Below are 129,495 nucleotides of genomic sequence, written 5' to 3' on the forward strand. Positions count from 1 at the left end.
AAATAGGCTAACAGATGCACTGTATGATGCATTTCATATGGTGAGCATGACATTATCAAAATGGCACCCTTTCAGTTAATTGGGTGCATGGAACACCTCCACTTCTGTGGAATTCTAGTTTTCAATAATTTGCTAAATGTGAGCCTCAAGAAAATTGTTGAAATTTCAACCAGTTTGACATTTTTTTGGCCCTGCCCCAGGGAAATGATAAAGCACCTGAAGACCTTCCCATTTCTGAAGAGTACTAGATTCTGACTTATCTAGGTGCAAAGAAGATTGTTGAAATTTCAGCCATTTCGACTCCTTTGGCCCTACCCCTCAGGGCCCATATTCCAGGTAACTCATAACCCTGCCAAGGTGTTTTGTTTGGAGATGTCAACAATGTGGAAAAGTTTATGCATGGCACACGATGATGGACAGCTCACAATAGCAATAGGTCGTCCTGGTGACTTAAAAATTTAATGTTAAAAACCAAAAGGATCATGGATCTTGGTTAAAATAAGTGTGACTGTTATTATTTTCAATATTTGCAATGAACGTTTCAGGTTGAAAACCGACTTGATTTATGAATATCTAATGGAATTACAGTAAATAACGTTACTTAGATTTTGTCCCCTGGGAGCATATAGTCGTTTATTCCCCCGACATGTTTATCAATGAAATTTCATGTATATAGACAGGATGACAATTCATAACATTTCTGGTTCCATATACCCAAGGTCGAGGTCATATTGATGACAACATGTACCCTCGTGGTTCTTTGAGGTTTAAGGTAATTTTTCATTTCCGGGCCATAACTTCTTTAACACAGAGTAGGTTGGTGAAATGTTAAGGCATGGATAGGATTACAAGGCAATGAGTGTCATACCAGTGTAGGCATATACATGCAAGGTCAAGGCCACAATGACGGATTATTCGTCTCTCAAACATTATTTGTTCATATAAGATATTTGTCTGGACTATTATATATAATATAACTACTCATTCTCTGAATGTAGATAACAAGATTCCATGGATACATGGCAAGGCGTGGTGTTGTACATCTTTTTATTGTAGGTGCGTTAAATGTCACTTTAGGTGCAGAGGTCAAATTCATTTTATGGGCAGTAATTTCTTATTAACCAAATGTAGGCAAGTGAAATATGATCAACATCCTGTTTCTTAGTACAGTCTGTACCTCCATTTTTGTGCTTAATTCTTTGAGCTGTACACAAGATTGACTTGTATCTCTTTTTCAATTGAAAGTTGTCTTTATCATGCTTGTCAATAGAATCCAGTTGCAATGACTGGGAGCATAGTCAATCAATTTTCTGGCAGACTATTCCTAACCTAACATTCAAAGTATTTTTAGGGTTGTCCAACAAACGGTCAAAGGTCGGACATTTTTTTCAATGAGTCACAAGACAAAGTTAAGATAGCCAGCCAGTTCTATACTGAAATATCTTGATGTTTCTACAATGTCTCGACATGAAGAAATAATTTAATGGGTGAATCTATTGCTTGTGGTCTTTCAATTCTAAATCAATACAACAAGAGGCCCATGCAGGCCTTAACAGTCACCCGAGTTCTGAAATATTTTGGTCAATTTGACCCTACCCATCAGCCCCTGAAGGTCAGTCAAGTCCAACATGTCCATACCATCTAACTGTAATCCCATACTGATAATTCTTACCAAGTTATAAGTTGGAAGTAATTTTAATAGAAATTTAACAAAAATGTAATTTCCCTATAATAAACTGTATAATATAATATATAAATATTGTAAATATTGTATAAATATAAATTGTGAATTTCATGACCATGTGGTGTCACGTTTGCCCCTTTATTAAACTGTATTAGTATACACCACATGGTCAACAGTTTAATAAAGGGGCAAACGTGACACCACATGGTCATGAAATTCACAATTTTGGTAAAGCACTTAAGACCCTTCCATCTATGAAGAGTATTTGATTCTACCTTTTTGAAGTCAGAAGATTTTTTGAATTTCAGTCAATATGACCCATTTTTACCTGGCGGTTGGGGACCAAGTGATTCACAATTTCGGTTGACCTTCGGACGTGGCAGGTTTCTGCAAAATCTCAATTGAAATTTATTCAGGAGTTTCTGAGATGATGTCAAAAATGTAATTTGTTTATGGATGGACGATGCAAAATGAATGCCACAGGAGACAATATCAAATTGTTTACAGATGGACGATGCAAAACAAACGCTGGACTAAAGGCGATTAGAATTGGTCACTTGAGACTTTATCTCAGGTGACTTAAAAAACAACAGACAAGAAATCATGGTTTTAAGCGCACTGTAATAAACAAAAATGTTCACATTAATACAGCTAGGATGTATGTGTACCGTTCTCAATGATACATGTACTTGCACTCTAGCCCGACAACATACACCTTACTTGTGGACCAATTCTACAATAACAAAGAATTTAAGACTGGCAACTATGAAAAAAAAAATTATATATATCACAGATAAAAAAAATGTGAAAGAAAAATGTGTGCAGTCATTGTTTTCAACAGAAAAAATCCATCAGTGAAGAATAAGACTTAGGAGATAGACTCCTTATGATAATAATCCAGACTTGTCACAAATGGATCAACTGAAATTGATGTTTAAATATCCTCTGGACTGGACTGACTGGACATGTTTAATGGATTACTTTGACCTGTCGGATCGAGTAAAAACTTGCAAATTATTAAACATGCAAGTCAGACTCAACAGCATTGGTCTGCTTCAAAAGCCCTAGAAGACTGAAGACGGTTTGGATTGTATAAATGTAAGTGACATCTGACCTAAATGACCATTTGACCTTTGACTGTGGCAACTGCATTTCACCTACCATAGGTAGTTAAAACGTTTTTTCTCACCATACCTGTGAGAATGCTTGCAGAAAGATTCACATTCCTGGCTGTGATAACCTAATACTGAGTAACCAAACATCTGTATTGGTTCAATGTCCAAATGTATGTATTCCTAAGTATTCATGTTTCTCAACACTCTTATGGGCCTTCAGAAGCATGACTGAATCTGTACATAATAATAATGTATATGGTAGCACAGCCAATGGTGTTGTAGTTTGTTTTTAGACCGATGGGTCCTTCGCATTTTGCCTGGATACCCGAAGGTATGCAGGAAATTGATAAAATAAGGTACCGGTAACCTAAAATTAGGAGAATCAATGACAACAGCCTGGACGTGGGCATATATATTTCCCCTTAAAGATTTTGTTTGAAGTTGAGTTTGTGAGCAAGTCACTAAACTGAACTGGCGTTAATGATTGTTAGAAAATGATATATACATGTAGTGGTTAAATGCAGAGTATATTTCTCACGAGTAAACGGTCTTTAACTTACTGTCTTCTTATTGTATAACGTCATAATTAACAAACAAAATCTGCTGGCATTTTATATAATTTAAGGGGAAATTTACTGTAGAAAATTGTCCTAATGAAGTCTGATAATACGGGCAAAACGGTAGATAAATTACCATATAAATTATAAGTAACCGCCTCCAGCCTATTGTGATTGATTCCCTTGATTGGAGTTTACCTAATCTGTACTGGTTACCAAACCTGTTGGTAACCTATAACATCTAGTACCATATGTATCTGGCAACGTGATGCCTGGTAATATTACCATCAATGGTTATTGTAGTTCGGTTAAAACTCATTCTACCAGTATTTCGTTGACCTGCAATAAGCCCATCACCCAACTTTAAGTTAGAGTTCTTGGCCCATCAACTTATTACAGGAAAATATAAATATTTTGCTATTGTCCATATTTTAAATAAACTGTAAACAGAGCAAACACAAAGATACCTGTGGATTACATGGAAGATGAAACGGATTCAATTAGTATTAAGGAGAAAACATCAAACATTCTTTACAATATTAATTAAAGATGCTACACCACTGACAACATAAACACTGCTTGTCACAAAAATGCATAAAATGGCACTATGGTATAGAAATTATCTAACACCAAAAAATAAAATAAATAATTCTAGCGTTCAAAAATGGTTGCTTATATAAAACTACCAAATATTTGGGAATTTGTGATGCAATTCATTACTTATTCAATTTAAATTAAAAAAAAAAGCTCAAATTTTTAATAGTGGTAATAGCGTAAAGTATATAACTTTTGGTTTTGTATAAAAATATTCCACAGTCTTATCATGTCTTCAATTGATCTTACTTACTCCGTCTGAGATGTAGCACCTTTAAATTCCACAATAACAAACTTGCATTCTTTAAAATTTTGCATTTAAGTCTGATTTAGGTGATTTTAGATTATTGACATGTGTTTGTTATTACATACAGTACCTATAAATACACATACAAAAATAAAGTTTGTTATCCAGATACATAATCATGTTAACTGATGATATATCCCCCACTTAAAATGACTGAATGAACCATGTATGATGAAAATGGAGATATACATTAATTTGACTTTCATGACAGGGCCTTTGCACATGAAGATGGATGATTGAATATTTTACTGTTATTATTACAACTTTTCATAACCCTGTGGCTACAATAAGTCACTTATCTTTTCAAATAGATTTTTTTTTGAAATAATTTCCTAATACTCTTAATTGAAAAATAATTCATTCACTTCAAAACAAGGTGTATATGAAGTTGTTCCTTTTACAAATAAAAATCCTTGTATATTGTAGGAAAATCACCGGCGCAAAATAAATGTCTCGAAAAATAGGTGATTTACAGTGTATAATGATGGAATGGTGGTTTCATTATCTACTGGCACATTTACTGAACAATATAAAACTGCAAATATGAAATTTACACTGTTAAAAACGTGATGTTGATAAATCAATCACTGAAGTGATGGTAATTACAGATGATTAAACTTCATTAGTGAAAAATATTACAAAAATATCTAAACAATAATCGTAGAAAATCTGGCTGATTACAATTGTTGTATCCAGTCAATGATTAAAGAAAATATAAGGCCATTGCTAAGAGATCTCAAAATTTAAACCAGAAATGATATTGCAAGGTTCCTCATTTCATCCCAGAAAAATTGGATTTAAAAACCAGGTACACATCAGAACTTAAAACCCACCAGCAGAAAAATTAAGGATAAATTGTAAACATACATATTTTAGCAGCTATTTTATTGCACGGAATGTGGATATTGTACAATATGCTGTACAGTGTGCTGACCTCCTTTATTTGATGACAGGATTAAATTGGAACAGCTAAAATGTGTATGCCTACTGTATTTATATAATAAATGTTTTAATATAGGATATATTTCAAACAATTCCAACCAACTAATGTCCCATTGTTTACTACACTATTTTTTTTACTACATTACAAATTTATACAAGCTTAAACAATCTGTTTCTACAGCACATTTTTATCAATGGACACCAATCATCCAGATCCTTCCTAACTGCATACAGAAAACATTTATAAAATGTGCACAAATATACCAAATGAATAAATATACCAGAAAAAAAAAGGAGATTAAAAATGAAAAAACATTTATTGAAAAGTGACAAGATTATTTAATTCCTGTTCAATTTAGAGAAAATAAATTGATAACAGAAAAACCACTTCAAAGTATATAACATACATACAGTTCAAGTGCTTTATTTCACATCTATACAAATCACAGCATATAAAACACTTAGCTTGTAACATACATGCAATTTGCTGAACAAATCATCTTCTGACTGTAAAATCTCACAATCCTCGTACTGTTCCACTAACATCAAGAACCCCCTCTTTGCTGGCCAAAGTAGCTCTTTTATAAATTCTGATTTTAGTGCATGTCGAACATTATATATATTCAAAACATGTTAATATTCGCAGACCATGTCAAGTGAGTTTGAGTGACCGTGGTCTTTACCCATATAAGGATCAAACTCTCTGTTGTGACAGGTAAAATGTGCACATGTACAGAAAGAAGCTAGATTATGACTTGGCCGACAATTTCCTCAGGTCTGACAAGAACAAGCAGACATAATCTGTCAATGTCCTAATTTGGAAACCCAGCACTGACTGGTTAAAAGCGTATGTAGACACATTTGATGGAACAGCAATTAACCATTTCCAGAATTTTTGAGCAATTATATAGTTGCCAGCCAGGAAAGTCTGGAATCAATACAAACAACACTCTTCTCTCAAATCATTTAATCATACCATATAATATTTATTATATATTTATATATATCTAAATATCAAATGACGAGATCATAAAAACTTCACAAGACAGTATCAATTAATGTGGTTTTAACTTAATGCTTATTTACACTGGCTATTGTCAACAATCTGATAAATAATCATTATACAAAATAATTGTGCACCATAACATCATCACTCGATTTCAGATTATTCATGTCAACATGCACTAGACATATCTATACACAAAAATTAATGGGACAACATGTCAATGACATCCTGGCCAAACGGCTATTTCCCTTGGATGGTCAAGCACTTCTCCAGCTTGGTCCACAGGGACCAGACACATGTATATAATGGACACAATTATCCCCCTTTACTTGCCAGACTTCTCTTATGCTAGAATTCTAGCTTTACTATAATCACTTATGTTACAGATTGTTGGATTGCTTTCACAACAAGTATCCCTCTAACTGTCACTTCTGGAAGAATGAAAAGTAAATCAAATGGAGACTATAGAAAACTTTAGCACTAAGTATATATAGGTAAAACATACCAGGTACCAGTGTATAATGTAAAGCCACTTGAAAGTACAAATACAATATTGAAAAGTAATAGGAATTAGTCCAATATGAAAATTCCTCCTACGACCTTCAGAAGTGATAATTGATTATTGCTTTAAAGTAAAGGCTAGTGTAACATTAAATTTCGTAATAATAGAAATAATATCCAGAAACTTTTTAGATCACTTGACAGAACTGAAATGTAAACATAGTATGGGATACACAACACTTGAACTCTGACAGGTTTAAAATGTGAATAACAGGGAACTAATTATGACAAATTGATTAAGCTTATTAAAGCTTTTCAACTCAAAAATACAAACCATTAGTTTGTATCTTTTGAAACTTTCGTTTCTTGATGACAATTTTTCAAAATTGATCTTGCACAAACAATTGAATCAGACCTTTGTTGAGTCCATTTCAATAATGTTTCAAATGTCATAGATATTACAATTGTGTAATTATATATGTAAAATTTTATCTAACACAGAAATAATTATATACAAGACTTTCAGGAACAGATTTTATACTGTACAATTTTTGTATGTAAACATCCCCACATCTGGTTATTAATCTAGGAACCAATTGATTACAGCGGTGTTAACAAAGAGATACATGTGTGTACTATTGTGTTCCTCTATTGACCAGTTCATTCACTGTGATAAGACAAGCTGGTTTAAGGACCAGGATCCAATTTCTTTCTTTTTTTGACAAAATGTCCCGGCCCAAAAAGAGATCCAACAGCTTCCTGGCTTAAACAAGTGGTAAATATTTGTTTCTATTTCTCTCACAAACCAGAACAGATCAGTAGAAGGGAAGCCTTCTTTACCAACATCATGGAGGAATTCAATCATTTAGTTGTCAAGTTAAAAGACAAAGACCAGTCACATGGACCATAAAATCATGTCAGATAAAAAGGTATGTTGTGTAAGTGTCTGTGAACACTGTACCACCTCCACTACCCAGCTTGTGGACCCCAGTACATGTTTACAAACCATTAACATAATAAAATTTCATTCACACAAAATATACAATAGTAAATAAAACATTTACTCAAACTAAAATCCATGCTACATAAATTCAGTAAAAGGGAAAAAAATCAGCATAAATGTTTAAAAAAAAAACATTGATATACAAAATGAAAAAAATCAGTGAGGTTACCATATGTAAATGGGGAAAAGTGTCTCAAAATACACATATGCATGTATCATTTTAAGCTATGGACTGGTATTGCATGGGTGCTGCTTTGAAGTAATCAGTCTGATTTTGGCACTGAACAATATGTTAATATTAATATAAACAAAACAATACTATGGCTCAGCTAATAGTGTTTAGTCTTGTTATGTCATCTTCACTTACAATCATTTTCAAATCAAGAATTTTACATGTTTAAATTTTTTTTTTTTAATGTTAAATTATTGTTGAGCAAGTAATCAAAATTATTCTGACTCCAAAATATAGTGAAACAAATTCTGCCTTACAATTCCTATATCCACGATTTTTAAATATTTGTAGCCTAATGAGTTGATGGAACTTTTACATGGTAAAACAACGGAGGATTAAAAATGACAAGAGATCCCAGAGGGATCTTGGCGCCCACCATTGAATGTTCTTCATAGGTTCCATGTCAGATTGATCTTTTCTCTACTTTTCTCTTCTTCTAAGTCTTACTAATCTGTGTAAATTCAGAAGAAACCTCTAGTACTTTTCAAACAAGGGAAACCTATATATAAAAGTTAAGATTAAGGCACCAAATGGAACCTATATATGGAATTTGAGAAAGATTCCTTCAGTACTTTCTGAGAAATAGCGATAACAAACTTCAATTGTCAAAATCCAAGATGGCTGCCTATCGGCCATGTTGTTTTCCGATTGGTCTCAAAATACAATATGCATAACTAGGCATCTTGGGGAACCTACATATGAAATTTCAGGAAGATCCCTTCATTAGTTTCTTAGAAATAGCAATAACCAGTTTCAATTTTCGAAATCCAAGATGGCTGCCTGTCGGCCATGTTGTTTTCTGATTAGTCTCAAAATACAATATGCATAACCAGGCACCAAGGGGAACCTACATATGAAATTTCAGGAAGATCCCTTCAGTGCTTTCTGAGAATTATCGATAACAAACTTCAATTGTCAAAATCCAAGATGGCTGCCTGTCGGCCATGTTGTTTTCTGATTGGTCTCAAAATGCAATATGCATAACTAAGCACCAAGGGGAACCTACCTATGAAATTGGAGAAAGATCCCTTCAGTACTTTCTCAGAAATAGCGATAACAAACTTCAATGGTCAAAATCCAAGATGGCTGCCTGTCGGCCATGTTGTTTTCCGATCGGTCCCAAAATGTAATATGCATAACTACGCACCAAGGGGAACCTACTTATGAAATTTGAGAAAGATCCCTTCAGTACTTTCTCAGAAATAGCGATAACAAACTTCAATTGTCAAAATCCAAGATGGCTGCCTGACGGCCATCTTGTTTTCTGATCGGTCCCAAAATGCTATATGCATAACAAGGCACCAAGAGGAACCTACATATGAAATTTGAGAAAGATTCCTTCAGTACTTTCTCAGAAATAGCGATAACAAACTTCAATGGTCAAAATCCAAGATGGCTGCCTGTCGGCCATGTTGTTTTCCGATCTGTCCCAAAATGCAATATGCATAATTAGGCACCAAGGGGAACCTACATATGAAATTTGAGAAAGATCCCTTCGGTACTTTCTCAGAAATAGCGATAACAAACTTCAATGGTCAAAATCCAAGATGGCTGCCTGTCGGCCATGTTGTTTTCCGATCGGTCTCAAATTGCAATATGCATAACTAGGCACCAAGGGGAACCTACATATGAAATTTGAGAAAGATCCCTTCAGTACTTTCTCAGAAATAGCGATAACAAACTTCAATGGTCAAAATCCAAGATGGCTGCCTGTCGGCCATGTTGTTTTCCGATCGGTCCCAAAATGCAATATGCATAACTACGCACCAAGGGGAACCTACATATGAAATTTGAGAAAGATCCCTTCAGTACTTTCTCAGAAATAGCGATAACAAACTTCAATGGTCAAAATCCAAGATGGCTGCCTGTCGGCCATGTTGTTTTCCGATCGGTCCCAAAATGCAATATGCATAACTACGCACCAAGGGGAACCTACATATGAAATTTGAGAAAGATCCCTTCAGTACTTTCTGAGGATTAGCGATAACAAGAATTGTTTACGGACGGACGGACGGACGGAGGGAGGGACGGACGGAGGGACGGACGACGGACCACGGACGCAGGGCGATTTGAATAGCCCACCATCTGATGATGGTGGGCTAAAAATACACCGGGAATGTCAATCAATATTTTCCATTGATAATCTCATTTCTGAAGTTGTCATACCACACTGATATATTACAGCTATCACTCAGTTTCTCTTAATGCTTAAGTTTTAACGGTGCTGATTTCTAATTTTGAGCAATCAATTAAAAAAGAAAATCTTGCTTAGACTACCTGAAATTCGTTTCCCTTCAATATCAACACAAGCTTTGATCAACTTAGCTGACTACAGCCTAATTCTGAGTTGGTATGTATCCTTGTAAATCAACACTAACATAGTTCAGACATTCCTTATATTCATTTCACCAATTTGAAATAATCAATCATGCAGAGACACATGCATCGCGTTCTTATTTTCCTCTGATACTGGCACTATAAGTACAATTCAGACATTCACTGGTTTCCTAGAATTCTTTCAGATACCCAATCATTCCTCAGTTTTACATACATATACTTTTTTTACAGACATCTGTATCTTGTTTCACAAAGATGCAATGACTAAGAGTCTAAGACATTGAAGATCAATGTCTGTTTCACCGATTCAGGGGTACAAATAACCGGTGCCAACAAAGCATTAAATGATATATTTTATAAGAATAGTATTGTTTACCCTTGTACATCACTATCTTGTTAACTATAACAAATGGTATTAGTCGTTCATTAGTACACAGAAAATGTCTCTTCAATCGTGTGATATAATCAATCTACTTTTCAATAGTACTGTATAACGTGAAATGTTCTTTGTGTGTAAGCTTTCTTTGTTTTTGTGGTTGCTTTGGAATACCAATTTTATATACGATAAATATTATAATATTGTTGTGTTATTGTTGTATGAACTGATATGAAAGTTTGTACCTATGGAATAATTTGAAAGCTCCAAACCACAAATTAAAAGAAAACACAAAGACATTTCATGTTATACAGTATTGACCTGGTACTAGGATCATCGGTTGTCAGTTCAAATTTCAAAAAGATACAAAAGAAACATTTCTCCTAAAAATCCATGTGTTTAGAGAAAAATGTATATATTACAACACAAGAATGTATCATACAATGTCTAATCATATTTAGTTATTGCATTGAAACTAAATTGGGAATGAATTCCAGCCACGTTGTGATCCTGGGTGCAGATTAGTTAAATGAGGTACATACCGTAATAAGTAGATGATGTGAGTTCTGATTGACAGTTGTAATGGTAATAACTTTTTGTGCGAAAAAAATCACTAAGTGCTCATTTATCCATTGTTCACTGGCCTGGACAAGAATATGCACATTATAAGCATAGATCTGTTTTTACACCAAGAAAGTTACATGAATCTGGAAAGCTCTCGTACATAAATTATTTCAAATTTGAAAGTATGCAATAGTGTGCTGGTAAAAGTCGGGCTTAATAACAAATTCCATGTAGATGTAAATTGTGTGTACAATTGTCTCCCTTGTTGGTAAGCCATTTCCAGTCGCTGCTGCAGTACTGACATATGACCTGGTAAAGGTCATCACTGACAGGGTCAAGGTCTCGAGTTATCTTTCCTTTATCACATTTGCCAATCTGTAAAACAAAGATGTTATAACATAAACATAGGCAACCATAAAACATTGTAAAAGCTTTCATTTATCTAGAGTAAATTGTCAAGAATTTTTCTGCTACAGCTATCGTTTAAATTCCAACAAACCATTTTTTAACAGTAGGTTACTGTATTTTAGTTGCTAATTTTGAAAACAAAGACTATGGTTTTTCCTTGTCATCAGGCAAATATTTGTATATGCCCAGGAAAATGCATTCTAGATTTCAACTCAACATTGCTTGTATGCCTTGTAGCATAATCATTAATGATTTGTCTATATTTATGTATGTGTATAAAGCAATGTATATTGAATCTACAAATTTGTGATTCAGGTAATTCTACCTTTAATAAGGAAATCTTAAAAGGACGTCTTATTTGCTGTGATTATCAGAAAATCTAAACTTCCAAGTAAGTGGCCCTCCCTAATTTGATTTATAAATTGTTAAAGAAAAAAATGTCCTTATCCCCTGCTATATAAGATGTTGGGTTTGTTTGCTATATAAGATTTTGGGTTTGTTTGCTATATAAGATGTTGGGTCTGTTTGCTATATAAGATGTTGGGTCTGTTTGCTATATAAGATGTTGGGTTTGTTTGCTATATAAGATTTTGGGTTTGTTTGCTATATAAGATGTTGGGTCTGTTTGCTATATAAGATGTTGGGTCTGTTTGCTATATAAGATGTTGGGTTTGTTTGCTATATAAGATGTTGGGTCTGTTTGCTATATAAGATGTTGGGTCTGTTTGCTATATAAGATGTTAGGTTTGTTTGCTATATAAGATGTTGGGTTTGTTTGCTATATAAGATGTTGGGTTTGTTTGCTGGGTTTACTTGAGGCTGCATCTCCCTATATTACCCCGGTAGCTGGTGACTACCTAATTAACTGAACACAGAAGGCCCAGTCTTACACAACATAACAGCACAGTATCTCGGCTTCTTAAGAAAACACAAACTGTCTTCGGTTGGGATCAAACAATACATCTAAAATCTTTACCTGAGGCAGCAGAATCTGAAGTTTTACTGACTGAACTATCATTACCCCCTAAAATATTAGCTAACAATACATATATTTGCTCTTCATTTTACCCTAAACTATCAACTTTTTTAGCAAATGGTTCCTGATAGGGTACTCACTTTGCTGTCCACCCGTGAACTGCTGCCTGGGTCCACCCTGGTTAGTAAACAGTCCCAGCCTGATGTTGCTAGTCTGCTGGTTGGGCTGTAGGGTGGTATAGCCCTGGAACCTCGTGGCTGAGGCATCTAACCTAGGACCAGTTTGGTTGGATATAGCTGGACGGATTTGTACGGGCCCACGGAAATTGGCTGGTTGATTCTGTTGCGGCCTGGGTCCCTGCTGTGGGTGTGGGCCTTTAGCAGGAGAAGGCAGTCTTGGCTGCAGATTGACTGGTGGTCGAGTGAAGTCGGGTATATTGCCTGCATTGCCTGGTGTAAAAGGCCGTTCATTGAATGTGGTCATTGGCCTGGGAGGTAGATCAGATCGGGGCCTTATAGGAGTGGGGGTTATGGAAGGGGGACGGTGATTGATGGTGAAGACGGGCGTGGCAGGCTGCCCTGCCCCACCTGCACACATCTGTAGCTGGCCTGTTGGATTAGTCACCACACTCCCACCCCCTGGAAGACTTGAGTTGGGTGGCTTCAGGGCCATATTGGGCGGTGGTCTGCTGAGGTCAGGCAGACTGAAGTTTGGAGCTGTGGAAACAAACACTGGCCCTGCATTTGTGTAGTGGATATTTTGTGCTGCTGGCTGTAGGGTCAATCCCTTCTGAGTATTGTCGTTGTTTGGTGGGGGTGGAGGAGGCTGTTTAGCACATTGTTTTAACTGTTCAGAGAGATTAGGTATCTGGGCCTGGGGTACAGGTTGGTTCATGGAACTAGTCTGAAGAGTGGCTGTAGGACCCCCAATTATCTGATTGTTCATCCCATTGTTCTGTGGAGTGAACGACAACACAACCAAATTACTAGGTATAGATGAAGGAATTATTGGCATTTGATTGGTCATGGGTTGCTGTGGAATACCAGATGTGGTGGTACCCGTTTGAAGCTGGTTGTTGGTCATCAGCATCATACCTCCCCCAAACGAGGTACCATTATTCAAAACACAATAGTTTGTACTGTTCATCACTGTGCCAGTCACAGCATTGCTAGCTAGAGGTGCAGGCTGTTTTGGCACACTTGTACTGTTATTTCCTGAGTATTGCTGGGTCACTGGTTTCATGCTGGAGTTCATCACAGGGTGAGATACCACGGATTTGTTTATGGTTTCACTAGCCTTCTTCACATTTACTTTAGTGTTTCTGTGGCGCCCACTCCCAGAACTCCGACTCGATGACGAGCTCCGAGATCGACTCCTGCTTCTACTGCTGGAGTAACTGCTACTACGGGAGCTGCTCCTGCTGCTCCGTGTTTGACTAGAAGTTCTGGAAAGACTACAACTTCGGCTACGACTTGAACTATAACTATTATTTCTCCGACTTTTGATTCCCTTTTTCTGTGAATGTGGGGATCCTGGAGGAGTTCTTGGACCACGTTTATTTCTGGGTGGAGACCCAGGTGGGGTTTTTGGACCCCGCCTTTTATCACTCTCCCTTCGCAATGAGTCCCTTAGAGAGATATGTTGCTTAGATGGCATCACTGAAGATTTTCGTGGACTAGGACTTTGTCCTTCTAAACTTTTCCTGCGAATTTCACGATTTTTATCTAATTCGGATGAAGCTAAAGCAACCAAGGCATCAAAACCACTGCTAATCTGAGCTTGCCAATTCTTACTTGGTGAATCTTTAACACTGACATTTTGAAGATTTAAATGACCTGCAGAAAAGACAAAACAATCAATTATTTAGCTTGGTATTTTAATTTTTTTACTCCATACAATAATTCTTTTTCACAAAATTAATAGTAACAAAAATGTCAATTCAGTTTAAATGATAGTTAAAACTATTTAATAAATATTTAACTATGATGAATACAATGTGATTCACTTCATTAATTAACCTGAGTATATGAATATTGATGAAAATCGATAAGAAAGTTATATAAAAAAAATCTATATATTCATTTTGTCTCAATCAGAAAATATTGCCGCAGTTGTCTTATCATAGTATTCAAACGGTAATTCCAAGTTTTCATCATATAGAGACAGATTCTTCATGAAAATCCCCCAGATATTATGTTTTTTTATACAAAGAATAATGGAAATTATCAGTACATATTATTATTATAATCTGTAATCATTTTTCTGAACAACATGACTAATCGAATTATAAAAGCCTCTTTTACAAATTTTCTACAACAGTGGGTAGATTTTCATACATACTTTTGTGTTTTGGCCGAGCTGTTGGGAACAATGGACTCTGTACAAGTGGTGTGGATTTCCCAGAGTCAGGAGATGAGAAAGAACTTATTCCTGAAGTGTGACCCAACATACTGTCCAAAATCCCATGAGAAGGTGCATAATTCCCAACATTTGAGGACAAGGCCATCTTTTTACTCTCATTTCCAAGCATTTCCACTTTCTTCCGTTTCAGTCGTTTCCTGTCTACAGCCTGATAGCTCTCCAGAGTGTACCGCATTTTAGGTGACTTAGAATTGTCTACACACTTTGGCGATACACTAGGGGCTGTGGAAGGCTGTCGAGGGGATACTGGTTTGTTGACATTCCTAACTTCTGACATTTGAAGCAAAGCCTCTGCTAAGTTAAATTTTTGTTGATCAGTGTGCACCCTTTGACCTCTACCATGCAATGGATTGTTCGACTTGGCCTGACTGGCTGTATTATCTACAAAAGTATTATTTACAGAAGTGCGACCAGTTGTTTTGGGTTTAGATTCGGCCCTGTGTCTTGAAGAGTTGAACCCTGGCCCTCGGGGACTGTTCGAGGCTGTGGCAGGACTGAATGAGTGATTGGCAGTGGCATCACATCCGGGCTCATCCGCCGACTCTGTAGTGCTGCCACGGCTACTGGGCCGACTGATGGGCGAGTAAAACCCAGCATCATGCTCTGTCTTACTTGACTGCTTTGACACCTGACTTGTCACATCACCTGTCTCATGTTTGCTGGGTCCCGTTCGATTGAGAATTTTCTGGCGTAACTGTTCCTTCTGTTGATGGTCTAGTGGTATACTGACTGGGAGGGTGGGTCTATTCGCCTCCAGAGCTACACCTTTTGGAGATGACTTGACCCCATTTGGCAGTTTGACCTTCTTGTTATGGGTCATTAACACATTACCCTGATTACTGTCCGTTAATTGTAAGGACTGTGATGTATTAACAGTCTGGTCGATCACTTGACCAGGTTTGGTCTCCTTCTTCATTCTCCCATTCTCTAACTTCACAACCGAGTCTTGATTAAGATCCTTGACCACACCTGACTTGTATCCAGCTAGTCTAGAAGCTATCTCACCCCTATTTCGTTGGCGCACCTGCTCCCCGCTAGCCTCCAGAAGGATTCGTATAGACAGTGCCCCAGGATTGTATCCCTCACTGGATTTACATGTTGGGGCTGATAATGACGAAGATGATGACGATGATGACACATATGGCAATGATTTTACACTGGAATGGTTTTCATGAGAACTAGCACTACCTCCTATAGAACCTGAGTCTTTAACTAAGGGTTTGTGATCGAGAGAGTTGTTACACGACGACATCAGTCTGATGCCGCCCATAGCACCAGTAACAATCTTCGTATGCTTGGTGTCGGCTGAAACGCTGGATTGGTCCTGAGATTTGTCAGCTGTTGATTGAAAATAAGAGCCTAAAGGCTTCCCTGACATATTGTCGGTTGTAGCTGCCTCATCGGGTGACTGGGGAGGGGGAACAGTTGGTGTTAGGCTGATGCCAGAGTCCTGAGATGGGCTGTCATCACCTTTAATATCATCGTCCTCTCTGGCCAGCTTATGCTGGTGTACATCAGACAAGTTTACCTCCAGCTCCTGTACTTTGTGAATCATGTTCTTCTTTTGGGCATAGGAAACATTGATTTCTTTCAAAATATTCTCTTGCATTGTAGATTTGTGGAATCCATTCTATAAAATCAGAGGACAAATACCATTAATATGGACTACAGCATAAAGTCACACATTTTTGACATTTTAAAAGTAAGTGTAATACAATTTCTTAATATATTCTTATTTCTTAATAGATCACCAAGGCTACTCCAGTAAAATATACCACAGAAGGACTACAGGAAAAACGAAATTTTATTTCTGGTGAATACTGGTGAAAATGCAGCTTATTCTACGCCAATGTTTTAATAAATCTTTTTAATAGGTTCCTGAGGTGCAAAACCTACGGTCTTCCTGTTTGAAAGATATTTTACTGAATAGCCTTCACTTTTTTAAAGCAACAAACATATATATTTTAAAGAGATTTCATCACAAAGAAACGAAATGGACTAAAGTTTTGTTTTTCTTCTTCTTTTTTTTATCTAAATTTCTCTGAAATTTAACGTTATGTCAATCACTGTGGATGCCTTCATGTGAACAAAAGAGAAATTACATATTTACAGTTTGCCTACCGTATCTACTAATAATATTAATGTGGTGATGCAATTTTCCCTCAACAATCTCCTCGTTAATTAACATCATTTACAAATACAATGATCTGAAATGTGTAGATTTCAGAACTCATTTTTTCTTGCTTACATCATTGGAAAGTAACAAGATACACAGAACATGGTTAATTCATAATTTAACATTTCTGAACATACCTTTTTCCCATTTATTCCACCAGTCTTCTCCAGCAAAACTTGCTGTTGAATTTCCACCTGTAAAAAGATTGTCACCATGATTATTCAAACAAACACTTACCAATATCCTCATCAAAAGGTAAATTCCACAATATTGGACACACAACTTCATTTCTTTGATGATTTCATATCATTTTATTGGAAATATCAAATAGGTTTACAATAATTTTATGGCATATGCAATAGAGAAAGAAATTTTATCTATTTATGAAAGAAAATTATAAAATTCAATAACATTTGAATTATATCATAAATGACACAGCCAACACTACAGCGTATATGTTTAACGCAAGTCTGCAAAACAAAAGTTTATCATTCTCCAATCATTCTGCTGTAACTCTTAGATATCTTATGACTTTTCCCGTCTCAACACTCCCAACAGACCTAGCTTGCCGAACACTTTGTATTGGGACTTATCTTAGCTTGAACTGTCCAATACTCTGGGAAGACTGAACATCTTTATATACTGGAAATGTGTTTTACACTCCAGAAAAAACTTGCATGCTTAGGGCTATTCCAATAAAATATCTACCCCACCCCAGGACTCCAGTTTTGTTTAGGGGCACCACCTATAGAATTTCTTTGGATAATTTCCTTTATATGTGATAGAAAGGTAGGAAACCCAACCATGGACAATTAATTATGGAGTCCTGGGGTCAGATAGGTGTTTTAATGGAATAGCCCTTATACAAAAGTAACAAACAAGCTTACCAATTTGCGTTGCTCTGCCTCTAAAGAAGCAACCTGGCCTTTCAGAGTTCCCATCTGACCCTCCAGTTCTTTGTGTTCTTGGACTATTGACTTGGCCTTGGTGAGGAAATCAGAGGGACAATCCGTATCTATGCCAAGCTGGGAAATAAAGTGGATCTATTAGTCGAGTCCAACTGTGAACTGTTGGAATCGATGTATAAAAAACAAAGTAGATATCTAATGCTACGCTCTGGTAGTTGTCATAAAAGTTGGATAAAATATTTCTAGGACATGAAAAATATGCTTTTTGTGACCTGTCACTGGTATTTCAAGGTTATAAAATATCAATCATGTTAAAAAAAAAAAAAAAAAAAAAATAGGCGCATGGGGCTCACCTCCCATACTGATAATTCTGACAAAGTTGGAATTATTTCCAATTGCAATTCAACATAAAAAAAAATATCCAGGGAGAAATGCAAGATCCCAGAGTCATGAAATTCACAATTCTGGTGAAGAACCTTAAGACCATTCCATCTATGAAGATTTTCGATATATTGGTCAATTAGACCATTTTTGCTCCACTCATCAGGTTTATAGGGGGTTGGGACCTTATTATTCACTAGTTTTGTTGACCTTTGGGCGTGGAAAGTTTCTGAAAAATTTCACTATCCAGGTTGTAGGAACATACTTCACTCATCCGTGCCTTCAGTTGTCCAACACTATCTTTCTGTAGGCCATAAATTTGCTTCTCTAGGTATGCCACTCTTGACTTTAAACAGGACTGCTTCTCCTACACAAAAACAAGCTTTCTCTGTACACACATGTTAGGTCACCGAGAGCACCGAGACAAAATGATATACAGCCATCGGATACATTTTAAAATAAAAACGCAATAAAAATAGATCAATACACAAAACCATATGAATACATAACTATTGAGAAATACATAAGTTGTAGTATAACAATCAAGTACATATGAAAATAAATTTTCCATATAAATCTGAGGAGAGATCCCAAAGCGTAAATGCAGCAATGGCCAAAAACACAAAAAAAAGAAAATTCTACTACATTGATGTTCCGACCTGATAACAAATATGTCCAAGCCAAGGGTCAGACAGTCACACTACATAGTGCCCAATTCAGACAGTGTGTCTGTGTTGGACCCTCGACTAAGGTATATTACTGTCACACGCCAATGACTCAATCACTCTCGACATACAACCAACAAAGTTGCTGGACAAAACAATACTGGGCCCACACTGCGGTGCTGCTATGTAGGTCGGTCTTGTCAAAGTCCCAAGAGTGGATCTAAGGAGCGTGTTATCAACCTGGATTTATTGTGAAACCCGATTAATTTGGCCACCATATGATGCTTTAACATAAGGGGAGAATGTATAGTAGGCAATGACTGTTGCCAATGAAATTCCCACTAAATCAAACTGATTTCATAAAATATTTTGAATGCAGTAACAAAACTTAATAATAACTTTTGAAGTGTACTTGTTCTTACCCGTTCTTGATCTATCTGGAGTAACAGGTTGGATTTGTACTCTGGAGTCTGCATGAATGTTAGGAACTTGTTGTATTGATGTCTGAATAAATCTGTCAACAAAACAACAAAACTTTCTTTTCAGATATAATCATTAAAAAAAACAAAAAAACAAAAAAAAAACAGTTTAAACAACAATAAGAACTTTCACTGATGATCAACACTGACAGTATCTTTTTTTTTTTTTTTTTTTGAATTATTCAGCATTTTACACCCCTGGTTAGTAGAATAATAAATATTATCATTTACCACAATAGATGCCTGCAGTTTACATTTGACTTACCCAGTAGACGTTGGAGTGCTGGTTCGGTCTCCAGTGATGATACAGTCTGGGCCTGAGTACTTGGCTTGAAGAACGCATTTGACATGGAGACCATACTTCTGTCATTCCACTTATCATTGCTCTCGGGAGATGCAGCTGTGACAGATGGATTCATTGATTAATCAACCATAATGTAGCTTTTAATCATAAAGTAGCTTTTTAAAAAGGAAGAAAATATAAAGATATTGATATAAGCAACCGAAAAATATTTTACAATGCCATGCAGATAGCATACTGCAGTAATTAAGACAGTAGGAGATTTTCCTGTACAGCATGTAATAGGAGTTTACATACTTCAGGAAGCTTTTCCTCAAAGAGGGAGTAGTGTTCAGCCAATCTTAAAATAGCTTCAGGAATTTCTGTTCCCATTTTGTCAACTTCTTTATTGATTGTGTTTTCCAAACCTCTAATTCAGGAATTAACTGTCATTGATGTAATAGACATTGGTAGGATGTCTGTAGAATGAATACTCTATCAAATAAATAAACTGAGCTGTAATACTGGGTAGGTTGTCTGTAGAATGAATAGCATTAAGTTTAAACACTGAACTAAAATACTGGGTAGGTTGTCTGTAGAATGAATACTCTATCAAATAGATATACTGAGCTGTAATAGACATGGGTAGGTTGTCTGTAGAATGAATACTCTATCAAATAGATATACTGAACTATAATACTGGGTAGGATGTCTGTAGAATGAATACTCTATCAAATAAATAAACTGAGCTGTAATAGACATTGGTAGGATGTCTGTAGAATGAATTCTCTATCAAATAGATATACTGAGCTGTAATAGACATTGGTAGGATGTCTGTAGAATGAATACTCTTTTCAAATGGATACACTTATCAGTACTTACCTGTCGACATGAGCGTGTGTGTGTGTAGCAGATTAAGGCTATCCAGTCCAAGAACTTTCTCCTTTTCCTTGTTTTTATTGGCTCTGGCACGGCTTCCTAGATTGGATCTCTTTCTCCCTGTGGAACAAAAATGATATACTTCTCAATAACATTATAGGCTGAAAGCTTTCTAAAGGTGGTCAGCCATTTCTGGAAAAACCAGTCTGCTCGACAGACCATTGCCTCTCTATGTGCCATTGGATTCCCTGGGACTCAGTTGTTAACCATGCCATTTAATGGGGGTGAATGTGTAAACTGGTCATTGATTTCTTGAAATATTGGAATTCAAAACTTATTGTAATCATGAAGTGAAAATGTATGAGAGCATTTCAATAAGTTCTGAAGAACTGACCCTAGGCATTAGAAATCAAATTAATATATGCTTTCAGTCGAGGATAACAGGTGCAGGATTACATTAAATGTTTCTTCATAACCTTTCCTTCAAATCGTTTCTGCATTTACAGGTATTAAGACTGTTTAAACATCAATTTCATTTTTGTATTAAGCTTACTCTTTTCCCCCTTTAAATGTTCAATGTTTCTTTAACATGAATTTTTTTTTTTACTTTCAACTTTTTAAATGATCTGGATGGAATTTATCCTTTGTAGAGTGCCCCATAGTTACCTGCCACAGGAGGGGTACTGCTCACTTCACCAACTGGAAAGGTTGGAAAATAATGTTTTTGTGTTACGAAATTTACGCTAACCACTATAACCTTCTTTAATTAATGGAGATTTTCCCCACTAAGCTTCATTTTTTTATTTAAATTATCAGGCTAAAGACGATTATTTTGAAAAGTTCTTTGCCACTACCATAATATTTGAAATGTTTCATGAGGATAAAAATGAACTTGGATATGAGCAATATAATGATGCTTCAAGAAATTTTCAAAGGTGAATATTCAAAACTGATTTCTTAATAAAATTGTAGAAAGTGATCATTTATGTTTTGATGAAATTATTAGAAATAAATCTCAAATTTCATTTGAGGTAGATAAATTGCTTTCTTTTCATGTTGACTTCATGTAACCACTTTACAAACAAATTTGAGTCAATTTCAAAGTCTTAATTCATAAGAAGTGAGATTATAATTGGAGAGAACCTTAAATATATATAAGTATACCTGAGCGAGTTTCTTTCCTCAACTGTCCGTTTCTCAGTCGCTTTGATGCAGTTTTTGCTGCCCTGGTTCTAGTTACTTTCTTTGGGATGTCAACCACCACAGCCTGTTGACAATATGCATTTTCATTTAAATATCGTTTTAATTATTTCATCAGTTTTTTTTTCTGGGAGTAACCAAAGCTTACAGTGTATGTTACTTTCCATAAAATTAAAATAGTTTGCTATTATGAAACTTATGTTAATATATGATTGTAAGAATTAAAATCAAAATGTTGATGCATTGCATGTTTTTCAAAATGAGTTGTAACACAATGCCTACCTAAGTAGCACAGCATTTACATAATATATAATGTATATTGACCTCAGACTTAGCAAGTATCACAAATTTGTATCACAATTTTCCTTAATTTTCTACCACACAGCAGCCACTGGGAATCTCTTTCTCTACTACTGATGTTTCTCATCATAACCAAGCCAGTATGTACTACAAACCCTTTATCTCTTAACATTCATTTTTGTTTATTCCTAAATGACTAACTTTCACAAGTCCAAACCAAAAAAGACAAAACCAAACATTATCTTTGTGTGTCTCGACTTACATTTTCATCACTTTCTTCGCGGAAGGTGGGAGGGTGTTCAGGAGAGACCACTTCCAGTACTGGTTTATTGAGACACTCGGACCACTGTCGTCGTGTTGTGGGGCCACCAAGAACCTGAGAGACCTCTTCAGCTGTGGCACTTACATTCGTAGCAGTGCTCGCATTACTGGCGCTGTCAAAGTCCAGGTTACGTGCTGCCTGGTAGGAGTGATCCTTTATTACATTCAGTGCTGGCATTTCGTTCTTGTTGATCTCTAAAGCTCGAATCTTCTTCTTCAAAGCACCATTTTTAAGGTCCTCGTGAGGCTAAAGAAAACAATGCAGTATTTTTTATGAAAATATATTTGCCAATCAATTATTGTTTACAACATTATTATAAACATACTGGTACACAGATTAAATATGGTTCACTCAATTCTGTTAGAGAAACTTATTATCCCCATTTCTTTTACTATCTATAACATGAACAAATGTATTCTAAATGTAAATGTAATTTTGTGGCACAAGTCTTATCTTTTGGAAAACATCTCATTTCGGTCATACAAACCTATTTTTTTTTGCCAGTATGAATCTAAATGATTCAGCCAGTGGACTTACTTTGGAGTCACCATGACCAGAACAGCAGGTGTGTTTCTCTCGCAGATGAATTGGCCTCCCTCTACGATCTCTCCGCACATCTTCATCATCCTGGAAACAGAGCAATCAAACAATAATAAAGGATGGTGTTTATAGTTAAAATCTGGACCAATCACTGATCTGATGAAACCTGAACACATGATATCTGCCATATTCAGAAAAAATGCCGCAGTGTTTGTATCATTAACATCAAACGGTAATTCCAAGTTTTCATCATTTAGGCAGAACTCAATAGTATTATATCCTTTTACCACCCATTAAGTTTCTACCTAGTTTTATAAATAAGTGTTAGATTTTGACTTACTTTCAATTTTGGATTTTTCATTCGCAGGAAGTATTTCTCCAACTGAAAAAAAAACACCAAAATTATTACAACCTTATACCTAGTGTGTTTCTACAACATACAACATACTAACGATGGAATTCATACAATTTTGTGTTGTAACATTACATGATTTACTTGTCAAGCTGAACCCAGTACCTTTTCCTATGCTAGAAATACTGTAATAGGACTGCACTAATCAATTGGAAACATCCATTGCTTTCTTTAACTGCTAAAAATTAACTTGGGATGTTTTATAACAAAATTATGTAAGATTTTTGTTGTTTTTCAAATAGATATAAACCTAAGAGTTCAATTCACAGACAATGACAGGGCCAAATAAAAAGTGCAAAATATGTCGCTGTTGTGCACCCATAATCTCATTCTAGTATGTGGGCAAAAATAAAATCAGGGATCTATGATACTGTTTGTACATTTTCATAATAAACAAATAATCTGCATACCAAAGGCAAACATGTGTAAAATTGTTGAAAATATCTAGGACATTCAAACTTTTCCTCTCCAACAGTACTGGTGGGGGACAATTGCAAATATATAATAAAAACGTGCAGATGTGTCCAAAATATCATCAATGTGTTATCATGCATAGTTCAGAATAGGAATAAAAAAGTAACTCAACTCATGGACTGTGCACATCTAATGACAACATATATAAATTTGTATGTATGATAAAATACCACTATTAATGATTAAATTTTCATGGCAGCCTTAGAAGTATACTTTGAGCACTTGAATGCAGCATTTCATAGGGTGTCATGTTACCATGGTAACCTGGACTAGGTTTTCAGTTTTAGGCTGTCAAACCCAGTAATTCAACTTTGTGGAAGATACTTATTATTATTCTACGATGTACAGGACAACACCAGACAAAACACTGGTTTAATAGGAGGATGAATACAATCCAACCACACAAATACATGTAAAGTGTCAATAGATTTGTGATAAATTTGACAGTGTGTTTTACATTACATCTGATGTGAGCTATGAGAGATGTCAAGGTTGCAATCACCAAAGTACCAAGAGACTGTGCCTCTATGGTTATCAGTCAGAGCTAATATAAAGTCAACTCAGCTTCTGTACCTTGACGGAGGCAAGTTAAAGAAATGACAGAACTGCACACCTCTTGTTTCATAATAGTGTTACAAATTTAAATGATCATACACAACACGTAAACTAAAGAATTAACAACAAAAGTTAGAGAAGTAATTTAACATATTTTGGTAATTAAGTGAACATTCCAACAAAACTTAACTCTTTGATATTTACAATTTGTGTTAAATCAAATAAACAAATGTAATGAAATCCCCTTATATCATAGGATCTAGTGTAATATCATGTGGAGTGATGTGTAAAACTTGTGGACTACTGACAAAAAGACAAAACACAAAGCTGTGACTACCATATGAAACGATAACCAGTCATGCATGACTAAATCTACAGATAAATTAGGGACTAACACATGCGACTATCATTTCAACACAACGAATCAAACTCACAGCAACACAAGAAATTTCTTTCAAAGTAGAATCAAAGATCTAACCAATTTGGGAAGCACACATTTGTTTTTTACCAGTGTTTGTTTGGTGTACTGTGTAGTCTAGGTACTGAGCATGATTCTTGTGCTACACTTCTCCCTGTTTGACCTCAAAGGAAACACTCTGTCCCTTTATACCCCAACACTGAGCTTAATATCTACCCTGGCCACTACCATATCAGCCCTCTTCTGTACCCCAACATTGAGTTACCTCCCCTTACCCCTACTGTTTCAGCCTTCGTATGTACCCCACATTGGAATTTCTACCCTAAATTATCTACATTGTCAGCCCTACATCTGTAACCTACCATGGAATATTTACATACACCATTGCAATAGTTAACACTTCAAAATCTATCTCCATTTCTTCCATTTCCTAGTACTCCCAAGGTCCTTTATATTCTTTGGCCCCTTTGCCCCTTATGTTTCCTGTGCTCCCAACGTCTTTACCCCTATACCCCTCATGTTTCCTGTGCTCCCATGTCTTGACCACTATACCCCTCATGTTTCCTGTGCTCCCATGTCTTGACCACTATACCCCTCATGTTTCCTGTGCTCCCATGTCTTGACCACTATACCCCTCATGTTTCCTGTGCTCCCATGTCTTGACCACTATACCCCTCATGTTTCCTGTGCTCCCATGTCTTGACCACTATACCCCTCATGTTTCCTGTGCTCCCATGTCTTGACCACTATACCCCTCATGTTTCCTGTGCTCCCATGTCTTGACCACTATACCCCTCATGTTTCCTGTGCTCTCATGTCTTGACCACTATACCCCTCATGTTTCCTGTCCTCCCATGTCTTGACCACTATACCCCTCATGTTTCCTGTGCTCCCATGTCTTGACCACTATACCCCTCATGTTTCCTGTCCTCCCATGTCTTGACCACTATACCCCACATGTTTCATACATTCCACTTTTGACTTCCATGTCTTACAATTTACCTGTGCTGTATCCACAAATCTTGTTTTGCTGTTTTGCTTGCTTGCCACAGTGTTATTACCACCTCTGATAGCTGATACCACTGCCATCAACCCCACTTTCCCCTACTCCTGATCTATGTTCCCAGACCACTGTACCCTTCCCATTCTACCTTTATCTTCACCTTAACCCTGTGTCCTAACATTATCCACCTAGCAATGACCTTTATGTCTCCTATCACTGCCAATGTTACCTCCCTGTCCCTGTGCAGTACCCTTGACTAATTAGCATTTCAACATAATCCCTGTGCCCTTCCCAAATCCCCATTACCCTGATTTTGATTCCTGTGTCCTACCAATGCCACGTCATTGACCCCTGTGCCCTACCAATGCCCTTTCCTTGACCTCTGTGCAACACTCCCTAACTTAAAACACCATGCCCTGAGTCCAGGCCACATACTCACCAGAGTCCTATCTATTGTGTGCACAAAGTAGGTGAAAGCTTTCCCCGTCCAGGAGACAGCACCACTTAGCGGTGACAGTTCCGCAACGTGCATGATAGTACCAATATCTGAAAATTGCAGAATGCAATCAAATCATCATCTCGATCGTCAACTGGATGACAACCTTATGACATATGGGACCCTGCAGGATGGCAGTAAGCAGCTGGTCTGCCTGTTAGTAGTGCTTCTCTTGGTCTGGAAGCCATGTAAAGATACAACAGTGACACCCACAATGGCCATATGACCTCACCTGTATTAATGGAACAAGTAGCCAGCTCCAACAACACAACACTTAAAAATGTCTTTCCAAACTTACCAAGATAAACTTTTCATCTTTTCATAAATGATTAAGACAATAACAAAATGTTTTGCTATATATATTGGTATGATACTAATTTTCTTTAATTGCATTGATTAAAATCAAGTGGTGCTGTTGGAGATGACTACGGAATTTCAGTTAAAGTGAGAACCCAGTCTGGAGTTCACGGGAGACAACTCATGTGATACAACTCACCATGGCGCGATCTATTGTATGTAGGAAATATGTGACTGGTTTTCCTGTCCAAGAGACTGCACCGCGTAAGGGGGACAACTCTGTGATATGCATTATTGCTCCAATATCTGGAAAAAACATGTGAGCAAGCATGGGGATGATAACATGTTATTTTGGACACTGGCATGTACTCTCAACGTCCTGTCCTACACCTTCTTCCTTGCTTTGATGGGTTTCACTTTTTAGGAGACTTGTACCACATTTTACTACAGATAATCCAAGACCTATTGGGTCAAAATCAAGGACAGGATCATAAATTCTATCAACACAGAAAGGTTTTGGTAATATCTGAATACGTTTCAACCAAAAAAAACAATTTCAATGTAAAATATTTTTCTAGCAGAATCTATCCAGACAAAACTGGTCTGACTTTCTGAACCAGAGAGAAAGGAATAATTGATGAGACTTTTAATAGAGCCATATACAGAACTTCCAGGGAATGGTTTGGTCTTGCTGGTTGTTTAAAAATAGTAGTGGTATTGAGAGACTTTAAAAGGAGACAAACTTAAAACACCAACACATTTACATAATAACCCAATATACTTAATAACAGATCTATTTTGATTTTCTTATGTAAGACATTTTATCATTTCAAGATCATTAAGAAATATTTTTTGTGTCCATTTTATTGAATTTGCTTTTTTTATGTATTAATTTATATTACTGGAAGAGCTTCCCAAAACATCATCGAGCATCAATAGGATTGATGAAAACTACATTATGTGTTATTTGAGGCGACATGCAAAGCAATGAAATAACTTCTTTTAAAATGGAGCCAAAATGACGCCATATATGTTAGCCATGTTATCTAGGGTATATATACTGTCCTGTGAACACATTCCAGAGAAGATAGGAGATTGCAACGCTAAATGTAACTCGGGAGTATACATCAGAATTTTTGAGTGAATGTCACTTAAAAAGATGCCACAGAAAAAATACCTGGAGAAATAGAAGTGACATCCAGTACATTTACACCCTAAATCCAGGACTCCTGCTGTATATATATTATACTTATATTTCAGATACTGCAAACCCATTAAGTTTTACTGTACTATATTTTGTTCATTTGCTTCAATCAACTATAAACCATACAAAAAGTCAGTAACAAGTATACATTTATCGTTCGAAGAATATATATAACAGACTATTTTTGTGTATGTTCTAGATTCTGTAAACCGTTCAAACTGTTTAATAGCTCCTATCTGTGAAACGTTGAAGAAGTATCCACACTAACATGTTTTCACATTACACTAAAGGGTGAGTTATGCTGAAGCTGATCACCGCCAAAGCAAATGTCCCTATCTAAATTGACAACTGACGAGGTAACATGCAAATGAGGCTCCCATAGGCTCCAAATTAAGGCTCCAGAATCCCATAATGCAGTGCGAAAATTGACCTTCTAATGTAAGCAATGACCAAACAAAAACTTGCACAAAAGACAACAGCAACAAAGGTTGCCACAAAATAAAAGAGAAAAGGACTGACATAGACAGCATCCCAAGGTATCTTTGGGAGGAAAGAAAACAAGAGAGAAGCCTTCATCCTACTTGATATTGTACATATTTTGGGTGAAAGTGTACATTTTGTAAGCCTTGCCTGGTCCCAGACAAGTTTCCTGTACCCAGACTATGGACTTCCTTTGAGCCCTGGCATACAAAAATTCACCCTAATCAACGTTACATAACTGCTGATGTCGCCTCTCTTTCAATATACATTGTCATTGTTCCAGTACATATATATAGAGTGAGCTATCTTTAAGTATTTTTCTGGTCAAGCTGGACACTAGACTGTCCAATAAAGTCAGGGAAGGAAGGAATGGACATCTGGAGGCAAAAACCATTTAGTGTGAATTTAAATTTTCCGAAATTTTGTGTAGGCGAAGACCACCTTTGAGAAGTGGTTATATATTACGATCTTTTCATGCTATTCATTGATTCATATATATAATATCAGTAGAGTTACTTCACAGCTGTATAACTGTTGTAGAACTAGTTCATAGTCTTGTTTGTAAGTGAAATCCTCTATAATTCCAGACGGCAAAATAAAATTTGGCTCATCCAGGCCCACCATAATAAAATCCAATGAAATCAAAAGATCTAACAACAAAAGGTTTCATGAACAGATCAGCATCTACTTAATCTGTTCACAATATTTTAACATCGGTTTGGATCACCGTTGGATGTGTCAAAAATATACTTTGCATTCTGATTTCAAAGTTAAGTTTTTTTCTGTAAAGCTGTATCAAAATGCAGCCATTTTTCTGAAGGCATCATATCAAACTTACCACTGAGATTTCTGTCAGTAATGCGGAAGTTGAGTGGACAGAAGGCTTTGGAAGAAACAATTTTGGCTCCTTCTTTCATATTGGCAAAGCGTAGTTTTAGCTGAAAATATACAATTGATTTGGTCAGCATGTTACTTATACCAAATACAGCAACTAAAGCTGATATCTAGAGACACATACAAATGTGTAAAAGTTTGTGATTTTTGGTAAACTGAAAAGACGATTTTATCTCGCACCATGAAGCCATGAAAAATGTTCCTGATTGGCGACATTTTCTAAAAGTAATATCAATCTTTGCTAATGGTTAATGGCTTTGATAGTGCTACAGGTGGAGTAAATATAATTTGTGTAGTAGGCCCAATAAATAACCGCCTGTGTGGGAGTCACAATACAGTACTTGCCCCAACCCCAGCATTTCTGTTTTTATCATTTTTTCTTCTTTCTCTCTGAAATGTAGCCTTTGACGGTAATGTATATTTTGGAAGAATAAGAAGAATAAGAATTACTTACTTGATGGTCTACCTGAGGTCCAAATGCAAAGTTGTTCACAAATATCACACTGTAGGAGAAAAAATCAATAATTAAACAAAATAAATAGCTACAGACTAAACACGAACTTTTGAGTTTCTTACTTGTTTTCATACAAAGAATTTATCTAGATAAGAGTTTTTCTTACCTTTAAACTTTCTTTTATTACTTCATTGTTTGTGTTATATATATGTAATATATACTTTGTGAGTATCAGGTACTTATTCTGTTTCATTATGTATGAATTAGATGTAACTTCGAGTTTCTGCCAGAAGTTTGAGATAAACTACACGAAATCCTTAGAGACATTCTAAGATTATATTTATCCAACAATGATGAAAAATCACAAAATTCAGTGATTTCGTTATTCAAAAAGTTTATGGAAGTAATAAACACAAAAGAGAATGCCAAAGTAAAGCACCACATCTGTACGAGACCACTTCACAATTGTATGTTCGAACAACTTAATTGTGCATCCCATGGACTAGATCTCTCCCCCCCCCCCCCCCCCCCCCTTCATGTGATTATCACCTGTTTTGAAAATTTGAAATCTCACTTGTGAGGAATCAAATTTCTTAATGGTGAAGATGAAGAACTCAAAGGCTGCCAAAGAAGTATTAGTTTGAGGACTAAACAGAAGACTTTTAAAGGTACTGTTTCAGTTTGAAGGAAAAGTGGGCTAGGTGCATTGAGGTAAATGGAGACAATTTAGGAAAAAATATAGTACAATGCATGGTATGATACTACAGTATAAATGCGATATATATGCCTTTTGCTATGATTTTTTTTAATCTCCTCTTGAAATAATGGTTGCATTTTTATAATATACAAATGTTTTATTGTACATATATTTATTATTTTCCAAAAGGAGCGACATCTATACTTACGTGGCATTGTTGATTTTTTCGACCATTTCGTCACACAGGAAGTCACCTTTGTCTAGTTGGTAATTACTAAATTTTTTCCCATACCATTTCATCCATCTCTTAAACTGTGTCTCCATATCCTAAAAAAATATCAAGCTTTGTATATGTAATCATGAATATTTGTTTTCAAGCACATGTAACCTGAATACTGCAGTAAATGGATAGATTTTGGTGTGTTTAACACATCATAAAATCTTAAAGAGATAAGCCCAATGATTATTTGACACCTCCCGCAGATATAATAGATAAAACATAATACACAAAGACTGCAATTAATGCATTACAATTTGGCCTTATGCCTTGATACTTAAAGTGAAAAAGAACTATAATCAGATTACTACTACTGTCCTGTTTTTTATTGTTCATTTTTCTGTGGCTTTCCCAAAAGTCTGAGCCAAAGGAATTTTTTTCCTTCAAATTATTAAATTTGCCATATTTTTCTTTATGAATTTTCTTTTCAAGGTATCTATTTTAGGTAGTTACTGGGTATAGAGGAGATAATTACATTACTTAGTGGGCTTAAAAGTTTGAACATATTCCCTAGTAATGGGTCGTGAGATTGGTTTAATATCTTATTAATATAAAAATATAGTTTAGAAAGTACAAGCTAACCTCTGCATACATAGCCGGATATTCTGCTTTTTCAATACCATAGCACATCTTACAGGATGTTGCTGCTGCTACCTGTAGGACAACTTGTCCAACGCCTGAAGAGATAAAACACAGTAATAATATCAAATCAAAAAAGATTTTCAATGGATTCTGCTAAAAAACAAAAGCGAATAATTATCAATGTTAAGGAATGATTGGATCAAAACAAAAAGGTAATATTATATTGATCATTTCAAACATACAAATTTGCAATCTTTAATTCATTGAAATGAGGAACGCTATATCAAGGTTTTCCTTTATGAAAACTAATGTAGTACGATGCTCATGATCTGAACCATGTTTCAGAGATTGGACTCACCACTGCCGAGGTCTATAAAGTAATCAGTTTCAGAGAAGTTGATAGATTTGATCATCTGGTCAACGAGATCAAAAGATGTTTCTCCATACACCTAGGTAAAAAGTAAAACAACTTGAACAAGCGGACTTTATCATATCATAGAATCTCTTATAGATTAAATCCTGTTGTTTATTGCACTTTATCTCAATTGGTTGTATTGGTGTCAATACTTTTTTGAAGTAACATTTTGTTTTATCCTAGCTAAAGTAATGTTCACGTTTCATTACAGGGTTAAACTAAGTAGAAATTTAAGCCAAATGCTTACTTTGTATTATTACTGTGTAGTTGTGTAATTCTCAGGGAAAATCTCCTAGGAATATTCTGTTTAATATACATGTATAACGACAACTTCATAGGATGATGATATAATTACTAAATATTCAGTTTAACTATTCCATGTTCACACTCAAAACTTTGACCTCCAACCATTTCTTTGTAACTGTGCACATTTATTGATATTGGTGGATAATAGTGAATATTTTAAAAAGTATTTGTGTACCTCGGGAGAGAACGGCTCATACTGGTTGAGTCTTTCTGGATCTTTAACAGCATGGTCATAACACTGTTGGAGGATATGCTTCAGCAGGCCTGTTGATGGACGTTCCTTAATTTTCTGGGGGCGTGATGTCCCTTTCCACTGCACAAACACATAATAACATGTACAAATGTCTTACACAGCACTCCTGTAATTTTTTGTGTTCAACTTAAACACAGATAATTAAGAAAATACCCTCCCTGGACAACAAGAAACATGCTGAATACGGCACTGCAGTACCATAATAATATAATGTAATAAGCCTAGGGTCAAACAAAATACGGCTAAGCTTATTGAAGTATGAAATAGCATTTGTATTCAATACTTAGTATTTCTTATCAAAGCTATCTAAAGAAAATCTTTGTCATCTCTCTAGTGACTTAATTTTAAACATTTGTGGTATCGCTCTAGAGATGCACAGTGTTACAGGATGACTTACCAGTTGGAGGATGCTGTCAATGGTTCTATTGTACTTGTCACACAGCTGTTTCATGCTTTCATAACTGTAATAAATATTTAAGGATTTGACACAACATAACCTTCCCTATACATTAGTAATTTTTTTATATCAACTTGTTGCTACTGTATAACAGGAATGGTTCCTTGCTTACAAACAACTGTTTTTATTACACTATTCTTGTGCTATGGTTGTCACAACCAAGCTCTTAAGTCTTGTTCAAAACAAACCAATGTTATTTCAAAAATGATAGTTTCAATTGATTTTAAATCAATTGTTAATTACTGTTGCAGATATAGAGTTCATGTCCATCGTTTTTGTGATAAACATTGTTTTTGAGATACATTTACATTATGATGGGTTGTTAATTCAATGCATGCAAGAGATAAAAGCTGAACATCTAAAGGCAATAGCGTAGCCAGTTATATCTGAAACCCAACACTCAGAGCAAGAGCACTGAAAATTATTCTTACATATCCTGATCACAAAATTTTAATAAGCAAAAAGTAAATTTCTTCATTTTGAGTTTAAACAAATTTCAAAAATTAAGACCCTTGGAAATAACCTTTTCAAGTATAATTTACTCATGTAACTGATTGAAGTGATAGTACATGTTTTAGTAAAGTATGATATACATGTGTATACAAAATTTTAATCAGTTTTCATCAAACAATTCAAATTGAAGCCTGTCTGACCAAGGTAGCATGTTGTTGTTGACTAAATAAAATGAGTGATGTTTGACTGAGGTTTCAGAGAAAAGGAGCATAATCTGGAGTTAACGGTAAACACATCTTTGAAATAAAATGCATATATATTCCTTAGAACATCACACACACCTGGAATTAGAATGACACAACAGCTGATGTTTATCACAAACTCTTAAAAGGATGTTTCTTGTAGTACAGAGAAGTATAATTCCAGCTGTAAGCCTTACCTCTTGACATCATAGTCCTGTAGGATGTTGTTATCCAGTGCTGTCTCCAGCTCGGGGAAATCTTCCGACACCCATCTGAAACACATTTACATACAAATTAACAAACATATCAATTGGTGACCAATAAACTTCATACACTCATAATCATCTGAAACACATTTACATACAAATTAACAAACATATCAATTGGTGATCAATTAACTTCATACACAAATGGTTTCCAACTAAAAACTTATCTGAAAACCAAAACAAGGGGAAACCACTCTGTTTTTTCTCTAATGTTGTGTTGTTCAGATTAAAGACCTATCATTATAAAATGAATCTGTCAAGTAAAACACTATCGTATGTATATTATAATATCCACAATCACTGCACCTTAGCGATGTATCATTGATGATAAATGAGTGATTATTCATTTTTATGAGATCTATAACCTCCAAGTTTTTAAACCAATTTAATGAATTTCCCTTCACCATTACTAATACTATTCTTCGTCAAGATTACCTGAAATATACAGGGTATCATATAAACAAGTGCAATCAATGATTGCAAATTTAACGCTCACCAGTGATTGGCAGTCATAACTAAATGTTTATAATTTCAGAAATTTCAGAAACTTATAAAGAGATAAATTCTCAAGGCCAAATTGATAAATTTAGATACACATGTACAGACTTTACATATTCATGTGAACTTTCAAATTCTAAAAGTAATCTCAGTAAATTTAGATTTGATGTCCAACAATCAAATCCAAATATTTCCAACAATCAATTTTCTTTTTATATCTAGACCAATAACTGTACTAACTGAGAGGTTTATAGGATACTTATGGACTTAAAATCCTTCGAAAAAAAACATATATATATACAAAAATGTATATATATATATATATTTGTTTCCTGCAACACCACTCCTAGATCTCTAATGACTGTATGGAAGGGTGTAGGATGTATACTTATGGACTTCAGCTTTTCAAAATCTTCCTCAAAAACTTCGAAGTTTTGGGGTAAGATGGGACATGGAGATTACCTGAAACTGTGTGAGCTAATGGTGTCCTTTTCAGATTAAAGATTAGATGCGTTCCCTCTGCATAGTTTTGGTATAGGTACTTCTTGAAAAGAAGCAGGTTTATTTGTAATTTCAGTGTTCCCAAAGTCTTCCAGGACCACATCAATGATATGCTACTCTTATCTAATTTCACAAGTCGGCATGGGCACAATTGTATGATTAAAGAATTAGTATATTTTTTATCTAACTGAATCTTTGAGGAGTACTGGGGTATATAGATGGAATACATTCAAAGTTTCTTAAACATCTTTACAATTTGAGTTCATAAGATGTGCATATGTAGATCTGTAGAAACATTTAATGAGTAAGAATACAAAGGAATATTGTGATCGTGATGTTCCAGTCAAAATTTGGTGAGACATTTAAGTCAGTTTTTTGACTAGTAACTTGAGTGTAATATCCAATTTTCAGTAGTGGCTATAACAGGACACAAACTTGAGCTTCAGAATATACAGAACTACACATCTTGAATAGCCAACTACCGGTCACTTGTTTATGGCTAATTATTACCGGTTTGTAAGTGTGTTGTGTTTATCATAACATGTAAACAGCTAACAAATATATTATGGGCTGCATGCCCCACAAGTGCAATAGAGTATGTGTACTTTGATAAGAAGCATGCAGCTGCATGTTCATCAAGTCTGGGGTCTATAAACTAGTAAACAACCATGTTTATCAATATTGATCTGATAATGAGACAAACGTATATACAATTATTTAGAAAAATAAAGATAATTGGTACATAGGTTTTTTGTATTATAATTTATAGATAGTTTAACTTTATATTACCACAGGATAAGTATATCATGACCAGGTTGAAAGAATGTTAAGGAATTTTGTTATTGCTACGTAGTACTCAATTTATACATTTATAAACCTAGAGCATCAATAGTAGGCACATGAAATTACATACCTTTCTGAAATGCTTTACACTACATTCCACATTACATTTACATTGTATGTGTGCTGTATAAATACATAAATGCTACACAATTAGATTAAAAAAAATAATTATATAAATATATATAATAGTGATATCTAGCTATCTTGAAACACCTGATCATGAGCAGACAAAAAGCAGACAAGAATGTGACCTCAGATTCCAATAGCTGTATAAGCTGAACAACTGGCAGGTATAGGTCAGCTGGTGAGGACAATAATAACTCAGACATTCTATATAAGTAGGGGAATCCAGGTCACTGATTTAATCACATACAGAACAGGTTTCTTAAACAGTATATTCTCTACAAGTTTCATCGCTGTTCCTGGGGATGAGTGCACATTCAGAGCATACTGTTCAGACCCTGGTCAATATATAACCATGTTATATTGTCCATTTACTGGCTTCCCTGTACAGCAGCTCACCGCTGTACAGAAGATCACAGCCAATAAAATGTATATTCTGTAAAAGCCAGCCAACTCCGATCAATATAGCTGCTTCTGGTTACTGACATCTGTGTCACCCTGGTCAATTCTGGTCAGTGGTGGTCAGCTGTGGTCAATGTCCTAGGAAACTCTAGGACCAGTCATACATGAGCAGTAGTCTGAATTGACCAGTACATGGAATGTATCAATACAACTCCATAAATTTATTAATGTGTTTATTGATATGAAGTATACATGTACACGTTACAACTGACTCATATCCGTATTTTTTAAGTTGTAATTAAATACACATTATATACAGACCATGATTCATACTACACATATAATATCTAAGAGTATATAGTGTATGTTAGTACAGGCAATTAATTTTCAATTGATAGCAATATTTATGAAGCAGGCATGCAGGCTCCTTCATTAAGGATTCAAACCATTCAAGTAGTCTTAATCAAAACAATTACACCATGTTTTGTGTGTGTGTGATAACCTTGGTTAATTCTCTTCAGTATGTCAGGGTACAGAGAAATAACTGTCATTAAACTATTTTGTTAATTCAATTAATTAAATCCTTTTTGTCATTTCCAAGGCAATATGTTTAAACCAACTGTTCCTTAGTTTGGTGCCATCACAAAGTCTTCACATCATATATATATGTGTAAAGACGACATGTATTGACAAGCTCCGATGATGTATCTATTCAGGGAGATTGAACATAAAAGCCAGTAAACCATTACCTTCTACCTGTTTGTGTAGCCTACATCACAAAGAATCAAGTAAAGTATTTTCACACTCTTGGTTTTTTGATATGGAGGCGTTAGATGCCAAGGCAGAAAAGAGCAGTCAGACTTAGACTATAACTGATATGGTATGAAATATTAACTACAATCTGTATGATCAGTAGAGAGTGGTTGAGTACTGTAGTAGGAGTCTACATGCCTGTAGCTCTATGGTAAACCAAGTACATCGACGCAAACTTGTACTCTACGACTTCACGAGGTAGGCCACTAAGGAGGAATCTATGGACCAAGCACAGTGCTAAACATCAATACGATATGCTGGTCGTCAACCAATCGCAAAGGTATACACACACTATATATCTACCTGCTGACTGTGCATATTTGCATGCAATTGCATGTCATTATTATTCAGCTGCAGGTGTATAACCTATCTACAAGTGAATATCCTTTCTTAAAAGTATGTAACCATTTAGTAATTTATTACAATGGGATAATTCATTAAACTAGAAAATGCCTGTAAGACATAAATACCCCTGCTGCCAATTGACACCCCGAAACACAGTTTGATGAGGATCGCATCAGCAGTTGCTGATATTAGCTAGTTACATTGCATTGGGACGGGACGAGACAGGAGGGACATGGTTAACACTAGTACTACATGCCCCCCATTTCATGTCGCCATGGCGGGGCATACAATTCTAAAAGAACACTAGATAATACTATGAAACCTGTGCCTATATGTAATTCTTGGTCATCAAATGGACAAAACAAATAAACAAAACATGAAAATATTTTACATGTGTCATAGTGTGCTGATTAAATTATTTCTTTGACAATTGATTGTTTTTTGGTTTCAATCGATTGATGACAATTGGCCATGGGTGTAATTGATTTTTATTTTGAATTTAGAGGCCAACATACTCATAAATAATACGAGAATGTCAAAATAATTACCACCCCTGCAAGGCCCCTGGATAATTGATAGGGAATCAACATTACCACAGGGACATTGGTGTGGAGAGAGAGAGAAGACAGAGATCATAAAAGAGGCAATTGTTACTGTAACATCAAGTCTATCACATCATTCCGCTGATGTCTGAGTACTAATGTTCTGACTGAAGATGCTGTTTTGTCAGATGAAACACTGCCATTTCCCCATTTAGGCTTATTATCTGGCACTTAGAATTTAAAAAAAACTACTACTAGTATAGTACTATGTTTATATAAAGGGAAGTTACTCAAATGCAAGCTACAATACATTTTTCAATGAGATAAGTGGCTTGACAAAACTGTGGCAGTGTTGGCGAAACGAGACAAACATCTGATATTACATCATTATCATATATGAATTTAATTTGTAACTACACATCACAAACATTTAATACACAACATGTAGTTGTGGAATCTCCCAACAAACGTTTATATAACTTTATGTGACTTTTAGTTGGATACAAACAAACATAGTTCAACATTCTTACAGTTTAAGCACAGAAGTTTGGCCTTGTAATAATGCTTAGAAAAATACCCTGTATTTTATAGGAATTATAATACATTCTAATTAATAGAACATCAAGCTCCTGTGTTACCATTGCTTTTACATAATATGCCATTTGGCTACTCTTTGTTCCTATGTTTAGTGTAAAATACATAATCGTTCTTTAGTCAATGACAGGTTGCTTTAATGATTGATCTTGATTTTGTTAACAATTCCCATCACTGATATTTACCAATATTACTGAATGTTTAGAAATTTTGTTAAGGTACAGAGTGGAGGAGTATAGTGTGTAACTGTTATTGACTGAAGGACAGGTGTAATTCTTATGACTGGAAAGGAGTTGAAACTTTGTTACTGAATGCACATAGTTCTTAAAAGTTTCATCAGAGTCTTCTTGGCATAGGAGGGTACCGGGAGCACTTGGAGGAAGGAGAACTGAACCAAACACAAGGATTTTGCATGGTGTCTGCTGGGTCCAGTATTGGGCCTGCCCTCTTTCCCAATCCAAAATTAACTCTCTTTTTTCCCAATCCAAAATTTAACTCTCTATTTTCCCAATTTTGTTCTAAATTTTTCTAATTGTTCATTGTTTATATTTTGAGTAAAAGACATTTAATTACCTTTGTAACCCTGGTACTAATCATAATTATGTTAGTACGAATGTGGTAAGCATTATGTACTAACTGCAATATACAGCTCAGATATAGAGACCTTCACTTTAGATATAACCAGTTTAAGCAAAAGACTAAGTAATAATGAGGTCCCATGTTCAATCCCTAGTGGAGGCATTGAAATAAACTGATAAAAGATTTGCTTCCTTTTTAAAGATAATCTTTGTGATTATAATTGATTCAATAGGCAAAGGATATGCTTCCTTTTTAAAGATCATTTTTGTTATTATAAATTCAATAGTCATAGGAATCTGCTCTAAGGTAAGTTTTTCAATTTCCCAATTTTCAATAAAATGTTGACAAATTTTCTCAAATTTTGGTTCCCATTCCAAAAATGCCATGCGAAATTCCTGTAATTGTGTTACTTTATAGGGAAGGGTTGTGAGGGGTTAGATGGACTGTTGATTGTGGTTTTGGTGCATGGTAGATTAGTTAACTAAGCATTCAAAGTCACTGTCATTTGGTCTTTGAGATGATAAGTTCAGGTTGTTGATAAGATAACAGCTTGGTGATAGTAATCATTTGTGTATTGACACACATGTTACTTTATCATTTATATATATAACCAAGTAGATATAAGTTGATACATGGATGAATTTACTCCTATACGTATATGAGGTCTTATTCCACCTGATTATATTGGTGGATATTGCGACCTCATATCCCCTTCAGCGGGTTTTTCTTGTAGCTGCCAGCCCCCTGATTCTCGGGCGCAACAAAAAAAGTGTCATAAACCATCTAAAACAATAATTCATGTTAACAAATATGTGTACGCTTACTTGTTGATGAAGAATCAATCCATTTATGTACAAACTGTTGATGGACACCTCTTAAATATAATTATATCCACAATAATTCACTTGCAACCTATTGTGTTAAATATTGGGTCACTAAAACAACTTTGCTGTTCAGGTTATTATAAAATACGCAATACGGATTTATGATAGATAAATAGAATAAGGTAAGTCAGATCATTTAAATGTGAGTAAAGATAACTTTTAAACGACTTTAATTAGGTGGGTCACAGCAACAGGTTATACGTGCGGTGGTGATTAGAGGTTACATGACAGCCTGTCAAAAGTTTCCTGTCGTGTAAACCTCTAATATTATTGGAGTAGGATGAATTATGAGAAGACGAACATGTCATTAACAAAAATGATTACAGAACTGAAAATATTAAGTAAGTATATCATTATAACCTTTGATTGGTCAACCATGGAAAAAGGAAAAATGTCAATAAAAAAAATAAAAAATCTACATTATAACAACAACCACGAAAAAGTCAAATAAGTGATATCTGACTAAACAATCAACAGTTGTTAATCTTCTAAATTTTACAGACTGAAAAAACAACATTTTCAACTAAAATAAAACAATAAATTGTTAACAATTTCTGAAAAACACGTATTGACTTGTAATATCAGTGATTCTAGGAAGCAATACATGACGTGTACTCTTCACTATACAGGTGACTGTACATGTACAGCTATATAGACTGCTAGGCCTATTTTTAGTTTCTAGGGCAAATAACTAAAATGGCCTTCCACTTCCAGTTAAAACAGTTGACGATCAGCATTGACAATATCAAGCATTCAAATATCTTATATCACCACCCAACGCACACACGTGTAGTGGCAAAGGTGAATGTTATTGTTTGAGAAGAATACATTTCAGAAACTGACAGCTCAGCTATTTGATGCAAATTGTACTCTTCTGGTCCACTTCACGTGTTTTCAAACAAATCATCATCATTTGTCAGTTTGTATACAGAGGCATGCATAGACGATCAAATTCTTAAGAATTGAAATCCATGTACAACATAATTCAGAGAATAATGTGATGCTGTGCTGCCACTGACGTTTGGCCAAGTGACCTACATTTTTTACATGGTCATGGGGTCAAAAACCCTTCTCTAGGCCTACTACTCTACATGTCTGAATATGGCGTCGTCCTCGTGCTTCACATATTTTTCGTTTTTGAATCGTATCACCAATTAAATGAATGAAAACTACATACCGTATGGTTTCGATGATTTCATTAGCTCCTTCTTTCCCATCCTGAAATTAAGAAGAAAACAAACAGAAATGAATGATCTGTCAAAATAACGAAACAAATCAGATTACTTTGTGTGTTCTCTTGAAGTTGAACACGCCTTACCGAATTCGACAGAGGCCACGTGTAACTGACAGCTTCGGCTCCTGCCGGACTATGAAGCTTTAATTCCATTTCAATACTCTCTCACTGACGTCTCCTTTCGCCATCTGATGCTCAAATAGCGTGAAGAATCGTCATATTCTGACCATTTCTTTCTTAGAAGTGGTGACCTATATCAGGCGTCAGTCCCACTCGCAGGGGGAAGCCTCGTTGATCATGTGGGTGTTGGTTCTTCATTTTGATTGGCTACCTCTATCTGAATTGGAAATCACCTCCAAAATGGCGGCATGCTTTGAAACTGCATAATGTTTATACTTGTGAGACTGCTGAAAAAGAAATACACCGAAATGATGGAGCTATAATGGTAATTCATACAACTATCCGCAAATATACGACTTACAGTGTGTAAATTCGGCTTACAGTTATCGGAAGTACACACATTAGAGTGATTTTCCTGAAAGCCTTACATTGGTTATTCCGCCTACGGAAATCAACAAATCAATGTGGCGTACGTGATTCGTGACATCATAAAATAAGACTTCACACTATCATACATGTTGCGTAATGACACTCCTACGCTAAGTTAATGTACAACTGTTACGTAGGAACACCCCCTGTATATGTTTTATGTAACAACGGAAAACCCCACGTGAAACTGGCTAATGTGGAGGGTTTGATTGAAGTTGATGATGTATTTGTATGAATAATGATGAAATAATTTGTCAACTGTGATTAATATAATATTATAGCTTAACATGTATTTGTTGAAATAATCAAATAGAATAAACTATTTTGAAGGCTGTAGGAGATAACAACTTTTCAGATTTTTTAATTAATGATCACTTCGTAATAATGAATGACACAAAATCTTACCTAATTTTTTTACAATTGAAAAAATCAATTCTGTTTGAAATGAATGAGATAAAATAGATTATATATGTTCATGTAACAATGATGTTATGTATTGACTAGTAATATTGACATCTATTACAAGAAAATAGAAGGCCAAGAGGGCCTGAGCATGCATTGCTCACCTGGATATTAAAATTTAAGTAATCAATTGCAGTGTCCAAAAATATACCTCTCATATATTAGTTAAATTACAAATATTTTATTACTTTTGGAACTTCCTCTCCCAAAAATGGTTCAAACCGAATTTGGAGCAACGTCCTTTGTTAATATAACAATGGCTCTAGTTTGCCCAATTCTCCAGATGAAATTTCATAAAAATCCTGTTATTCAGGACAATGTACATTGTAGTACTGATTTACCTGTGTTTCCCCATATATAGGACTCTGACCCCTGGGGTGAGGGGAGCCACACCCTCAATTTATGCAACATTGGGTCTGTCTTACCTAGTAATTGTCTGTTCAGTTGTTAATGACTAGCAGCGGTTTAAATGATTTATTACTATATTTCCCATATTGAGTCTCCTCCCCCCCCCCCCAGTCAAGTTACACCCTTTTTAGTGCTGATAAAATGTCCGTCGTCGTCCGTCGTGCGTCCGTAAACAATTTACATTTTCGACTTCTTCTCCTAAACCCCTAAACCAAATTCAATGAAATTTGGCAGGAAGCTTTTATGGCTAAAGGTCAACCAAAATTGTGAATTATATGGTCCCCACCCCCAAGGGGCCTGAGGGGCGGGGCTAAAAAGGGTCAAATTGACTAAAACTTCAAAAATCTTCTTCTCTACTCTCAGATATGGTGGAATCGAACACTCTTCATAGATGGAAGGGTCTTAGGGTACTTTACCAAAATTGTGAATTTCATGACCCAGGGGTCTCACATTTGCCCCTGGGGAGGGGGTAAACTTTACTATAGTTTATATAGGGAAATCACATTTTTGACTATAATTTGTTTGATTTCTATTGGAATTCATTCAAACTTGGTTAACATTATCATCATTGGATGACAGATTGATGGTATACACATGTTGGCCTTGACTGACCCCCAGGGACTGATGGGTGGGGCTAAAAAGGGTCAAATTGACTAAAACTTCAAAGATCTTCTTCTCTACTCTCAGATATGGTGGAATCAAACATTCTTCATAGGTGGAAGGGTCTTAAGGTGCTTTACCAAAATTGTGAATTTCATGACCCAGGGGTTTCACATTTGCCCCTGGGGAGGGGGTAAACTTTACTATAGTTTATATAGGGAAATCACATTTTTGACTATAATTTGTTTGATTTCTATTGGAATTCATTCAAACTTGGTTAACATTATCAGCATGGGAAAACAGATTGATGGTATACACATGTTGGCCTTGACTGACCCCCAGGGACTGATGGGTGGGGCTAAAAAGGGTCAAATTGACTAAAACTTCAAAGATCTTCTTCTCTACTCTCAGATATGGTGGAATCAAACATTCTTCATAGGTGGAAGGGTCTTAAGGTGCTTTACCAAAATTGTGAATTTCATGACCCAGGGGTTTCACATTTGCCCCTGGGGAGGGGGTAAACTTTACTATAGTTTATATAGGGAAATCACATTTTTGACTATAATTTGTTTGATTTCTATTGGAATTCATTCAAACTTGGTTAACATTATCAGCATGGGTAAACAGATTGATGGTATACACATGTTGGCCTTGACTGACCCCCAGGGGCTGATGGGCGGGGCTAAAAAGGGTCAAATTGACTAAAACTTCAAAGATCTTCTTCTCTACTCTCAGATATGGTGGAATCGAACACTCTTCATAGATGGAAGGGTCTTAGGGTACTTTACCAAAATTGTGAATTTCATGACCCAGGGGTCTCACATTTGCCCCTGGGGAGGGGGTAAACTTTACTATAGTTTATATAGGGAAATCACATTTTTGACTATTATTTGTTGGATTTCTATTGGAATTCATTCAAACTTGGTTAACATTATCAGCATGGGTAAACAGATTGATGGTATACACATGTTGGCCTTGACTGACCCCCAGGGGCTGATGGGCGGGGCTAAAAAGGGTCAAATTGACTAAAACTTCAAAGATCTTCTTCTCTACTCTCAGATATGGTGGAATCGAACACTCTTCATAGATGGAAGGGTCTTAGGGTACTTTACCAAAATTGTGAATTTCATGACCCAGGGGTCTCACATTTGCCCCTGGGGAGGGGGTAAACTTTACTATAGTTTATATAGGGAAATCACATTTTTGACTATTATTTGTTGGATTTCTATTGGAATTCATTCAAACTTGGTTAACATTATCAGCATGGGAAAACAGATTGATGGTATACACATGTTGGCCTTGACTGACCCCCAGGGACTGATGGGTGGGGCTAAAAAGGGTCAAATTGACTAAAACTTCAAAGATCTTCTTCTCTACTCTCAGATATGGTGGAATCAAACATTCTTCATAGGTGGAAGGGTCTTAAGGTGCTTTACCAAAATTGTGAATTTCATGACCCAGGGGTTTCACATTTGCCCCTGGGGAGGGGGTAAACTTTACTATAGTTTATATAGGGAAATCACATTTTTGACTATAATTTATTTGATTTCTATTGGAATTCATTCAAACTTGGTTAACATTATCAGCATGGGTAAACAGATTGATGGTATACACATGTTGGCCTTGACTGACCCCCAGGGGCTGATGGGCGGGGCTAAAAAGGGTCAAATTGACTAAAACTTCAAAGATCTTCTTCTCTACTCTCAGATATGGTGGAATCAAACATTCTTCATAGGTGGAAGGGTCTTAAGGTGCTTTACCAAAATTGTGAATTTCATGACCCAGGGGTTTCACATTTGCCCCTGGGGAGGGGGTAAACTTTACTATAGTTTATATAGGGAAATCACATTTTTGACTATAATTTGTTTGATTTCTATTGGAATTCATTCAAACTTGGTTAACATTATCATCATTGGATGACAGATTGATGGTATACACATGTTGGCCCTGACTGACCCCCAGGGGCTGATGGGCGGGGCTAAAAAGGGTCAAATTGACTGAAATTTAAAAAATCTTCTTTTCAAGACCCAATTAAGATAGAATCAAATACTCTTCATAGGTGGAAGGGTCTTATGGTGCTTTACTAATGTTATGAATTTCATGACCCTGGGGTCACAAGTTTGCCCCTGGGGAGGGGGTAAATTTTACTATAGTTTATATAAAGAAATCACATTTTTGACTATTATTTGTTTGATTTCTATTGGAATTCATTCTAACTTTGTTAACATTATCAGCATTGGATGACCGCTTAATGGTATACACCTGTTGGCCCTGACTGACCCCTAGGGGCTGATGGATGGGCTCAAAAGGGTCAATTAGATTAACTGAAATACTTCAAATCTCAGGTGACCGTTAAGGCCCATGGGCCTCTTGTTCTTCAAAAGGGTGGTTATATTTTGGTGTGTTTAAATAAATGACATTTCCATCAACTCAAATTTTTGCATTTTGAGTGTTAAATTTTGGTGCTTTCATTATTCCAGTCGCCAAATTAACCAACATACATAACCGCAACCAAAATCTCCAAAACAGTAGTACATAGTAGTGATTTTGAAGAAAATATTGATGGCCATGGACGAATGGCATACAATTTGTCAAAATGCCATGTTGGGGCTCAAACTCAAACGAAAAGGAATGTCCCACCATCTAGATCTAGTAAGACAGCCTAATATACTCTCCACTAATTTTGCTCTGTTACATTCCTAGTAATGATAATACATTTTATCAGGTAAATTACAGCAACAGACACAACACAGATATGTCGCTTTATCACAAAATAATTACAAGATAAAAAATCATATGGGTCATGAAATCGCTATTGAGATTGGATACATCATTGCAGAGCAGCTGGTCAGTTTTGGATATCATTTCTGATTTAATATATATATATATATATATATATATGTTATATTTCAAGTTCAGAATACCCAAGTATCTGTCATCACCTGCGACAATTTACTTTATTTGTTTATATTTGCCATGTCAAGCCTTTCCCTATATGAGCATTATCAGGTACCATGTATATTTAGTTTTAGCATTGACAGAAAACCTTAAATAGACAGATTCATAATCTATATAAAAAAAAACTTGTATGCATTGTAGATGTATTTTTGCTTGTTGACAGAGACGTAGCCAGGCCCCTAGTCAGAGAGGGGGAATCATCTGTAACACACAAAGAAGAACTGATGAAGGTTTCCCTCAGGTATAGACACAATGTCTAATAGTTTTCTATACTTTAATTTCACATGTTTTCACATGGGTGTCATCAAGACTACATTCATATCTGTTGATCAAACACAATACAGTACCAAAGTAAATTTCATAATCTTCAATTATTTCATGAATTCACCTTATGAATATATGAAATAAGTGATTTTTTTTACATTGCATGGAAGAAATCCATAGGAGCTATTGTTATATGGTTGACGTTGTTGGTGTCCATAGACCACAAGCTTACGCTAGGTTAAAGTTTTTATTGAATAGTGTTGTGTCAATACTAATAAGGATACAACTTAGGTGTTTGACATGTGTGACCTTTGACCTATACTCTTAAAAGCTCTAACCTTGGTCACAGTATTCAAAGGGTAAATACCGTTGTTATGGTCATCTTTAACCTTTGACTACTCATCTTTACAGCCGGACTCTTGTATTCCTTGTGGAATCTATTGGCTGGGTAACACAGAACCACACCAAACTTTTTACACTGACGTTGGATCTCCCACCTCCTGTATATTCTTGGTCACAGTATGTTAACCGTATGAGATAGGGCTTTCATATTTGACTTGTATATTCTTTGTCGCGACCTTTGCATTGGTACTAGATTTGCAACCTGCTGACTTTGACTGACATTTGACCTACTTTAAAATAAATCTAATTCGGAATTTCAAACTCTCTTGGTTAGCTATGCTGTCTTCTGACAACTCTTGTTTTTTTATTTCTTATTTGCCCTTGGTGTGATAGGTAAAGAGACTTAAGACACTTCACAAGGATGGAGGAAATGATGAGTTGGTCCGGCGTGAGCCCTTGTCCAGCATCACCAACACGTCCCATTGTCCAGATGCCTTTTCTCATGTAGGTTGAAATAAAAGTTTAAAAGATTAATTATATACATGTACTATTTTCATCAATTTTGAACACCTGCATCTCCATTCTCCACTATGGAAATAAAATTCATAGAAGATAGCATGTTTGTATCATTCAGAGATTAATTTAAGAATGAGCTTTCCAATATGTACAATTTGATTGATATGATTAAATACCATTATTAATTGAAATCATTAATTCATTGTGTATACAGTCATAATCTGCCTGATTCCATTCTTTATATTGAATTTACAGGAGGCCTTTATTAAGAAAATTCTTTCCAAACCATTCAAGGTTCCAATTCCTAATTACAAAGGTAAGTTGTTTTAGTGTCTTTGACATTTTGTGTATAGTAAAGAGTATTGCACATTTCTTTAAAATGTTACCTAGACTATTTTTTTACACTAAAAAAAGGCAACATTCCAAAATATCACATATACTATTGTTCTTTGACTATTGTTTGTGCTGTAGATATATTATATCTAGGAGTTGTGTCTTGACATGCACATTTTGTTATGATTTTTATCAAGGTTCCTCTCTGGGCAGGGCTTTGGGTGTGAGGAGACAAGGAGCCAGACAACCCCTCCATGACCCTGATGATGAAGGAGCGCTCATTCTCTACACCCCACCAGAACTGAGTGCACATGAACAGCTCAAAGTCGACATGTAAGTCTTCTTTATTCATGATTTTCTGATGCTTCTCATGTTCAGGGTCAGGGAGTCTGAAGATGGTATGAAGAACCAGGAACATCAACCTGTGGCAAGATTTTGCAGATATTGTTAAGCAACAGGATTTCTGAGTAGTGTCCTATTTTTTCTGATCATTGACACATCTTTAAAAGATTTACTCTTCATCAAAAAAAAGATTACTGAATATTTCTTTTGTGATATTGTAGATTTTGTAAAGCTAATAATTTTGTATACTGACAATGCACTATAACCAGTCCATACTAAGACACCTTTGAATTTGGATTTCATGTGTAGGTCGATAAGTTCCTATTTGATAAACTTTCATATTTTTTTTATGAATTGAGATAAATAGTTTACTAAGATACGGATAGAATTTCTGGAATATTTATCCCCTTTTATGCCCCTGCCATTTTATGGGAGGAGGGGCATATAGTGTTTCCCATGTCCGCTTGTCATGTCCTTTTGCTCCCCATTCTGAATCAATGACATCTTGAGAAACCCTCAACAGATTTGGTTCATGTTTATGTTATAGTATCATAATATCAAGTTCTGTACCTGGTCACATTCTGGTGCTCATTGGTCAATGTTTGAAGGTCAAAGGTAATGATTGACCCTTCTGAATAGGATACAATGTGTCCTGTGTCTCTCCCCAAATAGATATCATACATTGAGCTGTTGAACACCTCAACATATTTGGTTGATATTTACACCATATTATCATAACACCAAGTTCTTTACATGAGAGAGAGGACATTCATGTCTTATAGATATTTTGTAGTTCATTAAAAAAGGAATATGACATCTTTATCTTTGTGAGTACTCCTCTTTGTGTTATACAGAGAAAAAATCCCTGTCCATGTAGTGGTAGATCCCAAGCTGTCTGCTGTTTTACGGCCTCATCAGAGGGAGGTAAGTAGGAAATAAAATGTTCTTATATGTTCATTTATTGTAATAAGCCTTCTATATTAATATTTGTCAATATTTTCTTGATTTTACTTTAACATGTTCACATTTATATTGATATACAAGAAAGAAAAAACATTTTGGAACAATAAAAAAATCCTAGAAATGCAAACGTTTTAAGTTTTCCGGTGGTAAACAACTCGCATAGATATTTAGACTTTCATGATGTATTATATTATTAGCTCTGTATGTATTAGTATAACATACAGTTACTACAAATCCATAAACCAAGTTTTCGCAAGGCAGATTCTTTTGTTTTTGTATATTTATTGCTGACACTCAAAACAATGCCATTAATACAATATTTAATAACCATTTAGCTTATGAATAACATCACCAGAATTGTCAGAAAGATGTTTGTGTTTCCAGGGTGTGAAGTTTATGTATGACTGTGTGACCGGAGTACAGATACCAGACAGCTATGGGTGCATCATGGCAGATGAAATGGTCAGTTTCCAGTAATTCTTATATACGGTAGAGTATGTTTCTTGTAAAAATCAGCTGATTTGGGTATAGTGAATGCTAGTCCTGCTGTATGATACCACTATACATCATCATGTTGTCGGGGATTTTATTCTGTGTCTGCTTTTAAAAAGACATTGAAGAGATCTACTATCCCCAATGCAACATTTTGGCCTATATTTTAAGCTCACAAGGCTTTCATCCATATTTCATCTGTAATATTAATGGGTGGAGGGAGAGATTTTGTTTTCTTTTCATATTGATATAGTGATTTAGTCTAGGAATTAGGTCTGCAGCATTTATGGTCAGTGAGGGTACAGTCCCCAGGAGGTAAAACAGCTAGTAAATGGGTGGATCCTTCTTCTTTTAGGATAATTGGAGTTTATAGTTTAACATAGGCAATACTGTTATATGTAAAGTTGTATGTTTGATTGATGTTCTTAACACAAATAAACATAAATCACATCAGCTCATAAACATCCCGTGGGATGAAATGTTTCCAATACAAATTACAAGGTATAGATTATGAAATGATGTAGGTCAGAATTAAACAGCAGTAAATATTTCCTTCTTTGATGATATTCAAAGCATGACTGCTATTAGCTCACAGGGACAAAGTCCAAGGGAGCTATTGCTATACCCCAAGCCTCAGTGTTGGCATCCATAGACAGCTAGGTTAAAGTTTTTATAAAAAAGCATTGTGTTGAGACTGATGAGGATACAGCTTATGTATTTCACATTAGTGTTCCTTGTGACAAGACCTTTCCATTGTTACTACATTTGTGGACCTGCTGACATTGACTGTGACCTTTGACCTACTTTAACTTATAAAAAATGTCAACCTTTGCCACAGTATATTAACCGTACAAGATAGGGCTTTCATATTTGACTGGTATATTTTTTGTTACAAGACCTTTTCATTGTACTTCATTTGCAACCTGTTGACCTTGACTGTGACCTTTGACCTACTATCAAAAAACCAATTCTCAATTTGAACCTTCTTGTCGAGCTATGTTTTCTTCTGACAATTCTGGTTTATTTGTTATTTTATTCTACAGGGTCTTGGAAAGACACTGCAGTGTATCACACTTATGTGGACTATACTGGTAAGACAATTGTAGGAACCCGCTAAATAACACCTAAAGAAATACTGTTTATTCAACTCAAAATTGTGTAACATTATATATTTTTATCTCTCTTCCACAACGCATTCCATAATCATTCCGGTAAAAAACTGGATAGTTAATTCATACTGTACTATTGGGCAGTGAATTGCTTCAGAGGATCTTGATCATAAGTTTCAGGACAATCTGGGACTTGCTGGAAATCATTATATCACCCCATTTTGTGTACCAAACAAACAAAACAAAGAGCATTCGTTGATAGAATTTAATACCTGCATAATTGTCTGTATTTGAAAATTCCTTTAAATAAAACAAGTAGATGTGATAAGTTGACTTAACACCAGATTTGTTTAGAAATGTTCTATTAAATAGTGACATTTGTGTATTCTTTGTACTTACAGAGACAGAGTCCTGACTGTAGGCCTCTTATTGATAAGGTTGCCATTGTCTCCCCAAGTAGCCTTGTCAAGGTCAGTCAAAGTTTAATTTGTCTGCCATAAAAATTAAGATGATTAATTTCTGTGGACAGCAGGACATTTTAATAAACTTTTCAACATAGTATAACATAACATTTGAAGTTATCTGCTACTGTATTTTCTTTTTTTTGAGAGAGAAAAAGACCTATGAGCACCAGTAATACAATAACAATAACTTTTAAATTTTTAATGTACATGTTTATCCAAAATATGTTTGATGCCGCTGAAAGTAAATCTAAATTACTTTCTATAATGAGTTTGTGATACATGTAGTTTAATTTATTTAACATAATTTTTACTTTTAGAACTGGGCAAATGAGATTCAGAAGTGGTTAGGCACTGTTATGAACTGTCTGGTGATCGACTCTGGATCCAAGGACGACATTGACCGCAACTTGGGTTTGTTGTTTGAATAGAAATCTATGGTTTTTTAGGAGATACATACAGAATTGTTCAACATAAAAGTAGACATATACATAATTGTTCAGCATTAAAACAGATACATACATAATTGTTCAGCATTAAAACAGATACATACATAATTGTTCAGCATTAAAACAGATACATACAGAATTGTTCAGCATTAAAAGTAGATACATACATAATTGTTCAACATAAAAGTAGATACATACATAATTGTTCAACATAAATGTAGATACATACAGAATTGTTCAGCATTAAAACAGATACATACAGAATTGTTCAGCATTAAAACATATACATACAGAATTGTTCAGCATTAAAACAGATACATACATAATTGTTCAGCATTAAAACAGATACATACATAATTGTTCAGCATTAAAACATATACATACATAATTGTTCAACATAAAAGCAGATACATACAGAATTGTTCAGCATAAATGGCTCCTGTCTTGTCACTGTGAGAACTGTTTTCATGTGTGTGTTTTAACTTAAGTATGATGTAGTTGACATCAGAGAGAATATTGTAGTGTTGTGCTTGTTAAGTTTACTCCATGGCCATTTTCATTTATCACTACAAACAGTTGGATAAGAGTATTTATAAATATGATGGACCTAGAAATTTTAGGTTCTTTCAATGCCTGTATTAATATCTGCAGGTCTGAAATGTTACAAATAAAAAATAATGAACCAGTTTGTCCGTATAATAATCTATCAGGTGTCCTGCCAGCATACTAAGGGTAGACTACCACTCTGTGGCACTCATCATTTATGTAATGGATAGCAATTCAGCGAAAAAAGTACACTCTGGATGTTTCAAATAATTGTAAGAGGAAAAATCATTACAGACAATCATTATTGCATTATGAACTTACTTAATGGCACAAGGAACTTCTATTAAAGCAGATGATATTTCTAATGAATCTGATTACTTACCAGTACTTCGTTTGTAATTGTAGGAACCTATGATTAAAATGTTTTTTGTAGTTTTGTTTTATTGTGATTTGCAGACCATTTTGTGCTGCAAAAAGGGAGGCGTATCCCAAACCCTGTCCTCATCATCTCCTATGAAACTCTCCGACTGCATGCTAAAGTCATGTTAAAGGGCACAATAGGTCTGGTGATCTGTGATGAGGTACATAGACATTTCATGATTTTATTATAATGATCCGTACATTATAATTAAAATTCTTCTTGGATATATTGCAAGTTCAGATATTTTATCTTCCATATACTAGTGGATCTTTATGATTGTATTAAGGAGTAATTCTTTGATTATAAATACACAACACATGTATAATGCACAAAACACAACTATGATTGATTTTATTCATCTCTATGTTTTGTTCTACAGAAATATAATTATATGATAAATTTTTCTACCATAAAATGACAATTTGTTGTATGTGAGGTTTTTGCATTTTATCAGGGTCATCGATTAAAGAACTGTGAGAACCAGACTTACCAGGCATTGAACAGTCTGAAGGCCAAACGCCGCATACTGTTGTCTGGTACTCCTATACAGAATGATCTCCTTGAGTATTTCAGTCTTATCCATTTTGTCAATGGAGGGATCCTTGGTAAGGCTAATTATTGGTACATAGCAAGCTCTTTTTGAAAACCGTTTCTATATAAATTATATGAAGACTGTTTTTAGCTCACCGGTTACGAGTAACCGAGAGCTAATGCTGTCACCCCGGCGTTGGCGTCAGCGTCCCACCCCAAAACTTTGAAGTTTTTGGAAAGCTTGTAAGTCCAAAAGTAAACACCTCATGCCTTTCTAAGTTGGTTTTTACATTCATTAGAGGTCTAGAAGTGATGTTATGGCAAAATTATGCAGAAAAAAATTGTGATTTTTTCGCATTTTACCATTTTGTGGACTTAACTTTTTTGGCACCAAAACCCACTTTAAAGTTTTTGGAGTATGTTTTTTGAAAGCTTTTAAGTCCAAAAGTAAACACCTCATGCCCTTCTTATTTGGTTTATACATTCATTAGAGGTCTAGGAATAATGTTATGGCAAAATCATGCAGAAAAAAATTGTGATTTTTTTTGCATTTTAACATTTTTGGGACTTAACTTTTTTGGCACCAAAACTCACTTTAAAGTTTTGGGGGTAAGTCCAAAAGTATACACCTATCACCCTTCTAATTTGGTTTATACATTCATTAGAGATCCAGGAGTGATGCTGTGGCAAATCATGCAGAAAAAAAATGGCATTTTGGCATTTTACTATTTAGTGGACTTACTTTTTTTGACACAAAAACTCACTTTTTTTGACACAATAACTCACTTTAAAGATTTTGGGGGTTAGTTTTGAAAAGCTTGTAAGTCCACACCCTTCTTTTTTGGTTTGTACATCCATTAGAGGTCTAGGAGGGATATTATGTGACATACAATTTCAAAATGACATGCTTATACATACATAAAAAATGAATGCATAGTGTGATTGCTGCCGCCGGTGAGCTTTCGCAATCATTGATTGCACTTGTTAAACCTAATTCTTAGAGTTATAAGGTAAGACGCTAGCAGGGATAGTACGTGGATAAAGCAGCTGATTTGTAACAAAACTAAAAGTTGTCCTAATTTTTGTCGATTCTGAAAGCTGTACCTTCTGTGGAGAGAACTTGATGTCAGAAGTATATAATGATGATATGAATAAATTTTCCGTCATGTTCAAATTGAAATCTTGTTTGTTTGTCTTTGGTTTCAAGGTACTGCCCAAGAGTTCAAACGGAAGTTTGAGACTCCAATCCTTCGTGGTCGAGATGCTGCATCTTCAGACTTGGAACATAAGAAGGGCGAGGAAAAACTTTTAGAGGTTAGTACAGGTCGGGTGGCATATAGTACTATATCACAGCATTTCTTATGATAAAATACATATATCAATTTTCCCCTTCGAGGAACCCATGCATTCTTTTTACATATCTTAACTTTTAACTTTTTCATAAACCATACAAAAACATTCTCTAATACACGTGTGAATTAATTATCACTGTATTTTTTGGTTGATTTATTGCCACAGCTTTAAGGATAGTATCTGAATCCAACTGTTATTTCAGTCTTTATGAGGGTGATCTCAATGTTTCTTAGTTTTGCAAATGAAAGGAAAGTTAAAATCAGACTGATTTATTTTGATATATTTAAACTTTGAAACATTCTTTGAATCTGCCTATTGTAGTTGGCTGCCATAGTAAACAAGTGCATCATCAGAAGGACACAGGCTTTGCTTACTCAGTATCTACCTGTCAAAAGTAAGGTGTTAATCATCTTGGTCAAACTATTCAGACTGTTCCAAATCTAACAGTGATCAAATTCTTGAATTTCTTAAGGGATCATACAGCAACAAATTTTTTCTCCCAATGAAAATCTTTAAATCAAATGTGTGTTTATTGATTTAAAAAAAAAATTTTTTTATTGCACTGTTAACAAGCAGTATAATGTGGAGGCATAGTCCTCTTGGCTATCCAAAGCAATTCAAGTGAAGCATATTATTTGTAGTTGAGCAGGTTGTCAGTTGTCGCCTGACCCCTCTACAAAAGGACCTATATCAACTGCTAGTCAAGTCGAAAGCTGGTGATCCAGATATGGAAAAAGATGGACGGCCGACTGGCACTAGTCTTTCCTTTATCACACAACTAAAGAAACTTTGTAACCGTAAGTTATTTTAAAAAAAAATGCAGTAATGAAAAGAAACTTAAAGATACTATTGGCAATATTCTTCTTTTATAAACTTATGATCATGGATTTGAAAATAAAAGATAGTTCAAAAAGGTTTAGATTTCTTTTCAATACAGACATTTTGTCTTTTAAAGCATATCTTGTGATATATCAAAGATTGATTCAAGGAAATTCAAAAGTATGTCCATGCACATTCACTTTAGGTATACATATGAAACAATAATTGAACATATATTGCCGTGATGCTAATTGATATGAGCATGCAGCTGCTCCAGTCTTCAGTAGATTATGTCTTTATTACATCTACTTCCAGTTCATAATTCATGTTCACTAACAAAAAATAAAGCAAAGTTTCTTTTCATTTTCTCATAGGTTTCTCACTAGAAATCTGTACAAGTATTACATTTGAATTGTTTGTAACATTTATCTCCAGTGTTCACTGACTTAATTGTATAATAGTATTCAACTGTCTGCTCACCATTACACTTCATACTATAATGAGAATATAAAATATTCACTCCTTGGATAACATCTGATTATTTCCATTTGTTAGATCCTGATTTGATATTTGACAAGTGTATTGGAGATGCCGATGGTTTTGAAGGATCACTAGACCTCTTCCCGCCTGGATATAACCTGAAGGTGGTGCGGCCAGAACTGTCAGGTAGGATTGAGCTTCTAAGTACATATCTAAGGTTTGGGTGGTTGGGGGTGGGGGTTGAATTGTGTTTTATTACAGTCAGACCTGTTTTATATGACTTTCCAAGGGAAAACATAAGACATTGGGTCTCTTAATACAGTGGCACCATCCCAAGAAATCTTAGTTACATTTCAAGTGATCCTTCCACGATAAAAGCAACGTTCAGAAAAGTTAATTTATTTAAAGAAATTAATTTATTGCGATTTCAAAATTGAACTAAATATCTTTCATTTTTATATTTTGTTTAAAATTTAATAATATGCAAATCTTGAAGAAAAAAAAAATTGATGTATAAGAAAACTGTTTGAATTTATGAAACCCAAAATTAGATAGACACATTAACATTTAATGACAGGGAATAATATTCTTTTTGAATATGTCACTAATTTCAGACTTGTGTCATTATTCTATTGCATGTTTTTTTTTTTTTTTTTTAACTTGATGTAGGCTGTCGGTGTGATTAAACCTGCCATTAAATTGTCGTTTTGAGTTTAAAGTTACATTATCGGCAATGCTAATGAATCTATAGATAGCACATCAGACCTTGCCAGAAATTAAGACCTAATAGTTGTTACGGTGATGTTAGTTATTAGCAGGCTGGTAGTCTAGGGAAATTCCCATTTTTAGGGAAGTCTCAATCACATAGATATTTGAATTGTAAGGGGCACTTAATGCTGAACATGAAGCATTTCCTCAACTCTACTGTCGATCTCGATGGAAGTACATGGTAAAAATAGAAGAAAAAGACTATGGAAGTCATCAAAAAAAGGTTTAAACTCCATGGGCATGTTAAATCAAGGTTGTTAATCACACAAAGTCGCGAAAATCATTGGGGAGATCCTGAATAGGTCGGGTAAGACAGGAAGTCACTTGATACAGGTTTGACTAATTTTTTAAGGCAGGATTGACTAATTTTTAGCTCACCGGTTACGAGTAACCGAGAGCTAATGCTGTCCCCCTGACGTCCGCGTCGGCGACTCACCCCAAAACTTTTAAGTTTTTGGGGTAAGTTGTTGGAGTATGTTTTTTGAAAGCTTTTAAGTCCAAAAGTATACACCTCATGCCCTTCTAATTTGGCTTATACATTCATTAGAGGTCTAGGAGTGATGTTATGGCAAAATCATGCAGAAAAAAATTGTGATTTTTTCGCATTTTACCATTTTGTGGACTTAACTTTTTTGGCACTAAAACTCACTTTTTCATTAAAGTTTTGAGGGTAAGTCCAAAAGTATACACCTATCACCCTTCTAATTTGGTTTATACATTCATTAGGGATCCAGGAGTGATGCTGTGGCAAAATCACCCTTCTAATTTGGTTTATACATTCATTAGGGATCCAGGAGTGATGCTGTGGCAAAAACATGCAGAACAAATTTGTGATTTTTTTTGGGCATTTTACCATTTAGTTGACTTACTTTTTATGACACAAAAACCCACTTTAAAGATTTTGGGGGTTGGTTTCGCAAAGCTTGTATGTCCACACCCTTCATATTTGGTTTATACATCCATTAGAGGTCTAGGAGCGATATTATGTGACATACAATTTCAAAATGACATGCTTATACATACATAGTGTGATTGCTGCCCCCGGCGAGCTTTCGCAATCATTGATTGCACTTGTTTCCCCTCCAGGAAGGCAAGTACATGGTGGACTATACGACTGATTTGTGTCCATCTGTCCTTCTGCACTTAAGAGTCTAAAAGGAGGTCACTCTGACCTACATTTTAACCTTTTAACCTACATAAAAGTTAAAATCTTGTCCAGGCTCTATCTCCTACAGTATTTCTCACTGGATATATTGTTGGTATTACAGGGAAGGTGTTGGTACTAGATTGTCTGCTGGCCATGATTAAGTCGACCACCAGTGATAAGGTGGTGTTGGTGTCCAACTACACACAGACGCTAGACCTGTTTGAGAAACTCTGTCGACAGAGAGGGTATGTATAAAATTGGATATTATTTTGATCAAACTCCGACAGGACACCGACTACTAGTAACATTGGTGAGACTAAATTTACTAAAGGCGTAGGCAGAAAATAAATAACCAACCACCTAAAAAACATGAGTTACGTACATTGGTGACCTCCACACTGCCTATTCATTTTACAGGGTAGCATAATGGAACCATTCCATACTATCTAATCCTGTTTGTATTACAGTCATATTTACTGTCATTCATATCTGATATTAAATCTGATATTTTCATTATTTGTCAAGAATTTATAAACAATGAACCAGTATATTTTTTCTGTAATACTTTTTCATTTCTTTCATTTCTTTCATTTCCTGAACTGATGTGCAGACTTGTTCTTCATTGACAGGTATATCTTTGTACGGCTGGATGGTTCTATGTCCATTAAAAAGAGGGCCAAGATAGTTGAGAATTTTAATGATCCTAAAGTAAGTCTTGTTTCTTATAATTTGATAGAACACAGAATATACATTTTTCGAGGCATCAACTTTTTGAAGTCCTAAATACTAAGTATGTAGACATATATATACTGAGAAAAAAACATTTTATTGAAAAAATATTTGTTCTATGAAATTAAACATGTTTATCTTACTCTATATTTAAAATTGAATTGTTCTTTATTGATAGTTCCTTGAAAATGTCCTGGAAATAGAATGTGTGTGTTCTGGAAAATAACATTCATGAAATATCTTTGTATGCTCCATAAATTTTGTTCTTTTCATGTATACAGAGTGCCGTGTTCATTTTCATGCTGAGTAGCAAGGCTGGTGGATGTGGGTTAAACCTGATCGGTGCAAATCGACTTGTGATGTTTGATCCAGATTGGAATCCAGCTAATGATGACCAGGCTATGGCTCGATGCTGGAGGGATGGTCAGAAGAAACAATGTTTTATATACAGACTCATAGCAGTAAGAAACACTTGATATGTACAGAAGACATAATAAAGAAAATTTATATATAATATTATTCTATACTAGTTTCTATAACTTACTTCGATAATAAGAGGAAATAATTTATGATCTGATTAGAGTTCAGTGATATTTACTTTCAAATTTCAAATTATAAAGATACCTAGTATTTTCATAGTTTCAGAATTTGACCAATTAAACACAGAGAATGAATTACAGAGTACAGGAAAGATAAACTTACAATAGCAGTGTTGAAATCCTTGTTTATTCAAGTGGAATTTATGAACATTAAGTATAATTTCTTAAAATAGAGAAAGTTTTGAAACTGGTGTCATGGTGACATGGATTCTATAGAAAACTTCACAATTAATATGTTCCATCTTTATGAACAATAGTATAAATAAATGTGTTATCTCCCCTAACCCACTAGTTCCTACTAAACCTGATTTGTTTTCCGACAGACGGGTACCATAGAAGAGAAGATATTTCAGCGCCAGGCCCACAAGAAAGCTCTTAGTTCCTGTGTGATTGATAAAGAGGAGGATGTCGAGCGTCATTTCAGTCTCGGTGAACTTAAGGAGCTCTTCAAGCTCAATGAGGACACCATCAGTGATACACATGACAAGTAAGTGTGTTTTTTATGCTGATTGATAAAAAAATATTTTAAAAATATTATTCATAAGTCTTTGCTTGGCATTACAAGACATTATAATCATGCCATGTTGTGCTTTCCTTGGCAGCATTCTGATGTGATAGTTATGAGGTTCCTTATGATTGTATTATTTTGAAACATTAAGCTAAGGTCCTTTCATCTGATATCTTTCTGTATTAACCCTGGTAAATACTAGCTGCAATATACTGCTTGGCTAGAGAGATCTTCTCTTTAGCTCGATCGGTTGATCCTAAGACTAGTAAGCCAGAGGTCCCTGGTTCGTTTCCCTAGCAGAGGCAGTGATTTAAATCTAATTAATAATGCGCTCTATTACATTTCAACACATTAATCTTTTAGTTCAGGATACTACACGTCGTGTATGAATTGTTTCATTGCTTTTCAGTATTGTATAAATTATTGTACCATTTGTTTAGATACCAAATTGTAATTATGTTGTTGAAATTAGTAAATGAAATGTTGATCTACATAGATACTCAATCCAGGGCAATACTAGACGAGAATTGAAAATAACAAAAAAATCATATTTCATGTTTTGTATTGATTACATATGATTGAATGTATTTCTTTTTTACAGATTCAAGTGTAAGAGGTGTGTGAATAATATTGAAACAAAACCTCCCCCTGAGGGGTCGGACTGTAATTCTGATATGTCTCTGTGGAATCATTCTACTGACAAGAAAGGACTCAATGACCTTATCCTCAAGGGGTCATGGAATCCAGCCATCTCCTTTGTCTTCCATCATAAATCTCACGAGGAACAACGTAAAACTGTATAATGACTTATCTCTAAAAACGGGTTACATGATATATCAAAATTTTAGTCATTAGCGTAATCTTTTGACTCATTAAAATGAAGGTATAAACTGTGAACTTAGCAGATGCATCATATGATGAATAGCTAATTTCAAGTGAAGTATCTTTCTGACTATTAGCTGTAATCTTATTTGAAGACTCTTTCTGTTTATTGACTTTGAACTTCAGATGAAGCTGCTTTCTGAAAAATAACTGTAGCTGAAGCCTTGTTTATGATTTTCTTCAAATGTTTTGAAAATTGCATACAACAATCTCAACTATTTAGAGAATAAACCGGTATACTTTTATACTGTAAAGCTGTACTCATGAATATTTTGATGAATAAGTACATGTATTGTTTCTGGTACATCAGGTTTTTTTTATCTGAAATCATTGTTGATGCATTGTACAAGAACTATCATTTAGGTTGAAGATAAAGATTTTTCTATATTCACAATTGTGTATGATTTATAAGTAAAACCCAGGGTGTCAGGTGTATGAATAACGGTTTAGTAGAAATAGACGGAAGAGTGCAAATTTTATTTTCAAATATGATATTATGACATTGCCTGTCTTTGTGGTTGAGAGTAGCTGTGTAAAATGTTAGTGCAAGAAGTAACTGTTGTTATATGAGACCCTCTATGACACAAATGAAATGTGGTATATCCTCAATCAGATTTTTTACAGCTTCAAACCCATGTCACTCAAGTTTTTACTTTATACGGTATGTACCATTAAGTTTTCTGTTTAAATTTGGCACTAATATTTCAGGCGTGTCATAGTAAGTATGGTAACTGTACATTTCCCATAGTAATGTAGCTAGTCCTGGTTAAACTAGTAGCTAATTCAACTTGGTATTGTTAGATATAAATATCAGATCATTTAGGTACTAAACTCTTACAAGTGCTGAAATAAGGTGCACTCTTAAAGGGACAGCATCTCCACAGCCATCACACACTGGTTTTTAATTCCTCACTTTAGTAGAGGATGGTATCTTTATTGTTTTGTTTTTTTCTCTCCTTTTAAGCTCGCCTCTTGAAGAGAGGGGGAGCTTGTTGTCACCCTGGCATCAGTATCAGCATTAGTGTTGGTCTCTAAATGTTAAGTTTTTGATGCAAGTGTTGAAAGGCATGATTAAACTCCTTCGTAAGATATTTGGTTTGAGGGTTGCTATCTGGAGTCAGAATGAATACTTTTAGGGGGAAAAGTCTTAAGTTTAAAAAAAAAAAATATTCTGGACTAGCTAATCTCAGGAACTGCTGATGCGATCCTCACCAAACTTTCAGAGTGTCAAGTGACAGCAGGGGCATTTATGTCGTAGACATTTTCTAGTTTTATCTTGTCATTTACTCCAAGAAAATGGGATGGTTAGAATTGTGGTAAAAAGTTTTAAAAATGACATCTTTGGTGTCAACAAAACTCATTTGTTATGATAACCGTGTCGGAAGCTTCTCTGTTCCATTTATTCAATGTTATTTAGGTTAATTTGGAATCGAATCTAATTTTCAACAAAAAAAGTTACTTAAAAATATCAGCTATTTTGTCATACATTTAGACATGAAGTTTGAATGAAAAAAGGCATCTGATATACATGCAGTAGTTTCTTTGGAATTTAAATTTTTGTTTGTTTTTTTCCACAGATTTGTAAGAATGATGTATCACAGTGTCACTCATTAAATGAGAATGGTGTGTATATTTGTTGTGTAGAGTGAACATTTGAACTGTATGTGTATTTTTTGATATTTGGAAATTTGACAAATCACAAATGAATAAATGATGATTGAAATTGGCATATTGTTTTTATTTTTTTTTCTATTATTTTCAAAATAGTAAAAAGTAAGATTTTGTTCGTTTGTTTTTGTTTAACGTCCTATTAACAGCCAGGGTCATTTAAGGACGTGCCAGGTTTAGGAGGTGGAGGAAAGCCGGAGTACCCGGAGAAAAACCACCGGCCTACGGTCAGTACCTGGCAACTGCCCCACGTAGGTTTCGAACTCGCAACCCAGAGGTGGAGGGCTAGTGATAAAGTGTCGGGACACCTTAACCACTCGGCCACCGCGGCCCCCTAAAAGTAAGAAGAGATGTTTAACATGGAATGTTGAAGTACATAATGTATTTATTAGCTCACCTTGTCTGTCCATCCTTCAACAATTTAACAAAAACAACTTCTTAATTATTGATTGGAATTTAACCTAATTTGACTGGAAGCATCGGTAAGTGTTGGGGATTCAAAAAGCTACAAATGGTGAGGCTGACCCCCAGGGGGCTGAGGGGCGGGCCCAAAAGGGAGCAATTTGGCTATATTGCTATAATCAACTTCTTCTCTGGAACCTAGTAATGGATATCACTCATAAGCTACAAATTGAGGGGCAGGACCAAAAGGGGGCAATTTGGCTACATTGCTAGAAAAGACTTCTTTTCTGGAACTAAGAGATGGATATTGTTCATATATGACTGGTTGCATCCCTAGGAGGTGGGGATTCAAAAAGCTAAAACCTGGGGATGACTGGTGGAGCCAAAAGGGAGCAATTTGGCTCTGTTGATATAAACGACATCTTTTTGAGAACTCATCCAATAACAATATATAGCATTGCTGGACACCAATTCTTTTCTTATAGTTATCGCTATGTCGGTGGCAGCAGTGTCCACACAAAGGTTTCCGTGCGATAACTCCAGTTCCCTTGGGCAGATCAAACTCAAAAATAGCACTGTTCTAGGTAGCCAATTACATTGTCATAATTTTATGCTACTAGGTCTTCTGGACCTAAAAAGAAGATTCTGGTATTTTTTTACAGGTTTAACTAAAAAAAACCTTGAAAATGTGTCGAGGCCATTGGTATGAATAAACTTCATAACACATAATAGCAGATACCTATTGGCCAAACATGAGTATCCTTGGTCTTCCAGAAATTTAGAAGAAGATTTAATATCAAAGAAATTTCTTTATTTCACCCCTGTGACCTTGAAATTAGGTCAAGGTCAACTCTATGAGGCAATATTGATAGCACTTTTTCCCAAAATACAAAAACAAGAATTTAGATCTTCTGGACCTTTAGAAGAAGATTCTGAAAGTTTTTAATTTATTTGAGCCATGTTACCTTGAAAATGTGTAAAGGTCATTGGTATGAGGAAATTTCAGTACACTCCATAGGAAGGGCCTACTGGCCAGGAGTATCGTGGGCCTTCTAGATCTCGAGGTCACCAAAGGAAATTTAGGTCTTGGGTCAAGGTCATTCAAATGAGGAACTCTAATGTACTCTATCCCAGGTACATTTTGGGAAAGAGCAGTCTAATAGGTCCCCGACAATGCTCCAGGTACCAACTTGCCAAATTTTACTCCTATAATACCCCCCAGTATATGCCTTCTATGGTTCATATTGTGATTTTTGCTGCTATCGAAGGATGGTAGCATAATATTGGTTGCTGTACCATGCATGCAGCCATATTATAGGCATTACACATGGATATAAATATTCATTATTTATATGCAGTGGTTGGTTACCTGCTGTATGTGATGTCACCATTTATAGAGGTACATGTACTATTGGGGAAATTATTTGCAAACAAATTGTGATTGGTTACCTGCTCTCTGTGATGTCTTGTTTGTTTGCTGGGTTTATCAACCGGGGAACAGCCAGGGTCAGTTTGAGGCAGGGTCTCCTTGTATTAGTTAGTGACTACCTCACTGAACAACCTACCAGAGGTTTTATCATGCTATCCAGAGCAATTAGGGTAAAGTGTCTTGCCCAAGGACACAATCACAACACTCAGCTGCACAGACTGGTCCCTTTCTCCCAAACAAAAACCAACATGGGTAAGGAGCGTTTGAACCACTCCCCTCGGATCTTCACCTGAGGTTGCATGGCAGGCGCTCTGACTGAGCTATTGCAGCCCCTTCCTGTGATGGCACCATTCGTAGAGGTACTTATTGGGGAATCGCAAACAAAATGTAATTGATAAAATCAGAGAAATCTGAATGTACATACAATATTGTCTGACATTGTTTTGCTATTCCACTCATGGTGGTGCTGTTGTTTTATTTGGTCATGGCCAGAAAAGGATAAAATCAGAGGGATATGAGAGAAAATACAGAACTGGGAGGTTTGTCTGCTGGTGAAATGCACTTAAACCAAATTATATCTCTCATATTCGTGAGCTTCTACATGAATCCATCTATCTCCAACTTCACAGTAATCCGAAGGGCTCTGATGTTAAAATCACTTTTAAAGCTTATCTGAAGGGTTCTTATGTTTAATAATATTGCTTTTAAAGCCGATTCATCATAGTAAAATCATCAGAAAATTTGAACTAACTTCACTATAAATCTGTTAACTGTAATAAATATTGGTGTTGATAGCCCTCTCTAAACCCGACTTTCCTCTGGCCCTGACACCATAATACACCAGACATGGTGTCAGGGCCAGAGGAAACTTATATGTAGATCTAATCTAGTAGAATTTAACCCTTTTAGTTTTTGGGAAGCTAACGTCAGGCCTAATACTTGTTTACTTGTTTATCAATTATGGACGAAATGGAAAATGTCCACCATATGATGATGGTGGGTTAAATTGTCCATTGTAGAGTTTTTCTTATTAATGTTAGTGTTAGCCTAGATTCAAATAAATGATAAAAGTGCACTTCTTATATGAAGCGTTTATGTGACGAAGACATTTTACACAAATTTCATTGGCTGTGAAAAATCCGTGTCTCTTAGGCGCATTTCCGCAAGAAGATAGCCGAACGATGAGATCTTGACAGGCTGTTTGTGAAGTGACAGCATATTCTTTGTAGACAAAAGAACTGCTTAAAGACGTCATTTTAAAGACTATAGTAATCCTGCGATGTCTTTGAAGGTAAGAGTAGCAATTATTGTCCTACGAAACGACGAGTATCTCTCATCCATGTGACGTTCCGTTGATATTGTTGTCCACGACTGGACCGCGGAGCCACATCATGTTTAACGAATTGGTTTAGCAGTAATATAGATAATAAAACCTCAGGTAATTTATCCATGTGCATCTAATCTTGTAGAGTTTATTTTTTGTCATCTCTGTAATGTCTCACGGTTCCAAATGCAATTTACAACGAATCGGACGATGATTGAATTATTTATTTTTCTTGCATTTGAAAAACTGTAACCCGAGCCAATGAAGGCACTTGTACTATATACTGTACTGGCATTGTGCCGCATAATCTGTTTATTCTATTTCTTTAAACTTTCTGTGACCTAACCAATGCCGAGACTCTGTTAACACAAGTTATGATACATGATACGCATGATGCGGCAGATAGACAAAATGGAACTAAAATGCAGAGACATACGGCCCAAACAAATAAAAAATTATGTAGTTCTCAAAAAAGTATGGCACTATATATAAGTAGCAGACAAGGGAATTTTTACAAAATAAACCCACAAAGAGAAATAATTAGAGGAATTTGTGAAGTATCTAATATTTGTGGTATTAAATTGCATATGCAATATAATATAATACTGTTGTGTACATAACAGATGGGAAAACCCGAACGAGTGCGGCCACACTAAAATACGCCATAGGGAATTATACGCCATAGGTACGCCATAGGGGTTTTCCGCACGCCATAGCAAAATAGAAACGATAGATTCACAAAATGAATTGTTTTTTGCGTTGGTATGTCCCTTTTACAGGTTCTGATGACGTTTCATTGAAAAAAAATGTGTACTTTGTAAGAAAATCGATCTTGTTTGCGCAGCCAGGTGAGAGCACTTTACACTAAAATACGCCATACGTGTATATTCACGCCATAGAACAATCAAAGTGTTATTTCTGCAAAATCAATGTTTTTTCATCGTTGTATATGTATTATACATGAGATGTAAAAGTGTCATTAAATAAAAATGTGTATTTTGTATGAAAAACGATGATTTTGTCCATCACGATTTCCGAGTCAATCCCAAGGGAAGTAACTCTTACACTTACAAAATGAACAACACAATATTTGACTCACTATGAAACACTGGCCTATTTATTTATGAAAACACAAATCATAATGTAATATATACAACATTTGTAAAACAATTTGTATTTAGTAATACAAATAACATAAACAAATATAAATTGTGATATAATCATATATTATTAGAAATGACCAGTTGCAATTAAATACTGAAAACTTATTTATTTTTTGTAGTAAAATAAAAATATTAATTTGTCAAATTCATGTTACTATCAAATCTACAAATGATATATTTAAAGAAATCATTATTGTACACATAGAATTATGATGCATGTGTATTTTCATTTTCAACAGATTAAATATTGAAACATATGACATACATTATAACAATATACATAATATATATCAAAACAGCTTCTATTTCAAAATGAATTACATAAATTTAATACAACCTTTTTATTTATTTTACAATGTCATAAATTTTCAAATCTAGCGAATAGTGACACACTTAAAGTATATGTTTTATAACATTGTCTCTATTACCCATTATCAATAAATCAATCATTTTTAAGATTAAATGCTTGAAACATATTATAAATTACAAAGCGTAACATGACATAATAAAAGGTGTTTATCAATTTCAATCAATTATGCAAAAAATGGTCGTCTCAAAGCATGGAACTGGGTCCTGAGTCCTGAGTCGTTGAAATGCACTTGGTCACGGTCATAGTCCTCTGGAAAGTTAACTCTAATCTTGATGTAACTCAGTCTAGTCAGCAGTAGTCGATTTATCTTCTTCCGTTGTTTCTCAAAAGACGTCGCTGTCAGGCCTGGGGACTTGTCAAAGTTACCACGTCGCACAATCTCTGTAAAGTACACCTCCTGAATTCCAGCATGATGTAGGTCCACCTGCAGTGTCAGAAGTCTCTGGAAAATGTCGTTGGGGGATGATGTCGCTGAGATGTCATTTCCTCCTAGTTGGATGAGTACAACATCAGGGTTGTACTCTATCAGGTCTCTAAGTAGTTGTCTTGGAATCGAATCAGAACGAATGCCACCCTTCCCGAAGAATCTGACGGTGCCAGGAACCTGCATAAGAAACAATAGTATGAATAAGCATAATATTTCATATTAGTGAACAAGATTGAAAAATTAAATTCAAATACCAACTTTGACAGTTATTATTATTGTTTTTTTTTTTAATATTACTTGCATTTTGGGAATTACCCAACAAAGAGAGTTTTTGATATTTATTCTATTCTCAAACACATTTGCTATCATTATTTACCTTAAGATCACCATGACAATATCTCTCAAGACGAGTAACATAGCTGCTCCCAAATACTGCAAACTTGGCCATTGCTGGGTAATAGATGAGTATGAATGTTTCTTTGTAGGGGGAAGGTAATAGAATGAACAGAAATTGAAAAGGGTCTTATTTATACCATCTGACACAATGCAGGGACAGCTTAATTACCTTTAATAACTTATTTTCTTTAATTGCTCATGGAATGTCCTGATTTTAAGTTCATTTATCAACACCCTTCATCAACCTGTTTATGAGTATCTATGTTTACACACTATTCAATGTGATGTAATTGTGAACACTTATTAGAGAATATTAATTCATTAAGTAAACAACACATTATTTGACCACTCTCATTAATAATGAAAAACACTGTTCACAAATTGTTTAATGGTTTGGATTATGTGTATATGTGAACAGCATTGAATCACTAAGTTCATTAACACATGAATTAAGTATTTGGACTGATGTTAACTGTACAGGTAAAGGTAATGAAAAGTGTTCAGTATTCTTGTAACAACAAATACTAGTGTACCTTGATGATGGAAACATTGCTGCCAGTGGAAAAATTGTTACAATGTTATGAAACATGCATACTTTAAGTGTGTCACTATTTAATAAGTTGTATACATTAAAAGATTTTATGAAATCAATGAAAAAAAAAAAAAGAAAAAAAACACACAAAATAAAATGTTGAAAATAAAACTTTTATTGTGTGATTCCTTTTGAAATTGAAGTTGTTTTAATACATGTATGATATTATGTGTAGTCAGAGACATATATACAGATGTATATATATATATATGTCTCTGGTGTAGTGTAATAATGTCTGTACAATACATGCTTCCATTTCAATTCAAAAATTATTTTATTATTTCAAATATAGATTAATATCTTCCATGCTTCCATCTTTCATCTTCTGAAAATTTCAGAATATTTTCTGTATTAAATTACATAATTTATATATATATATAATATATATATCATTTCAGAGATGTCAACATATATCTTTGGTTTCATATATATACCAATTAATAGTGTCCTTCTAATCATTTTGCAAGAGTTACTTCCCTTGAAATCGACCTGAAATTGCGATAGACAAAAACATCAATTTTCTTACAAAATACACATTTTTATTTCACGAATATTTACTAAATCATGTATAATACACATACAATGTGAAAAATTCATTGATTTTGCAGAAACAACCCTTGAACTTTGCTATGGCGTGCATAAACACGTATGGCGTACTGTAGAGGATCTAGTAGTGTAAAGTGCTTGAAACTGACTACGCAAATAAGACCGATTTTCTTACAAAGTACACATTTTTATTTCATGAATCTTTACTAAATCATGTATAATACACATACAATGTGAAAAATTCTTTGATTTTGCAGAAACAACCCTTGAACTTTGCTATGGCGTGCATAAACACGTATGGCGTATAGTGCTTGAAACTGACTACGCAAATAAGACCGATTTTCTTACAAAGTACACATTTGTTTGAAATGAAACTTTATCAGAACCTGTAAAATAGGTATATCAATGAAAAAAACAAGTTATTTTGTGTATATATCGGTTACATTTTGCTATGGCGTGCGAAAAACTCCTATGGCGTACCTATGGCGTATATTTCCCTATGGCGTATTTTAGTGTGGCCCAACGAGTGAAACACTAATTCAAATTCATAGTACTTCCAATACCTAGATGAGGTATCACACGTCAATTCAATTAATTTCTGTGTAACGTTGGTGCACGATTTTAATATGTAAACTGTATGCATGGGAGTAATTTTCACTATCGATCTACCTTCGTTTGTAGTTCAATCTTACGCAGATTGATTTCAAAATAATATGAGCTAGTGAAATTTTCGTGAACAAAAGGACTCCTTGTAATTAACGTAAATATCCCCTGTCATGTAAATGTCCACATTAAAAGAATACCAACCCATAGTAATATATTAAATGGGAGACTTCAGAGACAGAAAAATGTACAAGTGCATCACGGCTCAATCTTTCTTCTTACATCTCAACTCAGCTTAGAAGTATAATAGAGAGTAACTAATAGTATTTAGGACTCCTTCTTGTGGTTCATGATGGTTTTTATGTTTCCATCAATTGTGCAGAATTTATAATATTTATTTATGTAGTTTATTTGGAACTATATCATAGTTCCTTCACGAAAACAACTCTAGTGCTATGAGGTTCAATGGGGACCTCAAGCCAATCAGTGGGCAGCTAGTTCTCCGCCCAAGGCAAAACTTTAAAAATATAGGGGTGAGGGTACCAGCCAGATTATTACATTCTCTCCTGATGTCTTATAGCATGAGACCATATTAGTGGTTTATTATGTTAGATTAGACAATCATAAGCTTCTAGAGTTTAGCTCTTGGCCTCTTTGGGTTGTCTTTTAATTTATAGTCCCCTCCTAGTAAAACTAGGGGGACTATAGATTTCCTCCCCGTCTGTCAGTCAGTCCACTCAGTTTTCTACATTTTCCTCAGCCATGCTTTAAGGTATGTTGTTGAAAGTTGGTACAATAAAACTCTGATAAGTTGAAGTCGACAAGACCAGGCAAAATATTCTACTTATTGAATGGTTCAACTTATCCATGTCCATTTGTATACGGAGACAAAATACCTGAGTATCATCGGCTATATGCCAAACAAGTGCTTGATAAAATAATCAAAATTAAGCAATAAATAATAACAAAGTAATTATTTGTTCATGATAATAATTATTTGTTATCTAATAAACAATATCGTGCACGGTTACAGATCAAAACAAAATACATGGGTAAAATTATCTTTGCCACACATTACAGCATAATATTCTATGAAAACGATGCATACGTTATAAGAACATTAATGAATATATTGTATTCACATTGTTTCTCTTAAAATCTGTTTATATTATTCTACAATTAAACAACATGAAACAATAAACAGTTTAGAAAAATTTGATTGACGCATGCTGATGTTGTATAAAAGGTGAAGGGCATGGTCAGTGTTTTGGCTGCATGATCATACCACAATGTTTAATACAGAATAAAAACATCCTGCATATATATATTATTGTTACTATTACATCAGTGTATTCAGAATTTAGGCATAGATAAATAAATCAATGACAGACAAGTATTTTTACTGTGCATGTGTTGGGTGGAAGATATATATGTAATCTATCGTTTATTTTTTCCTTATATATTTCGGCGGCCATGTGTAACAGTAAGCAGAACACAGCAGGTCATGATGTTATGGTTTGTAGACAAAAATGTGTACATTTTATTCTAAGTTATGTACATCTTAACATTTACCTTAACCTGTGCATCTGTATAAACAATGGGATGATGTGCGAGTGACAGCCAGAAACTAACAATAGGCGCTGGTAACACCATTATGGCTGATCAGTCACACTCGGTCAATCAGGCCGATGTCGGCAAATTTTACCTGAGAAAGCATAACGCTTTTGATGTTTTACACAAAAATGGAAATTTTGGTATAGTTTTGAAGGGAGGGACCACAAAATATATTCGACACAACCGCAATATTGGATTCAACAGTGTTCGAATCATCCGTGTTTAATTTACTATGATAAAGAAGGGAAAAAATCGGGACTGAACGAAACATTCGACTCGTCCAATGTATTCGATTTAAGCTTGTTGACACAAATGAGTTTTACTGTATGTAACTTCACTTTGAGTAGCTACAGATCAAGTTTGTGTTTCAAGATTTTGGGATCGATGTTAAGGTCATAGTTACTATTTTCAGCTGGGGTCAGTAAAGGACATTAGTTTGAAGGATTAGACACTCATAAGCATCTAGGATGAGGCTCTTGGCCTCTTCAAATTGTCTGTCTATTCATCATTATGTTTGGTTAAACACTCATAAGCTTATTGAGAGCTGCTCTTGGCCTCTTTTAGGTGGCTGTTTATATATATTGAGGTTAGGTTGGACACTTACAAGCTTCTAGAGTTTGGCTCTTGGCCTCTTTGAGTTGCCTGTATTTATTTTAATATTGGTTAGTTAAGGCTCTCACTAGCTTCTAAAGTGTGGCTATGGGCTTCTTTGAGTTGTCTGTATTTATTTCATCAAGTTGTGTACCACTTGATTAGATAATGTATGAAAGGTACATTATCAAACAGAGTAGGTTGTCTCCCTTTCATTGAAAGTCATTATTTTGAAATAGAGCACAGCATATGGCCTTTCTGTCTCATAACTGAAAAGTACATGTAATGTCTTGTATACACCTGAGGTTATTTCTGGTGACCACATATATATACATTGTCAGCGTCATTTATCAATAATGAGGAACTGTAGGTATTGCATTTTAAACTCAACATGTGTAGTGTCTTTTTGAGTTCTAAATAATACATGCTTTAATTTTTATTACTGGTTTAAGTCTTCTTTTACTTATCTGAATGGTTATTGGATAAGCTAATAAATTAGACTTGAAGTCTATACTCATATATATACAAGTTTATAAAGATTGACAGAAGCCGTGACTTGGATGGTGGGTACTGCACGCTACCAAGAACTACCAACTGATACCACACCCACGGTTCAGTTTCATTAGAACATATAATATATGTACACACAGTTAAACAATGTAATTGATAATAATAATGTAACTGTAAAAATATAGCAGAAACTGATAATACTCCATATAGAAAGTACATATGTTTCAGATTTAAGCACACAAGACATTTTTAATAGAAGTTGTAACAGTATATAGAGCATAAGACATACACAAAGCTAGATTAGTTAAAAATAAGTTTATAAAGCATGAGACATACACAAAGCTAGATTAGTTAAAAATAACAGGTTATAAAGCATGAGACATAACGGGGACCGGTACACAAAGCTAGGCTAGTTAAAATAACAGTTTATAAAGCATAAGACATACACAAAGCTAGGTTAGTTAAAAATAACAGTATATAAAACATAAGACATACACAAAGCTAGAATAGTTAAAATAACGCATGAGACATACACAAAGCTAGGTTAGTTAAAAATAACAGTTTATAAAGCATAAGATGTACACAAAGCTAGGTTAGTTAAAAGATGCAAGGAGCAATGCAAACAATAAATATATTGAAGTTCTTGAGTAGAATCACATCAAATTAAACTAAAATATTTGTTGATGTAAAAACAAACAAAAATAAATTAATTTTCCTAATAACTAGTACATGTAGGAACATAAAATTGAGAAAACAGGACAAAACCAACGACAGGTACTACAAACCGCACATCTGCTAGTCATTTTACTGCCTGATCACAGCTCTATGATAATTGAAAGAAGTGATTTAGGCACATGATCAGGGAGTGAATTCTAAACACTTGCAGCTTGGTGCCTAAAACTATTACTACTAGTACTATATACATCGCTGTGTTGCTCCTAAGTGCATCTAAAATTCTAATATACCAGAAATTAAAAGTACAGTGGAACTTCGTTAACTCGAAGTCGACGGGACCACGAAAAAACTTCGAGTTATCCGAGTGTTCGAATTAAGCGAGTTATCGTTTTTGGTGAAAAGTTTGGTCAATATTTGTCAACATTATATAATCATTATAACTTCGCTCTGTCGCTCATCAGTTTAGTGTGAAGACTGGTCAATACATGTAAATATATATGTAATGTTTCGTTATGTCACTTGTAATTTGGTGTAGTTTTGCCGATATACAGTCACGATAAAGTTTCTTTCACTTAGTCACTTCAATAACGATCTGATGTGCAAGTCATGTTTGCAAAAGGTAAACCATAAAACGGAATTCGACAAAATAACAAGTTATTAATGTCAAAACAAATAACCGTTTAAGTTTAACACAGATTGCATACAAAACGTAACAGAACCATTACCTTTTATTGGACATATATAAAATACTGTTTGATCGGCCTACTTACTTTTTATTGATAACCACACCATTTCCATGTGTATTAGCACCGGAAGTATAAAATGTTACTGTAACTGAGTTGGCGTTTTATCCGATTTAATAGACAGCACTGACCGTTACAGTTGTACTCTGAACACCTCGGCAGTAATTACGCTATTGTTTCAGCAGTTTAAAGATTTAATAGGCGCCGGTGACTGTGTCATTTCTACACCTGTAAAAACATCAGCCGGGTAGATCTACCGGTGTGTCAGAGATTAGTTCCGCTTGAGCGAACGGGTAGATGAGTTGTTGACTATCGTGTGTACTGATATCGGCGACCGCCTTGGGAAATTACCTGATGTAAGTACAGCAGTACTTTTTATCACCAAGACTTGTTGTTATAAGATTCAACCGACAATTTCTTTTATGAATTTATGAAACACTTATAATAGCATGTAGGTTAGTAGTGCCGATATGTTCAGTATTACAAACGGAAGTTAGCTCTTAAAAAATGTCGGCATTTGCCACCGATCGACGAAAATTATACTTCGAGTTATTCGAACATTTCAAGTAGGATTTTTATTGTTGGGACCAAATTTTTACTTCGTATTATCCGAGTTTTTCGAGTTATCCGAATTCGAATTTTCCGAGTTTTTTTTACTAAGATAAAGAGAGAATTCGGCCGGGACCAGCGAGGTACTTCGAGTTAAGCGGGGTATTCGAGTTATCCGAGTTCGAGTTATCGAAGTTCCACTGTACATATTCATGATTAAAATCCTTTAGATAATGTAACATGGTGAGGACATTTATAAAGTTTTAATTGCAAGATTTCCAATTTTGTTAATTTCTAATGTACCTTGGTTACCTTTGCCTTCCTGAAATTTGCCTTGTAGATTAGCTTCTGTTGTTCCTTTTGACACAATTTGGTTATAGAAATTGGTGTATGTTTGTTTCTCATTCAATCATTGTTAGCTCACATGACACAAATGTATGGTGTATGTGTGGGTGTCTGTCATCTGTCAATATTTAATTTCTTCTAGAAAACTATAAACAGCTGAGGACTGATATTTGACCAGAAGGATCTTGGGGAAGAGTAAATAAAGGTTTCCTCATATAAATGAGCTTGACCTATTTTCAGACTGATATTTTGCTGGCGGGTATCTAGGGCAGAGTGGTATCAAGGGGGAACCTTCATGGTGGGGAAGGTGACGGTTAAATTAACCAAATTGAAAGTCAAGGCTTGTAGTTTAAAAGTCAAGGCATTATTTTTACCTTTCCGCTGATGAACATTTTGTTGTGATATAATTAAGCAAAGTTGGTTGGAATTAAACAACAGTTAGGTAACAAAGGTCAAAATTAAAGGTAGAAATTAAACAGGGAGATAAGATACCAAAAGTTAGTGTCACTGTGTGGAAGGTGGAAGTCAAATTTTGTACTTTTTCACAGATGAACATCTTGTTATAACATTATGAAGAAGAGTCTGTTGGAATTAAACTGTAAATAAACTGATCAAATGTCAAGTTCTTTTGGGTCAAATATCAAGGCACATTTTGAAGCTTTTTAGCCCACCATCATCCGTAAACAATTCTTGTTATCGCTATTTCTCAGAAAGTACTAAAGGGATCTTTCTCAAATTTCATATATAGGTTCCCCTTGGTGCTTAATTATGCATATTGCATTTTGAGACCAACCAGAAAACAACATGGCCAACAGGCAGCCATCTTGGATTTTGACAATTGAAGTTTGTTATCGCTATTTCTCCGAAAGTAATGAAGGGATCTTTCTCAAATTTCATATCTAGGTTCCCCTTGGTTCCTAGTTATGCATTTTGCATTTTGAGATCAATAAGAAAACAACATGGCCGACAGGCAGCCATCTTGGATTTTGACAATTCAAGTTTGTTATCGCTATTTCTCAGAAAGGACTGAAGGGATCTTTCTCAAATTTCATATGTAGGTTCCTCTTGGTGCTTAATTATGCATATTGCATTTTGAGACCAATCGGAAAACAACATGGCCAACAGGCAGCCATCTTGGATTTTGACTATTGAAGTTTGTTATAGCTATTTCTCAGAAAGTGCTGAAGGGATCTTTCTCAAATTTCATATGTAGGTTCCACTCACTGCCTAGTTATGCATATTGCTTTTTGACACTGATCAGAAAACAACATGGCCGACAGGCAGCCATCTTGGATTTTGACAATTGAAGTTTGTTATAGCTATTTCTCAGAAAGTGCTGAAGGGATCTTTCTCATATTTCATATGTAGGTTCCACTCACTACCTAGTTATGCATATTGCTTTTTGACACTGATCAGAAAACAACATGGCCGACAGGCAGCCATCTTGGATTTTGACAATTGAAGTTTGTTATTGCTATTTCTCAGAAATTGCTAAAATGATCTTTCTGAAATTTCATTTGTAGGTTGCCCTCGATCCCTAATTATGCATATAAGATTTTGAGACCAGTCAGAAAACAACATGGCCGACTGGCAGCCATCTTGGATTTTGACAATTGAAGTTTGTTATCGTTATTTTACAGAAGGTACTGAAGGGATCTCCCTCAAATTTCATATGCAGGTCCCCTTGGTCCCTGGTATTGCATTTTGGGACCAATCCGAAAACAACATGGCCGACAGACGGCCATTATCGCCAAATCTTTAATTTTATATATAGGTTCCCCTTGTTTGAAAAGTACTAGAGGGCTGTTTCTGAGGAAGGGAAAAGTAGAGAAAAGATCAATCTGACATGGAACCTATAAAGATCATTCAATGGTGGGCGCCAAGGTCCCTCTGGGATCTCTTGTCATTTATAAAAATTTTGTTTTGATATCAAAAAGAAAAATTAGAACATCTAATCACTTCTCTGGCAAGGCAGCAGTAGACATTTCTTTCCTGTTAAATTCTCTTCCACCCTTACCCAATTTTATATTTGTAGTTAGTTTTATGTAACTTTGTAGTTAGTCTTAGTGTAGTATGAGGACCATAGTTTAAGTTTAAACTGAAAAATAATGATACTGATTTGGATTCACAAAGTGCTTGTGCCAGGAGTCAAACTAGCAACCCTTCGGTCATCATTAACCCAGCCTCCAATGATTAAGAGAAAAAAAGATGCAATAGAAAGTGAGGTATTGTAGTAATTTATTACCAACTAATGATACCTGATTATAAACACCGAAATACATACACAAAGATAGCCACACAGGTCTGCCCTTCTGTACACACAGTTCGGGTTAAGACACACAGTGTATGATTGACACACAATCTGAAATAAACAAATCTACACTAAAAGCAGGCAAGATTATCAAGATCCAGCTGACAGAGAAAGTCACTCTATCTCCTCCATGCTTAGAGGGTTCCATAACAAGGGGAATAACTCCTGTGGTCATTACCACAATATGACAATAACTGAAATATGATACTAATGTAATTTATAAACACAAAATACTTTAATTATATTAACATGAAGTTTTAAGAAAGTCAATATAGTATCAACCCCTTCTTTCTTTATCACAAAGTTTGCTATAACCTTTTTAAGATAAGCATATCAAACAACAGAGGGAAAAATCCAGTGCTATTAGACAAACTAGAACACTGACAGGTCAGTGAAGCACTATAATAGTTATATTGCTGTGACATAGCAGCTTATATTATAAGAACTTCAAATCATTACTTTAATGACTAGTATGATCAGATACTGTTCTATCAGAGGTTAGAGGAAACATGATGCAGTACATTGTAATATGTAATACATTGTTTTTCCCTGAGGTTGGTACCTGTAGTCAATGTTAGCTTAGTCAGTTAGAGCATCTGCCATGTAACCTCAGGCGAAGATTCATGGTCTGTGGTGGTTCCACACTCCCTACATTGTCGGTTTGTGTTTTTCTCATGAAGCTGAGAAACAGGCTAATATGTGCTGTCATGGTTGTGTCCTTGGGCAACACACTTAACTCTAATTGCTTTGGATGTCATGTGATGGGGCCCCTCATATGTTGCTTTGTGAGGTAGTTACCAACTACTACAAGGAGACCTAACCTCAAAATTGCCCTGGCTGTCATGGAACGATAAGCCCAGCAAACTAACAAACATTTTATAACTATTTGAAAGTTACAGAGGCATGAGTACAGATGAAGAAAACTGCTATCTATAATATAATACAGGTATATACAACTGCAAGGTCATGACAAGCTAGTCCTAAGCTGTTATCTAAAACCTTGTGATTTTCTGTCAGAATCCTCCTCTTACTGATGTAATCACAGTATGTATTCTGACTTATCTTTACCAACACTTTATCAACATTGGGGAAAAATTGAAAACTGATTTTTATATCATCATGTAAAGCTAGGTTATCAACTAAGACAGAATATGTCTAGCTATCTAACAGTTGGGTACAACACCAGATAAAATAATATTGGATTAACTCCAATCTTCACTCCCAAGGAAGGCTAGGAATTGGATGATTTTTATTCTTTAGGAAAATAGAAAAATCTTGCCAATTACACATTAATTTCAAGCACATGAAGTTTACAACTTCAATATTTATAGAATGTATATTGTTGATTTTTATGCACTTAATCTTCTTGTCATATACTGTTCATTGTTTTTATAATTTATGACATGTGCATGTTTTGATTTTATCACTGGCATTGTACTGATATCACACCCAGATATGTGTGTACACAGACATCCATGTAAAACTATTTCAATTAAATGTGTTATGCTGGCCTATCTCTCCAAGGAGGGATGAAATTTCACTTCATCAACAGTGTTAGCTTGAATACATCAAACCATGCTTGCTGAGTTTCAATCTACTAAACATAGCCTTTCTTACACTTGAAAAAAGAAATGTTCATGATGATGGCCTGCCAACATATTGAACAAACCTTATTTGGTATTTTGGTCAAAATGACATGGATAAATTTGCTTTGCTTGTCTAGATATTGTTTTTCACTATTTTCTTATATCATTATGTAGAATTTGGTGTCTTACTTCTGTCAGTCGTTGGTTTATCAGTAACTCCATCAATTCAAATACTAACTTAGCTGGCAGTTTCATTTAAAAAAAATAAAGCTATCAATTTTAAAGGCATAGTGATTATTAGACACACTATACAGTCTCAAAAACCCAGCATGACATGCACGTTTGATAACTAAGTCCATTTGTTGATAACAAGTAATTAATCATACCATGCACATATGACATATACACCTGTTAGCATAATTGCCTTTCATGTTTTACCTGGCCTTGGTACTAGTGTACTTAAATTGACAATATTTAGACAAAATGACACACATGTATTCTACTAAATTTTTTTAAAACACCCAATTCATTACATAACAAGTGAGTGAGTTAATATGAATCGGTTCTGGCACTTTCAAGTAGAACACCAACAGTACTAACTATCCTGCAGTAACTAAGTATTCTATTTAGGATTGATTCCTCATGAACTTCACATGTTAATTCTTTTAATTATTCCCAGCGTAAATCCAAAACCAATTTAAAAATTATTTCACAAAACCTGCTTTGTATGTTTTATAATTTTCTGTTACCATGGAAACAAATAGTGAAAATCCTAAATATTGCAGTTTCGGAAGTGTAACTCCAAAACTTAATGAAACCTGTTACATGCATTGGTCTAGTGGTGCCTTTTGGTGTGGAGTGCTTTGTATTTTTGAGAATTTTCCTGTAACCAAGGAAACAAATGATTAAAGCGTAATTATTGCACTTTATGCAAACAACCAAATGTTTAGAGCTGGGATGTTTGATTGTTTGCTAGGTGGTTTTTAACGAATTTTAATGCAAAGATTTTCTTGTATTCATTTTGGGAAAATAGCCAAGAAATGAAATTTTCCATCATACCATTAATTGTATGATTGATAAAAAACATGAAAATGCTTGTAAAACATACATATGTTTCATTTTTTATTGAAAATGAGTTAGATGAGATTATACAAACAAACCTAATTGTAAGTCTTAAGTTTTTGAAGCAGAACACAATGACCTACAATGTCCAATCCACATATTACTGATGACTGTAAACTTTTAGTTTATTGGATGGACTAATCATGCTTCACCAGCTTTATCAGATGTCCTGGCAGGACCCTTCATATATCAGTATAGGACATTAGTGTCAAAGTCTTATTTATAAAGGTAGCTAGGACTCATTTCTACAGTGGACACTTGATTGATTGATGCCTGACATTCCATATCAACCTATCTACATCTTAAGGTCTTTTCATTGGAAAGTATCTATAGGCTAGAGAAAGTAATCACTCCCTATATTTACATAATACAGACTTATATAGATAACCCTGTGAGCCATATCTTTCTGCCTTTGAAATTTAGACACAGAAAGTTAATCTTGAAGGTTATTAATCTTTATTTGAATACCAATGAAAGAAATCATTCTCATTTATAACATGGGACACTAGTTAGCAAGCTTTGGTTAAAAGTAAGGTCTAGACTGTTAAAAATATGTTCAACATTCATTGATTCAAAAGATTTAATAAATTGCTAAAATGTTACCTGAATGTCCCCATTTAGATAATGTAGTTGATAAATATATACTGTATTAAGCTCACTTTATAATCCAAACATCACTATAACAGTTAATAGATTCAAACCATAAAACAATATACAACTGTACATAGCCAAAAGTTTGAAGTGTTGAGAGTTAATTATGCACCTGTCTGAAAAATAATTTTTAAAAAAAAGAGGTAATTTGAGAAAAATCATTATTTGTGGCATGTAAATTCTGTACACAAAGAAAATAATGCTCTTTCTGAATTCCCTTGTGTTTTTATTTATTCATTGCAAGTTCCACAATGACAAAAAAAAATCAAACAAAAAAAATCTACGATCTAGTTGTCTGTACTAGTTTGGGCAAACTTCATTTTTAGCTCACCTTTTTCGGGCCAGTAAGCTTATGCCATCATCGTCCGTAGTCCGTCAACATTTTCTTTTAATTGCTACTAGTCCTAAAGTATTGTGTGGATTTTCACCAAATTTGGCCAGGAACATTCTTTAGGGAAGGGGAACAGAGTTTGTATACATTTTTACTCTGAAACCCCAGGGGTCTGAGGGGCGGGGCCCGATAGGGGTTAATCCTTTAAATCGCTACTTGTCATAAAGTTATGAATGAATTAGAACCAAATTTGGTCAGGAGCATCCTTGGGGGAAGGGGAAAGAGCTTATATAAATATTGGCTTTGATCCCTCAGGGGCCTGAGGGGCAGGGCCAAATAGGGGAAATATAGATTAGTCTTCAAATCGCTTCTTGTCATAATTAATTTTCATGAATGGATTTTAACCAAATTTGGTCAGGAACATCCTTGGGGAAGGGGAACTGAGTTTGTATAAATTTTTACTCTGAACCCCCAGGGCCATGAAGGGCGGGGCCTGATAGGGGAAATAGGGATTAATGCTTTAAATCGCTACAAGTCATAAAGTTCTGAATGGATTTTAACCAAATTTGGTCAGGAACATCCTTGGGGGAAGGGGGAAAGAGTTTGTATACATTTATACTCTGACCCCCAGGGGCTGGAAGGGCAGGGTCCAAGAAAGGAAATAGAGGTGAATCATTTAAATTGCTACTAGTCCTAAAGTTATGAATGGATTTGAACCAATTTGGTCTGGAATATCCTTGGGGAAAGGGGAACAGATTTTGCCTAAATGGTTGCTGTGACCCTCCATCCCATATCCATGTATAGCATCGCTGGACGTTAAGGGATAAACACAATTCTGATGTAAAAATAGGCCCAAGGATCTTTCTCCACCCTAAGGGATTTACATGTAGTTTCTTTAAACAAAATCATGTTGTAAAAACAATCCTTGAAGTCCTTCAGACCCTTAGAGAGTCTGGACTTCGTTATTTCTTTTAAGCAGTTGGGATCCCTGCACTATAACCATATATAGCATTGTTCAAGATTGACAAATAAAGCTACGTATTAACGAATTGAACAGGAACATTATTTTGATGTTTTGGTCATGTCCAACCAGGTGAGCAATACAGGCCCTATGGGCCTCTTGTTTATGCTTTGAAGTTTTAATCCCGTAAATCGGAATGTACTCTCATCATAAACCGCTTTGCAGTTTATTTAGAGTACTCTCTGTTTTTGTGTGTTGTAACTCCATAAAATAAAAGTTTTTTTAAAGTTAATCCTTAAAGAAAGTTAGGTTTTGTAACATTGGTTAAATTGTCATAACAAATAAATCCTATGAATAAATATGATATGACTATACATGTATATATGTCATTTTTAAGTTTTTTCGAACAGGAACATCTGGGCCTCCTAAGGCCTCTATACATCTGACAGGTTACTCTTATGTGGGTTCTATTCCGGCTTTTTTTTTCATCTGTTAAGATAAACTTTAACATAAAATACCAGTACAGTGCCTGCCTTCCCCTTTGATAAAAGGACCTAAATGTCTTTACAGAGAAGTTTTAAAACCTTGTTATATTTCTGTAGAAGTAAAACATAAAGAATTCTTCACATTTAATGTCATATTTCATTTGAATTAGTTTTGAGACAGTTTCAGTGTTAGAAGCCTAGGTAACTTTTTAGCTCGGGGAGTGGTTTAAAGGCTCCAATTGCTGGTAGAGGTATTTCTCATCTTTATTCGTAATGATTTATAACAGTAAGAGTATCCAAGGAATTTGGTTAAACTGATAACAAGGACATTAAGAGAGTAAACAAGAATCTCTAAACATCATTATTTGTCTGTTTGATTGTAAATCTCCTAAACCAAAGGATTTTAGACGTTTAAGTGAAATTCATCTGGGTTTCATTGTGAAGACAATGTCTAACTAATTATCATTTTAAATAAATAATCTTGTAATCTTGGATTAAAATGCGTCTCGGGATTCTTGACATTTTTACAATACATTCTGTGAGGTAAGGTATTTGTTAGATAAAACTGATGGAACAGACCATGAATAAGGTAACTGTACACTTACCTATAACTTGTTTTTCCGTCACTTTTCAATGGTGTAAAGGGGCTTGTTCTCCTATCAAACATAACTTTTCTCCTCCATGTTCTTGAAATGACATGAATATGTTTCAGGCCTTCAGAGTAACAGCATTTTGAAATTATTCCCAGCAAAATGTAAATTGCAGAAACATATCAAAACAAACATCCTTACAGATAAGCTCTCTGTTTTATGATAAAACGGTCCTCCTGGGATTGAATACCGTATCTAAGCCATGTTGTAGTTTTGACAAGAAAACCTATAGTGAATATACATGTATACAATCGTGGTATTGTATCAGCTCTAGTTTATTTCTTCCCTTTCCTTCTTTTTATTTCATGGAACATGTTTCAGTATGTTATTGTATAAATTAATGTCAATTAACCCATTTCATTGTATCGTTATATCATGTTAAAAAAGAAATAGTTGACAATTTGTCAGCATTTTTAAGAATCATTCAAACAGTGCATGGTGTAAACGGAATAGTGCATTGCATATAAATGGAATGGTGTATGCCAGGTATATAAATAGAATATTGCATAACGCATATAAATGGAATAGTGCATGGCGTATAAATGGAATGGTGTATGCCACTCATTATATTGATAGAATGCATATGGTGCATGCCTATAAATGAAATAGTGCATGGCATATGAATTGAATGGTGTACATGTAAGGTTTATAAATGGAAATAGTGCTCGGTAAAAAATCGAATAGTTAATGGTTTTGAAATGGAATAGTGCATGGTATATACATGTAGATGGATTAGTTTATGGTTTATAAATAAAATTGTGCATGGCCTATAATGTAATAGTGCATGGTTTATAAATAATTACTGTAATCATCAGCAAATGGATAACTCATCATACAATTTAAAACAATTACATAGTTTTAGATTTTTTTGTAGATTCTTTTGTTTTGTTTTTGTCTTTCAAGCGAGTTTGTAGGAAGTGATATAACTGACAGTTAATTGTACCAGTAATAAGTTTATATAACTGACAGTTAATTGTACCAGTAATAAGTTTATATAACTGACAGTTAATTGTACCAGTAATAAGTAATTTTCCTGGTTTTATATTCAAGACAAGAGTGACTTATATCCTGTTTTATACCAACTGTATAATAACAATGATCATGTTGATCTTGGCTGAAAATAGACTTATCTGATGGTGAGAGTGAAGATAGCACTGATAAGATGGCATTTAGCCATATACCAGAGGACATATGTTGTCATTGTGTTGAACTTGTGCAATAAATCTTTTACAGTATTGCTTTCTCGGTATAACTATCAGCTGTTCTGATAAGTAAGGTATAATTCATTATAATGAAGTTGTTTGTACCTAGTAAAGGTTTGAGATCAACATTTAATAGGTCAATTTGTAGAGACTAATATCTATATCAAGTTTATCTATAGAACTAAGAAAATGACTAAAATTTAAGATGCATGCGGAATCCAGGAATAGAACGTCATGATATCCAAGTTTACAATCAGGTAGTTTGGCCATATGATGTGATCTTAAGTCAAATGGCCGAATTCCAGTTAAACTCTGTGACCATCTATGATCTACCATAGTGTGAAGCAATGTCAATTATCTAAATGCAGGTACAATTATTTTACAAATCATGTGTATTGTATATACAGCTCAACCGTTCTCAATTTAGAGCTGTTTGAAAAAGAAAAGAAGAAAGCTGACATTTCCTGATCAAGTTAGCTTTTAGTAGGATATATACAGTGTAGGTGGGTTTCAGGAAAACTCTGTAAAATACATCTTAAAGGTTTAAAAACTGTGTCAGCAAAATGAAATTGATACTGACAGAATTGTGTCAGCCGGTAAATGAAGCATCACTTGCCTTGGCATTCAGATACACTTGTTCTATAGAGTTCTGATTAAAGTGTTTATAAACCCAGCAACAGTACAGTAGGACAAAGAGACAACCTAGATATATTTAAAATGTGCACATGGTAAAGTAATAATGCTGGAGGTCCACCTTGTGCATTATATAGGACAGATAATGAAAGATATAAGTTATCTGCCCCTGTCATCCCTGCTGGAATCCCAGTAAACAATCAGCTAGTACAACAGTCAGGATGTAATTTACTCATGTATTGTTAGCTTAACATTTTTGAGGTTTTTACCCGAAAAAATCTTAAATATATTGGTATTTTTGTGATTCCTATGATGTTGGTCTTAAAATATACTTTTATCTTAATTTAAGATATTTTTTAATCCTTTTACTTTAGTGGAAGTTACATAGGCTCATTTGGTGTAAAGCAACAAGCCTCGGCAGATATGTGTAGTTATTCAAAGATTTGTTAGCTTGATCCCATGTTATCAACTGAAAGTACAGTTACAAAAGATCTATATTTTAAACTTTATATACTAATACATGTATTTCAAAGCAATAAGTATTTTTCAGTTTGTTATCATCAGATTCTCATTACAATCAATGCTTACAAGTTTTAGAAGTTCTAGTATAAGTTAAGCAAACCAGTCGTTGAATTATTAGGTCCTGGAACTGGAGCCCATGATGCCATTTCACACCAATGTAACACATGCTTCTCACATGTTTGAGGATTCCCACGAAATCTCGACACTGCTTTATCTATAATATTGGCAGGATATACATACAAATGTGAAGAAGTTAATTATTGAAATTTACAACTCTTATCCTCCAAATTTTTAGATTAGAACACATAAGCTGTGATGAACGGTGATCTTATTTGATAGTGCAAGGGATGTTTGACTGCCACCAAACCTTTCACTGTGTTTGGAAACTCATTGTACACAAACACAAAAATGTATATGATTCACAGATGATTTCAAAATTAACTAAAGCTAATGGGCTGTTAATGATTCGCTCTCTGCATCATAATAGACTAGTAAATGGTTATTTTCTCCTTATCAGATTTTATGTAATGTTGGTAAGCCTGTTATATAAGTTGTAAATACCTTTAGCTAGTTTCACATTTTGTTGATAGACAAAAATAATAAAGGTTCTGTCGTTTGTTTATATTGATATCTCATATTTTAATGTCTTGATGAATGAGGATTACTTTTGATTACCACATAAGAATTTTTCCAATAACAATCATTCTTTAGGGGATTTTACTCCAACAGTTTCATTGCTTGTTTGCTGCGATAGGTGCAAGATATTAATGTAAATCGAGACAAGACCAGCAGACAGCATGTGTATAAAGATTTAATAGAATATCATCAATTTCTTATCAACAACTGCTCTCGTCTCTCACACTGACGCCAACTCCGGGAGATGTAGTGTCCTGACTGTTAGTGCTGGCAATAATTGTTCTTCCTCATTCAAACTGGATATGTATTTTTATGAATTTCAGAAGGAGACTCCGTCTGACCAGCAGCTCCACCTGGCTGCGCTCCAGGGAAACTTTGACCTCCTTAAACGTGTATTGGACAGTGGAAAAGTTCATGTTGACTGTAAAGACAAGGTAGGCCGATGTACCAACACCATGTGTATGTTGTTTTTGAGTTATGACAACCTCTTTGCAGTACCATACAAATTTGTATTGTCTATAAGGGTTCCCTGCTCTCTCTTATTGTGTTAATAGTTAAAGAGATACAATTTTCCCACCAGTCAGAATAAAAAAAAATTGTTTTGTTTATTTCACTCATCATATATACCTCCCGCTAATTACATAAATCCTAAAGAGTGTGTTGTTTTTGTTTGGTCTGTTTTTTATCCATGAGTTTGGAGGAAACTGGACAGATAGTGTTACCTTTGACATACAAAACCCTGGGCTAGCTTGATTATCAGTGATTCCCCACTGGTTGGTCATTAGTCCAGGTCTGCTAGCTGTTGCTGATAATAGAACTTTACTTTCACACTATTTCTTCATCACTCAAGCATTGGTGTTTAGTATACTTATTTGTCAAATACTGATTTATAATGATATAATATGTAGAGATATATGATAGGCAGTCTTTGAGAAATAAGGGTGCTGAACACCTATGTTTTAGCTGCCTTTAGACTACTAGAATGTATTTAACAGTCCCTAGTCTAGCTGATCATGGTTAGATGTATTGTGACACATGTCACTTTTATAATTTCATAGTAATTTGTTAAATATAATGTTCATGGTTATTTGCTGAAACGTCTAAGCAACATTAAGTTTCAATTTCATATGAAATTTATAAAACTCGTCAGAGGCTTGGTAAAATAGAAAATTATTAGGTTACTTCACTTCGAAGTATCTCGTGCTTAAACTACGTATTAAGAATTGTACTTAAATCATATTTCAGATTTTAAGTCATTCTAACAAAATTGTATTGAGGACACACTTTCAAGCACCTGCATGTACCAGTTGAAATATAAACTGTGAACTTGGGTGGAAAATGTACTTCCTAGAGCATCGTCAGATACAAGTGGATAATGTACTTCCTACGAGCATCGTCAGATAAAAGTGGATAATGTACTTCCTAGAGCATTGTCAGATACAGGTGGATAATGTACTTCCTACGAGCATTGTCAGATACAGGTGTAATGTACTTCCTAGAGCATTGTCAGATACAAGTGGATAATGTACTTCCTAGAGCATTGTCAGATACAGGTGTAATGTACTTCCTAGAGCATTGTCAGATACAAGTGGATAATGTACTTCCTAGAGCATTGTCAGATAAAAGTGGAAAACATACTTCCTACGAGCATCGTCAGATAAAAGTGGAAAATGTACTTCCTACGAGCATCGTCAGATACAAGTGGATAATGTACTTTCTAGAGCATTGTCAGATACAAGTGGATAATGTACTTCCTAGAGCATTGTCAGGTACAGGTGTAATGTACTTCCTAGAGCATTGTCAGATAAAAGTGGATAATGTACTTCCTAGAGCATTGTCAGATTATGAGATACAGGTGTAATGTACTTCCTAGAGCATTGTCAGATACAGGTGTAATGTACTACCTAGATCATTGTCAGATACAGGTGGATAATGTACTTCCTAGAGCATCGTCAGATACATGTGTAATGTACTACCTAGAGCATTGTCATATACAGGTGGATAATGTACTTCTTAGAGCATTGTCATATACAGGTGTAATGTACTACCTAGATCATTGCCAGGTACAGGTGTAATATACTTCCTAGAGCATTTTCATATACAAGTGTAATGTACTTCCTAGAGCATTGTCATATACAGGTGAATAATCTACTTCCTAGAGCATTGTCAGATACAGGTGTAATGTACTACCTAGATCATTGTCATATACAGGTGTAATGTACTTTCTAGAGCATTGTCAGATACAGGTGTAATGTACTTCCTAGATCATTGTCAGATACAGGTGTAATGTACTTTCTAGAGCATTGTCATATACAGGTGTAATGTACTTCCTACGAGCATCGTCAGATACAAGTGGATAATGTACTTTCTAGAGCATTGTCAGATACAAGTGGATAATGTACTTCCTAGAGCATTGTCAGGTACAGGTGTAATGTACTTCCTAGAGCATTGTCAGATAAAAGTGGATAATGTACTTCCTAGAGCATTGTCAGATTATGAGATACAGGTGTAATGTACTTTCTAGAGCATTGTCATATACAGGTGTAATGTACTTTCTAGAGCATTGTCAGATACAGGTGTAATATACTTCCTAGAGCATTGTCAGATACAAGTGGATAATGTACTTCCTAGAGCATTGTCAGATACAGGTGTAATATACTTCCTAGAGCATTGTCAGATACAAGTGGATAATGTACTTTCTAGAGCATTGTCAGATACAGGTGTAATGTACTTTCTAGAGCATTGTCAGATACAGGTGTAATATATATACTTCCTAGAGCGTCATGGGATACCAACAGTTGATTGGAGTTCACTATGCTACACATACCACATGTGTAGTGCAATCAACCTTGGGTATCCAATAATGAGTTAGGGTTCATATAGCTTCACAATTGTTAAATTTTGACTTAAATATTCTTTGTACTGTAATCAAATGCTCATTTTTCATTTTGTATATGGGCACACATTATGAAGAAGATTTGGATAATTTTAAAAAGGTTAATTTCTAAAGACAAACAGCAGTATGATTTAACAAAGCCATCTTGTATATTGACACAGAAAATATCATCTTGACATGCTTTAACTCAAATCAGAAAGGCTGCACTCTATCCCGTGATACTTAATTCTGAAAACAAATGTCGGCTGCATATTTATAAGGGACGAGACCGTTGAACTATTCCTGTATTATCCTTGATGAAATATTTTGTCAGAACTCTTCACTTCAGATTTCATGAAATATATGGTTGATGTGAGACCTAGCATGTGCCCTTTATAACATTGCTGAACTAATGTACATTATCGACTTCTGTAGCTGACAAGATACAGCTTCATACCCTTTGTTCTATATAATTGAATGAAAAAAACATGTTTCAGTTTAAATGTTAAAAGTCATGAAGGCAAACATTTGTTATACACAGAAACACATGTTTTTATTGAAAAACAGATGTAGGGTAGAAATATTTCACTGGGAATGTGCCTCACTCCAGAGGGTTTAATTGGAGTTCCATTTCTATGAGGGAATGCTCTTTAAGTGTTTAGATCGGACCAGAGATATATGTCTCTTGTGTGATAACAAAGACATACTACCCAAATAAACACAGAGATCTGGTATACAGACAGGGTCAGGACCCTGTCAGCAGAGAATGTTGGTGATGGTTCAAACCGTAGGGCTCACAGTATGGGTAGTGTTGTGGAAGATGATCCTTAGGGTTCACAGTATGGGTAGTGTCGTGTGTGCATGGTGGTTCTATCCTTAGGGCTCACAGTATGGGTAGTGTTGTAGGTGATGGTTCAATCCTTAGAGCTCACAGTATGGGTAGTGTTGTGGGTGATGGTTCAATCATTAGGGCTCACAGTATAGGTAGTGTTGTGGGTGATGGTTCTATCCTTAGGGCTCACAGTATAGGTAGTGTTGTTGGTGATGGTTCAATCCTTAGAGCTCACAGTATGGGTAGTGTTGTGGGTGATGGTTCAATCATTAGGGCTCACAGTATAGGTAGTGTTGTGGGTGATGGTTCAATCCTTAGGGCTCACAGTATGGGTAGTGTTGTTGGTGATGGTTCCATCCTTAGGGCTCACAGTATTGGTAGTGTTGTTGGTGATGGTTCTATCCTTAGGGCTCACAGTATGGGTAGTGTTGTGGGTGGTGGTTCAATCCTAAGGGCCCATAGTATGGGTAGTGTTGTGTGTGATGATTCTATCCTAAGGGCTCACAGTATGGGTAGTGTTGTGGGTGATGGTTCTATCCTTAGGGCTCACAGTATGGTAGTGTTGTGGGTGATGGTTCCATCCTTAGGGCTCACAGTATGGTAGTGTTGTGGAAGATGATCCTTAGGGCTCACAGTATGGGTAGTGTTGTGTGTGGTGGTTCAAACATTAGGGCTCACAGTATGGGTAGTGTTGTGGGTGATGGTTCCATCCTTAGGGCTCACAGTATGGGTAGTGTTGTGGGTGATGGTTCCATCCTTAGAGCTCACAGTATGGGTAGTGTTGTGGGTGATAGTTCTATCCTTAGGGCTCACAGTATGGGTAGTGTTGTGGGTGATGGTTCAATCCTTAGGGCTCACAGTATTGGTAGTGTTGTGTGTGATGGTTCAATCCTTAGGGCTCACAGTACGGGTAGTGTTGTGGATGATGGTTCCATCCTTAGGGCTTACAGTATGGGTAGTGTTGTGGGTGATGATTATATCCTTAGGGCTCACAGTATGGGTAGTGTTGTGTGTGGAGGTTCAAACCTTAGGGCTCACAGTATGGGTAGTGTTGTGTGTTGCGGTTCAAACCTTAGGGTTCACAGTATGGGTAGTGTTGTGTGTTGCGGTTCAAACCTTAGGGTTCACAGTATGGGTAGTGTTGTGGGTGATGGTTCTATCCTAAGAGCTCACATTATGGGTAGTGTTGTGGGTGATGGTTCCATCCTTAGAGCTCACAGTATGGGTAGTGTTGTGGGTGATGATTATATCCTTAGGGCTCACAGTATGGGTAGTGTTGTATGTGGTGGTTCAAACCTTAGGGCTCACAGTATGGGTAGAGGGCTCACAGTATGGGTAGTGTTGTTGGTGATGGTTCTATTCTTAGGGCTCACAGTATGGGTAGTGTTGTGGGTGATGATTATATCCTTAGGGCTCACAGTATGGGTAGTGTTGTGGGTGATGATTATATCCTTAGGGCTCACAGTATGGGTAGAGTTGTGGGTGATGGTTCAATCCTTAGGGCTCACAGTATGGGTAGTGTTGTGGGTGATGGTTCCATCCTTAGAGCTCACAGTATGGGTAGTGTTGTGGGTGATGATTATATCCTTAGGGCTCACAGTATGGGTAGAGTTGTGTGTGGTGGTTCAAACCTTAGGGCTCACAGTATGGGTAGTGTTGTGTGTGATGGTTCTATCCTTAGGGCTCACAGTATGGGTAGTGTTGTATGTGGTGGTTCTATCCTTAGAGCCCACAGTATGGGTAGTGTTGTATGTGGTGGTTCTATCCTTAGGACTCACAGTATGGGTAGTGTTGTGGGTGATGATTATATCCTTAGGGCTCACAGTATGGGTAGTGTTGTGGGTGATGGTTCTATCCTTAGAGCTCACAGTATGGGTAGTGTTGTGGGTGATGATTATATCCTTAGAGCTCACAGTATGGGTAGTGTTGTGGGTGATGATTATATCCTTAGGGTTCACAGTATGGGTAGTGTTGTGTGTGATGGTTCAAACCTTAGGGCTCACAGTATGGGTAGTGTTGTGTGTGGTGGTTCTATCCTTAGGGCTCACAGTACGGGTAGTGTTGTGGAAGATGATCCTTAGGGCTCACAGTATGGGTAGTGTTGTGGGTGATGATTCTATCCTTAGAGCCCACAGTATGGGTAGTGTTGTATGTGGTGGTTCTATCCTTAGGACTCACAGTATGGGTAGTGTTGTGGGTGATGATTCTATATAATTAGGGCTCACAGTATGGGTAGTGTTGTGGGTGATGGTTCAATCCTTAGAGCTCACAGTATGGGTAGTGTTGTGGGTGATGGTTCTATCCTTAGGACTCACAGTATGGGTAGTGTTGTGGGTGATGGTTCAATCCTTAGAGCTCACAGTATGGGTAGTGTTGTGTGTGATGGTTAAATCCTTAGGGCTCACAGTATGGGTGTAGTGTTGTGTGTTGTGGTTCAAACCTTAGAGCTCACAGTATGGGTAGTGTTGTGTGTGATGGTTCAATCCTTAGAGCTCACAGTATGGGTAGTGTTGTGTGTGATGGTTAAATCCTTAGGGCTCACAGTATGGGTGTAGTGTTGTGTGTTGTGGTTCAAACCTTAGAGCTCACAGTATGGGTAGTGTTGTGTGTGATGGTTCAATCCTTAGGGCTCACAGTACGGGTAGTGTTGTGGATGATGGTTCCATCCTTAGGGCTTACAGTATGGGTAGTGTTGTGGGTGATGGTTCTATCCTTAGGGCTCACAGTATGGGTAGTGTCGTGTGTGGTGGTTCTATCCTTAGGGCTCACAGTATGGGTAGTGTTGTGGATGATGGCTCTATCCTTAGAGCTCACAGTATGGGTAGTGTTGTGGGTGATGATTATATCCTTAGGGCTCACAGTATGGGTAGTGTTGTGGGTGATGGTTCCATCCTTAGAGCTCACAGTATGGGTAGTGTTGTGTGTGGTGGTTCAATCCTTAGGGCTCACAGTATGGGTGTAGTGTTGTGTGTTGTGGTTCAAACCTTAGGGCTCACAGTATGGGTAGTGTTGTGGGTGATGGTTCCATCCTTAGAGCTCACAGTATGGGTAGTGTTGTGTGTGGTGGTTCAATCCTTAGGGCTCACAGTATGGGTGTAGTGTTGTGGGTGATGATTCTATCCTTAGGGTTCACAGTATGGGTAGTGTTGTGGGTGATGGTTCCATCCTTAGGGCTCACAGTATGGGTAGTGTTGTGGGTGATGGTTCCATCCTTAGGGCTCACAGTATAGGTAGTGTTGTAGGTGATGGTTCTATTCTTAGGGCTCACAGTATGGGTGTAGTGTTGTGGGTGATGGTTCAAACCTTAGGGCTCACAGTATGGGTAGTGTTGTGGGTGATGGTTCAATCCTTAGGACTCACAGTATGGGTAGTGTTGTGTGTGATGGTTCCATCCTTAGAGCTCACAGTATGGGTAGTGTTGTGGGTGATGGTTCAATCCTTAGGGCTCACAGTATGGGTAGTGTTGTGGGTGATGGTTCTATCCTTAGGGCTCACAGTAGGGGTAGTGTTGTGGGTGATGGTTCCATCCTTAGGGCTCACAGTATGGGTAGTGTTGTGGGTGATGGTTCCATCCTTAGAGCTCACAGTATGGGTAGTGTTGTGGGTGATAGTTCTATCCTTAGGGCTCACAGTATGGGTAGTGTTGTGGGTGATGGTTCAATCCTTAGGGCTCACAGTATTGGTAGTGTTGTGTGTGATGGTTCAATCCTTAGGGCTCACAGTACGGGTAGTGTTGTGGATGATGGTTCCATCCTTAGGGCTTACAGTATGGGTAGTGTTGTGGGTGATGATTATATCCTTAGGGCTCACAGTATGGGTAGTGTTGTGTGTGGTGGTTCAAACCTTAGGGCTCACAGTATGGGTAGTGTTGTGTGTTGCGGTTCAAACCTTAGGGTTCACAGTATGGGTAGTGTTGTGTGTTGCGGTTCAAACCTTAGGGTTCACAGTATGGGTAGTGTTGTGGGTGATGGTTCTATCCTTAGAGCTCACAGTATGGGTAGTGTTGTGGGTGATGGTTCAATCCTTAGAGCTCACAGTATGGGTAGTGTTGTGGGTGATGATTATATCCTTAGGGCTCACAGTATGGGTAGTGTTGTATGTGGTGGTTCAAACCTTAGGGCTCACAGTATGGGTAGAGGGCTCACAGTATGGGTAGTGTTGTTGGTGATGGTTCTATTCTTAGGGCTCACAGTATGGGTAGTGTTGTGGGTGATGATTATATCCTTAGGGCTCACAGTATGGGTAGTGTTGTGGGTGATGATTATATCCTTAGGGCTCACAGTATGGGTAGTGTTGTGGGTGATGATTATATCCTTAGGGCTCACAGTATGGGTAGAGTTGTGGGTGATGGTTCAATCCTTAGGGCTCACAGTATGGGTAGTGTTGTGGGTGATGGTTCCATCCTTAGAGCTCACAGTATGGGTAGTGTTGTGGGTGATGATTATATCCTTAGGGCTCACAGTATGGGTAGAGTTGTGTGTGGTGGTTCAAACCTTAGGGCTCACAGTATGGGTAGTGTTGTGTGTGATGGTTCTATCCTTAGGGCTCACAGTACGGGTAGTGTTGTGGGTGATGGTTCCATCCTTAGAGCCCACAGTATGGGTAGTGTTGTATGTGGTGGTTCTATCCTTAGGACTCACAGTATGGGTAGTGTTGTGGGTGATGATTATATCCTTAGGGCTCACAGTATGGGTAGTGTTGTGGGTGATGGTTCTATCCTTAGAGCTCACAGTATGGGTAGTGTTGTGGGTGATGATTATATCCTTAGAGCTCACAGTATGGGTAGTGTTGTGGGTGATGATTATATCCTTAGGGTTCACAGTATGGGTAGTGTTGTGTGTGATGGTTCAAACCTTAGGGCTCACAGTATGGGTAGTGTTGTGTGTGGTGGTTCTATCCTTAGGGCTCACAGTATGGGTAGTGTTGTGGAAGATGATCCTTAGGGCTCACAGTATGGGTAGTGTTGTGGGTGATGATTATATCCTTAGAGCCCACAGTATGGGTAGTGTTGTATGTGGTGGTTCAATCCTTAGAGCTCACAGTATGGGTAGTGTTGTAGGTGATGGTTCAATCCTTAGAGCTCACAGTATGGGTAGTGTTGTGGGTGATGGTTCTATCCTTAGGGCTCACAGTATGGGTAGTGTTGTGGGTGATGATTATATCCTTAGGACTCACAGTATGGGTAGTGTTGTGGGTGATGATTCTATATAATTAGGGCTCACAGTATGGGTAGTGTTGTGGGTGATGGTTCAATCCTTAGAGCTCACAGTATGGGTAGTGTTGTGGGTGATGGTTCAATCCTTAGAGCTCACAGTATGGGTAGTGTTGTGTGTGATGGTTCAATCCTTAGAGCTCACAGTATGGGTAGTGTTGTGTGTGATGGTTAAATCCTTAGGGCTCACAGTATGGGTGTAGTGTTGTGTGTTGTGGTTCAAACCTTAGAGCTCACAGTATGGGTAGTGTTGTGTGTGATGGTTCAATCCTTAGAGCTCACAGTATGGGTAGTGTTGTGTGTGATGGTTAAATCCTTAGGGCTCACAGTATGGGTGTAGTGTTGTGTGTTGTGGTTCAAACCTAAGAGCTCACAGTATGGGTAGTGTTGTGTGTGATGGTTCAATCCTTAGGGCTCACAGTATGGGTAGTGTTGTGGGTGATGGTTCAATCCTTAGGGTTCACAGTATGGGTAGTGTTGTGTGTGATGGTTCTATTCTTAGGGCTCACAGTATGGGTAGTGTTGTGTGTGATGGTTCAATCCTTAGGGCTCACAGTACGGGTAGTGTTGTGTGTGATGGTTCAATCCTTAGGGCTCACAGTACGGGTAGTGTTGTGGGTGATGGTTCCATCCTTAGGGCTTACAGTATGGGTAGTGTTGTGGGTGATGGTTCCATCCTTAGGGCTCACAGTATGGGTAGTGTTGTGTGTGATGGTTCAATCCTTAGGGCTCACAGTATGGGTAGTGTTGTGGGTGGTGGTTCTATCCTTAGGGCTCACAGTATGGGTAGTGTTGTGGGTGATGATTATATCCTTAGGGCTCACAGTATGGGTAGTGTTGTGGATGATGGCTCTATCCTTAGAGCTCACAGTATGGGTAGTGTTGTGGGTGATGATTATATCCTTAGGGCTCACAGTATGGGTAGAGTTGTGTGTGGTGGTTCAAACCTTAGGGCTCACAGTATGGGTAGTGTTGTGTATGATGGTTCTATTCTTAGAGCTCACAGTATGGGTACTGTTGTGTGTTGCGGTTCAAACCTTAGGGTTCACAGTATGGGTAGTGTTGTGGGTGATGGTTCTATCCTTAGAGCTCACAGTATGGGTAGAGGGCTCACAGTATGGGTAGTGTTGTGGGTGATGGTTCTATTCTTAGGACTCACAGTATGGGTAGTGTTGTGGGTGATGGTTCTATTCTTAGGACTCACAGTATGGGTAGTGTTGTGTGTGGTGGTTCAATCATTAGAGCTCACAGTATGGGTAGTGTTGTGGGTTGTGGTTCAAACCTGAGGGTTCACAGTATGGGTAGTGTTGTGGGTGATGGTTCTATTCTTAGAGCTCACAGTATGGGTAGTGTTGTGGATGATGGTTCCATCCTTAGGGCTCACAGTATATGGGTAGTGTTCAGCACAGAAACTGGAAAGAACATAGATAAATTTAAGATTGCTTACTGCATGGCATGAAAGCAAGATCAGTTGAGATCACATGTATACTTATCTTTACTGTAACAAGTTATTCTCTTACAAACAATTAGCCTTACAAAATTCTCTTTCAAACATTTTCTTGATCATGATTTCTATTTCAAGCATCATCTTGATCATGGTATGAAACACATGTTTGAGAAGATATATATTATAAAGGCTTTGAGGAAATAGATATATATATATAATTCTATATTGTAATAATCTCATTTCAGCATCTCAGATATTGGCTGCAACATTCGTTTCATATACTATCAGGTAAAAGGTAGTGCAAAAGTGATAAGCTTAGTTTTAAAAAACATCTCAGATGTTTATCAGTTCCTGTATGGGTGATTACGTAATTGTATGTATTGGCAAGGTATAACTATCCAACAATGCAAAATTCTAGTCCTGGAAGTTTATTTTAGCATGGCAAAATGCATTGTAAATAACTGGTAATCCCATGGGAGGCGGAGAATGTTGATGAGTGATAAATAAAATGCTTTATAGATATTATTGTATACAGTTGAGCACAGGAGATGAAGAATAAACTATGAGACAGCTATATATTAATGGGCGCAAGATTCAATTTCAGTACCAGGGTATTACAAAACTAGAAAATCTGGTGACCAAGTACACTTATTAGACCCCTTGAAAATAATGCCATTTACTGTTACAGTTGGAAATGATTCAGAATGAAAACCTTGGGGTGATCTTTGGTAAATAATAATTAGTCAAACTATACAATCAATCAAGTTTGCATTAGGTCATGATCACCTGAGAAAAAGGTTCATGTGATCTTTTCTGTAACTTATCATGCTTCCTCTGTTTGTATCGGTAAACAACTTCTTTTCAAAAACCCCTTAGCCAATTTCAATGAAATTTTGCAGAAACCTTTCATTGCAAAAGGTTAACCAAAATGGTGAATTATATGATACCGAACCCCAGGGGCCTGAGGGACAGGGCAAAAAGGAGTAAAATTCAGTGAAATTTCAAAAATCTTCTCAAGACCCAGACATTTAGAATCAAATACTCTTCATAATTAGAAGGGTCTTAGGTGCTTTACCAAAATTGTAAATTGCATGGCCCTTGAGTTTCACATTTCCCCAAGGAGGGAACTTGAGTAGTCAAAATATTATATAGTTTACATTGGAAAATAACATTTTTGAGCATAATTTGTTTCATTTCAGTTGGAAATGATTCAATCTTGGTTAGAATTAGTTGGTTGGAATTAATTAGTTGGTTGGAGTTAGAATTAGAATTCAAAGAGGCCAGAGTTGGTATTAGGACAGACCCATAACCTTCCTTGCTTGGACCAAAGATGGCACCAATAAATCATTAGAGAGGCTGGAATAAACGTTTTTCAATGTAGATTTGCTTCTGACAGTTACATGTCCCCATTGAAACTTGCTAATTTTTCCAATCGAAGCGAAGATAGATAAATTGGTTATTTTGCTGTATTTCTGAAGATTCTCAGATAACAGCAGAAAACACTTAAATTGCGTTGATCAGTCCTCTCAAAATGGTGCCGTCAAATTCACGTGGAGTAACATCACAAAGAGATGACATCATGAATTATATTGCTGATATATCTCTGTATACTTAACCTTTGTCTTTTGTGAGTGTGGAACTCTCTTTTGTGAAAGGTTAAACATGGAATATGTAAAGTTACATACATCCTTAAGTGAGTAAATAATTATATGATCCTGGACAGGACATTGTGTGTCTATATAATGTTTCTGCTATCCGTCTGTGTAATTACACTGAACAGCTGCTGCAGGGGATGCTGCTAGTACACCCACAAGTGTAGACATCTCTAGTGTATCTCATAATAATGATTGTCAGTGATGGTAGGATACAGGCATGTAAACGATTATAAATTAAAAGTATGGCCAGTGCATCTATTGTAAAAAATGTTGTCATAATGTGTCTACCATTGTTTGCAGTTAAAGTGATCTCGAACAGCTGATAGTGAAGAAAATTGATACAGACTTATACATGCACATTTCCTATAAAAGAATTTATTGGTTATTTTTTTTTATTTTGTTTTAGGAAGGAACTACCCCTCTTATACTTGCTGCTGCCAATAATCATCTAGATTGTGTAAAAGAATTATTGAAACAAGGTGGAGATCCAGCAGCAAGGAGACTGGTGAGTTATGTCCCTTTAATCATTTATCCCTTTATAAATGTCGTCAATGAATAAATGGTTGGTATCAAAGGAAAAGTTCAATCATTCGAGTGACTCTGACTTTTAAGTTAGTCAGTATCTCTTTTAAGTTATAAGTTTCTACACAAAAATATTAAACAAAATCAAGAATGCTACAAGTCGTACCCTTTATAGATGTTAGATTCCTACACACAACTGTTTAAAATTTATACTGCTTTGTCAAGGTCAACTTCATTAGCCATGGGTGCTCTGACTAGCAAAGTTGTGTCAAGGTGTAGTTTGAGATGTTTTATATAATACAGGTAAGTTATAATGACAAAGTGCACAAGGAATCTTTTTTTATTAAGACCAAAATATACCATGATATAGAAAAGAGATCCCAATGGGATCTTGGTGCCAACACTAATTTGATACTTCTCTGCTTTTCTCTTCTTTCTTTATAATATCTGTTGTTGTGACATTTATGTCAATTTCCTTTCAAAGTAAGAATGTCATTCCACCTACTGATTGGAATAGTAATGTAGCATGTAGCCATTTTGTTTATACATGTATATAACGGGTACTCAAACTCACGGAGAATGTTGAGAGTGATACATGCTGTATTTCTGAGAAATAGACTAATAATTTATATAAAGACAAAAGGCTGCAGCTGTCAATATGCCAGATGGCTGCCTGTCACCATTTAGTTTTCCTGACAACTTTCAAAACTCATCATACACAACTTAGAGCAAGGTGGAATTAACCTATGTTTGAAATGTGAGAAAGATCTTTTCAGTGGTATATCTACTTTTCATGATGTGATAATATTGAGAATTGTTCTTTGACCATAGACAAGTGTTGTGGATTCAATACAGGGAAGCTGAACAAGATATCTAATGCTCCTACCCCATCGTCTGTATTGTTATTATTACTTCTCTGATTACATCAAACAAAATGGCTTTTCTGGGCATATTTGACCATACTGTAATTACTTTTAAAGCAATAAATACACTGCTATTGTTTACAAACTGTTGTTTGTATTGATATTTAAATGGTATCAAAATATCTTATTCTTGTAATTTATTTCAGACAGGAACGTGTGCTTTGTTTTTTGCTGCCCAGGGTGGATTCCTTGATATTGTAAAAGTATTGTTAGACAGTGGTGCACCAGTGGACATCGCCAGTTATGTGAGTATGGCATGTTTACATCACTGAACAATCTAGTGGAAAGCTCCAATGGGGTCCCACTTTGGATTTACTATAAGGAAAAATAATGCATGTGTTTCCCTTAATTTTTGATATTTTTGATGGTACATGTATTTACATTTACTTAGTTTATATATACAGACAAGGAATCTTGACTTTTATAGTCAGCCCTTCCTTGGAAATGTCGGAAAAGCTTAGGGAAGGCAGTAAAATATAGGGTCAGTACTCAGTAGAATTAGCGGAAAAACATTTTTTTAGACAAATTTGGATATTTTTCAAAATGCTGCTCAATTGCTATATATTATGTATTGTTGACAGATCAAAATCCCGAACTAGATGTATGACATTTAGCATTTTCAGCGATTAAATGATTATGATTAAATTAAGCAGTGATGCTATGATCAATCTTATTGAGCATGTCTTTTTGATTTCTAGACAACTTTCTGTTATGTAAACATTTTGACATTTGAACAAGAGACATATTGATCAGCAAATGTTTCTATGAGGTACTCCAGATGTATTATTGTTTTACAGGACGGAGGGACAGCCTTGTTTGTGTCGTGTCTATGAGGTACTCCAGATGTATTATTGTTTTATAAGATGGAGGGACAGCCTTGTTTGTGTCCTGTCTATGAGGTAGTCCAGATGTATTATAGTTTTACAGGACGGAGGGACAGCCTTGTTTGTGTTGTGTCTATGAGGTACTCCAGATGTATTATTGTTTTATAAGATGGAGGGACAACCTTGTTTGTGTCGTGTCTATGAGGTACTCCAGATGTATTATTGTTTTATAAGATGGAGGGACAACCTTGTTTGTGTTGTGTCTATGAGGTACTCCAGATGTATTATTGTTTTATAAGATAGAGGGACAGCCTTGTTTGTGTCGTGTCTATGAGGTACTCTAGATGTATTATTGTTTTATAAGATGGAGGGACAGCCTTGTTTGTGTCGTGTCTATGAGGTACTCCAGATGTATTATTGTTTTATAAGATGGAGGGACAACCTTGTTTGTGTCGTGTCTATGAGGTACTCCAGATGTATTATTGTTTTATAAGATGGAGGGACAGCCTTGTTTGTATCGTGTCTATGAGGTACTCTAGATGTATTATTGTTTTATAAGATGGAGGGACAGCCTTGTTTGTATCGTGTCTATGAGGTAGTCTAGATGTATTATTATGTTACAGGACGGAGGGACGGCCTTGTTTGTGTCGTGTCTATGAGGTACTCTAGATGTATTATTGTTTTATAAGATGGAGGGACAGCCTTGTTTGTGTCGTGTCTATGAGGTACTCCAGATGTATTATTGTTTTATAAGACGGAGGGACAGCCTTGTTTGTGTCGTGTCTATGAGGTACTCTTGATGTATTATTGTTTTACAGGACGGAGGGACGGCCTTGTTTGTGTCGTGTCTATGAGGTACTCTAGATGTATTATTGTTTTATAAGATGGAGGGACAGCCTTGTTTGTGTCGTGTCTATGAGGTAGTCCAGATGTATTATTGTTTTATAAGATGGAGGGACAGCCTTGTTTGTGTCGTGTCTATGAGGTACTCTAGATGTATTATTGTTTTACAGGATGGAGGGACAGCCTTGTTTGTGTCGTGCCAGTGTAACCACCAGGACGTTGTGGACGAGTTGTTGGCCCGAGGCGCTGATATCCACTGCCAGATGGTAGACGGAGCCACACCTTTGTTTATTACAGCACAAAACGGACATCTTAAACTCCTCAAATATCTTATCAGCAAGGGCGCTGATGTAAATGTGAAACGACAGGTCAGAATAAGCCTTATTAAGACTATTATCATTATTAAGTACACTTATTTTACTTCCTGCTATACAAAGTCTGGTAAACTTTATTTATTTTACAACAATCACGAAAGAAGTTATGCCAACTTGATCATTCAGTCTTGTTGGGCTGGATTGAGTCACATGAGGGGTCTTAGTGTGGAAGAAAACTAAGTACTCGGAGGAAACCCATGTAGTCGGGCAGTTGACCCTATACCTTTTCATGTGCAAGTGGGGAATCAAACCCAAACAACCTAGGTGAAAGGCAAGTGTGTTTCCACTGTGCCACCCAACCACCCTAAGTCTGTTATATCCATATATATATAGTGTGGTGCTGATTGGATTGCATTCATAGTCCTATGAGTGCATTTTTTGTAGCAGTGTTTGTAATAGAAATACAATAAAATGTAATGATAGGTGTTTACAGCAGATAAGGTATATAACATACAGTAGAAACACCACGTATAAACACTACCATGGTAAATTCTTGTTTGTAATAAATTTTTAATTGTAACAAACTCAGTAAATACATGTGATTAGGGTGTTCCCTACACTAAGCTTTAAGTGTCTTTCAAACAAAAAATGACACAACTGTTAAATAAGAGAATGTCCTTTCTTTCAAAAGAAAATATCAAAAATCACTAAAAAAAAAATATTGGTGCTTCGAGAGTAAATATGTATTGATTTAGAAAATTGTGATAGCTTTGTTCAAGTGGTATGTGCATAATTATATAGCTATTTGTGTTTGAAATCTGTGTTTGTCCTCAGGACATATTACCAGGTGTGTATCATTCCTCGGGCACTGACCAAGAGACTAACTAAAGTTTGCTTACCTGATACATAAATATATTACATAAAGTCTAGAGTGAAGAAATGTCTTTTGATGCTATCATTGTAGGGGATAGTCTATAGTACACCTCCAAAGTAACGTAATACATGTATCTAATTTCAAATATTTCATTGAGGTTGTAACCTGATTGTTGATTGACAGGATCAAGCGACACCTCTTTGGATTGCATCACAGATGGGCCATGTGCCGGTGGTGAGGGAACTACTGCTGGCCAATGCAGAGGTGGATGCTGTGAGAGAGGTAATGCAAGGGGGATAACTCTTGCTGTATGTACTGCTGGTTGAATGCCTCTGAATTAAATTCTTAAAAATGATGAAAGTCTGATCAAGGAGGTTATATCTGTATATCACAGGTGCTTGTATAAAATCAATTTTTTAGCCCCTCTGCTTCTTACATAGTATGTTGTCTTACTGGTATTGTCTAGTGACTTCATTTTTAAGCAGATTTTCATAAAACTTCATACATTGGTCAGGTATGAGAATACCTTGAACTAGTTTGTGTTTTAGGGTGCCAAGGTCAAGGTTACAATAACTTTATTTATAAAAAATCTTTGTCATTACCCTAGAAACTTCATCTTAAAACTTTTTTTTTCTAAACTTCATATGAGAATACCATGAATGAGTTCATGTTAACACATTATTTACATTGTTTGTGAAGGCTTGATAAATTATAGAAGATAATGTGTAATAATAATTACTTTTCTATGTATTACTTCATGGGATTGTTTTGACTCCCAGGACATCTATTTTTCAGCATTAATAATAAGTAAAGATGACCAGACAACATCTGTAGGAAGATCGTCAACTGGTTTAATGGTTTACATGTTTCGGCATACTAGGTATGCCGTCCTCAGAACCTTTCCTGCGGATGTTGTCTGGTCATCTTTACTTATTGTTTACACCCTTTTTATGTACCAGACTTGTGTATTCTATGAGGAATCCATCCTAGGGAGACTACCGGACGTATAGAACTACCTACACCGGACGTTGGATCTCATTTTCTCTGTATTTTCAGCATTAAGAATATTATTTGTCTACATTTTAGGATGGAGCCACACCTCTGTTTAAAGCCTGCCACAAAGGTCACCTAGAGGTCACTGAACAGCTCCTGCGATACAAACCCATCCTAGGACTATTACAGGTATATCAAATATTAGAAATTGTCTAAGATATTTGTAGATGATCAACTGACAAGTCAACATAGACAGACATATTTATATTTTTGTGAAAAGCGGTTGACAGCATAAGTACATGTTCCTAAAATTTGGTCTATCACCTGACACACAGAATAAATAAACCAATGAAATAGTGTGTTATATAGAATAAATAAGCCAATGAAATAGTGTGTTACATAGAGTAAATAAAACCAATGAAATAGTGTGTTACATAGAGTAAATAAAACCAATGAAATAGTGTGTTACATAGAATAGATAAGCCAATGAAATAGTGTGTTACATAGCAAATAAGGTGAAAAGCTGTTAGAAATATAAAATGACAAATCCAGGTTACAGACTTGATCACTATATTGTTTCCTGCATGAAAGGTGGGAAAGTTGACTGAATAGTGACCATGAACCTCACGGCATTATGTAATATCGAAATGTTTTTCCAAGTAGGATATTTTGAAGATTTAAAACACATTAATATAATAAAATATGGCATTTATTAAACATGAAAACTTGAATTTCAGTGTCAACTTTAATATGTTTTTTTTTTTGTTCATTTGGAATTATGTTTATCCAACTTGGATACTGATATTGAAACTAAAATTCACCTGTTGTCTTTATGAGATACGGTCGTGTGCACAACAATTTATTAAGTACAAAATAGTTGAAAATAATCTTTCCGGAAGAATAAGCTTCTTAAGACAGACTTTACTTAATCAACCTTGAAACTGGTACTAACATTTTGTGAATATATAATAATATGATTACTTACTCAATATACTTACTCAATTTTAATTGGACAGTATCGTAGTAGGTTATGCTAATTTATTGATGCCCACAGAATGGGGAGACCCCACTTCATGCTGCTGCCTTGTTCGGTCATATGAAAGTCATCAAGCTTCTTCTCTCATACGATGTAGATACACAAATCAAAAATAAGGTAAGCTTTATAAAGAAGAGTAAAACTCATAATCATCCAATCTCATAAAGACAAAACAACATTAAGATATACTCTTAGCTCTATTTATGATGAAATCTTGACTTTAATATCAAAGATATTTAAACGTTTAATATTGATGGTATTACTGATGGTTCAAATTTGAAGTTGAATATATGAATATGTCCACATTGAATTTGACATTCTGGACTGTGATATAAAATTCTGAATTCAAAACATCCCCCTTCAAAAACTGTTCTGTTTCAGTTTTTTTATAGGACAGGTCAGGGTATTGAAAGTAGTATACATCCCAAATGTACAGAACATCACAGAAAGGTAGCATTACCCCTTAACATTAAAGTTTGTGTTTCAGGAAGGTAAAACTGCCGTGGAGCTAGCCAGAGAAGCAGGTTATGACTACATTGCCAAGTTTGTAGAGAGTTATGTGAGGAGTAGTACTCCTAACGGCTCCACGTCCTCGTCCTGATGTAGACATGACCATCTGAGAAATTCTACGCATCTGTGATCTGAGTGTTGTTAGACCAGTTGGTTTTTAGCTCACCTGGACCGAAGGTCCGGTGAGCTTATGTCATGGCGCAGCGTCCGTCGTCCGTCCGTCCGTCGTCCGTCAACATTTGCTTCAAATCGCTACTAGTCAAAAAGTTCTTATTGGATTTTGACCAAATTTGGCCAGAAACATCCTTGGCAGAAGGGGAACAGATTTTGCATAAATGGTGACTCTGACCCCCAAAGGGGCCAAAGGGGCGGGGCCCAATAGGGGAAATAGAGGTAATTCCTTTAAATCGCTACTAGTCATTAAGTTATGAATGGATTTGAACCCAATTTGGTCTGAAACATCCTTGGGGAAAGGGGAACAGATTTTGCATAAATGGTGACTCTGACCCCTGAGGGGCCAAAGGGGCTGGGCCCAATAGGGGAAATAGAGGTAATTCCTTCAAATCGCTACTAGTCATTAAGTTATGAATGGATTTGAACCCAATTTGGTCTGAAACATCCATGGGGGAAGGGGAATAGATTTTGCATAAATGGGGACTCTGACCCCCGAGGGGCCAAAGGGGTGGGGCCCAATAGGGGAAATAGAGGTAATTCCTTTGAATCGCTACTAGTCATAAAGTTATGAATGGATTTGAACCAAATTTAGTCAGAAACATCCTTGGAGGAAGGGGAACAGATTTTGCATAAATGGTGACTCTGACCCCCGAGGGGCCAAAGGGGCGGGGCCCAATAGGGGAAAAAGAGGTAATTCGTTTAAATCGCTACTAGTCATAAAGTTATGAATGGATTTGAACCCAATTTGGTCTGAAACATCCTTGGGGGAAGGGGAACAGATTTTGCATAAATGGTGACTCTGACCCCCGAGGGGCCAAAGGGGCGGGGCCCAATAGGGGAAATAGAGGTAATTCCTTTGAATCGCTACTTGTCATAAAGTTATGAATGGATTTGAACCCAATTTGGTCAGAAACATCCTTGGGGGAAGGGGAACAGATTTTGCATAAATGGTGACTCTGACCCCCGAGGGGCCAAAGGAGCGGGGCCCAATATGGGAAATAGAGGTAATTCCTTTAAATCGCTACTAGTCATAAAGTTATGAATGGATTTGAACCCAATTTGGTCAGAAACATCCTTGGGGGAAGTGGAACAGATTTTGCATAAATGGTGGCTCTGACCCCCGAGGGGCCAAAGGGGCGGGGCCCAATATGGGAAATGGAGGTAATTCATTTAAATCGCTACTAGTTATTAAGTTATGAATGGATTTGAACCCAATTTGGTCTGAAACATCCTTGGGGGAAGGGGAACATATTTTGCATAAATGGTGGCTCTGACCCCCGAGGGGCCAAAGGGATGGGGCCCAATATGGGAAATGGAGGTAATTCATTTAAATCGCTACTAGTTATTAATTAAGTTATGAATGGATTTGAACCCAATTTGGTCAGAAACTTCCTTTGGGGAAGGGGAACAGATTTTGCATAAATGGTGACCCTGACCCCCGAGGGGCCAAAGGGACGGGGCCCAATATGGGAAATAGAGGTAATTCCTTTGAATCGCTACTAGTCATAAAGTTATGAATGGATTTGAACCCAATTTGGTCTGAAACATCCTTTGGGGGAGGGGAACAGATTTTGCATAAATAGTGACTCTGACCCCCGAGGGGCCAAAGGGGCGGGGCCCAATAGGGGAAATAGAGGTAATTCCTTTAAATCGCTACTAGTCATAAAGTTATGAATGGATTTATCCCAATTTGGTCAGAAACATCCTGGCAGAAGGGGAACAGATTTTGCATAAATGGTGGCTCTGACCCCAAAGGGGCCAAAGGGGCGGGGCCCAATACAGGAAATAGAGGTAATTCCTTTGAATCGCTACTTGTCATAAAGTTATGAATGGATTTGAACCCAATTTGGTCTGAAACATCCTTGGGGGAAGGGGAACATATTTTGCATAAATGGTGGCTCTGACCCCCGAGGGGCCAAAGGGATGGGGCCCAATATGGGAAATGGAGGTAATTCATTTAAATCGCTACTAGTTATTAATTAAGTTATGAATGGATTTGAACCCAATTTGGTCAGAAACTTCCTTTGGGGAAGGGGAACAGATTTTGCATAAATGGTGACTCTGACCCCCGAGGGGCCAAAGGGGCGGGGCCCAATATGGGAAATAGAGGTAATTCCTTTGAATCGCTACTAGTCATAAAGTTATGAATGGATTTGAACCCAATTTGGTCTGAAACATCCTTTGGGGGAGGGGAACAGATTTTGCATAAATGGTGACTCTGACCCCCGAGGGGCCCAATATGGGAAATAGAGGTAATTCCTTTAAATCGCTACTAGTTATTAAGTTATGAATGGATTTGAACCCAATTTGGTCAGAAACATCCTTGGAGGAAGGGGAACAGATTTTGCATAAATGGTGACTCTGACCCCAAAAGGGCCAAAGGGGAGGGGCCCAATAGGGGAAATAGAGGTAATTCCTTTAAATTGCTACTAGTAATAAAGTGATGAATGCATGTTCTAAAAACAATTCTTGAGGACTTTCAGACCTTAGATAGTCTGGACTTCATTAATCTTTATAGCAGTTCCGATTCCCACACTATAACCATATTTAGCATTGTTTGAGATTTACAAATAAAACAAATTGAATATGAACATTATTTTGACATTTGGTCTAATTCAACCAGGTGAGCGATACAGGCCCCATGGGCCTCTTGTTTTTCCTGCTATTGGCAAACTTTTACAGGGGCTGCTTCAATTCATTTCATCTACGACACAGGTTTAATAGGGGGATCCAAAAAGTCCTGTATTTCTCTCAAATCTCAAATTAGATTAAGGTTCCTTTTAGGATCTTTGGGTATTTGAATATAATTATTGTTAAATTTTTTGAAATAATGTCACTTACAAATGATTTGAGATTTTTCTTTTATCATAAATTGTATGTAATAGTATTGTCCTTTTTCAGGGCATATTAATATGACAAGTTCCAAGTCATATTCAATTTCATCTTAATTGATCAATTACATTATAATTTCACACCTATTACCTCAGTAAGGATTGAATATGGACATTGCCTCTGTCATATCTACAACAACTAGCCAAAGAAACACCAATAATATAACTGTGCTGCTCAGATTTATGTATGAAACCATTATCATGATTTAATGAAACAAAAGTCACTCTTTTAATGCAATTTGAAAGTTGATTTCAATGATTTTACTTCGGATATATTTGTTTTGTTTAGTTTCAAACATTTTGAGAAGGATAACTTAAACGTTTTTAAATTTTGAAAAGAAACGTATATAAATTCATATTGAAAATACCAAATGGTTTGAGATGAGTTTGATATATGAAGTTGTGTCTTGATCGTTAATGAGTTCTCTACAGTGTACAGACATGTACAGATTGATGAGGTTAACGAAACAAAAAAAAAAACCTGTGTCATGCAGTTGTATCAGTACATAGTTGTTACATGTAGTTGTATATGATTGTCTCCAAACAGCCGTTTGTTTTTATGGTTGTCCCCACGTGTCTTATTAAGAAAACAAAAGAATGCATTATTGAGATATTGTAACTGCAAAGTTTATTTGCTATGTTTAATGATTGTTGAACTGTCAAACAATTGTATGATTTTAAAATGTGCACATTAAGTTTGATTATAAGAATACTCATTTTGCACCGATATTAATTCCCCATGAATTATTTAATTCGCTGTTAATGTTGATTGGTGTTTAATTGTTTTTTCGTTGTTTTTTTTCTTTCTAAATCATGACTTCAAAAGTCTGTCTCTTCATTGTAAAACTCTTACATTTTCTATAAAAGCATTATAGTTAATTCCTCATTTTATAACAATGTACTACTTCACAAATAATTCTTTTACTTAAATTCATAAAAGATGAATAATATCGAGGAGGTTTTTTAAACATAGAAAATGCATTGCATGAGCTTTCTGTAAGACTTTGGCATCACAAAACTTCTGTCTTTTAATTATTCTTGAAAACAACTTTTAGAATGACAGAATTTCATATCGAGTAGAATGTAGATATTCGGTGATACATTCTTATGGAGAAAAAGTTAAAAAAGAAAAGAAAAAAGTTATAACCTGATGGATGTATTGATTCTTAGTTTTACTTTTTTCGCAGACTTCCAATAGCGAGTACATATAAGGTCAAGTCGTACTATAACAAAAACTTCCACTAAATTGTGTAAACTTACACTAAATTGTTACTATAATAAAGTATTACAATGGATAGTTTAACAGAAGGTGTATTAGTAGGACTGTGTTTGTGTCCATACTGGAACGTGGTATAAACAAGATATACCCATTGTGATGACTTTGTATGTAGCCATGATATTTTTACTATATAGATCTAAATACCTTCTGTTGATAAGCTAAATCTGCTATTTTTTTCTTTAAAAAAAAGTTGCAAAAGTGGCAAAGTGTAATATTGTAACTGTATTGGGAGAAGATTTGAAAGAGGTGGTTTATAGTTGATTAATTTTGCAGGATTGTTATTTTGCAGATTTATCTGATGGGATGGAATATTGTCAATTTTTTTGCAGAAAGCAGTAACACATCTTTATCATTTATCCATGCATACAGAAATGATTATTTAATTTCCCAGTATATTTAAATTTACTGACTGTGATTATATATCAAATTTGGTACATGTATACAAATACATGCATTACAAACTTTACTGAATTATTGGTATGATTGATATGGTATAAAGAAAATGTAGAAATTTTAGTTGCAATTTTAACACAATATTTAGTCTTCTAAAGATACAGTTATAAGATTTGTGTATTCAGATTTAGTTGGACATAAGGGTGAAAACAAATTTCAGGGTTATTTTCTTATCCCACCGAATTTAATGTACAGCAGCAACAGAACATAAGTATTACACAGAGGGGGTATACCTCGTGTGAGATGTTTGGATGTGTATATCTTTGTTGAATTATATATTTATTATTAATGAGGTGCAGGTGCTAACAATGTAGGTATGTAATGTAATATATACAATACTTGTACAATATACTGATCTTGTGGCATAATGCAAGGAAGTGTAATTCATATGGATAGTGAAAGTTAAGTTTTATTTAGGTACATCTAGGATTCATTCAGAATCAAACATCATATGAATTCGATAATATAATCCAGATTTGTATAGATTGAAGTAATTCAAGGTAATTCATGGATAGTAAAGACCAGTTCGAAACTGATTCTAACAGCTATTCATTTGACTAAATTCTGTTTTAGTTGTGAATAACTAATATTGGCTCTTTCATGTAATTGCACACGTAGCTACAGGTATGTATATAAAATATTTGTACAATATACCTGGAAAGTGAAAGTAGTCCAGCTATTTATGGGATTATAGTTTGCTTGCATATTGCTTTCTTCTGAGAGTATGACTTATAGGTTGTGCTGTAAATTACAATTACGAAAATCAAATGGCTATTTACTAATTTATTCATTCATGTAATCATGTATTCTATAGAAAGCAGAATATTGATGGATGTCTGCAGGTGATATTTCTTAAAACTATTTATTCTTCATGATAAAATTGTAGAAGAGAAAAGATGTGTACATAATTTAATCATTTCTTGTAAAATTATTTGATGTCATTACTGATAACATATTGAAGTTTAAATGCAATTTGAGAGATTGAATGAATATCAAAATATTATCTTAGTGAAATGAGTAATTTGGAAAAGGATTGTATTTGTATTTTACAGGTTTGCTATACATGATGTATATAGGATTCTACTTTAGGTGTCACATTCCAATATCACAAACTTCAACAATTGCTTGATATAATCAAAATTATTGGGATATTGTTTGTTTTATAAAAAGGATTGAATTTTTTTTTCAACACTTGTTTTCTTCAGTTTAAAAAAACAGCATTTGGTTGATGCTTGTAATTGAAAGACTAATTTACCGTAAAACAAACAAATTGAATAATATCGTTCTTGAATATTTGTTAAGTGTTTTGAAATAGTACTATAATAGGACTTAAGCCACATGTTCAAATCCAATTTTAAGTTTGAAGCTTCAGTGTTATTTGGGTATGTTTAAACAAATATCATCTCTGGGGGAAAAAAATGCTTTTAATGATTTCAAAACTAAAGGATGTGTTTGTTGTACTGTAGATAGTAGATTTGAAATTTGGGAGGTCAAAGTTCATGTTTGCCATAACTCAATACTTTGATTGGCCACTCAATAAAAAGTAGGGTAGACATTTCAGAAAAAAGTACCTAGCTTTTTATGTTAATTAGAGGTTATGATGTATTTATAGGAATGTAGTGTTTATTATTACCCGATAAGATAGAGACCATGTAGTTTACATTGATTTGTTATGTCAGAAGTGAATGTATTGAGATACTGTCCGTGTCTTAAACATTACTGTCTGACACTGTAACTATGCAAAGTGAGAGATGAGGTTTGAGGATTCTAGTTTAGGAGCAAGGGAATACTATGATGAGAAATGGTTGGTGCATGCAATGTAGTGCTCTGGGAAGATATTTTTGTCAGTGGTGCATGTTCTTGTTGTGATCTGTTTCTGGGTTTTCAAGCTTTTTAAAAAATTCAACAGGATGAATAAAATATCAACTTTCAAAGTGTTAGATTTGACACAGTCTACCATAATTTTCAGGAATAAGGTAATTTATGTACCATATTATCCTGTAACGAGCCCACAGGCCAATACATTAACTCTGATTCAATGTACATGTAAAGGTTAGGCATGGGCAATGAACTATCATTCGTAAGCATTTTAACTGGAACTGCAATGAACATGGGTGGGCTTAATATCAGGCATGGAATTATTAGCATTTGTATATGGTGATGACACTGCCAGTGAAGAAAAGTATTCCAATTCTTTATGTTAAGTTTATTTAACAATATTAACTTTCAGCAATATAGTAGGATCAATGGAAACTTGTAATAACTTGATATACAAGATGCGCATTGATAATAGTTTTGTGATGTTTTGGTATGAAGGTGAAATTTTCAGTCTTAACAATGTGACAGAAATGTTAAATGAAAGACTTAGATGTGGCAAAAAAACCCTTTACCATTGAGTTTAACTTTATTGGTATCAAACTAGAGGTATTTTTGTGAATGTTTCTTTATGAGTTATACATTTTTAAAGGCTTCAAAAATTCTGAGTACATATGTACTAGATTGAAAAGGATTAAGTGTGGTTTAGTAGGTAGTGGGTGTGTATTATGAGGGTCGAGGTTTGGTAGTACCCTGCTGGTATGGGTTGTTGTTCTCTTAATTAGCTAGAGTGAATAATTAGATGCTTGTGCAATAGATACAAACCTGCCAGTTTTCTTTTTAATTGCATGAGAGACAAATTGTTGATGATATTTTTATATATTTGTGGATACAATGTATCTGGTTTTGGTCCTTTACTGAATGTTGTCTAGGGCTGGTAAGACTGAGAATTAATTTGTACAGTTTTGATATACGCAGTAGGTTAATATATTAAGCAACAAGTTCTTGAAGCAATTGACCTTCCTTCCCTGAATTGTTTTTTAATCTACTGATATTGATCACAGGTTAAGGGAGTGTGTAACTGAATTAATTAGGCATCAATTCTCTGTTACATTATTGGATTTTAGATTTAAAAATGATTCATTTTCAAGTCTTAGAGATTGAAAGAAAATAATTGAAAATCCATCAAGACAATAATAATAATCTATAGCTTTTTAACAATTAAAGGCCTGGTATAATAGCTTGTGAAATTATTTTGCTTTCCATATGCATGTTATAATCATATCCGTAGCCGATGCAAATATACAACTAATACAAATGTGGCTTTAATTCGGGGAGTTAGTAACATGAAAGGGAATGTAATGGATTGTATACAATGAAACACTGGAGTAATGAAGAAGTTGTTATACTTTAACAATGGTACTGGCTTGAAATCAAAAACTGTTGTTAATTATGTTTGTACCAAGCTTTGATGGTGTGTTATTTTGAATTTTGTTGTTGTGACCCTGATTTTTGTTGACTTTGGTGCTGATTTTTGCCCCATACTGCTGATATCACTTATTACCTATGTTGATCATTATGTATACCTCATGCCTTCTTGAGTGACAGATTCAGTTTTACCTTAACCTAGATATATACTATATTATCCAGTCTTACTTTACACCAGTGCCAGTTGCTGATAGCATAGGCTGCTTCGCAGTTCAGTAATGCCTTTGCATATAAATCTAAAGATATTTCTTAGTGAAATGTGTGCAAGTACAGATAGGGCTGTTATTGTCCAGGAAACTCGTAACGAAGAAAATTACATTTAAAACCAAAAGTTTGTATGTGTGTTGTGGTTCATCTACTAGGCGGATACCTAGTGGTATCTAAGGTCCTCTTAAATAAAACAGTGTATAAAATTATAATAGTTCACTCCAACAAAATTTTCTTTTTCTTTTTCTTTAAACTTCTGAGAAAAAAAAATGAAAGATAATGAATATATTGTACAAACGTAACTTTAATTATATATATGCTATAGATGGCAATGTACTGTTACTTTAAGAAATACATATGTACTAGGAAGTGGTATGTGATTTTCCTGTGTTGATGTATATCATCTACACACGATTATGTAGCCATGGTAACTACTGTGTTCAGGATTTTTGTACTTTGATTCCTATTGTATCAGAGTCATATCAACATTTGTTGGTAAACAATTAACACAGAGTTATTTTATGGGTAAGATTTTTGTCTTGTGAAACAATGTTAGATAATACACATGTGTAACTATAGATTTTCTCCATGTGATTCATACAGGGAATAAAGTAATTAGTCACGATGTAGTCAGGTAAAGAGTTTTACCTTTAAGGGAAGATACGGTCTGGCACAGTGAATATTTGATATGATTTTTAAATGATTTTGTTTTCCAAATGGCCAAAAATTGTTTCATCTTTGCTAAAGATTTTGTTCCGAGTCACAAATATATTTGTGTGATAATGAGTGTGAATGCATGGCCATGAATGACATTATAGTGTCAGTGGGCCTTTAAAACATCAGTGATACTATCTATATAGAATTATGGTGGGTTTACTTATGTATTTTAACAGTGATTTGATTTTATATGAAAACCAGGAAGTAGATTTACTAGAATTACATTATAGTAGTCCAGTAATATTTGGATCGGTAAAGGAGGTAGATAAACAGTGATGTATTTAATTATAAGTATATTAGGCAGTTATGTCATTTACATACGTACACAAGCGACACCATTTAGCATGTCACAATGCCATACATAGTTCATTTTCATCCCTTTTCAGCTGTCAAGCTATCGCTATACCATACCCCACACATTGAAACAAAGGGAAGTAACTCTGATAGATCAGAATGTCATACCTGTGTTTAATGTGATGGTTATCTTCCGTCTTAATGTTTATTAACACCAACAAAAATATCAATTAACAATGCAAACTATTACCTGTGGGTTTTTTCACCTTACAAATATTCATAATCTTTAATTAACATTAATCTATAATGTAAAATGTACCTGTATTCACGTCAATATTCATAGTCGAAATGTTGTTCTTTTCCCAACAATATTTGCCTAAACAATTTTGAAGTTCTCAGTGAGGAAAAATTCTGGATTGAAGACAAAAAAAAATCATACCATTTTAATCATTATAATTCAGAAATGCTGATTTCTTATTTAATGTTTTACTGTCTTAAAAAGGAAGTCACTGATTTAAAGGACCATCGTAAATTTAATTCTACTAAATGATTGAGCTATTGGTGACAAAAATTAGATAACCTTTCTGAATACAATAGATGACAGTGTTCTGCGTTGAGCGATTTTTTATGTCTGTTGTAATGTTAAGGAAAACAAAAATGTTAAATTCAAGGGAGATAACTGTGATATCATTGAAGTAATCTGCCTGGCTCTGGTTTCCCAAGTCTAAACTAAGCTTATACCTGGTTGATTTTCTGTGTCCAGTGACTTTGTATGTATATTTGTATGTATGTTTTAAAGTGGGTTTTACTAGAATATTTGGTAATTGGTAGAAATTCATATTATGTAAAATATTCCCTCCGATAAGAGTTCTGCAAAAAAGGAACTTCACAAAAATAATAATTGTGGCTAAAATCCCTGAAGATAATCTGGAATACCTGGCTCCATTATTGTGATTTTTACCTAGAACTAAGTCCAGGTATTGTGACATGACTACAATGCTGTTTTATTAATGTAGACAATGGATTCTAATTGCAAATATGATTTACATACTATTAAAATGGTTTACTTGCAAGCATTTGTTGAGCTATATTTATATTTTTTATTATTTTCAGAATATGTACCGATGCTCATTAATAAATATTACCTTATTTAAAAGATGGTTTATTTGTGTTTTTGTTTTGAAAAATACACCAGAACTTATTATCCCCTCGCGACGAAAGTCGGGGAGGGGATATAGCGTTCCGTTCGTACGTACGTATGTTCACTTTTTGTCAGCGCTCTTGCGACTTCATTTTTGAACGGATTCTGACCAAACTTCATATATGGGTCCAGCATGGGAATACCTCGAACGAGTTCTGTTTCAGGGTGCCAAGGTCAAGGTCAAGGTCACCGTTACTATTTATAGAAAACCTTTGTCAGCACTCTTGCAACTTCATTTCTGAACTGATCCTGACCAAACTTCATATGTGGGTCCAGCATGGGAATACCTCGAACGAGTTCGTGTTTCAGGGTGCCAAGGTCAAGGTCAGCATTACTATTTATAGAAAATCTTTGTCAGCGCTCTTGCGACTTCATTTTTGAACGGATCCTGACCAAACTTCATATATTGGTCCAGCATGGCAATACCTCAATAGCCCATGCCTGAGTATAAGCCCATACATGTCTATTGCAGTTCAGTGCCAATGACAACTGATGTTATTTCAATGTCCTGCAATAACATAACCCCCCCCCCCATTTTGCGTCAGAGTTCATGTGTTTAAGCACGCGAGGGGATTTGTATCGTTTTCGATGCCTTGTTATATTTATCATCATGCTTGCTTCAGTTAGCACTTACTACATTTTTAGCTCACATGACACGAAGTGCCAGTCAGCTGATGGCATGTTGAAGGAGTGATCATCAGTCATCCATCTGTCTGCCCATTGTTACTTCTGGAAACTATAAACAATTGTGTACTGATATTTGGCCTGGAAGTACCTGGGGTAGAGTACATTAAGAGTTTCCTCATAAGAATGACCTTGACCTATTCTCAAGGTCGCATGTGTCAAATCACAAATCTTCTCAAGTTTCAGAAGACCCAGTGACCATATATGTTGCCAGCAGGGCCCAGTTGTTCAAAACGTGATTAGGCTAATCTTAGTTTTACAGCAATTTTAAAATCCTAATAAAATCATTTCCGGTAAAACTATAACTTGACAAAATTTTGTGAGACTATATAACACTGCTCAGTCTTCCTACCTGCCTATTTTAAAGAATATAAATACACAGGATTTGAAGTAAAGGAGAAATGAGATTTTCATTTATCAAGTGATTAAGCTAATCACTTTTTGATCGCCTGGGACAAGGTAACTAAAATGAATCATATATACCATAAATGACCTTAATTTTCAGGTCACATGGGTTAAGTAAATAAAAAAAAAAAATCCTTTTTAGAATCTTCTTACATTCCAGAAGACCTGTAATGGAGTGCTATGAATTTTACCCATACCAATGACCTTGAACTATTTTCGAAATTAACCAGCAGGCAGCAAGGATGGGATGCCTTTAAGTTTCCTCTATAGATGACATTGACCTTTCTCCAATTGACCTGGATCAAATAGTTAAACACTCATCTGAAAATTTTTGTTTTCAAGTTCTGAAATGACCCATTTTTTTTCGAAGCAAATAGATTTCCCAATCTTACTTGTATTAGTGGCTTCAGTTTTGAAATTGAAATATATTTAAACCGCTATATACAATTGTATAGTAATTTCATTACACATGCAAAGCATGGACACCTTACTACCATATTGGATCAAATACTAAAAGATTGTAAAGAAATTATTTTCTTGAAGTAAAAGTGCATTCCTAGATGGTTACAGTTGATGTTCATGATATTCAGGAATTTTAGCGACATTGGAATGGCTGTCTGCGCGACCTGCTGGAGACATCTTAGAGGTGAATCATTCACTAAAGCCATAATGAAAACTCAAAGTTGGTTGAAAATGTTTCGGTTTCCATATGTAATCTTATGTAGTTACAATCTTGTGATATGATATTTTAGTGGGTTTCAGGAATTACAATACCATCAAATTATGGCTGATTGACTCGGGCAATTATTAGTCCTTGAGATATTTTTTTCTTGTTGACTAATTAGATTTTAAATGGATGAACTATAAACACATTTCACTGAAAATTGATGTAAGGGTTCAAAATCGCGTCTCTACCTCTCCCAAATAGAGAGGTTTGTTGCTGAATCCATATCAAATCAGAGACATATATGCAGAGAGATTGGTAACTCTCTATTTGCCCTAGTGGCCCCTGACCTTCCCACAATCCTTTGCGGTCGCTCTGTTCAGTCTTCACTTGACGCCATATTACAGAAATCGTGAAAACCACACACATAATGATCGATAATTTCTACTTGAAATCATCACCAAGATCCAATTATGTGCTTTAATTTTATTAATATCAAAGTGCAGAAGTGTCATCAATATGAAATATATCACAATTTGCTGTCCAAGTGTTTGTATTTTTAGTATGAAAGTCAAGCACACCGCATGAAAGATCGGCGGGAATCTCCAATGTTCGAAAAGTCCCTATGGGGTTTTCGAGAATACGGAAAAATGACAACAATGTGCATGATAAACAAGACCATATTCCATAAGTATGATAGTTTTTGGTTTGTGTGGTAACTTTTGTAGTGGCCTAGATAAAACGATGTGCTTTTTGTGTGCGTTTAAAATTGACGATGTTTTGGTCTGACGTAATGGCTGCTTAATTACAAAACTTGGACATGTCGATAGGACCCAATGGATTTTCGAAAATACGGTAAATGACAACAATGTGCATGATCAATAAGACTATATCCCACAAGTATGATAGTTTTTGGTTAATGTGGTAACTTATGTAGTGGCCTAGATAAAACGATGTGCTTTTTGTGTGCGTTTAAAATTGACGATGTTTTGGTCTGCCGTAATGGCGGATTAACCTTACATGTAGAATAAGTTCCAGTACATCGATTACCTGTGCTCGCGTGTGTTTGATAGGGGACAAGGCGCTCTCGATAAGGGATATGCTTGAGTGGTCACGAATAAAGGGAGCCACCACTTGTACGGGGATATATGTCTCTGATCAAATGAAATATAACACTATCATTGATATGTGGCAGATATGACGTATACACTCTCGCTAGAAAGGGACACGACTCGTCATTGTTACATCAACCACGTGTCAACGATTATGACGTCGCGTGATTAGTTACATATATATCACGTGCCTGTATCCTTGACGTCAAAGTCTATTGTCCTCAGCTTGTAACCCGCCAACGTTGTGAACGATCTATTTGCGCGCGAAACACTGCAATATTTCCTCTTTTGAGAATTTACACAGGTAGGTACGAAAGCCTATTAGGGTCATTTAGAAAAGTAAAATAAAAAAATATATCTCGTTAAAACGCGATAGTTATCTCGTTAAAACGCGTTAGTTATCCCGTTAAAACATGTTAGTTATCTCGTTAAAACGCCATATAACTATCGTTTTTTAAGGAGATAACTATCGCGTTTTAACGAGATAACTAACGCGTTTTAACGAGATAATTATCGCGTTTTAACGAGATAACTATTGCGTTTTAACGGGATTACTAACGCGTTTTAACAAGATAACTAACGCGTTTTAACAAGATACGCGTTTTAACGAGATAATTTTCGCGTTTTGACGAGATGACTATCGCGTTTTAACAGGATAACTAACTTATTTTAACGAGATACATATTTTTATTTTGCTTTTCAAAATGAACCGAATAGGCTTTCGAAGTTAGGGAATTGCTTTATTGTTTTACATTAAAATTTGATAAGGTCTGCTAAAGACAAATGGTATACGATCAGACGAATATGATTTCTAATGATGCTCATTTCATATGAATCGTTTCTCGCCCACAGGTACAATGCTATTCTTGACCATAATAACGAGAGTAGTATATTGGTATATGGACCACAACAACCCAGTCAAGTTTGTGGAACAAGGTAAAAACTGTTCATTGAAATCTATTTAATACTTAACAGTTGTTATTTCTGTGAAGATCAAACGACTTATTCGCAACAATGGCGAAACGATCGATAACATTACTTACCTATATACATACAGTTTATGTACATTAACCCAGATAATTCTAATTCGTCCTGCCAAAATAAACAGGGAAATCATGACAAACTGTTAAAAGGTGTTCTACATAGACGAATTAGAAGCTTTTACCTAATGCAAGGTATACCTTAGTTTTGCTATATTTTTTCCGAAATGCTTGCGCACCTCCAGTAGTTGTAATATACATTTTTCCGATTATTTTTAGAAACAGAGATAAAGAAGATTAAAAGCTGTAAAAAGGTAAGTGACTGACATTAAGATATTTTACGTTGTAACCTTGGAAGTCAAGATGTGGTCACCGAAGACAACAAAGATGTCGATCACATTTTAAATTATTCTCGCGATTTCATCATAGGTATATTTTCTATGGTCCCAAGTCAATCAGCGACACTACCCCAGTGCAGAAAATAACATCACCGCGAAAGTCCAATAACCACAAGATCAAATTAGATTAAAAAAATGCTGAACAAAGTTAAAAGAAAGGCTTAATTATGGTACAAATACCTGTGCACACGGGACCATGAAGTCTAATAAGAATATTGTAAAGTAAGGAATCAAGTGAGGACACAAGGAAGGCAGTAAAACACCATGAGATGCAAATAGCACAGCAAGTGAAAGACAATCCTAAACAGTTCTGGAGATATGCAAAATCTAAACCAACGATCAAGTCTAATATTTCAAATTTATACAAGCACGAATAAAGAGGATATTTCGGCAACAGATTAGGAAAAAGCCAGTGTACTCGTGGACTTTTTTTCAAACAGTCTTTACGCAGGCAGACGATCAGCGGAGATCGATGAAATGATATACATGTAGATGTAGAACTAATTACTATACCCAATATTTCCCCAGAAGCGGTAAAAAAGAAACTGATAGAATAATTTTTTTTTCGAAATCTCCAGGACCAGACATGATTCATCCTAGGGTTCTCAAAGAGGCTTGTAATGTCATCAGTCATCCGTTATCGTTAATATTTAATAATATTCAGGGAAACTACCCGAGGATTGGAAATGTGCTAATATAACGGCAATATTTAAGAAAGGAGATCGCAAAGAAGCTTCCAACTACAGACCAGTGAGCTTGACCACAGGCGCTTGCATAGAATATGTGATTTTCATTTTTTTTTTATTTGACAGTAGTATGTGTAATCTGTTAAGTACAAGGCCGGAAACTCCGCCACGAGCGAAACGGCAGACCACTACACTTCAATCGACTAAAAAACACTTTTATTCAAACTGACACGGCGCACACTATATGCGACCGTCATCAGAAAACATTCATCTTTAACCTACCGTGCCACTCAATACGAATTGTTACATCCAAAACACAATAATCCGTGAAAACATCGCCGAATTCCTCGCTCAGAACGCCATTTCTCAAACGGCTCCCTGAGCCTGTCCAGATTCTTCATTTACATACGAAGTTGAAAGGTCATGTGATTGTATAATCGGCTGCCGCCAGGTGCACTTTCGGGGGTCATCTCCGCATGCATTTTGTCCGGAAAATGCTTCGGCTCGCTGAAGAGTTTCGTCTAATTTACGATTATTTGAAGAGTTTCGTCGATGAATGATGATTTATAATCATAAATTATTCATTATTTTGAACGTTAGATTACCATGCACCGTATATGACAGTACACAGCAGGCGCGGATCCAGGAATTGGAAAGTAATTTAGTGGTAATGTGCATGGTAATGCGTGCGCCATAGGCGGGAGCCGATTTTTTTTGCGAGGGGTCTGGGGGCCAAACTTTCGGAACAAAATTTCGGAAAAATGAAATGATTAAATGATTATAGCAAATTTTGCAATCTTTCGAGAATAAGATTTTCGATAAGTGGAAAGGGGGGAGGGGGCATAAATTGATTCACACAGAACGTCACTATCGTATCGTTTTCTATATAATGCAATAATTGTCACAAAGGTACGTCAAGGTCTATTGTCCTCAAGCTTGTAAACCGCCAACGTTGTGAACGATCTATTTGCGCGCGAAACACTGCAATATTTCCTCTTTCAGAATTTACACAGGTAGGTACGAAAGCCTATTAGGGTCATTTAGAAAAGTAAAATAAAAAAATATATCTCGTTAAAACGCGATAGTTATCTCGTTAAAACGTGTTAGTTATCCCGTTAAAACGAGTTAGTTATCTCGTTAAAACGCCATATAACTATCGTTTTTTAAGGAGATAACTATCGCGTTTTAACGAGATAACTAACGCGTTTTAACGAGATAATTATCGCGTTTTAACGAGATAACTATTGCGTTTTAACGGGATAACTAACGCGTTTTAACAAGATAACTAACGCGTTTTAACAAGATACGCGTTTTGACGAGATAATTTTCGCGTTTTGACGAGATGACTATCGCGTTTTAACGGGATAACTAACTTATTTTAACGAGATACATATTAGTTAGGAAATTGCTTTATTGTTTTACATTAAAATTTGATAAGGTCTGCTAAAGACAAATGGTATACGATCAGACGAATATGATTTCTAATGATGCTCATTTCATATGAATCGTTTCTCGCCCACAGGTACAATGCTATTCTTGACCATAATAACGAGAGTAGTATATTGGTATATGGACCACAACAACCCAGTCAAGTTTGTGGAACAAGGTAAAAACTGTTCATTGAAATCTATTTAATACTTAACAGTTGTTATTTCTGTGAAGATCAAACGACTAATTCGCAACAATGGCGAAACGATCGATAACATTACTTACCTATATACATACAGTTTATGTACATTAACCCAGATAATTCTAATTCGTCCTGCCAAAATAAACAGGGAAACCATGACAAACTGTTAAAAGGTGTTCTACATAGACGAATTAGAAGCTTTTACCTAATGCAAGGTATACCTTAGTTTTGCTATATTTTTTCCGAAATGCTTGCGCACCTCCAGTAGTTGTAATATACATTTTTCCGATTATTTTTAGAAACAGAGATAAAGAAGATTAAAAGCTGTAAAAAGGTAAGTGACTGACATTAAGATATTTTACGTTTTAACCTTGGAAGATGTGGTCACCGAAGACAACAAAGATGTCGATCACATTTTAAATTATTCTCGTACTTTCATCATAGGTATATTTTCTATGGTCCCAAGTCAATCAGCGACACTACCCCAGTGCAGAAAATAACATCACCGCGAAAGTCCAATAACCACAAGATCACATTAGATTAAAAAAGTGCTGAACAAAGTTAAAATACCTGTGCACACGGGACCATGAAGTCTAATAAGAATATTGTAAAGTAAGGAATCAAGTGAGGACACAAGGAAGGCAGTAAAACTCCATGAGATGCAAATAGCACAGCAAGTGATAGACAATCCTAAACAGTTCTGGAGATATGCAAAATCTAAACCAACGATCAAGTCTAATTTTTCAAATTTATACAAGCACGAATAAAGAGGATATTTCGGCAACAGATTAGGAAAAAGCCAGTGTACTCGTGGACTTTTTTTAAACAGTCTTTACGCAGGCAGACGATCGCGAATTGCCGGAGATCGATGAAATGATATATATGTAGAACCAATTACTATACCCAATATTTTCCCAGAAGCGGTAAAAAAGAAACTGATAGAATAAAAAAAAATCGAAATCTCCAGGACCGGACATGATTCATCCTAGGGTTCTCAAAGAGGCTTGTAATGTCATCAGTCATCCGTTATCTTTAATATTTAATAATATTCAGGGAAACTACCCGAGGATTGGAAATGTGCTAATATAACGGCAATATTTAAGAAAGGAGATCGCAAAGAAGCTTCCAACTACAGACCAGTGAGCTTGACTAGTGTTGTTTGCAATATACTTGAGTCATTAATCAGAGAAGAAATTATGATCCACATGAGGTAAAATAGTGTATTTAGTAAAGCACAATTCGGGTTTATCAATGGTAGATCTGCCGTTCTACAGCTTCTCAATGTCATGTAGAGATGGACAGAAATTTTGGGTAATGGAGGATGCGTGGATGTTATATACTGTGATTTTATGAAAGCCTTTGATAAAGTCCCTCATCAACAATTCGTACAAAAACTCTCAAAATATGGTATTGCCGGCTAATTTTCCTCTTAGATTACAGTCTTTTTACTTGGAAGGAAACAACGAGTCGTAGTAAACGGTGAAACATCACAATGGGATCCAGTAATAAGGGGTATACCACAAGGATCTATGTTAGGACCACCTCTCTTCGTAACGAGCAATGGAACCGGAACTTATCTTATAGCTGACGACACGAAAGCATTTAGAGCAATTAATATTGAACAGGATTGTGAAATTCTTCAGCAAGATATATTTTCGTTAAACCAATAGTCAGAAACCTGGAAAATACGATTCCATTCAGAAAAATGCAAAATGATGCGTGTCGGATATACAAATATGGATCCCTATAACTACAGATTGGAAGAAAGTGCTCAACACATAATATTTGTTGACTCAGAAAAGGATATCGGTGTCACCATAGATGATAAACTGATATTTGATAAACATAGCTGCGAAAAGGTTAACAAAGCAAATTCTATCATGGGAGTATTATGTCTATAAGTCTAGATGTCTTATGAAAGCAAAATTTGAGACAAATTGGAAAAAATGGAAGCCCATTATAGAATTATAATATACATATACTAACTATTCCCCCCCCCCCCCCCCCCCCCCCCCCCCCCCCCCCCAACGGCCTTGACAACACCTTACTAAATTTCAGATTTATTTCATCTCAAAAATTCTACTATATGGTAATGATGATTATGATGATGGTGCTATGTAATGATGTATGATGAAGATAACAATGACGATGCATGATGATTATGATGAAGATGAAAATTAATGACCATGCATTATGATTATGATGATGCTGATAAGGATAATTATGATGATAAAGATGATGATACATGATGATGGTGATGTAAGATGATGATGATGATGATGATGATTAAAATTGTGATGACGATGCATGTTTGACTATAATGATGATGATGCATGATGATGATGATATATGCTGATAATGATGCATGATGATGATGATATATGTTGATGATGCATGTTTACTATGATGATGATGATGATGATGATGATGATGACGATGATGAAAAAATCATGGGAGCATTACGGAGGACAATAGAGTACATGAACCCCTACAGCTTTAAAATGTAATACACGGCTTTAGTAAGACCTCACATCGAGTATGCGGTCCAAGTCTGGTGTCCTTATCTGGCGAAACATATAGAAACAATAGAGAATGTTCAACGTCAAGAAACAAAACAAGTTCCTGGTCCGCATAATTTGTCACATTACGAACGTTTACAAAAACTGTCACTACCAACGTTAGCATATAGACGGTCTCGTGGAGACATGATTGAGGTCTATAAAATCATCTCCGGAAAATATGACGGGGAAGTCGCAAAATTGTTTTCCGTAAATGTAGGGCTAATCACTCGCGAACATAACTTTAAAATTCTCAAGATTAGATGTCAGAAAATATTCTTTCACACAGAGAATTGTGGATATGTGGAATAGTCTCCCATTTGATGTTGTAAATTCCTTATCAATTAAAAAGTTTGAATATAAACTTGATGAACATTAGAAAAATCAGCCACAAAAGTATTGTATAAGGAGAAAATCAAGCTGTGAACTAAACAATTATTTATTATTTTAATATCTTTATTACGAGCGGACAATCAAATGTAAATCCTGTATTATTTTATGTATGCTGTCAGAATAAATCTATGTATCTATGTATGTTCACAACTGTGAACTTTTAACTCATTACAAAAGAACGAAAACGTTCCGTATGCTCGGAAGGGGGGATGGTAGTGTAAATAGTGGAAATTCAAATGTTTTGTCAGAAGAAAACATTTTAAGGAGCCAGATGTCCAAGATGAATCAAACTACATACAATACATACAAAGCTCAGATACAATCATAATGAAATCATCTCAAAGGTCAAAGTCAAACATTAATAATACTATGCATTCAACGGGGCCATTTATGTCATGTAGATCAAGATTTATTCAAACTGAAACAAAATTTCACGTCAAAGATAAAGTGCATGACCTGTTTTCACACAAGTATTTTGGTATTACAGACTGTAAGAATAGTAGAACCGGAAAAGGAACCGAGTATGACAACTACAGAGAATACGATCACGTTGGTAAGGACACAGCTTCAATGTTAAGTTGTTCCTGGTGTCATGGCGCGGCGTCCGTTGTCCGTTCTTCTGTCAAAACACTACTTATTCAAAAAGCATAAAGGAGTATCAATTTAGTATGCGAGCATCCCAGTTTTAGGGATTTTGCATTATTCAAGTCTGTATTTCCGTCATATGTTCTGTAGTACCTATGTGTGAGTAGTGGGCCAACAGGTGGACTAAATCCACGTGTTACTCATTCAGTTATTCTAGTGAGAAGACCGATGGCACTAAATTTGGGAAGTATGACCAATATTATTCCAGTATGCTTGACATATACAAAGACCTGAAACGATCTAATGCAAAAGGTTTTTAGGCCTATTCACTATTTTCAATGTTCATGTTAAACAAGGTTTGACTTGTGTTCCCAGAATGATATCAATTTCTTTTTGCAGATTGAAGAATCGCAAAATAAAGGAAACAAGTCCCATATGCGGGAGACATCCGAGTACAAATGTACCGGATGTACAAACGAGGATACCACCAGGAGGCGCTGTTGGGAGAAGAATCAAATCGACTATATGGGACGTGATTCATTCGACAACATTTTGGCAAAGCTCGACCAAAGCATGGCCGAATAATTCGCATAAAGTGTCGTAGAGTACTCTTTAGAAGACGTTCAGAAAGAACGCTCTATATTGTATGGTATAGATCGATTCGTCTGCGCATGTCACAACCAGAACGTGACCAAAACAGCCAAAAGGGTTGTTACTGGAGTCTTCCTGAACACGTGTCACGATCATTAGTGAAGAAGAAAGGAAGCATACAAATCAGGCAACCCACACACTGGAAGCTGTCGTTTTACCCCTTTCTGCTATCACAAAATGTTCTGACCGGAAGTTGACAAGAATCTCAAATCCATCATATAAACGACACAATTGTGCATTTCGTCATAGAAAAAGACAGTTGTGTGGGATTTGCTGTTAAAATCTACAGGGAAACAGACCGGTCGTCTTTGTTGTTAATCGATCTTTCCCAGGATTCCTTGTGACATGGCGACAGCATTGTGTAGTTATAGAGTGCATACAAAGAAAGCACGAACCTAGCTGAATCTATACCTAACTTGGATGCATTACAACTAGTCATGCCAGGAAGGATGAATTCCTAATCATATTGAGTTCAGTCAGTGATAGTCTGGTAGATCGATATGAACTTAGTCCAATGTTTTCGATTATATTTATATGGACTGGACCTTTCTTATTTTATATACAATTGGTTTGGAAAATTTATATTAACTAGAAAGTTTGATTTTTGTAACATTTTTTGTGTGAACATCATTAAAACAAGTATTGTGTTAAATGCGCTGTGTTGGTGGCCTGACAGAGCATACATTTGTTTGGGTCAGTTAACAGAACCTGGGGATAATATCGCGCCAGAGACTCGTGCTCGATCCTGTCGTAGGTCCCGGATGGGAGAGGATACTGGGGGTATTTAAGCGTTTAGTTGCTTTCATTTGGAATTCGGGATGAATTGGCCTTTGTCCAGCTGACATTCATATGTCCATTGATGCCAACAGAAAGCAATTTAATTCTATATTTATCCCTTGTGGTTTTAAATACCATTTCTTTATTTCTTAGGAATTCCATTTTTCCCGCCTTTATCGTTCTCGAGTCCTGCCAACTACCCATCCTGAACTCATTGGGTATTATCAGTTAAATAATTATTTTATTTTGCCGAGGCCGCGGATGTTTTTATTCATATACCAGTTGGTAATTATGATTTGGTAACGCCCACCTACAGTTGGTAAGGTTTTATAGTGGCAATCATAGAGTGGTAAAATTATCTCCTAGTGCCCTCCCCAATATACCTAACGAGACCTTCCATACATCGTAATGCTCCAAAATATTATAACTTAGTGATTTCCAGATAACTAAACATCCAGGTTGTTTTTAACATAACATTGCGTTAATGGAGGAAACGAACTGGACAAACGTTATTATTTCAATATTACAAAGTCTTCTCCTCAATAAAGTTTAGATTAATTGATAAATATTACAATGAGATCATACAATATATGTAATACATTCTCATGTACTACAATAGATAAAAGAGGATGGCGTATTTCATGTATATTCAGCTCGTTGATAAACAGTATTATAACAAAACCAGACCGGTGTTCATAGAAAAGAGGATACTCATTTTTTAATAGGATTTAATAGGATAATTAATGGACGCAGGCATTTGTATGCCTCTATGTCCATATCTTGAATCTTATAATAATACATAGTTAAACATTAGTACTTGCGGGTTCCAGTCTGTAACTAGCTAAATGATTATATTTAAGTTCCAGATTTCCCAATGGTTATCCAAGCCTATCTCAAAGTCCCTTATTGTTGCAGAGTTTATAATATCTTCAGATAGACTGTTCCATACATCGATAATTCTAAATCCAAAAGAGTATTTACGTATGTCTAATTTGCATTGTTTTTTCTTTAGTTTCTGCGAGTGACCTCTGGTCCTGGATGTTGTATCATGCTCAAATATTCCCATTGTAACATTTTCGTCATGGAAATTGTTCATGATTTTGTAAGCATTGATGCCATCTCCCCGTAGTCTGCGGTATGCTAATGAAGGGAAGTCTAGTCTCTTTGATCTATCACTGTATGGTAGATCCTTTAGCCTTGGAATTAGTTTTGTTGCCCTTCGCTGTACTTTTTCAATTATTTCAATGTCTTTTGTTTTGTTAGGATTCCAGACACTTGCTGCGTATTCCAGATGGGGTCTGACTAGTGCCTTAAATAGTTGTTTAAGTGTTATCTCATCTAGATATACAAATGATCTCCTTATCAGTCCAAGGATACTGTCCGCTTTGTTAACAGCCTGTTGGATATGTAATGATGAATTGATATCATTGTCCACATGAACTCCTAGGTCTTTTTCCGATGATATAGCGATGTTTAAAAATAATCCTCTCAGATATCTTACCAACAGCAGATGTATCACTCGTCAAATTTCAATCCAAAGGTCACCTTGTTCAACTCACATGTGGGTGATGCTTTATAGGTTAGGGGTTTCGGGGAAGTGGTGACACGGTAACTTGAACTCATCATTCCTAATTACATAACGAAGAATGTGGTTTATGAACGCGTAGGCGGATTGTCCGAACGTATTTCGTGTTTGGTCACTTACCCGATGGAAATACCCTACGGATTTTGAGGTTACGTGTGCAGTGTTAAGATTTTTCTCAATATTTTGTCGGCTTCGAGAGTTTATATCGCGTTTTCTCCAAAATTGGACTACTTCCAACATAGATTATGTATTGTGTACGTAAATGGAGTTATCAGAAATGATGTAAATTGGCAAAAACCACGTTCATTGTATCTAAGCTATTAATTTTGATGTTTTTATGTGAAGCACGGGGTTTCAAGTTTTGAGGGGCTAGGGGTTCATGCTCGAGTTTATTTTTTGTTAAGAGAGATTTATCTAACGAAATTAATGTCTAGTTAGTGTTCGACTTCAGCAGGAGGATATTAAAGAAGAAGAGATATTCCCCTGCCTGGGCAGCATAGTGAGAAACGGCGGCGGAGCAGACGAGGGCATAAAGCGCCACATATGCAAAGCGAGATACGCCTTCAAAACTTACAACCCATCTGGCAATCTTCAGCCCTCTCACTTCACAACAAGATTAGACTTGGACCAAAATCAACAGGAACACACTACAAAATTCGTAAACAGATGCCTGCGCAATATCCTAAACATAAGGTGACCAGAGGTCATCTCTAATGAAGACATTTGGAATATAACTAAACTAACACCGGTCGGAGAAGACATTAAAAACACCGGTCAGAGAAGACATCAAGAAGAGGAAATTGTGTGGATTGGCCACACAATGCGTAAAGCTCAAGCAAACATCACTCGAAAACATCCTAATTGGGGTCAAAGTTCATGTACGCTTATTGTATATAATCAACAAATCATCGTTCATGGTCGATTATTGCTTTAAGAAATCCTTTCGGTTTTGGTTTTGTTTTTGTTTTTGTTTTCTTCCTGAAAGTACCATCTTTGGAGTTGATTGGAGTTGTTGGAGGCATTGTCGCTTTGGCTTAGATGTTTTTACTGGTGTTATAGTGAAGGAATGCAATGACCTTTTTTTATTCTTCAAAATATGAGCACTTTAGCCAAACTGAAAAACTCGTTCCCATTTTATGTTTTGGATTTGAAATAACTCACAAATAACTGTGTTTGTTTCCCATTTTACCCATGTAGCATCTGAAACAAAACAAATCAGTATCTTACTTGTAAATCAACAAATCACTACGACAATCTTAGCTGCTTTTGTTGTGAAAAATATAAGGCGCATAAACCGTGTGCCTTACAAATATTAAGACCCTCGTGCTTCACATTGCAGTATGCAAATTGACCCTTTTCCATGATTTTACCATTTCACCTATTGTAGCAAAATTGCAAAAATGTTATGAAGGATTATTTGAATTGTTTAAATTTTCCTTTAAAAATATTTCAGTGTGAAGTATAGTCTTATTTCAGAGGAAAAACGCTTTGCAGGCGACAAAATATTGAGAAAAATCTTAACATTGCACACGTGACCTCAAAATCTGTAGGGCATTTCCATCGGGTAAGTGACCAAATACTTCCGAAACACCTTCGGTCAACCCTTCGACGCCTAAACCACATTCTACGTTATGTAAGAAGGAGTGATGAGTTTAACTTACCGTATTCCCGCTTTTCCCACTTCAAATTGAAGCCCCTAGCCCGACTTAGCATCAGCCCCAACCGTGTGGTTTTACAGAGTGAAAGTTCCCCTAACAAAATGAATAACGTTGTGGGCCTGTCAATATGGTGTAT

General features: G+C 35.7%; 5 protein-coding genes and 1 non-coding gene across 9 annotated transcripts; 3 read left to right on the forward strand and 3 right to left on the reverse strand.

Annotated features, from left to right (window-relative positions):
• Positions 1 to 10,049: 10,049 nt before the first annotated feature.
• LOC117325477 (histone-lysine N-methyltransferase, H3 lysine-79 specific-like) lies at positions 10,050 to 41,433 on the reverse strand. Of its 4 annotated transcripts, none has more exons than XM_033881699.1 (25): positions 41,231 to 41,433; positions 41,090 to 41,130; positions 33,720 to 33,794; positions 32,768 to 32,831; positions 32,293 to 32,430; positions 31,755 to 31,845; positions 31,397 to 31,491; positions 30,746 to 30,864; positions 29,841 to 29,889; positions 29,331 to 29,430; positions 26,455 to 26,561; positions 23,494 to 23,535; positions 23,151 to 23,240; positions 22,554 to 22,859; positions 21,956 to 22,058; positions 21,458 to 21,490; positions 20,795 to 20,911; positions 19,898 to 20,032; positions 19,576 to 19,667; positions 18,754 to 18,855; positions 18,087 to 18,242; positions 17,337 to 17,393; positions 14,943 to 16,653; positions 12,743 to 14,437; positions 10,050 to 11,593 (listed from the first exon to the last, which is right to left on the reverse strand). In XM_033881699.1, the coding sequence occupies exons 1-25, from the start codon at positions 41,297 to 41,299 to the stop codon at positions 11,580 to 11,582; spliced, it is 5,601 nt and encodes a 1,866-aa protein (XP_033737590.1). In that variant the 5' UTR covers positions 41,300 to 41,433; the 3' UTR covers positions 10,050 to 11,579. The 4 variants fall into 4 exon arrangements, with proteins under 4 accessions (XP_033737590.1, XP_033737591.1, XP_033737589.1 ...); XM_033881700.1 differs by lacking the exon at positions 26,455 to 26,561 and adding an exon at positions 27,008 to 27,114 and having other exon boundaries at positions 18,087 to 18,224; XM_033881698.1 differs by lacking the exon at positions 26,455 to 26,561 and adding an exon at positions 27,008 to 27,114.
• LOC117326637 lies at positions 19,159 to 19,387 on the reverse strand. The gene has a single exon (XR_004532487.1). It is a non-coding gene; the product is annotated as a small nucleolar RNA SNORA53 (small nucleolar RNA).
• Positions 41,434 to 41,488: 55 nt separating the features above from the next.
• On the forward strand, positions 41,489 to 61,904 carry LOC117325478 (DNA repair and recombination protein RAD54-like). Its single transcript, XM_033881702.1, has 21 exons — positions 41,489 to 41,591; positions 46,287 to 46,364; positions 47,123 to 47,233; positions 47,501 to 47,561; positions 47,776 to 47,911; positions 48,775 to 48,844; positions 49,268 to 49,345; positions 50,419 to 50,466; positions 50,886 to 50,954; positions 51,266 to 51,359; positions 52,397 to 52,521; positions 52,816 to 52,966; positions 54,100 to 54,206; positions 54,567 to 54,639; positions 54,887 to 55,042; positions 55,620 to 55,730; positions 57,581 to 57,704; positions 58,089 to 58,167; positions 58,470 to 58,649; positions 59,111 to 59,274; positions 59,897 to 61,904. The coding sequence occupies exons 1-21, from the start codon at positions 41,589 to 41,591 to the stop codon at positions 60,096 to 60,098; spliced, it is 2,220 nt and encodes a 739-aa protein (XP_033737593.1). The 5' UTR covers positions 41,489 to 41,588; the 3' UTR covers positions 60,099 to 61,904.
• Positions 61,905 to 64,842: 2,938 nt separating this feature from the next.
• Positions 64,843 to 108,590, forward strand: LOC117325479 (ankyrin repeat domain-containing protein 29-like). The gene is made up of 10 exons (XM_033881703.1): positions 64,843 to 64,967; positions 85,538 to 85,648; positions 97,642 to 97,740; positions 98,827 to 98,925; positions 100,518 to 100,715; positions 101,719 to 101,817; positions 102,622 to 102,717; positions 103,583 to 103,681; positions 104,052 to 104,230; positions 106,902 to 108,590. The coding sequence occupies exons 1-9, from the start codon at positions 64,956 to 64,958 to the stop codon at positions 104,163 to 104,165; spliced, it is 927 nt and encodes a 308-aa protein (XP_033737594.1). The 5' UTR covers positions 64,843 to 64,955; the 3' UTR covers positions 104,166 to 104,230; positions 106,902 to 108,590.
• On the reverse strand, positions 65,705 to 67,570 carry LOC117325480. Its single transcript, XM_033881704.1, has 2 exons — positions 67,337 to 67,570; positions 65,705 to 67,137 (listed from the first exon to the last, which is right to left on the reverse strand). Exons 1-2 carry the CDS (start codon positions 67,406 to 67,408, stop codon positions 66,697 to 66,699), a joined length of 513 nt encoding a protein of 170 aa, XP_033737595.1. The 5' UTR covers positions 67,409 to 67,570; the 3' UTR covers positions 65,705 to 66,696.
• Positions 108,591 to 120,488: 11,898 nt separating the features above from the next.
• LOC117325481 lies at positions 120,489 to 125,951 on the forward strand. The gene is made up of 5 exons (XM_033881706.1): positions 120,489 to 120,535; positions 121,045 to 121,128; positions 121,452 to 121,486; positions 124,591 to 124,656; positions 125,088 to 125,951. The coding sequence occupies exons 2-5, from the start codon at positions 121,050 to 121,052 to the stop codon at positions 125,271 to 125,273; spliced, it is 366 nt and encodes a 121-aa protein (XP_033737597.1). The 5' UTR covers positions 120,489 to 120,535; positions 121,045 to 121,049; the 3' UTR covers positions 125,274 to 125,951.
• Positions 125,952 to 129,495: the final 3,544 nt, after the last annotated feature.

This window comes from Pecten maximus, chromosome 4 (assembly GCF_902652985.1).
Source record: "Pecten maximus chromosome 4, xPecMax1.1, whole genome shotgun sequence".
NCBI lineage: Eukaryota > Metazoa > Mollusca > Bivalvia > Pectinida > Pectinidae > Pecten > Pecten maximus.

Coding starts and splice junctions, on each gene's coding strand:
- LOC117325481 (XM_033881706.1), top strand. CDS start 121,050: ATGCTATTCTTGACCATAATAACGAGAGTAGTATATTGGTATATGGAC. Junction 121,129..121,451: donor AGTCAAGTTTGTGGAACAAG/GTAAAAACTGTT, acceptor GATTATTTTTAG/AAACAGAGATAAAGAAGATT. Junction 124,657..125,087: donor CAGAGAATACGATCACGTTG/GTAAGGACACAG, acceptor TTCTTTTTGCAG/ATTGAAGAATCGCAAAATAA.
- LOC117325480 (XM_033881704.1), bottom strand. CDS start 67,408: ATGGCCAAGTTTGCAGTATTTGGGAGCAGCTATGTTACTCGTCTTGAG. Junction 67,138..67,336: donor ATTGTCATGGTGATCTTAAG/GTAAATAATGAT, acceptor TTTCTTATGCAG/GTTCCTGGCACCGTCAGATT.
- LOC117325478 (XM_033881702.1), top strand. Junction 47,562..47,775: donor TCCAATTCCTAATTACAAAG/GTAAGTTGTTTT, acceptor ATTTTTATCAAG/GTTCCTCTCTGGGCAGGGCT. Junction 55,731..57,580: donor GGTGCGGCCAGAACTGTCAG/GTAGGATTGAGC, acceptor TTGGTATTACAG/GGAAGGTGTTGGTACTAGAT.
- LOC117325479 (XM_033881703.1), top strand. Junction 101,818..102,621: donor AGGTGGATGCTGTGAGAGAG/GTAATGCAAGGG, acceptor TCTACATTTTAG/GATGGAGCCACACCTCTGTT. Junction 102,718..103,582: donor CCATCCTAGGACTATTACAG/GTATATCAAATA, acceptor TGATGCCCACAG/AATGGGGAGACCCCACTTCA.
- LOC117325477 (XM_033881699.1), bottom strand. CDS start 41,299: ATGGAATTAAAGCTTCATAGTCCGGCAGGAGCCGAAGCTGTCAGTTAC. Junction 20,912..21,457: donor CAGTACCCCTCCTGTGGCAG/GTAACTATGGGG, acceptor TTTGTTCCACAG/GGAGAAAGAGATCCAATCTA. Junction 20,033..20,794: donor ACACACGCTCATGTCGACAG/GTAAGTACTGAT, acceptor CATCTGTCACAG/CTGCATCTCCCGAGAGCAAT.